General features: G+C 37.6%; 4 protein-coding genes across 8 annotated transcripts; 3 read left to right on the top strand and 1 right to left on the bottom strand.

Annotated features, from left to right (window-relative positions):
* The first annotated feature begins 356 nt into the window (after window positions 1-356).
* Window positions 357-15,076, top strand: sgms2a (sphingomyelin synthase 2a). 2 transcript variants are annotated; one of them, XM_067442623.1, is made up of 6 exons: window positions 357-429; window positions 3,008-3,576; window positions 6,141-6,258; window positions 6,512-6,665; window positions 6,846-7,012; window positions 14,251-15,076. In XM_067442623.1, exons 2-6 carry the CDS (start codon window positions 3,140-3,142, stop codon window positions 14,434-14,436), a joined length of 1,062 nt encoding a protein of 353 aa, XP_067298724.1. In that variant the 5' UTR covers window positions 357-429; window positions 3,008-3,139; the 3' UTR covers window positions 14,437-15,076. The 2 variants fall into 2 exon arrangements, with proteins under 2 accessions (XP_067298724.1, XP_067298723.1); XM_067442622.1 differs by having other exon boundaries at window positions 357-440.
* Window positions 15,077-16,258: 1,182 nt separating this feature from the next.
* On the top strand, window positions 16,259-24,484 carry cyp2u1 (cytochrome P450, family 2, subfamily U, polypeptide 1). Its single transcript, XM_067440971.1, has 5 exons — window positions 16,259-16,824; window positions 18,317-18,970; window positions 19,055-19,216; window positions 20,848-21,015; window positions 23,809-24,484. Exons 1-5 carry the CDS (start codon window positions 16,371-16,373, stop codon window positions 23,985-23,987), a joined length of 1,617 nt encoding a protein of 538 aa, XP_067297072.1. The 5' UTR covers window positions 16,259-16,370; the 3' UTR covers window positions 23,988-24,484.
* Window positions 24,485-25,023: 539 nt separating this feature from the next.
* hadh (hydroxyacyl-CoA dehydrogenase) lies at window positions 25,024-37,215 on the top strand. The gene is made up of 8 exons (XM_067440973.1): window positions 25,024-25,180; window positions 31,794-31,922; window positions 32,058-32,215; window positions 33,921-34,047; window positions 34,170-34,259; window positions 36,470-36,542; window positions 36,641-36,757; window positions 36,832-37,215. The coding sequence occupies exons 1-8, from the start codon at window positions 25,064-25,066 to the stop codon at window positions 36,948-36,950; spliced, it is 930 nt and encodes a 309-aa protein (XP_067297074.1). The 5' UTR covers window positions 25,024-25,063; the 3' UTR covers window positions 36,951-37,215.
* Window positions 37,216-41,138: 3,923 nt separating this feature from the next.
* Window positions 41,139-90,993, bottom strand: lef1 (lymphoid enhancer-binding factor 1). 4 transcript variants are annotated; one of them, XM_067440969.1, is made up of 11 exons: window positions 90,205-90,992; window positions 88,656-88,722; window positions 87,610-87,737; window positions 61,778-61,910; window positions 59,508-59,601; window positions 59,155-59,274; window positions 56,271-56,433; window positions 55,553-55,660; window positions 52,337-52,385; window positions 51,321-51,361; window positions 41,139-42,444 (listed from the first exon to the last, which is right to left on the bottom strand). In XM_067440969.1, exons 1-10 carry the CDS (start codon window positions 90,409-90,411, stop codon window positions 51,327-51,329), a joined length of 1,104 nt encoding a protein of 367 aa, XP_067297070.1. In that variant the 5' UTR covers window positions 90,412-90,992; the 3' UTR covers window positions 41,139-42,444; window positions 51,321-51,326. The 4 variants fall into 4 exon arrangements, with proteins under 4 accessions (XP_067297070.1, XP_067297071.1, XP_067297068.1 ...); XM_067440970.1 differs by having other exon boundaries at window positions 59,508-59,598; window positions 90,205-90,991; XM_067440967.1 differs by lacking the exon at window positions 51,321-51,361 and having other exon boundaries at window positions 90,205-90,993.
* Window positions 90,994-121,896: the final 30,903 nt, after the last annotated feature.

The raw sequence follows: 121,896 nt of genomic DNA, 5'->3' as shown, positions 1-121,896 counted from the left end.
GACAACAAAAAAATGTATAAATTGGCCTTAAAGGGAGGGTTAACCTAAAAATTAAAAATGTCACCATTTAATCGCCCTCAGGTTGTTGCAATTTATTTTTTTATGCTGAACACAAAAGATGATTTTGAAGAATGTCTGTAACCAAACAGTTGACAGGCCCCTTTCTTAATCCTGTTATTCTTTTTTTCTTTTTTATATATATTCTGAGATTATTTGGAACTTTTCTGGTTGCATAATGTTCAGTCGATAATCCAGTTCAATTAGCACAATCTAAATTTGGAGAACTGATGGGCATTACAAAGATGCACTCTTTGTAGGGCATAATAACTCAGAACATTGTACCCTCTCTTCTACCCAGCTATCAATTCACTTGGGAGAGGCGCGGCGGTTTAGTCCCAGCCAAGGAGGCATCCCATAAACCTTCAAAGGGTGTGTATATAGTAAGTTCATAATTTACATCTGAAGATAATTGTATGGTTACACACATGCGCGCGCACACTCACACATGTTGGTTTCACTATATCAGTGAAGACATCTTATAGAGGGGATGATGTCTGCCAAACCAACCCTAAACCTACACAAACCTGTTGATATCAGATTCAGTATACTGAAAAATAAATTGTCTAATTTAAACACCTTTCAAATAGAGAGACCTATTGCTGTCATATTGATTAATCCTGGTTATACCATGGTCTGTCTGTAATCTGAATACTCGATTATGATTGCCTGGAAGTTGTGCAGTAAAATTGTTTAATACACAGGTAATTCAAGTCAGTTTAATCCGCATTTCTATATTCATGTGCTGTTTTCATTAAATCATGCACACAGAGAAAGTGTAGGTTAGTGTAGTATATGCAAATGTGAATTTACATTGTTCACTTAGCACATGCTTTTATGCAAAAGACACACACAAATGTGTAATCCTACAACACAAGCCATTCAAATTCAGTAAAGTATGCAAGTTCAAGAACTCAAGTGCATGAGTGTGCCTGAAAGGGATAATATAATCAACTCAGAGTCAGCACACGAGGAGAAAAGCCTTTCTCTCTCATCTTTTTAAGTGTGAGGCGGGGTCTCTTCTGCTTTTTCTGTCCTTCCCTTTGATGCTGAATTTAACCTCCGCACGAGGTGGGAGGGAGGACGCTCAGCAGGCCTCGGAAACATATCATTACCAATTTGTTTGCGACCGGGCACTGCTGCTCCCTGGGAGTAAAATACAGCCTTGGTCTGGAAGCTGGAGTCAGGGCTGGAAATAGCACGGAGGCAGGGCAGGGGACGCGCGGAGCCCAGCCAGCCAAGCCATCCATTTACAGCCTCTGGGAGCATGTGGAAGAGATTTTCCCCTGCCAGGTCTCCACCACAAGCATCACCATTAGAGCGCAGGGTGGAGACTGGGAAAACATGCCCCTCTGAACGTGGAGGGATGAAGGCAAGTTTGAGAGAGATTGTCAGAGGAGGAGTGTAGGGCGCTCAGTTCTGCTTGTAGAGCTGCGGGAAACAACAGGCAAGTGATACTGAATGAGAGAAATATAGCTAGGAAAACCTCTTTGTCTGTTTTGATCTGTGATTTAGTTTTTGTGCATTCACATAATGTATTAGTATAAAAGTTATTAGATATGATGATAGGTCTTTATCTCTTGTTGCAGTACAGTGAACAGATGTTGTGTCCGATGTTCATGTGGAGCAGATTTGTAACAGGAACTCATTTCCGATGCAATTACATTTCAGCCTAAATTGATTTGTAGGAAATCGATGCCTTCGTGTTGAGTGATTCGTACAATCCATCATCTTTTCTGCGTCTTTCCTAAAGCTCTGTTTGTTGCTTGTAAATATTGTATGTTGTGGTGATGATGGTTTTTGAGATGCACTTTCCGTGTTATGGAGCAGAAATGTTCTGAAATCTTTCCGATAAAAGGCCATTCCTGAAATGCTCTTGTTTCTGGGTTGAGAAGTCAATGCTGGACTCAAAAATGAACACAGCTAGTTTTCTTCGGTGTGGCTTTTCTCTAGATGGCAGTTGTGATGTTTCGGCTTTCAAATGATATGCTTTGCTTTATTTGATTACAATGAACATATAACAGATGGTCGGAGAACATTTCATACAGTATATATATAGATTTCTAGACAAGACGACTAACAGAAAGTATATTAAAATCAAACCATTCAAAAAGTGCATCAGCTTTGTACCTGAACAAATTGAGACAGTAAATAGCATCAACTAATTAATAATAAAATGAATGTGTGTTCAGTTTTTAAATTTTGTACTTTCACCATTCAAAAGTTTAGAGCTGGTAAGATTTCTTAATGTTTTTGAAATAAATATAATCAAAACTGCATTTATTTGATCAAAAATACATAAGACGAAGAAAGAAGTTTAAAAGAAGCCTCTTCTGCTCACCAAAGCTGCACTTATTTGATTAAAAATAAAGTAATTATTAGTAGTAATACTACTAATAAGTAATACAGTGATATTTTGAAAAATGATTACAATTTAAAATAACTGTTTTCTATTTGAATATATTTTAGAATATAATTTATTCCTGTGATCAAAGCTGTATTTTCAGCATCATTCCTCCAGTCTTCAGCGTCACATGATCCTTCAGAAATCATTCAAACATGCTGATTTGCTGCTGAAGAAACATTTTTTTACTATTATCAATGATGAAAATAGTTGTGCTGCTCAATATTCAAGTGGAAAGTTCAAAAGAACAGCATTTATTTGATTCAGAAATCTTGTGTATAAATGTACGTCTTTATTGTCTATATAATGTGTCATTCCTGAATAAATAAAAATGTGTATTATTAATTTAAAGTGTAAATTGACTATATAATATATTGTTTTTTTTTACATACTCTTTTGTTTTATTGTGAAGAAGCACTAATAAATTAAGTACATTAGTTTTGCTTTAAAGGCCTGTGATCAAAATAGCATCTATTAACGTGCATGTTAGATGATGCAACACTTTATATATGTCTATAATGTACTTCTGTTTTCTTTTTTTAAAAGGCTGTTCCAGCCACATCATTTGAGAGCTGAAAACTGAGGCCTTTCATTATCACCGCAGTGGAGAGGAACCTATAGTGCCTTACAGGAGATTCTTGTCAGGAAGTCGTCATTATTGGGTAGTTGTGGGCACTCATGGCATCCAAAGACCACCAAGGAAACAAGGACCCCGCTGACACCACCCGAACAGATGGAGTTACATCCCCTGGCACATCTTGCCCAGTCCACAGCCACACTGCTGAAGATGCGAAGCGGAACGGCTTGAGAAAAGGACTGGTCAGACATCGAGACTATGTCAAAATCTCTGTGCCGGAAGTAAAAGGCAACCGATTGCCGTCGGAATGGTGGAAGACGTTCATCGCTTTGTTTTATGCAGCTTTGAACCTGGTTTTGACAACGGTTATGATCACTGTGGTTCATGAGAGAGTACCCCCCAAGGAGAGCAGCCCACCGCTGCCGGATAAGTTCTTTGACTATATAGACCGCGTGCAGTGGGCCTTTACAGTGACTGAGGTCAATGGAATGGTTCTGGTGTCTATATGGTCCATTCAATTGCTCTTTCACAGATACAAGTAAGAGGAATCACTCTATATTATACTGATGATGACATTCTAGTCTATTGATCTGCTCTATTAGATTACTCTGGCATTTAATGGTTTGTTAGGGTTATGTTTAGGATGATATATAGAGCAGGGAGAATTAAATGTGAATGCAAGCAGTTATGAAAATTAATATTGCACTGGGAAAATCAGTTTCATAGATATCATAACCAAAAACTTCCCACAAAAAAGAGTGTAAAGTAACAACTGACACTCTTAAAAATGTTAAGTATTGTCAATGATAATTTAGTTAGATAATATAATTAAATGTAGCACTTAATTTTGGTCCACTTTAGACCTTCTACTAACCATGGGCTTCAGAACCTAAACCCACTTACTTTTTAAGAGCAATGATATTGGACCCACTCACTTTTATCATCTCTAATTCAGCACGTACGCTAAACACCTATTATTAAACATCTAAGGAGCTTTGTTTTCACTTATTTTAATACTTTATTAATTCTTATTGAAAATAAATGCCTTTCCGATCTGATATATGATGGGAAAAGGGAATAAAGCGATTTCAGCAAAAAGCGGATTTCAAACCTCAGGTCGATTTGCGATGCATCTTACCCCTACACTTTTGTTGCTGTAACTGATTCTGTGTTTTTCGTTATTTTGTCCGGCTCAACCAGACATTTAGTAAACAAGGCCATATATTTGTACTTAATGTAAATGGCATCAATTTTTACCATATTTAAAATGTCAACATAATTACCAATAATATACTCTCTCTCTCTCTCTCTCTCTCTCTCTCTCTCTCTCTCTCTCTCTCTCTCTCTCTCTCTCTCTCTCTCTCTCTCTCTCTCTCTCTCTCTCTCTCTCGCTCTCTCTCTCTCTCTATATATATATATATAATAATCTATATAAAATAGCTTTTTTTATTAAACAGAACTGTCTCTGTCACTTTAAATGCGTTTATAATTAACATTTTCTTAAGGAGGAAAAATTCTGTCTCTGCTAATGCTGTAAACTATATAAAGGGAACCCTTAATTGCACATTACTATAATATTACGTAAAGGTTACAATTAACAACAGGGCCCAAACTATTAAATTCAGTTGCTATTTATTTATAGAAATAAAAATCAACACTCACATAAAAATTGTATGCAAACATGTAAATTGCATATAAGGCCATTTTTGCACTTCTAAATCTAATGATAATATTATGTTTCTACTCCACTTCGTTGTTAAAATATATTAATTTATACAGTGGCCATCATAACTTGTTTTTGTGACAGAATTATTTAAACAATCATTAAAAATATACATTAAATAATCAAGACGGGTTAAGAAAAATATGAATATACAGGCTTACATATTTAAAGAAAGAGTTAATTTCTCTAGCAAGCCGTGGACACTGAATGGCATGGCTGTTACATGACATATTGTTTATAAGCTGTGTTACTGACGTCTTTCTGTCGTGGAAACACTGATTGAGCGATTACAGTAATTTGTACTATATCTTTCAACATACCTTCAGATGTTCATTCATGTTTATTCTGTAACTAGTATTAAAGAGGAAGAGATGTGCGTGTTGTGATTCTTGTTCAGATCACAAACTTGTTGTAAAGCTACTAGCCCCAAACTCTATATCAGCTTGTTCCTTATGTTGTTTTCTCCAAAATGAGACTATTTTCACATGTCTGTGAGCAAGCATGGCCAAACGACACTGTAATATGTCACCGATGTCCAGATCAAATCATGTGATGCAGAAAAAAACTCTTATTATGCTTACTTTTGATTGTCGATGTTAGCCGCGATTTTTATGACGTCAACACGTATTGCACCATACGACAAAAAAGCTGAGAATCTCAGCTCTTTATACACATATATCGATCATGCTTCTAGACCAATCAGAGCCCGAGATCTCCCTTTACAAAGTCGAAGGAGCGGAGCCTTCTTTTCGATTTCCTAGTGGCAGGCTTATGTCAATGCAGATGAGTAGGAGTTATTAGATAGTTTGGACAGATACATCTCAATAACTTTTTTTTTTTGGAAGGAGATATCAAGAAAATGATTTTTTCCCCTGTTTAGTGCCAATTTGTAGAATCCGTAGAAACTTCCAGAAAGGTTGTAGACCAAACAGATTAAAAAATATATAGATTTTTAAATAACAAATTAATTAAAAATAAATCAAAATATTTATTTTTATATATGTTTATCATAAAATTGTGAATAGATACAATAGAAAATATGCAATATTCCACCATTGTGTTAAATGTTTGAGTGTTTTCTGTAAAATGAGACAATTTTTATCAATTTACTCTAATGTATGTGGGTAGGGTGCTCTTTTAAATTCAGATATGCCTAATTCTCAAAAAAATGCTAAATGTGCTGCAGAGCTGAAGTGAGGCGCCTATACAGAGATCTGCCACGCCACAACAAAGAGTGCCAAAACACCATTTATTGTTTGAATCGCATTGGGTGACAATTTTATGGATTCGTCCATTTTTGTTATTTGGGGGCAAGTCATGCTGTAGCATGGAAATATTATACAGCTAAACTTTAACAATTTTTTTTCTGTTCTATATAGGGCTATTGTAGGAAGACGATATTTCTTCCTTCTCGGCACATTGTACATGTATAGATGCATAACCATGTACGTCACCACTCTACCCGTGCCTGGCATGCACATGGTCTGTGCCCCAAAGGTAAACGCCGATTTAAAACAGTATCTCAGCTTTCTCATGATCCCCTCGGGATCTTATACCTGGATATAATAAGAGAAGAAAACTCATTTGGCTTCATAAATCTGTAATATCCTCTGCCTTCCTCAGGACAAATATTGCGGCCTTTACAAAGGGTTCAGATTGTATCCGTTTTTGGAATGACTTCATTCCTAGATTCATGTCAACAAAGCACTCATAATGTTCTTTAATGCATTTCCCCAACCCTTTCATTCAGCTCTACGGAGATTCGCAAGCGAAGCTGCAGCGTGTCCTGCAGTTGCTCTCTGGTGGCGGCTTATCAATCACCGGCTCCCATCTGCTGTGTGGAGACTTCCTTTACAGCGGCCACACTGTCATTCTCACGCTCACATACCTCTTCCTCAAGGAGTGTATGTCACTTTCTCAGACTAATACAAACACACAAATACAATGACTGTTTGCTAATTACAGACCTAGATCCTGTTTTTAGCCAATCAGAAGAATTGAGGCACTTTCTAGCCATTCATTTAGCACGTTCAGTGTTCAGACAATAGTCCATTATAATTCTTTCTTTCTTTCTTTCTTTCTAGATTCTCCTCGTTCTTTCTGGTGGTACCATCTTCTTTGTTGGCTAACGGCTGCTGTGGGCGTTGTGTGTATCCTGGTGGCCCATGAACACTACACCGTAGATGTGGTGGTGGCGTATTTTATCACCACACGACTGTTCTACTGGTATCACACTATGGCTAATCTGCAGGTAGATATATCAGTTATGTGAAATAAAAGAATGCTTGAATAAGGATTTTATTATTTAAGGATTTTGGTCATCTTCCTGTTTTTGTATTTACCCTTAAAAGAGGAAATTCAGGTTGGTCATATGATATAAAAGGGATTTATACAAGCATCAGATAATGTCAATAATATTTTTTGTTAATATTTTACACTAGCGTATACACTACTGTTCAAAATTTAGGGGATTTTTAAAAATGCTTTTAAAAGATGTCTCTTCTGCTCACCAAGACTGCATTTATTTGGTCAAATGTACAGTAAATACATTAAATTGAATATATTTAAAAATGTAATTGATTTCTGTGATACAACTGAATTTTCAGCATCATTACTCCAGTCTTCAGTGTCACATGATCCTTCAGAAATCATTCTAGCATGATGATTTGATACGTAAGAATTATTTTATATATATATATATATATATATATATATATATATATATATATATAATCTTATTATTATCATCAATTTTGAAAACAGTTGTGCTACTTAAAGGGTTACTTCAGCGATTAGCATATGGCTTTGTATCAGTAGAAACCCTGGAGTATATTCAAATGATTGTGCTCCCCCCTCTTATATCCCCCTGAGACGAGAGATTTAGGCATTTTATTTCTGGAAAAATTCCTCTCGTGATGCAAATTGCCGATATTTGCGTCATCTTTGGAATGCTTGGCCAGAGGCTAAAGACTACAGCCAGCAGAGGGAGCTCTTCCGCATGTTTTCAACTCGCGCGTGGGGAATGGAGATCTCACTCACACCACAGGTCGCAGCTGCAGGCATTAATTTAAACGGATGCAGAGCAATTTAAGTGTTTTAACTTCTCAAATTAATTTCTATGAAAGTTAAGCTTCCAAAGGCATGAACTGAAAACGCGTTGTGAATGTATGCCGCGAATGTGGTCGCGATTACCTCAGCTCTCATCATGAGAGCTCATCAGCTCATTTATGACGTTAAATGTAATCTGACTCCTAATCTGAGTTAGTGCAGTGAGACTCAGACGGCAACTCGTCTCGTTATATTGAACACACACGTTCAGTTTTTAATTGTACTTTCTGAACTCAGTCACTGAATTCCAGGTGGCTTTGGGAATGGCCTCACAGGGCAGCGAAGCATTCTGGGAATTGTAGTCTTTCATCCCCATGAGACAAAAATACATTTTCTGTCGTTTCTCAGTCTAGAAAGCACCAAATTCAAAAATAATTTCACATTTCTACTACATTAATGACCGTTTAAATACAGATTCATCTTCCCAGCGCTGAAGTACTCCTTTAATATTCCTTGATGGATATAAAGTTCAAAAGCACATCATTTCTTTGAATATTAAAAATTATTACTTTTGATCAATGCATCCTTGCTGAATAAAAATATTAATTTCTTGTAAAAAAAAAAATCTTACTGACCCCAAACTTTTGACCGGTATTGTAGCTTACCTCAAAGCTGAAACATGTAAGCTAAAAGTCCCTTTTAGTCATAATTTTTTGTTTTTGTTTACATGAGTTCTTGTTCACGGATGTAGCTTGATATGCTTTGTTTTGCATATAGTTGATTTCTTTGACTTATGGTTTGACCTCCAGCCTTGAGTAGACAACTACAAATACAAAGTAGACAACTAAAACCAAAGGGATGCTCTCAGCTCAATTAGTGATTTAGATTCTGGGTGTCATTAAACCTAAGGCACCAAAATGGCACTAAGCCTTTTACTGAAAGTGTTTACATGACTCAGAGTATTTTGAGGATATCAAAATCCATTAGGCCGAGCATTTGAGAAATGACTCCCTGATGATGGTAAAGTGCAGCACATTCGATTTAAGCCAATCTAGATGTTTTGCACAGGAAAAAATCCTTTCAAACTATCAAAACACATCACACTTGTTCTTTTTGTTATAAGCAAAGTAGCCTACGATATGAAAAGTGTCATATGTAGTTATAGCCAGAAGAATCATCAATGAAAAAATGTAAATTATGGCATTGGGCTGCTAATGGAAATGTCATATGTTGGATCCTGACAGAACAGATCTCAATCCCATTAATAATGTATTAATATGTGTCCTGATGTTGCTTCAGGGCTTCTGTCCTCAATGATAACGTTGATTTGTTTAATTGCTTTGGATCTAAATGTATGAAAGGTCCTTTCCGCCACGGAATTAAAAAATAAAGAAGGTAGAGAATAAAGGAGATTTTATCTCAAAATTCTGACTTTATTTCTCACCATTCTAAGATTATAACTCTCACTTCTGACTATTAATGTACATGACTATTAACATATCACCATGTAGAAATAAAGCCAGAAATGAAAGATATAAACGTTTGTGACCTTGTGACTTTATATCTCTCAATTCTGACTTTATATCTCTCAATTTTGACTTTATATCTCTCAATTCTGAGTTTATATCTCTCAATTTTGACTTTATATCTCTCAATTCTGACTTTATATCTCTCAATTCTGACTTTATATCACACAATTCTGACTTTATATCACACAATTCTGACTTAATATCTCTCAATTCTGACTTTATATCACACAATTCTGACTTTATATCTCTCAATTCTGACTTTATATCTCACAATTCTGACTTTATATCACACAATTCTGACTTTATATCACACAATTCTGACTTTATATCTCTCAATTCTGACTTTATATCTCACAATTCTGACTTAATATCTCACAATTCTGACTTAATATCTCACAATTCTGACTTTATATCTCACAATTCTGACTTTATATCTCACAATTCTGACTTAATATCTCACAATTCTGACTTAATATCTCACAATTCTGACTTTATATCTCACAATTCTGACTTTATATCACACAATTCTGACTTTATATCTCACAATTCTGACTTTATAACTCACAATTCTGACTTTATATCTCACAATTCTGACTTTATATCTCTCAATTCTGACTTAATATCTCACAATTCTGACTTTATATCTCTCAATTCTGACTTTATATCTCACAATTCTGACTTTATATCTCACAATTCTGACTTTATAACTCACAATTCTGACTTTATATCTCTCAATTCTGACTTTATATCTCTCAATTCTGACTTTATATCTCTCAATTCTGACTTTATATCTCTCAATTCTGACTTTATATCTCACAAATCTGATTTTATATCTCTCAATTCTGACTTTATATTTCACAATTCTGACTTTATATCTAACAATTCTGACTTTATATCTCTCAATTCTGACTTTATATCTCTCAATTCTGACTTTATATCTCTCAATTCTGACTTTATATCTCACAATTCTGACTTAATATCTCACAATTCTGACTTTATATCTCTCAATTCTGACTTTATATCTCTCAATTCTGACTTTATATCTCACAATTCTGACTTAATATCTCACAATTCTGACTTTATATCTCACAATTCTGACTTTATATCTCTCAATTCTGACTTTATATCTCACAATTCTGACTTTATATCTCACAATTCTGACTTTATATCTCTCAATTCTGACTTTATATCTAACAATTCTGACTTTATATCACAATTCTGACTTTATATCTCACAATTCTGACTTTATATCTCACAATTCTGACTGTATATCTCACAATTCTGACTTTATATCTCACAATTCTGACTTTATATCTAACAATTCTGACTTTATATCACAATTCTGACTTTATATCTCACAATTCTGACTTTATATCTCACAATTCTGACTTTATATCTAACAATTCTGACTTTATGTCACAATTCTGCCTTTATATCTCACAATTCTGACTTTATATCTCACAATTCTGACTTAATATCTCTCAATTCTGCCTTTATATCTCACAATTCTGACTTAATATCTCTCAATTCTGACTTTATATCTCACAATTCTGACTTAATATCTCACAATTCTGACTTTATATCTCACAATTCTGACTTTATATCTCACAATTCTGACTTTATATCTCACAATTCTGACTTAATATCTCTCAATTCTGACTTTATATCTCACAATTCTGACTTTATATCTCACAATTCTGACTTTATATCTCACAATTCTGACTTTATATCTCACAATTCTGACTTAATATCTCTCAATTCTGACTTTATATCTCACAATTCTGACTTAATATCTCACAATTCTGACTTTATATCTCACAATTCTGACTTTATATCTCTCAATTCTGACTTTATATCTAACAATTCTGACTTTATATCTCACAATTCTGACTTTATATCTCACAATTCTGACTTTATATCTCACAATTCTGACTTTATATCTCTCAATTCTGACTTTATAACTCACAATTCTGACTTTATAACTCACAATTCTGACTTTATATCTCACAAATCTGACTTTATATCACACAATTCTGACTTTATATCTCTCAATTCTGACTTTATATCTCACAATTCTGACTTTATATCTCTCAATTCTGACTTTATATCTCTCAATTCTGACTTTATATCTCACAATTCTGACTTTATATCTCACAAATCTGACTTTATATCTCACAATTCTGACTTTATATCTCACAATTCGGACTTTATATCTAACAATTCTGACTTTATAACTCACAATTCGGACTTTATATCTCACAATTCTGACTTTATGTCTCACAATTCTGACTTTATATCTCACAATTCTGACTTTATATCTCTCAATTCTGACTTTATATCTCACAATTCTGACTTTATATCTCACAATTCTGACTTTATATCTCTCAATTCTGACTTTATATCTCACAATTCTGACTTTATATCTAACAATTCTGACTTTATATCACAATTCTGACTTTATATCTCACAATTCTGACTTTATATCTCTCAATTCTGACTTTATATCTCACAATTCTGACTTTATATCTCTCAATTCTGACTTTATATCTAACAATTCTGACTTTATATCTCACAATTCTGACTTTATATCTCTCAATTCTGACTTTATATCTCACAATTCTGACTTAATATCTCTCAATTCTGACTTTATATCTCTCAATTCTGACTTTATATCTCACAATTCTGACTTAATATCTCTCAATTCTGACTTTATATCTCACAATTCTGACTTAATATCTCTCAATTCTGACTTTATATCTCACAATTCTGACTTTATATCTCTCAATTCTGACTTTATATCTCACAAATCTGATTTTATATCTCTCAATTCTGACTTTATATTTCACAATTCTGACTTTATATCTCACAATTCTGACTTTATATCTCACAATTCTGACTTTATATCTAACAATTCTGACTTTATATCTCTCAATTCTGACTTTATATCTCTCAATTCTGACTTTATATCTCTCAATTCTGACTTTATATCTCACAATTCTGACTTAATATCTCACAATTCTGACTTTATATCTCTCAATTCTGACTTTATATCTCTCAATTCTGACTTTATATCTCACAATTCTGACTTAATATCTCACAATTCTGACTTTATATCTCACAATTCTGACTTTATATCTCTCAATTCTGACTTTATATCTCACAATTCTGACTTTATATCTCACAATTCTGACTTTATATCTCTCAATTCTGACTTTATATCTCTCAATTCTGACTTTATATCTCACAATTCTGACTTTATATCTAACAATTCTGACTTTATATCTCACAATTCTCACTTTATATCTCACAATTCTGACTTTATATCTCACAAATCTGACTTAATATCTCTCAATTCTGCCTTTATATCTCACAATTCTGACTTAATATCTCTCAATTCTGACTTTATATCTCACAATTCTGACTATATCTCACAATTCTGACTTAATATCTCTCAATTCTGACTTTATATCTCACAATTCTGACTTAATATCTCACAATTCTGACTTTATAACTCACAATTCTGACTTTATATCTCACAATTCTGACTTAATATCTCTCAATTCTGCCTTTATATCTCACAATTCTGACTTAATATCTCTCAATTCTGACTTTATATCTCACAATTCTGACTATATCTCACAATTCTGACTTAATATCTCTCAATTCGGACTTTATATCTCACAATTCTGACTTTATATCTCACAATTCTGACTTTATATCTCACAATTCTGACTTTATATCTCTCAATTCTGACTTTATATCTAACAATTCTGACTTTATATCTCACAATTCTGACTTTATATCTCACAATTCTGACTTTATATCTCACAATTCTGACTTTATATCTCTCAATTCTGACTTTATATCTCACAATTCTGACTTTATATCTCACAAATCTGACTTTATATCACACAATTCTGACTTTATATCTCTCAATTCTGACTTTATATCTCACAATTCTGACTTTATATCTCTCAATTCTGACTTTATATCTCTCAATTTTGACTTTATATCTCACAATTCGGACTTTATATCTCTCCATTCTGACTTTATATCTCACAATTCGGACTTTATATCTAACAATTCTGACTTTATAACTCACAATTCGGACTTTATATCTCACAATTCTGACTTTATGTCTCACAATTCTGACTTTATATCTCACAATTCGGACTTTATATCTCTCAATTCTGACTTTATATCTCACAATTCTGACTTTATATCTCACAATTCGGACTTTATATCTAACAATTCTGACTTTATAACTCACAATTCGGACTTTATATCTCACAATTCTGACTTTATGTCTCACAATTCTGACTTTATATCTCACAATTCGGACTTTATATCTCTCAATTCTGACTTTATATCTCACAATTCTGACTTTATATCTCACAATTCTGACTTTATATCTCTCAATTCTGACTTTATATCTCACAATTCTGACTTTATATCTCTCAATTCTGACTTTATATCTCTCAATTCTGACTTTATATCTCTCAATTCTGACTTTATATCTCACAATTCTGACTTTATATCTAACAATTCTGACTTTATAACTCACAATTCTGACTTTATATCTCTCAATTCTGACTTTATATCTCTCAATTCTGACTTTATATCTCACAAATCTGAGTTTTTCCTTGCAATTCTCAGTTTATAAGTTGCACCTCTGAGTTTATTTAGACTTTCTCACAATTCTGACTGTATTTTCGCAATTCTGAGTAACTTACCATTTAGACTCTAGAGTTTTAACCAAGAAAATGTACCCAGATTTAAACTAGTTATTTTATCCTGAACATTGCCACTTCTTAGAAAATGGCATGGACATGCATAAGAATGTTCTTTCTGTTTGTAATATTTGTATATATCCTTAGTATGATAATAATTCATATTTTCCTGTTTTCACCAGACTTTAAAGTGTTCTCCGAACAACTACCTCACTCACACCTGGTGGAACCCCGTGTTTAACTTCTTCGAGAGGAACGTCCAGACCCAAGTGCCCTGCTCTTTCTGCTGGCCGATCACATGGCCCCCTGCCTGCCTGAAGAACCCCTGTAAGAAATATTCCATGGTGCAGAGCAGCCGGGAAGAATGATGTGATTCATCACAACGCCTAGCCCAACATGCGGAAATGTTTAGTGTTTGGCTTGTGGCTATCTCAGTGTTTACACACCGTACCAAAGACCAAAAACTGTTTGGCTACTGTTGCTAATTACATCTCATAGAACAAAGAGCCAAACAGTTCCTGATGACCAAAATATTGTACAATTATTTGAAAAAGTCTTCTTTTTCTTTACATTAATTCAGTGTGGCCTTTCAAAAAAGCACCTTTGTAGGTATTTGAATGGCCTACTAAAAATGTTATGGTTGTAAAATGATGGATTTTCGGAAATTCTCTCTCTTCCATCAAAACGAATCTATCAGTTTGTGCATGCTTCTTAGTTGTCATATTTCCCCCTTGTCTGTTTATTTAATTGTCATTTATGAACACTTTTGTCAAAGTTTTGTTTAAATTGGGCTTTATTAATTTGATACACTATTTTATATTATAAATGCATGCATTACATTTTTCTAATGATTCACGCTAACTGTTATTTTAGTTTATTTTATGCATATTTAATATGTCTTAAAAATATAAAGATGGTTTATGAAAATAAATGGTTTACATTAACACATGGTGTACTTTTTGTTGCATTCTTCTTCTTTCGGCTTTTTCTTTCAGCGGTCGCCACAGCGAATCATCTGCCTCCATTGCGCCCTATCTCCTGCACCCTCCTCCATCTAGTCCTATCCCCTGCACCCTCTTCTCTCAGACCGACTACCTTCATGTCCTCCTTCACTACAGCCATAACCCTCCTCTTTGGTTTTCCTCTCGACCTCCTGCCTGGCAGCTCTAACCTTAGCGTCCTTTTACCGATATATTCACTCTCCCTCCTCTGAACATGTCCAAACCATCTCAGTCTGGCCTCTCTAACTTTCTCCAAAACATCTCACATGTGCTGTCCCTCTGATGTACTCATTCCTGATCATATCCATCCTCGTCACTCCGAAAGAGAACCGCAACATCTTCAGCTCTGCTACCTCTAGCTCTTCCTCCATCTTTTCCTCTGTGCAAACCATACAACATCGCTGGTCTCACTACTGTCCTGTACACCTTTCCTTTCCTTCTTTCTGGTACTCTTTTATCACACAACAGACCTGACACTTTTGTCCACCCATTCCAACCTGCCTGCACACGCTTCTTCACCTCTTTTCCACACTCCCCATTGCTCTGGACTGTTGACCCTAAGTACTTAAAATCCTGCACCTTCTTTACCTCTTCTCCCTCTAACCTCACTGTCCCACTTGGTTCACTCTCATTCTGTCTTTCTGTGACAAAACTTCATTCCTCTTCTCTCCAGAGCAAACCTCCACCTCTGTATACTTTCCTCCACCTGCTCCCTGCTTTCACTACAGATCACATTGTCATCCGCAAACATCATAACGTTAGTCCATGGAGATTCCTGTCTGACCTCATCTGTCAGATATTTCTGACAGAAATATTTCTTTAAAAATTGCATTGAGTGAGAAACTTGGGATGCTAATACCTTTTAAATAGAAGTATGTTTTTTTTTCATTATTAATTTAAGTTTTACATAATTGTAAAGGCTCTAAAGAAAAGTATTTGTTTATGTACTATTCCTTTTATTATATATTGTCAAAAGAAGTGAAACCCAGTAATAAGACGACCGTCGTCGCTGGTGAAACTTCTCTTTCTTTTCTTTTTTCTTATTGGTGAAACAGAAACTTCTCTGCCTGCTTCCTCTATTCGGATCATGACCTCAGTTGACCCCACCCATTCGTACTCGTCATCAGGTGATTCACCAATCAACTCTCGGCGTGCTGCTCTCAGCCAATGAAAGTACAAAAACACGCAACCCATGCGACCGCTCCAACAACACCGTCAGGAAGAAAATGTGTTTGATCAGCGGATAAGAAGTATTGATCTGGAGGAGCTATGCGTCTGTTTTTAGGAATCGGTGTGTTTTGATGAGTGAGGGAGTCATGGACGCCTCGCCGTGTCTGCTGTGGCAGTATGTGCTCTCGCCTGCAAACATTGTGGGTTTGATTGCGTTTGTGCTTGTTTTCTGTGTGCTGCAAAAGTACCAGAATCATCAAAGATACGCGAACATCCCTCCAGGTCCGAAGCCGTGGCCCGTCGTGGGCAACTTCGGGGGCTTCTTGGTGCCTTCTTTCATTTTAAAACGATTTGCACAGAACCGCGAAGAGTTTGCAAAGACGGTCTCAAATCCGCTGTCACCTCAGGCTGGACTCGTCGAAATGTCCAAACGGTATGGAAACATATTCAGCATTTTTGTTGGACCTCAGCTCATGGTCGTGCTGACGGGATATGACGCTGTCCGGGACGCGATGGTAAACTATCCGGAGGTGTTCTCAGACAGACCGCACATACCGCTCATAACCATCATCACCAAGAGGAAAGGTAAGATTAACAGGCACAGGTAATGATTGCTGCGTACCATGATAATAGAATAGAATAGAATAGAATAGAATAGAATAGAATAGAATAGAATAGAATAGTAGAAGAAACTGACTCAGAATTGAAAAGAACGAAAACAGTGCACAATAGAATATAACATTGTACGACATACTGAATAGAGTAATGTAGAATTGAACAGAAAAGAACATAAGAGACTAAGACAGAAACATTTAGAATGAACAGAACAGTAGAAGAGACTGACATAAAACAGGACAGAATAGAACAGAGTGTGATAAAATACAGCAGAATAGAATACATTCAAATTGAAAAGAATATAATAGTAGAAGAGACTGAGACAAAATAGAATATAACAGGCATAAACGTCAGAATAGAATCGAATAGAACAGAGTGTAATAGACTACAGCAGAATATAATCATTTAGACTTAAAAAGAATAGGACTGTAGAAGTGACAGACAAATAATATAATAGAGCATGACAGATTCGAATAGAACAGTGTGTGATACACTACAGCAGAAATTGAATCATTTAGAACTGAGCCGAAAAGAACAGTACAAGAGAGTGAGACAATAGAATAGAACAGAGTACAATAGACCACAGCAGAATAGAATATAACCATTTAGAATGAACAGAACAGTAAAAGAGACTGACATAGAATATAATAAAACAGGGCACAATGCAATTGAATAGAACAGAGTGTGATAGACTACAGCAGATATTACTGAGACAGAGTACAACAGACTAGAGCAGAATAGAATCATTTAGAATTCAACAATAGAGCAATAGAACAGACTGACGAATAATGGAATAGAATAGACAAATAATAGAATAGAACAGAATAAAATGGAGCAGAACAGAGTATAATAGACTGGAGCAGAATAGGATCATTTAGAATTGAAGAAAATAGAATGGCGGAAGAGAGAGACTGACACTGAAAAGACCAGAACAGAATAAAACAGGGCAGATTGGAATAAAATAGAACAGAGTATAATAGACTGGAGCAGACTAGAATAATTTAAATTAAACAGAATAAGCAATAGAAGTATTAGTAGTAGTATTTAAGTTCATTGCCATATCAGCATCACTGACTATTACATGAAAGATTAATATTGAACATTTAAATAGAATTAAATAGAACAGAGCATAATAGACTGGAGCAGAACAGAATAATTTAGAATTTAACAGAATAGAACAATGGTATAATTCTGCAAAACAGAAAAGAACTGAACAGGACAATAGAGAAATTAACTATAAAGTAGAATAGAATTAAACTAAACAAAATAGATTATAATAGGATAAAACAGAAAAAGGAACATATAATGTCTGGTTTCAAAATTCCAATTTAATGTACTTTATATAATACTAAATATTGATCAATTGTTGAGGATCATGACGTCATTTTTAAAGGCTTTTGTAAAGTTCCTAAAAAAACAAAAGCGGAATTTCAAAAAGCAAAGTGTTGTATGTTGTTCACAGGGATCGTGTTCGCACCCTACGGTCCGCTGTGGCGGACAAACCGTAAGTTCTGTCACAGCTCTCTGCGCAGCTTTGGCTTTGGCAAGCTGAGTCTGGAGCCGTGCATCCGTGAAGGCCTGACTATGATTAAAACTGAGCTGCAGGGCCTCGTTGAGCAAGCAGAGCCTTCTGGGATCGATCTGACGCCTCTCATCAGCAATGCGGTCTCCAACGTCATCTCCTCCCTGACTCTGGGTCAGCGTTTTCATCACCAGGACCAGGAGTTCAGGACCATGCTGGATCTCATGGCCCACGGGCTGGAGATCAGCGTCAACACCTCCATTCTGCTGGTCAACGTCTTTCCCTGGCTGTACTACCTGCCCTGCGGCGTTTTCAAGGAGCTGCGGCGCGCGGAGGTCGATATCACGGCCTTCCTGAAGAGAATCATAGCGAGGCACAGGGCCACGCTGGATCCGGAGAATCCCAGGGACTTCATAGATATGTATCTGGTGGAGATGCTGGCAAAGCAAAAGGAAAATAGTTCAGAAGAGAGCTTGTTCTCAGAAGACGATCTCTTCTACATCATCGGGGACCTCTTCATCGCGGGCACTGACACTACGACAAATAGCGTCCTGTGGAGTATTCTCTACATGTCCTTGTATCCTGAAGTGCAGGGTATGTGACGAACATCTGAAGGTTTGGTTGAGCATAGCAAGTACTGGTAATATATGACATATTTCTTTAATAATGACCCCTCAGAGAAAGTTCAGCAGGAGATTGCCGCTGTGGTGGGATCCGACAGAGTCCCGTCTCTCACCGATAAGGGCAGTTTGCCGTACACAGAAGCCACCATCATGGAGGTGCAGAGGATGACTGTTGTGGTTCCTCTGTCCATACCCCACATGGCCTCCGAAACCACAGGTGAGGAAAATACAGAAGTGAGGCCTTGATTATATTACATCCCCAAACCAAAAGAAAAACATAAGAAATTATATTCTGCATAAAGAAAATTAAGGTTATTTTTAGGGCAGGAAAAATTGTACACACCAAAAATGTTTGCCTAATGTTGTAATGCAAAATAATAATGATAATAATAATACATATCATTACTGTTTTGCAAAAACAATAGTGAATTATAAATTGCTTAAATAGTACTTGATATTGATATTGCTATTATTATTCATATATTTGAACAAACTAAAAAGTAAAATGTGTGTGTGTGTGTGTGTGTGTGTGTGTGTGTGTGTGTGTGTGTGTGTGTGTGTGTGTGTGTGTGTGTGTGTGTGAGCCTGTTTATGTGGTTTATGAGGACACAAATTTGTATAACTACATGGGTATTACACTGGTATTACACTATAAATGTGGTTTATGAGGACATATCAAATGTCCTCATAATTCAAATGGCCTTAAAAACCTACTAAATGATGTTTTTTTGAGAAAGTAAAAATGCAGAATGTTTCCTGTGATGGGTAGGTTTAGGGGTAGGGGCGGTGTAAGGGGATAGAAAATACGGTTTGTACAGTATAAAAACCATTACGCCTATGGAGAGTCCCTGTAAACCACATAGACCAACATGTGTGTGTGTGTGTGTGTGTGTGTGTGTGTGTGTATATATATATATATATACAACCCCAAATCAGAAAAAGTTGGGACAGTTTGGAAAACGCAAATAAAAAAAGAAAGTAGATTTCTAAAATTACTTTGACTTGTATTTCATTGCAGACAATATGAACACAAAATATTTCATGTTTTGTCTGGTCAACTTCATGTCATTTGTAAATATGCATCCTTTCCTGTCATTGCCAAGGAATGGCAACATTACAAAGTGGTAAATGCTTTACTGTCCCAACTTTTTTTGAAATGTGTTGCAGGTGTGAATGACAGGAAAGGATGCATATTTACAAATGACATGAAGTTGACCAGACAAAACATGAAATATTTTGTGTTCATATTGTCTGCAATGAAATACAAGTCAAAGTAATTTTAGAAATCACTTCTTTTTTATTTTATTTGCACATTTCATACTGTCCCAACTTTTTCTGATTTGGGGTTGTATATATATATAAAATTTCAGGGCTGTATATATACATATACACACACACACACACATATCTGTCACATATATGTCTGTGTGCACAAAAAAAGAAGAAATACATATACATACTTTTTATTTATACTATTATATACATATTGAATTTTTCATCTGATTTGGGGTAAAATATGTTTATGATTCACCTATGAATTTTTAATATTTTATATAAGGTCTCCTGAAAGTATTGGACTTTTGTTTTTGTGTTGTTTATTATATGTTTGTCTAAAGTAAATAATTAATGAATAAAACCAGACCAGGTCAACTCAAACTCTGCCATAATCCACGAGGTTGATAATAGTCAGACTTTAAGCTTTAAAATTAAATTTGTATTATTTTAATAACAAATCCAAGGTTTGTACAAATATTATCACTGAACATATACTTTCAGAGGATACATAAAAATATATATTTTTTGTATTATTATTTAATACATTTTTCAGCTAAATGTGTCTCTTCCCAGAGTTCCGAGGGTACACTATTCCTAAAGGAACAGTTATCATCCCAAACCTCTGGTCAGTACATAGGGATCCTACTGTGTGGGAAAATCCTGATGACTTCAATCCCGCCCGGTTTCTGGACGAACAGGGCAAGCTTCTCAGGAAAGATTGCTTTATTCCATTTGGAATAGGTAGGTTTTTGACTGACAAAATGCAGTCTAGAAACCAGCAATATTTAGCTTTTAAAGTGCCCCTATTGTGAGATTTCCTTTCATGCAGTGTGTAATAGAGCTGTTTGTGAAAGTCTGTAAAGTTTCAAAGAGCAAAATGTTATTAGCCACTTTTGCGTCAGTCGTTGCGTAACACAATGGTTTACTGATAATATGTGATGTAAATAACGACCACATTATGAAGAACGATTAGACATTTCTTTTAATTTTATAATTAATTTGTGTTTACGTTGCTCAAACAGAGCGCCAGCTATAAAGAAACTGATAGCAAGGCAACTGACAATCCTGAGTTTCGACGTCACTTCACGGATTCTACCAGCAAGATTCAGCACGGTTAGCCAACCGGGCCGAGAACGGTTAATCGTGCTGTACCATGCTCAAGCGGAAACACAACTGGAACCGGTACTTACCAAAATACCTTTTGGCCCGACTGTCTCCCGAAAGAATAAACCGAAATGAGTCGTCAGTAATTCCCAAGGGGGTAATCTCGCACTCGGAAAGCGTTCCACCCATAGCGGCGGCCATTGCTAACCAAGCCATCACCTGCTGTTAGCATCCCATTGACTCCCATTCATTTTTGAGTCACTTTGACAGTGAATAACTTTACATCTGAGGCATTTAAAGACTCCATTTGTCCATTGTTTATTTCTAAAGAAACACGACAATGCATAAAAGGCTCCGTTACCTTGTATCTTACACTATCCCCCCGTAGTAGCTGTTTTTGTAAAAATAGGCTAACGATTGCGTCATAACCAACGCGACTCTGTCGCACAGTTGAGAAATTACCGTATAGACCTGAGGAGACGCTTGCAGGCAATCTTTTACTGTCTATAGCCCTATTCGGACGGGATTAGATTAACATGGGGACATGGGGGTAAAGTCATTTTACCTCAGGACGTCTGTAATATTAATAAGACATCTCAGTAAAACTAGCAGGAGTGGGAGGAGTAACCCGCTTTACGCACCTCCTTGACGTCATGTGCGTATGACGTTACCAACATGAGCAAACACACAACCTGAGCGCCAGTCTGAACTCCGTCTCCAATATATATGTGTGTTTTAATAAACAGTTAGGTCCAGTCTAACGATTCTGATGGGATTATGTTGGTAATAGACACTTTCCTAGAGCTTAAATGTGTTGTGCCTCTAATAAGTGCTTTTGATCTTCTTTTTGCTTTAAATGATATGCGGAAAATACCGGACATTTTCCACAGATTTGCCCCACCACCTACAACGCAACCGAATGCTTCAAGCGCCTCCAAGTTCGCAAAATGCACTTTTTTTTAAAACTTTTAAACAGGAAATGACAGAATTTTACCATACATTTTTACAGCAGGTCTATTCGAATGGGATTAGTATTACCCGAGGTCATTTTTTCAGACCTTTTTACAGAAGGTAAAAGTCTCGGTAATCTTTACTGACATTGTCCGTAATGATTACCGAGATGGCACATTCAGACGGGACTAAAATCACTGAGAACCTCTGGTAATAATTACTTTACCCCCACGTCCCCATGTTAAACTAATCCAGTCCGAATAGGGCTTATGAGACAGTCGGGGGGACGTGGAGACATAAAGTCTGATAAAGTCAAGGGAGAAGAATGGGGAGAAGCCCATAGTGAGCCAAAAGCAACGAGAGAAAATATTTAAACAACGTGAATCAGATTTCACTTTCCACAACTACTAGATGACCTACAGCTGTCAGACAGGTTGCTTACGTCAGATCTACGTCGTCAATCTCAGTCTGAGCCTGCGCAGTTCGCTCAGCCATCAGGAAATGAGTGCTCCTTTACTGACATCACTTTCCGCCGTTGAAGTCAATGGGATAGCTCTGTCCATTTCTTTTACTGTCTATGGTAATTCCAGACTAACTTTTATGACTCTACGTAGATTTGTAATACATTTGTAGCCTATGCCAGGCAAAAGACACTATTTGCGCTAACCATTACGATAATTGGCTAAACATGGTAAAATACTACTGCTTGAAGAAATTAGACATATCATAGGCTATCACATTATTTGTATCTGTCAGTCTGGTCTGGTCTGGTCTCTTTATACCAGACTGATATCCATATTTAACTCCACATATATCATAAAATAAAGCACTTTTCAGGAGCTTCCTCTGCTTCTCTGTCTGAAGATATAACTGTAACTGTCACTGAGAGAGTGCTAAAGCTGTTCAAGTCGTATTTTTGATGGAAATTATGTAGACGTGATTGTTCTTTCTAAATGTGATAAACTGTCCCATATAAACAGAAACGGACGCGACTAAGTACGCGTGTCCTCTTTCTGTTGTGAAATAATGGTAAATACCACTTTTTCTGAGGAAAACGAACACATTTATTATGATAAATGTATCACTTATTATTGTAAAACTGTGCTAAAATATTAATGCCTGTGTTTTAAATCTTTAAGTGGCCAACAAAAATGCCAACAAACAGCAGCTTATGTGATGTTGGCTTTGCCATCTCACTAGTTTCCAGTGATTTCTCTCTGATTAGTTTTCTGATAAAACTTCCATTTGTTGGTGAAATGATGGGTTTGTGTGACGTTGTTCCAGAGAAGCGTATTATGGGCAGGTTTTACGTATTACAGGCTCGGTGCTACAGGTCTGAGGCTATAAGCCCAGCCCGGCCTGATGAAAGTCGCACTGGCCCGACAGTGAAAACGCGGCTATTGTCATGTAAATGTACCCTAAATTACAAACTACTCTTATAATAAGGATGTTTAAATAAGCGTTTTCTGTATGCCACAGGTCGCAGGGTGTGCATGGGAGAGCAGCTGGCTAAGATGGAGCTGTTTCTGATGTTCACCAGCCTAATGCAGGCCTTCACATTTAGGCTTCCTGAGGGGAAATCTGCTCCATCCATGCACGGACGCTTCGGCCTGACTCTGGCTCCATGCCCATTTACCGTCTGTGTGCAAGCACGCTGAGCAGGCTTTAAAACAGACCGGTCATTACTTATGCAGTCAGACATCGGCATGGGAAGCAGACTGCACAGGTTGACCAGGTTACAAAATAAGGGCTTTGTAGCTGCATGATGAAGCAAAAAGTTTGAAATTATTTTTGTACAAGTTTCCTGATCAATTTAAAAAAATAAGAACAAATACCATAGTATTATATCCACATATTTCAGTTTTAGTATTACATTTGTTTTAAAATATTCACTTCATAATTTAATTTTTAAAAAGCTGATTTTTTTAAATTATTGAACATTTATTTCTTGGTTACTATATTATAATACAAGACTGTTAATATTAGTATTATTTTGAAGATTTATTTTAAACAATTATCTATTTATAATTTATTATCTATTTCGTGGTTCAGTTATAGCAAAAACATTAATGAGTGTTCAAAAAGGTCTGAAAAAAGGTCCTCCTGAAAAGAAAAGAAAAAACTCTTCAAACAACACTCACTAATTTATTTCATTTGTCCATGGACATACAGTTTTTTTTTTTTTTTTTTTAAGTCATGAGCATTTCTAGTCATTTCCCCTACTTCGTAAAAAATGATGGAAATTATAATTTAAATATTTTTGGAATGAAATGGCCAGTTTAGTCTTGCTATGGCTACTATCATAACTAAAATGTCATGTCCTATATAAACAGTATTTTTACACTTTATATAATTTGACAAAAAAAAAAAAATGATTGGAAATAATGCACAATAAAATATTCAGCTGAAAAGCAATATTTGCCTTGATTTTTTTCATTGCTTCCTTGGTAAACAACTACACTATTTTTTATTTTATTTTTGGATAAAAATGTATTAGGAGAACATTTTTGATGTTTATAAACTATTAATAATAATAAAAATAAAAAACAACAAGAACAATAAACACATTGTCAATGAGTTGTTCGTTAGTTCGTTATAACCATAGGGTTATTATAACATTTACCTATATTTTACGGTCTGTGGTTATAAGCATATGAAACCACGTGATCAGTTCAACCTTGGTTCAGTTCTCGAGCACGCGCGTCTGTCTGTCATTCGCGAGCTGGCAGCGGCCATGGCGTTCATCACACGCCAGTACATCAGGACCCTCTCCTCTTCTGCTGCAGTTCATGCTGCAATCAAACATGTCACCGTTATCGGAGGCGGATTAATGGGTGCTGGCATTGCACAGGTAACGACAGATACATATGCACTCATTGGTCAAGATCGTTTTACCATCCAGGCTAAAAGCTAAGCGCTATCAATCACACTGTTAATAAAGAAGAGTATGCTTTATTAGCTTCAAGAAGATTGTAGTTGCATTGCTTGCGGGGATCAGAATGTGTCAATAAATCGTGACCAATTTGTTGCAAACTTCTCCCACCATGTTGCGACCATATCTATGGTTGCGCCTGTCTTAACTTTCACAGTGACCTTTCACCCACTTTTCGGCATTTGTTTAGGTTAATGCTTAATTGCGTTCCTATCGATTTTGTTTGCACAGCACATTGAAAATTATATTATTTACTCACCCTCAAGTCGTTCTAACCTGTATGACTTTATTTCTTCTGCTGAACATGATATTTTGAAGAATGTCAATGATAACCAAATAATTTAGCTAACCAATGCCCTCTATTGTGGGGGCAAAAAAAAAAGTCAAGTTTGCGTCCAGAATCGTATTCTCTCTTGAGTAGGTACTATTTTGAATTAGTTATTATTTCACAACTGCTAAAAAAAAGTGAGTTTGTGTAGTATGAATGTAATCTGGGCGTACTACATTCGCCATTTTGTCATTATCATGTGACCAGCTGAGTCGCTTCACTGCCATTCACAAATCCTCTCCCGTGGCCTCAATCATATGAACACTTCAGAATCTCACCAGAAGTAGGTCATCCGGCAGTAGCAGTATTAACATTAAGTGACATGGCATCTGACGCACAGGAGCCAATGGCACATGTCGCGACACACGCAGTGGCACTTCCGGTTCTCATTGGCATATGTCAGTGGATAGTGACCATAGACAGTAAAAGAAATGGACCGAGCGTTCCCATTGACGTCAACGGCGAAAGAATGAAGTCAACCTAGGGGCACTCACTTCCTGATGGCTGAGCGAACTGCGCAGGCTCAGACTGAGCTTGACGACGTAGATGTGACGTGAGCCTCCTATCTGACAGCTGTGAGTCTTCTAGTAGATGTGGAAAGCGAAAGCTGAATCACGTTGTTTAAATATTTTCTCCCGTTGTTTTTGGCTCACTATGGGCTTCTCCCCATTCTTCCCCCTTGACTTTATCAGACTAGTCTCCAGGACATGTCTCCACGTCCCCCCGACTGTCTCATAGACAGTAAAAGATTGCCTGCGAGCGTCTCCTCAGGTCTATACGGTAATTTCTCAACTGTGCGACAGGGTCGCGTTGGTTATGACGCAATCGTTAGCCTATTTTTACAAAAACAGCTTCTGTGGGGCGATAGTGTAAGATAGAAGGTAATGGAGCCTTTTATACATTGTCATGTTTCTTTAGAAATAAACAATGGACAAATGGAGTCTTTAAACGTCTCAGATGTAAAGTTATTCACTGTCAAAGTGACTCAAAAATGAATGGGAGTCAATGGGATGCTAACAGCAGGTGATGGCTTGGTTAGCAATGGCAGCCCCTAGGGGTGGAACGCTTTCCGAGCGCTAGATTACCCCCTTGATAGTGACATGTGTCGCGGCACACGCAGTGGCACTTCCGGTTCTCATTGGCATATGTCAGTGGATAGTGACGTGTCACTGACACTGTCACGAAACGCTGACACTGGCAGTGACACTGAGTCGCGGAACATGTCGCTGTATGTGACACTCACTGGCAGATGAGCTGAACAACTATACTCACGTAATTGTGGCACAAAAGCCAAAATAAATATCCTATTTTCGTGACTTTTTTCCTCTCTTAAATAAATGTTAATCTAACTTGTTAAATTTGGTAATATGTGTTAGTTTGTGACAAGCAGTATCTGAGTGGCATGCGCCACTGAATGATTTATGCAATGCCAATATTGGTGCCAATGTTGTTGATCACGCAAACTGCACGTCCTAGAAAACACGTACAAACCATCATAAGTCACTACAAATATCGCATTAACAGTCGCATCCGTTACTGTAGTAAAGCTTTAATTTTGCATCATGCTGCACGCTCTCCTCTAGGTGTCAGTATAGCCAGCGCAAAGATACACCATAACTTAAGGCAGTTGAGAAACATCAACGGGTGGTGTATTTGACATTTTGTTTGCAAGTTTGACGGTAGCAAAAACAGTATCTGATAGTATCAGAGTCTGATATGTTAAGACAAATTTGTAAATACTTTATCAAATTTATTTTTTGCATACTTAGGCCTACTCAGTCATGGCTTTAATATTTCACAACTAATTATATTGGCATTGCATAAATCATTCAGTTGCACATGCCACTCAGATACTGCTTGTCACAAACTAACACATATTACTAAATTTAACAAGTTAGATTAACATTTATTTAAGAGGGGAAAAAAGTCACGAAAATAGGATATTTTCAGGACATACAGCGACATGTTCCGCGACTCAGTGTCACTGCCAGTGTCAGCGTTTCGTGACAGTGTCAGTGACATGTCACTATCCACTGACATATGCCAATGAGAACCGGAAGTGCCACTGCGTGTGTCGCGACATGTGCCATTGGCTCCTGTGCGTCAGATGCCATGTAACTTAATGTTAACACCGTCTCTCTCATTCGGGTACTTTTTGCCTACTCTTTTGAGTATTGTGAATTCGGACATACTACTTTTGCCACAAACAGTTTTTTGCCACAAACTATATACAGTGATGCCAGTAACACATTACTTAGTAACGCGTTACTCTAATCTGACTACTTTTTTCCAGTAACGAGTAATCTAACGCGTTACTATTTCCAAACCAGTAATCAGATTAAAGTTACTTATCCAAGTCACTGTGAGTTACTATTTTAGTCATTTTCCTTAAAAAATAGTAAAAACCGACAGCTTATCAAAATTCTCAGCCCGAGGGCTGGAGCCCGTGTTATTTTTATTTTTATTTTTTTATTTTTTAACATTGTTGCAGCCATTAAAATAGTTCAGTTTTGTTTTTAATGTCAAAGTAGTTATTTTTCGTTTCGTTTCTTTATTAACCTAATTTAGAAAAATGTTCAGAGCAATTTTTTGTTTGTTAAATTAAAGTTTATATAGGCAAGACAATTCAAGAGTTGGATTGAGAGACTAGGCTATTAAACATGCGGTTAACTCACTGGGTCGTCACATAAATTTAAATTTAACAAAATTAATTTAACAAACAAAAAATTACTACTTTGACATTAAAAACAAAGTAGGCTAGTTATTATACCACCACAAAGGCATTTTTGACGAGCTGAGGCAGGCTGATAGATTAGCCTACTGCTCGCAACGGCGCTCAAAAAAAACGAAATGGGCTACACAATCTTAGGAAGAAAAAAAAGTACATGCAGGTTGTCTTATAGCCTACCTTAGACTTCAGCAAAATTAATATAAATCCGATCTTCAATTCCCGCGGTATATGCTCATTTAACGGAGTTCACATCAAAGCAAAAGATTCTAGCATTTTATTCAGCAGCCCATTTCAAATTCAAAGATCGCAATATGAGAGAGAGCGACCTAAGCACTGGTAAGGTCATTTAGTCTCATTCATTTATATTGAAGATGATTGTGTTTTGTGTGACTTATTTTAAAGTTTCATTTACGGCCATATGCGTTGGCTTGCTTTACTCATTTGCAGCGATGTTGCAGTAGCACCATCATATCTATCTGACTACAACATAACACGCTCTCACACATTTATTTTTTAATTTTTTGCCAGGAGTAAAATTTACACATGTGGTTTAAACAACCAGATACATTGACATTTGTCCGGTTTAGTTTGAAATGCTTTCATGCACCTTCTGAATTGGTTTGTTTGAGTGATCGGAATTAAATACGTCTCGAAAGACTCTCGGAAGGCATTTAGGCCTACTCCTGGTCATTTCGCAATCAGATAGACCTGGTCAGAGAAAACGAATGAAGGAACCAGTTGTAAAAAGGCCATAACTCTAGCAGCTGCACTGAAGAAACGGACTCTTTAACCCTGCGCGAGCCATATCTTGACAGTGGCGTAAGCTATCATGGTCTCATGTTGTTTCCAACAGCACAGCACATCTCATTGTTCCTTTTAATTATTAAAATAAATATAAAACGAAGGAGAAGCCTAAAAAAAGGGGCGTAAAAAAGTCGGGGCCGTCAGGCTCGGGCATAAATTCAATAAAGTGTGTTGCCAAAAACGGTTGTCATTTCTATTTTGAGGCGGCAGGGGTGTTGTCAACTGCTGAATGTAACTAATAAAGTAACTTGTAATCTAACTTAGTTACTTCTAAAATCAAGTAATCTGTAAAGTAACTAAGTTACTTTTTAAATGAGTAATCCTTTATACAATTTCAATTATTGACCTCACGGTACGATATTTATTGCGATATTGTGGAAAAGCTCACGGTATTGTTAAATAGCTCACAATAGTGTTTGTGATGATAATAGTGAAAAAATACTGACATTTATTCTGCTTTTGCCAGTCAATAGGCAATTTATTGTTGTATTCATGGATCCATGACAACATAAAACGCTGATCACAGTGCTTTTAACCCTTAAATGCATACCTCAGGTAGCATCATTCACTACCCTGCTCCTCGTTCATTTTTTAAAGTTAGACATCAACATTCTTAGTATTCCTCAATCAATCCATTTTAAACAATATAACAAGAAAACAATAATAGAATTATAATTGAATGCCTGTTTTTTCACTAGTATTTGTCAAAATTGTACAGGGGGCGCTAACGACCCGAGGTGTGTAGGATTGTATATATATATATATATTTTTTTTGCACACTAATAAATTAAAGGGGGGGGGGGGGGGGGGGGGGGGGCTGAAATGCTGTTTCATGCATACTGAGCTTTTTACACTGTTAAAGACTTGGATTCCCATCCTAAACATAGACAAAGTTTCAAAAACTACTGTTGGACATTTGATGGAGTATTTCTGTGTCAAAAATACTCCTTCCGGTTTCGGAGCGTTTTTTTCGAGTATGGGTCAGCTTGAAGTTAATAGAGCGGAAGGTCCTTGTATGGGCCGTACGGGCTCTTCTCCCAGTAGGGTGCGCGTGCGCGTGACTAGAGCGAGAGAGGAAATGCACGGCCATAAACACTCCGAGCCACGCTCCACTTTATTCCTATGAGTGACATCAAGCGACTTCAACGCTTCAGCACAGCATTCCGGGAAGGCAGCACTGCATTTGAACCGATTTGAACGCTGAAATGACGGGAAGCTTCTCAACATCGCTTCAGTCGCGTTGCAAAGTGGATTTTCACGCCACTGCTGTCACAGGACTTCACCAAATCATACCAAAGAAGTGTGTTTTTGACGGAGCGGTCCCAGCGATAAAGGTTCGGTCCTGCTTTGGAAGCAGCCGGTGAGTAAAACTGCTTTAAATGTCTGTGCTGTTGGCTCGTCGCGTGAGTAAACATCAGTAAACGACACGATCGCGTGCTTCGTCATTCAAATGCGCTAACGGTTACTCCATTGTTGTTCTGTATAACGTTACACTAGTCTGACGTGCAAAACCGTTTTGCTTGCTACTGCTAAGGTTTAGTCGCATACAATAGTCCATAAACCGAATCATGTCCTCATAAACTGCGAGTAAACAAGCGCAAATGTTGACAGGCCACTAAATACAGTCCATTCCACAGAGACGGACGTCCTGCTGTTGCTGTTTCATCTGTTCAGTTTATTTCAGCCTCAGATTTAATCCTGGATCATATCTATTAGCTGAGATAGCGATGGGTTTCTCCACGCTTGAGGACGTCACCTCTTTGTTCGCGATCGTCATTCTTTAGCTTCGCCCACACGATACGCCTCCAGGCGCTCGTTTTTTTCCGGAAAGACTCGGTACAGCCCATATTTCTTTTATAAATATAATAAAACTAAAGACTTTTCGGAGATATGAAGGATGCAATACTACTCTATAGGTACTCAAGATTGACATGAGATTGACTGAAACTTTGTTTTTCACCCCCCCCCCCCCCCCTTTAATATATAATAAGGAAATAGGGCGCAATTCACCTTTATTCCACAAGGTGGCACTGTCTGATAATCAATGATGAAGTAATGTTTCACTCTGTTACCTCTGACAGAAAACGAAACAATAATTATAATCTGCAAAACTTGAAATGGCTCAGTGATTTACAGCAGAGAGCAAGTACTAAACACAATCAAATATTAGTGTCACTGTCTCTTGATGATGGATGTAGTCAAGAAGCTTTCAGTGATTAAAATATTGATTTTGAAGACGTTGAAAATGAGTTATGAATATGCTCGAGATCGCGAATATGAGGCAGATGCTGAATATACTGGTAAACAAACTCTGACGAGGACAGATAATGATGTTATTAAACATCTGCTCAAACTGAATCCTTCCAAGCTCCAAAAGGTAACGAAATAGGTTTTATTTTATTCTTCTGTAAGTGTAACTAACATCAGGAGTTTTATATATTATCATGACAGGTAGAAGTCTATCCATGTTAAATATAGATCCGGGTCGCTAACGATCATGGTCTATGTAGTTAACAATGATTTGTTCTGCGGGACCGTGTTTATTCCTCTTGCTTTTTGACGGACACCTGTCCTTTTAATACTGTAACCCAACCACGACGATATCGAGACAGTGTGATATCGTCAATATCGTTACATCCCTGGTGAACTGTCCCTTTAATGTTTTTCAGGTTGCTGCATCCACAGGACATTCAGTGGTGTTGGTGGACACATCTGAGGACATACTGAAGAAGTCTGCAAAGGGTATTGAGGCTAGTCTGAAGAGAGTGGCGAAGAAGAAGTTTGCAGAAAAACCTGAGGTTAGTTTGACAGCACCGACATAGTTAAATCCCAAAGCTGTTGATTTCACATGGGTTTTAATGGCTGTTGGTGTTTTTAAATCATGAAGATAACTGAGGTAACTGTGATCGATAACTGTGGCTCATATTTTCTAGGATGGAGAAGCATTCGTTCAGAAAGTCCTGAAGAATGTCTCTACAAGCGCAGATGCGGTGTCAGTAGTTCAGGGTACTGATCTTGTGGTGGAGGCTATTGTGGAAAACCTCAAAGTCAAACAAGATCTGTTCGGCGCTCTGGACAAAGTGGCCCCAGAGTAAGAAAAAAATAAATGTTCAATTTCTCAGTTCTAATATTAATAGGAAACAATACAGGATATGACAGGGCTACAGGTCCAACGGGGTTTTCCTCTTAACCACTAGATGGCACAAAAACGTTTCTGCACAGGGACATTTGGCTGATCATTGACGTCAGTCCCAGGCAGCAACACACAATTGTTTCTGTGCTTAGTTGATCAATTTCTTTAACGTTATGAATTTATGCAGCTAATGAATATATTTTTGAGACAAAAGTCTTGGTTTTTGTCCAAGGTAATTAAATCAACAGTTTTGCAATATCTGAAGAAAATGGAAAGTATGGTATTGGGGTAAAAGAAAATGATAAAAAAGAATAACCATTTGGCTTCTCCATTTGTTGTCATGACATTGTTTCAAATGGTCAATTTAAATTCACCATATATATATATACATATTATATATATATAATATAATATCTTCAAATTGAAAAATATAATAATCATAGCATATAATAAAATGCCATATTGTTCCTACCTTAATGTTTTCAATTATTATGGGATGTCCTTTGAGCACTATAAGAAGCTTTTGAGAATATGTTTGGTATGGTAGTTTTAAACCAATTGTAATGATAGTGTATGGAAGTTTGTTTCTGCCACAGAATAAAAAATAAAAAAAGTATTTCTCAAAATGTTTTATTCTGTGGTGGAGAAAAACTTCTCTGTTTATCAGAATAAACAGATGCAAGAGTATGGTAAAAAACATGCTACTGAAGTGATTGTTTTGAACAATTGCAAAGTATAAAGAGTCCAGTATATACAGCGATTTTGTTCCCCTTGACAAAAAACAATAGGATTTTCCCATAGGCTTCTGGATTATTACTAAAACAAGCCCTGTGACCAACAAAAGTGTATGATACTTGCATGTTTTGTCCATCAAGACAATTATCACAGATGAACACAACTTTAGATTTTCACGCAGTCGCCAGTAAAAAGCTAAAGCTAGGCTGTAAACGAACTAAACTATGGTCACTGGACTTCAGCGTCACCATCGCTAAGCTTCCCACAACTCTGTTTTTATCTAAAAACATTTTCCTAGAAACTTAGAGATATACTAGTTTATAAGAGCACTATGATAAGGATAATAAGGCTGTGAAAGCGGACTGAGTTTAATCTTACTTCCCATTTAGCCATTTGTTAGCATCCGCCTTTTTCAAGACGCACAACAGCTTTAAAAAAAAAATCCAAAAGTGGGGTAGTACTGATGTATTATGTCGTAGAATAAAACTTTCTAGTGTCTTGAGCTTGTGTTCACCACAGACCTTATTTCAGTCATTTAACAAAACCCCATTCAAAAAACCCATTGACTTTGGGACGATGGAACCGTAAGTGCTAACACACTTCTGAGTTTTGGCCTAAAAGGTAATGTCATACCTGCACCACTATTATGCCAGAAGAACGAGTACAGCTATTTAGGAAATGTTAAAAGTCACCTATCCTGTTCATCATTATACAAAATAATTTGATGCAGAAGGCAGAGATCGGCCAATTAGAAGAGCTGAGAAAATATGTTCAGTGTTTAATGTTGGTGTAAATTGCAGTATCCTCATTTACATACTTTTACTATGCACTAAGTGTAAGGGTCTGTCTTGTTGTGTACGGTTTAGCATGAATGGTGACGAGAGCTTGGTTCAGCGTTATATCAGTCAGATGTTTGTGCTCTCCTCAGACACACCATCTTTGCAAGCAACACGTCGTCCCTGCCAATCGCAGACATCGGCAGCTCCACGGCCAGACTAGATCGCTTTGGCGGTCTGCATTTTTTCAACCCCGTCCCAATGATGAAGTTGGTGGAGGTTTGGATTAAAATTACACAACTGTTTTGCACAACCACCCGCATTAATGTATTTTTTTTGGATTGCATTGATTGAAATATATTAAACTCATTATATTGACCTGACTAACTGTCTTCTCTCAGGTGATTAAAGCTCCAGCAACAAGTCAACAGACTTTTGACGCTCTCCTTGCGTTCAGCAAAGCTTTGGGGAAGCATCCTGTCTCATGCAAAGTAAGTGTTCTGTAATCTTACACAGTCGTGTGAAAAAATTAATACACCCCTTTTAATCGTATGTTTTTGGGACATAATAAAAGAAAATTTTAAATTAGGTAAATACAACCTCAGATGAACAACATTTATTTAAAGCTACACTGTGTGATATTTTCCCCCATATAGTGGTGAAAAGGTATATGACCATCCAGTGATATAGTTTCTGTTCCTCTCAATTTCGATTTCGTTTCAACTTTAGTCATGGCTTCCAGTTCGACCTCTTCGGTGATTGTTGCTTCAAGTGATGAGGTTACTTTTGAAAACTATTATAATTTGCAGTTATTTAATTTGCCAAATGATCTATGATCAAATTAATCTATGTAAAATTAATAATAGTTTTATGTTTTCGTTAATTTTTACCATTTCATTGCTAACATCAGCTATCAGGTTCCCAGACGAATGCAAGCTAATCTTAGTAAAGTAACTTTTATCAGTGCTATCGTTATTCTGTATATTGTACGACATCACTAGCGTAAGGCAAACAAATTATAATGCGATTAAAATATTAATCTCATGTTATCCGTCATAGAACACAGATTTATAAGGTAAACAATACTTTTTCATCATTTACTCGAGGAAAACTATCCTAGACGTCGTTCTAGTGTTATGCACAGCACACCATGATAGATTTAGCCAAGCAACAATAAAACTTCCAATATACACACATAGGCTGAATTAATATTACCTGTCGAGAAGAGAGCAGGCAACGTCAGCGTCCTTTTTAAAATCGTTGCTCCTCATGAGCTCTTTCCATCTTGGAAAGGCCACTCCAATATTTACTTTTGTCTTGTTGATTTGCCCGTTGCGTTGCCGTCTTAATTCTCTTTTCCGCTTCCTTGGCGACTCTGATACATATTCCGCAATGTTACTAGGTCCCCGACCCGAGTCGAATTCGGTAATCAATTCCGGGACGTGGTTGCTTTCACACAGAAGGCGACCCGGCAATGCTCCGGGAATATTGCGGGTCCGACGTGCAGTGTGAAAGGGGCTTAAGAGTGATCCTCCATCATCATATAGCAGCCTCAAGCAATCCTCCTCTTCACATTCGACACGGTGCCATCGAGTGTAAAAATGCGAAAAGCGAAGCTTGAATTTACGGGTATGTCCCTCTTTGGCTAATGTACTTTCAATATGGAGGAGCAACATGGCGACCGCCATCCGAACCCCTAACACGTATGTATTTTCAATGGTATATTATAAAATTACGAGAATACTTTATTACTTGAAAGAAGTAAATATACATTAATGAGCACATATATTTTTGAAAAAACTAAGTGATTTTAGCTAAGAATAAACAAAAAGTTACACAGTGTAGCTTTAAAAAAAAAAAAGTTAAAATGGACAAGTCATGTGTGACAAACTAAGTAGAGCCTTGGATTCTCTGTTTTGACCTACTTTTTGTTAAATAAACCATAACATGGTTGTAATATGTCACGTTGTTGTTCATCTGAGGTTGTATTTACCTACTTTTTTTTAAGACCTGTCAAGGATATGTTTGTAAAAGCAGCTCAAAAGGGTGTACTTTCTTTTGCACATTACTGTTATATACACTCACAGGTGACTTTAGACACCTTGCTAGTACCGGTTTGGACCCTCTTTTGCCTTTAGAACAGACTTTTTTCTTCATTACACATTCAACAAGGTGCTGGAAACGTTCTTCAGAAATGTTGGTCCATATTTGTCGTCTTCACATCACATCATAACGCTGCTCTTGAATTGAAATCTGGTAACTGAGGCCGTTTGAGTTTAGAGAACTCTTTGTGACATGGCGTGTTATCCTGCTGGAATTAGCCATCAGAAGATGAGTACACTTTGTTCACAAAAGAAATGAGATGGTCAGCAACAATACTCAGGTCGGCTGTGGCATTTACACAATGCTCAGTTGGTACCAAGAGCTCCAAAGTCTGCTAAGAAAACATCCCCCACACACCATTACACCACCAACAGCCTGAACCACTAACACAAGGCAGGATGGATCCATGCTTTCATGTTGTTTAACACCAAATTCTGACCTGACCATCTGAATGTCGAGACTCATCAGGCCAGGCAATTTTCCAGTCTTCTATTGGCAAATTTTGGCAAACTTGTGTGAATTGTAGCATCAGTTTTCTGTTGTGGTTTGATGAAGATTTGAAAAAGTACCTCAACTTACACTTGCGGTCTCCTCTCAGGACACTCCAGGTTTTATAGTCAATCGTCTGCTGGTTCCTTACATGATGGAGGCCATTCGACTTCATGAGAGAGGTACGTGTGTAAAGCAGTCAAGGGTGATAAACGGATCCCAGACCATATTTTGGTGCGGATTCTGTTGTTTTATAATGCTGTATTATAATTTTTTTCAGGCCACGGTTCCAAGGAAGACATTGATGTGGCGATGAAGCTTGGGGCTGGTTATCCTATGGGTCCGTTTGAGCTTCTGGACTATGTTGGATTAGACACGTCAAAGTTTATTATTGACGGTGAGCATTTTCAATTGACTATACCAAGTTTTACCAATAGTATTGTGTTGATTTCTAAATCTGGGTTTGTGTAGGTTGGCATGCGATGGACCCCGATAACCCCCTGTTTGAACCCAGTCCTCTGCTCAACAAACTGGTGTCAGAGGGCAAGTTGGGCAAGAAAACTGGTGAGGGATTCTACAAACACAAGTGAAGATTACCTGCCTTTTACCTTATAAACAGACATGTCCTGTCAACGAAATGCACTGGATCGGAGCCGCTGGTCCTCAGAAGACTGCTTACGAATTTCATCAATGTTAATGTAAAGCCAGGAAAAAACGCACCAGTTTTCCCAGGAAAGTCCTGTGTGAAATTCTGAACCACAGCCATGTCGTCCACTACACTAGTGCCTTGCTAGGATTTTTAAAAGACTTGTGTTTATGAACTTTGAATGTCACATTAAAAGGTTTGAAAATGTCTTTCAATGTGTTTTGTAATTACTGCATTCCTTGTCATACACACCTCAGTTGAGATTAGCAGGAAGACCAGTCTTTATAGGCTTAGTGAGAGTGATTTTTTTTTCTTGTATTATTATCATTGGAGTTAAGATGTTGCAAAGTAAACTTCTTCGTAATACAAAATTCAGCCGCTAGAGGGTGATGTTTCATCATTAATTCAGACTGCACTCACTCGCAACAATAAACCTTAAAGGGATAGTTCACCCAAAAATGAAAATTCTGTCATCATTTACTCTCCCTCAAGTTGTTCCAAACCTGCATGAATTTCTTTCTTCTGCTGAACACAAAGGAAGATATTTGGAAGAATGTTTGTATATACAGGTCCTTCTCAAAAAAATTAGCATATTGTGATAAAGTTCATTATTTTCCATAATGTAATGATAAAAAATTAAACTTTCATATATTTTAGATTCATTGCACTCCAACTGAAATATTTCAGGTCTTTTATTGTTTTAATACTGATGATTTTGGCATACAGCTCATGAAAACCCCAAATTCCTATCTCAAAAAATTAGCATATCATGAAAAGGTTCTCTAAACAAGCGATTAACCTAATCATCTGAATCAACTAATTAACTCTAAACACCTGCAAAAGATTCCTGAGGCTTTTAAAAACTTCCAGCCTGGTTCATTACTCAAAACCCCAATCATGGGTAAGACTGCCGACCTGACTGCTGTCCAGAAGGCCATCATTGACACCCTCAAGCGAGAGGGTAAGACACAGAAAGAAATTTCTGAATGAATAGGGTGTTCCCAGAGTGCTGTATCAAGGCACCTCTGTGGGAAGTCTGTGGGAAGGAAAAAGTGTGGCATAAAATGCTGCACAAGGAGAAGAGGTGACTGGACCCTGAGGAAGATTGAGGAGAAGGACCGATTCCAGACCTTGGGGGACCTGCGGAAGCAGAGTACTGAGTCTAGAGTAGAAACATCCAGAGCCACCGTGCACAGGCGTGTGCAGGAAATGGGCTACAGGTGCCGCATTCCCCAGGTCAAGCCACTTTGGGCTACAGAGAAGCAGCACTGGACTGTTGCTCAGTGGTCCAAAGTACTTTTTTCGGATGAAAGCAAATTTTGCATGTCATTCGGAAATCAAGGTGCCAGAGTCTGGAGGAAGACTGGGGAGAAGGAAATGCCAAAATGCCTGAAGTCCAGTGTCAAGTACCCACAGTCAGTGATGGTCTGGGGTGCCATGTCAGCTGCTGGTGTTGGTCCACTGTGTTTTATCAAGGGCAGGGTCAATACAGCTAGCTATCAGGAGATTTTGGAGCACTTCATGCTTCCATCTGCTTCCAAAAGCTTTATGGAGATGAAGATTTGTTTTTTCAGCACGACCTGGCACCTGCTCACAGTGCCAAAACCACTGGTAAATGGTTTACTGACCATGGTATTACTGTGCTCAACTGGCCTGCCAACTCTCCTGACCTGAACCCCATAGAGAATCTGTGGGATATTGTGAAGAGAAAGTTAAGAGACGCAAGATACATAAAGACGTGAACTAAGTTTCCTCAAGTGCTTTAGTATGTGGACTTTGCCTTCTGAAGAATTCATTAATATATTTTAAGTTCTATGTAGTAATACAAACGCCACGTGCATTTATTAGACACGTCATTCCAGTGGTTGCAAACTTCCTTGAACTAAAAACAATATCAAAATTATTCAGAAATTTCAAATGGAACTATGAACTATGGACATATTCAAAACGTTTATTCTTTTTATTGTTATTTAAAACTACTCTAATTTTACATTCCCAAATAACTAATGTTATGAAAACCTCTTCATACAACAACTAAACACTTAAGCAGGTCTTAAAATGTTTATTATTATTATTATTATTATTATTATTATTATCATCATCATCATCTTGCAAGGTTGAATAGTGGCTGAAGCAAATAAATTATTTCCTAGCTTTTCAACTCACTTTCCTGGGCCGCCGTCTGAACTCTTCATGAGAACAGTGGAGAGTTTCCTACTACAGGATTTTCCATTTTAAAAAGCCATTTTTGTCTCATTTCTCTGGCTTCCATGTTGTGGCGATGGTTCTGAGGCCGCTGGTCACTTGTGTTTGAGGTTCTGGCAGACAGCCATATTTACACTGAATAGGAGACCAAGCTGCAGGTCAGGAAAAAAGCGGCTTGAGTGAGTAAATGACTTCACAGCACTTATAAAGTGCACATCTGTATTTATGTTCAGAACTACGAGGACATATCAAAGCCCACAGTCGCTGATCAGTCAAAACCTATTTTTTATGGTCCTGAGTCAAAACACTTCAAACTTACGCTACGTTTGTTTTTGGGATTGACAACCGTGTTTACTTACAGGTGTGAGTGTCAAAATGTACAGTTCACACAGCAACTTACAGTAGCGTCTCGAATACTGAACGACCCCGTGAACTTACAACGAGAATCAAGCAACCATAGCAACAGCAACTGAAAAGTCCTTTTTACTTTTGATACGACATTATTAGGCCTACTGTATTTGCATTCTTTTAATGGATTTTTTCATTTAACTTAACTTTTTAACTTCTACATATTGTATTTTTACGTACAGGGCTGTCAAAAATAACGCGGTAACATCTGCGAATAATAGGCATTTCAGGTCAAATGTTTAAAATAGCATATGACACTGTCTTTGTTGTTTTTGTATTAATTTGTCGATTCGTTGCGGAATTATACACATTTTAATGTTAGGTGCAATTATTTACAGGAAAATATAACTTTTTAAATCGATTTCTAGATCATTTTTTTAAAAATGAAAGCACTTTTTTATATTAGCTATGTTAATATATTTATTAAGCTATTCATATTTTCACAAAACTAATCTGCTATCAAACAATAATTAGACTCAAGATTACAAATACTACACACAAACATTAACAATATATTATACACATTTTTATTGTAGGCCTACACGTGAATTAAGGTCAACTTTTTAAACCGAAGTTTAACTAAACCCTTGCTTTAAAATGCCTATGTAATAATTTTGTATACAATTTTAATACATGTAAATGCCAGTCATTTACATTCAGATAGTTTAGTTTGCTCGATACTATGCTGGATCAGATTAACATGACTACTAGTAGTGTAATGAGGCAGGCATGTTTCATCTTCTTCCAATAGATGGCGCCCTATCATATATATTGTTCTTTACAGCCAGTTCAGCTGTTGTAGCAAATATATCCTTAATGAGACCAAAAAAAGACTTTCCAAACACAGAAAAGCATCAAGACAGATTAAAAGACTGATAACTATGCGAACTCTGTATAATTGTTAATCAAACAGGCAGAAATCACAAAACATTTTATTAAGAACTATGTTTAAATATTATTTATTTGTACACTGGTAACTTTTACATCATAATGTAGCTGGTATTCATATTTAAGTTTGGGTTGGGAACTTGCCCAAAACACCAAATGTTCATAACTCTCTACGGGCAGCGTTTCATGCATAAGGTGGCACTGTAGTACCATAAACGACGACGACGACGCCGACAGCTTTACTGATATGCAGAACATCCTACATACACAGCTCCTTTTGTATGCTGTCATAGTGAATCTGCCATTGCATTCAGCATGCTTAAAAATCATGCTTTGTATTATTTTGTCCCCCAATTTTGTAAGGAGTATAATGAATGGCTATTTAATTATTTTAGCTATATTGCAAATCATCCCTTATTATCGTGTACTTAAGGCCGAATGAATATTCAAATGCATATTAAAATGAACAGTAGCTGCATTTTATTTCTCGTTGATTTTAAGAAGCCTTTTGAAGTTTCCCCAGAGATCCACCGGATATTATTCCTAATGCTTCTTGTAGGATGTAGAAATGCATTCTCTACTTAACCGTGAAAAAATGTCAGTGTGTATAATAAAATAAACACTGCAATCGTTTTCAGTCAAAGATGCCTATTTATTTTCATAAAAAAAGACATGTTGAAACAGTTCGAATGTGACCACTTGGAAGCAAAATGCTACACCAAGTTAACGATTCAAAATATGACAATGAATGTACAAAAAAAAATGCTAAGAGAATAATTAAAAAGAATAAAATGTGGAAATGTTTGCATGGAATAAACATGGTAAAAGACCACTCTATTACCTACCAGAGAGACAGAGGTACATTGCAATTAAAGAAAGACTGCCAAGTGCTGGGGTAAATATATATAGATATATATCTGCTTCATTTGTCAATTTAGATCAATAAAATATAGGCCTCTGGGTACCTACTCTTTCACCTTTGTCCTAATGTTGCCTGCAAAAATACCAAGAAAACTGACATCCAGACATCTCTTTTTAAAAAGTACACATTGAGCATTATTTTACATCTGCGCAAGTAGAGACTGAGAAGTCAATATCCGTTACAAATAGTTATCAAAAAGAAGACTTTCAAATGTTATTTCTGCAAGACGCTTCAACAAGAAAAATGGCTTTCCTGTCTCCAAGCTTATTTTCGTATACCATTATATATATATATATAAAATAATGATTAAAAAAATCATTTAAAATATACACCGAGAAATTAAAATAAAGAATAATACAAAAAAAAAAAAAGCATTCAAAATAAACTTGAACCCAAGATGTTGAGGAGAAATCAAAACATCGACCCTTTTTGCACCAATGTGTCAAAATGCGAAACGCAACCAATGGAGATTGTTTCCAGGGCAACGTGTGATCCTTAAAATGTTGCGATAGAACGTTGTGAGGTGCGTCGGGCCCCCGCGATGCTACATTTTACGGGGCACAAGAGGAAGTGAGGGAGTGACGTAGTGAACACACAGAAGAGACAGAGGTGCCAAATAACTTAGAATAACTTAGGAACAGGTGTAGGAACGTGTGTGTTTGTTTACATGTGGCCGTGTGTGCGCTTTACAAACGGTCGTGGAACATAATCAGTGCAACGCCTTCGGCTTCGGGAGTGAATTCAGGACAGAAAACGACAAAAAAAGGAACGTTCAAAGGAGTATTCACGGGTCTGCGTGAGGGCCTGTGTTGGTGATTGTCTGTTCTCAGTTCAACGTCTCTACAGCAGCGCCTGCGGCCGAGGAGCAGATTCGAGGACCCTCTGGATATTCCGCAGGGGTCAAGAGGTGACAGAGGGGTGAAAGGTTGAGGAGTCTAGCAGGCTTCCATCTCTAAAAGGGGGCCTGTAGCTGCTGTCTTGGCTTTGCAAGAGGAAAAAGAAGTCCGTTTTCCTCCTATAGAACACAAATTAAGAGGAAAACATGGTTAGATATTAAAAAGTTATATATTATTATTATTTTTATTATACTTTAAGGAATAATTCACCCAAAATTTTAAATTCTGTCAACATTATCATGTTTTTTTTTTTTTAGGTCCATACAGTGAAAGTTGGTCGTGTGTGCTGTTTTGGACCCCAATGATTTTCATTGTATGGACAAAAACAGTGAATAAATGACAGATAAAAAAAAAAAAAATCTAGAGTGACCTATCCCTTTAAGAAAATAAACATTTTGCAATACCTGCAAAAATTAGGCACATTATTTAAAAAAAAACTATCAAATTCATAATAAAAAAAGGTCACTATTCATAGTAACTGAACAGCGAAGCACATTTCGCGCATGAATTTTCTATTTTGAGGTAATTTTTTGTATTGCACATTAGGACATTTAAAGCAAAAACAGCAAATTTATAACAAACTGGCGCACTCAAAAATGTCCCCTAGCATGCCGTTCTGAAAGGAAAATTATTATTGTCCAACATTATTCAAGAATCGCATTCTCAAAAACCCAAAGTTTTTCCATCACAAACGGTTTGTCCAATCAGAATCCCTTTTGAGATGTGAAATATTAAACGTAACCGACTATTTTGGCCGACAAGCCGTATGGGGCTATTTCAGAAGTGCATCAAATGGAATTCCTGATCAAAGTGAGAAGCAGGAATACAGGAGCAAACCTCTGATGGATAGAGAGAGAGAGAGAGAGAGAGAGAGAGAGAGAGAGAGAGAGAGAGAGAGAGAGAGAGAGAGAGAGAGAGAGAGAGAGAGAGAGAGAGAGAGAGAGAGAGAGATAAAATGCAAGACTAGTAGCGGGCTCCTCCCTGGAGCGGAGGTCGAACGCAACCTTTTTTTCTTCTTGAGATGTCAGTTTTGCTCCACAACTCCACCCTGGACCACTTTCACACATAAATACACTCGTACACCCGTGCGGACGGCGTTACCACATGTGGATGAAAGGCAACTACTTTTCAAGGGAGATCTGACCCTGGTGCCGAACGAGGATAGAGAAAGAGAGTCACAGAATAAAGTGAGCGGGGACCCTTTTATTTACCTCCCCTGACCACCCTTTTCATCCTATGATCTCAAAGCTTCCCTGTGCCCTGCGCCCCCTTCCTGGAGAGCGCTTTCCTTCCCGGCCGCAGATGAAAAAGGCTGGCATGCTTTCCTGCCTTTCCCCGCCAGCCTCCTGTTGGAAGGGGAGGGGGTGCGTCGGGGTGTTTGGAGAGGTTAGAGCGGTGCCGTCGGGCCACGCTTTACAGTCCTCTCTGATACAAACGCAGGGATTCAAGAGCTACTTCCCATTTGAGCTGTGGAATGTCGAGGCCCTGCTCGCAGGAAATGAAACGCTCCTCTGTATTCGAGGGCCAGCCTCTCTCCGTCCTTCTCTTCGGCTCACTCCGCGGTAGTGAGGCTGTTCTTTGAAGTGTGGGAGGTTAAGATAACAGGCATGGCCCTGTGTCACTCAATTGGCCCGTTCACCTCCTGGGGCGAATCATAAAGCCTGCAGCTGGGACTAACACACCACCTTCTTTTCCCCGGTCTAACCCTTCCCTTTCCCAAAAAACCAGAGAAGACGGCTTGAAGTGGTCAGAGAGCAAGAAAAAAATATTGTTCTGAAAAACTGGAGAAAGTGGGCTGCGGTTTTACGTTTGCCGCTAAATGTTCACTGCGCGCAGTTCAAATTTTCTAACCGCGTCTATGTGCAGGAATTGGTGGGGTCACTAGGAGGCAGCACTAAGAGTTGGAAAGTTGCTTTCAAGAATAGTCAATGATAATGGAAAACTTGACAAAAAATTATTGACTAAATTCCAGTAAAAATAGCTTAAAATATATAAAAAATTTATTTCTTTTTGAGTTCTTCAGAGAATGCATTATAATATGAATGTTTTATCTTACTGCGCTAATATATATTTTTAAATACACTTACCAAAATATATAATATAAAATAAAAATTATGAAAAAATGGCTCAAAAATGCATTTTGTATTCAAAATACATTCTGTGAAAAAGAAAAAAAGGATTATGCAGTGTTGCATTTTAATATGTCATATTTCAAGGACACACTTAAAAAATTGTTTGCCTATAAAAACAATGGAAGTCAAGTGGAGAAAATGACAACAAAGGATGTGCAAAGAGGTCGATAGATTTGTATATCTTGAGTTTGACAGTATAAAGAGGACACGAATTGTGCTGCCTAAATACAGGTCAAGTGGAGTATTATAAAGCAGACGTACTGCACATGTGCTTCAGGGTCAAAGAGAACGTTTAACTGTGTTAGAAGTAACAGCAGCCAGAAAAACTAAGCATCCAGGCGCTAGTTCCAAAAAAATCTTAATTCGGGTGTAAAGCAATTGTTTCTACAAACACTTAGCTGTACGTGAGGAACAGGAGCTTTACGATGAACCATGGGCAGGGAATTAGAGTATGGACGAAGAGCTCATATCTGGGTTGTGTTAAGCCTAGTCAGCTGAAAAGGTCCACTTTCACACCAAACTGACTTTGGACCAGTGACCTTGTGTTGTAGCACTTGGCTTCGTTTCTAGTTTGGCAGCGTCCTTCAAGGAGTCCATAAAAATTCAACAGGCACTATAACCAATGATCTGCTAGGAGGAGTATGGGTTCAAAAAACCCCGGCCTGAGTAATAAAAACAGCACCTGGATGAAAAATCTGATTTAAACAAACCGCTTCGTTCAGTCAGCACTTCCTTTGGCCCTGAGACAGTAACATTAAAGAGGGGAAAAACTCTTACACAATTACGTCTGTATAACTGCAAACCAACCATGGCAGTGGCCTTTCTCCTGCGATCTCTCTAAGGAGGCAGAGGAAAGAATGTTCACCTCAATAAAACCCTCAACAAAAAAAAAAACATCAGGTGAGGGTAGGGGACATGAGAAGGGCGAAGGCTTGAGTGGGGTCTGCCCACATCTGAGAAATGGTGGGATGGGAGCCCAGGAACGACGTGCTCCTGCAAAGCCTAAGCTGCAAGCCAGGCCGGCACTATCAAAGAGCTGCACAATGACTGCACCCCTCCACCGCCCAGCCGCTTCAAAGGCCTCGCCACCGCTCGCAGTCAGCAGCGGGAGGGAGGGAGGAGCGGGGGAAGAGGAGCGGGGGTTCCGCCTGCTTTCACAATAGGAGCCAGATTTACTCCCTAGGAGAGGAACTCCAGAAAAGAGCAGACGACGGCTGGGGCGTGAAAGAGCGAGAACGAGAGGAGAGGAAACGTAGTAGACGCCACACAGTTTACCGATTCCTCTGCTGCTTGGCGTGCTACAGTAGGTCTACATCTGGACACATGTGACAACATACTAAGATCTAAACCAAAGATCTGATGTGGGTTATTCGCATATTGAATTCAACAATTTCTGCAAGTTTGTTCCTTGCACCTACATACCAGCAACTCCCAGGCTCTTTTTATAGCGCTGAAGACTTTCTTGGCAGCAGTACATGGAAGGAAACCTCTGGGTTTCCGCTGCCCTCAATAACATTAACCAGCTTATAGTAAGTGTCTTGTACTCGAGGATTCAGCATCATGCTGAATTGGATTGAGAATTCATTTAAAATTTCAATTCAGTTCCTGAATTTGAATTGAGGTAGGAAACAGAATGCAGTGCTGCAATTCCAATTTGAATGAAGAATACAAATGAATTGAAATCAAAATAAATCCATACAATTACATTTTTTCTTAGCAACGCAAAGTATGTCAAAGTCTTGTCAATAAGTTTTGGTGGGGAAAAAACTCTTGAAGTTTGACATGCATATAGATAGAGTACATATACAGATAAATAGACAGATATATAGAATAAATGCAGTTTTCCCTGGTCAATTGCACCCGGTTTCGTAGTTTTCCATCTCTCTATAGGGGCATTTCACATGCTTGTCAAAATTAAAAGTTTGATTCTTCAGTTTCTGTTAGTGCCGCCCAGAATGTAATGTTAAGATTTGCGCCTTTGTAGCCTAGAAATCTAGACGCACCCTAGCGGCAGCAAATCTAATATCAGGATAGTCTAGCAACTCTCCGTTGGCTTGCGAGCTGGAAAAACCAAACGCTGGTCAGGCCAATCACATCGCGTATAGCAGGGCTATTCAAATCTTACCCTGGAGGGCCAATGCAGTGCAGAGTTTAGCTCCAACCTTAATCAAGCACACCTAAACATGCTAATCAATGTCTCCAGGATCATTAGAAAATCACAGGTGGGTGTGTTTGATCAGGGTTGGAGCTAAACTCTGCAGTGCATTGGCCCTCCAGGGTAAGATTTGAATAGCCCTGGCGTATAGAGTCGGTGGGCGGGCTTAACAAAATGACTGCAGAGTTGTGACGGACGGTCTGCGTGCTACTTTAAAACAAAGAAGCTGGCGAACGCTGGTCTTTCGAATTGGCTTTGGCCACCCAAAAATGAAAATTCTGTCATTAATGACTCACCCTCATGTTGTTCGATACCCGTCAAATCTCTGTTCATCTTCGGAACACAAATGAAAATATTTTCGTTTAAATCCGACGGCCCAGAAAGGCCTTTATTGTCACCAATATCATTACCAGCTGTAGTTATTTAGTTTTTTTTTGTGTGCACAAAACCTATTCTCGTCGCTTCATAAAATGATTGTAGAACCACTGTAGTGAGATGGGCTTTGTATCAACGTCTTTAGTGCCTTTATGGGTCTTGAGAGAGGAAATGACATTGGTGTCAATGAAGGCCTTTCTGAGCCATCAAATTTCCACATAAATATCTTCATTTGTGTTCCGAAGATGAACAAAGGTCATATGGATGTCGAACGGCATGAGGGTAAGTAATTAATGACAACATTTTTGGGTGAACTAACCCTTTAAAGTTTTCTTTGAGAAAAGAACAAAGATCGGCTCTGAAGTCATTCTTAAGAAGGGGAGAAGTGTTCAGAGTTCAGCCGACTGGATACAGCAAAAGTTTAATCGATCAACAAGCTCTGCTTCACGTTGTCTGGTTGGTTGTAGCGCTATCCTATCACATGCAGAGAGAGTTTGAAAGAAAACCGTTTATCCCGCCCCTCGGATTGAGCCGTCAATGGTGAGTTCCCAGACCAAACGTCTTGATGAGGGTCTGGTTTATCTGGCTAGCGTGTTTGTGGAATGTGGAATTGAATTCAAAAATTGTGAAGCAAATCAGTCGATACTTTAAAAGGATCCCATATCTCTATACCCAAGTAAAAATATCCTAATTTGGATATTTGGATGTGTACTGCTGCAAGAAACCAAGCCATGAAACAGTTCCAACAATTCACACAATAACAGAGACACTTGATAATGAGATCTGGTTAAACACTGGGACGAAGCCATGTCTTCTCAGAGTAATGGATATTGCAGAAGGACATGCAAATGTAAGTACAAACAGGATGGATGGATGGATGGATGGATGGATGGATGGATGGATGGATGGATGGATGGATGGATGGATGGATGGATGGATGGATGGATGGATGGATGGATGGATGGATGGGTGGGTGGGTGGGTGGGTGGGTGGGTGGGTGGGTGGGTGGGTGGGTAGGTAGATAGATAGATAGATAGATAGATAGATAGATAGATAGATAGATAGATAGATAGATAGATAGATAGATAGATAGATAGATAGATAGATAGATAGATAGATAGATAGATAGATAGATAGATAGATAGATAGATAGATAGATAGATAGATAGATAGATATTACAGACAGAAAAAAAAACATTTCTGGTAAAGCAACCCAAGGTACTTAGTTACAACTTACTATAAATTAAAAGGATTTTAGGCACAAAGGGTATCAGTTATTCTGCCATTCATGGGCTTGAGGCAGAGTGGACATCAAGAAGAGAGACAAGGCGCTCTCATCAGCACACAAGGGACTTTTAGTTTCTTCCCCTCTCATGCCTTTTCATCAAAGGCTGACTTCTGACTTCTGGCCTCACTCATCACAGACATAGAGCTGGGTAAAGATGACCCAGTTCGGGCACAGCTGTCCAGTAGCACTTGCTTCACAGAGCAGGCTATGAACTCAAAAGTGGCCAGCACCTCCAACGGCTTCCCACACTGCCTCACCATTGTCAACCTCAGAAACACTGAAAGCTTTCAAACCTTCGGCCGACCACTCCCAACAGTACGGTAAATCTCATATAGGACTTGCCAACAACATCAAACTTGGACAAAGAATCGCTATAAAAATCAAAAGTGAAACGCGGCAGAACAGTCAGCGTAACAGAGTCAATGTCCAGGTGGCAACAAAGCAGCGTGTTGAAATGTGCCAGACTGTGGTGACTCACAACCTTAGCTTCTTTGAATGACTAAGACTAGATCTTCAGAGCCAGCTTTCATTAAAAGACCACCATTGTTACACGGCTTTCCCCATTCCCAATGGGGAAAAAAATGCACAGTGGCAAAAAAGTAACAGCCCTGAGGGCATGTATGCCCCAGCTCAGATAACAATCTCAAAGCCTGCAAATCACAAGGGTTAGTCAGACAAAACCTCTCACAGCTAAATCTGAGAAACAGACACAGTTGAGAACAAGAAGAGGATGTGGAAATGTTGTACGAGCAGGAAAAGTGGGATGTGTGAAGAAGAAAATTCTATAACCTAAAATATATATAACTACAATGTACATTTTTATTTCAAGCTAGAGGTAAGGATAATGTGTCATTAGGCATCTAAAAAAAGACAGAACCTGTCCTTCATACCAAAAATAAAGTGGTAAAAACAGCTATAAAATTACCTCAAATTACTTGTTTTGTCCCTGAAAAATCCCCAGTTTTCCCATCCTAAATGCCTTACACATACATACTGAATTGCTGTAAAAAAAAAACATATAGTAATAGATACTGAGAAAAAAAAAATATTATATATATATATATATAAAAAGACTTAAATTTTTTTAATTAGTCTATTTTGACTTGTTTTACTGTAAATTATCAGAAAAATTATTAAAATAAGATTAAATGTTTTTGGAAATATGTACAATACCATTTAAAACTTTGGGGTCAGTAATTTTTCTTTAAATCAGTAATTTTATTCTGTAATGACTGATTAAATTGACCAATAAAAGGACATTTATAGTGTTACAAAAGATTTCTGTTTAAAATAAATGCTGTCCTTTTAATCTCTCCATTCATCAAAGAATCCTGAAAGCGTTCTGCTTTCCACAATGGTATTAAACAGCACAACTGTTTTCAACTTTAATAGTAATCAGAAATGTTTCTTGAGCATGAAATCATCATACAGAATGATTTCTGAAGGATCGTGTGACATTGAAGACTGAAGAGCTTTGAAACCACAGGAATACATTGTATTTAAAAAATATATTTAAAACAAATAACAGCTATTTTAAATTGTAATAATATTTGGCAATATTGCTGTTTTTGCTCTATTTTTCTAACTTTTTATAAAAATTTTAAAAAATTAACAAATCGTGTATATTCAATACATGTGCATTTTGTTTTAAAAAAGCTCTAAAAATATCATATTCAGTGTTGCTTCAATTAAATGTATCTTGGTTTGGGGTCTTTTACTGGAAAATAAGCAACAAAAAAATACTTGTTAATAGCATGTTACATCTTCGTGCTATTATGATGATCCTATCCATTATCCAAAATGTTATCACTCTTTTTATTTAAACGTATTAAAGTGTACAGTCCTTTGTATGGCGAATAAATTAAGACAAATTTGATGTTTCTCAGTCTGTCAGGTCTGCATGAATTGACAAGCAGTGGCAATATTCTCTCTTTTATGTATATTAGTTTAAGGTTGCCACGATGAATCAGCTGGAGCGTCAATCCCCAGTTTGCTAATTACCGAATCGAAGATAGAACGTCTTTTAGCTGCGTTTTCAAAGCTACTGCAGCCCACAGAGAGAGAAAAAAAGAAGAAAGAGAGAGTGAAACAGTCCAATTTGTGTTTGAGAGCCACGGGGGTAGTGAACTGATCAACCGTAAAACCTTTGTCTTGTAGGATTTTTGTGAAGGACCATATTTGTCACATCTGTGCCGCTTTCATGACAAAAAGATGTGGGGTGACTTAATAAGAGGGAAAATAGATATGTTCTCTAGAAAGTAAAATGTTCTCTTGCTCACACTTTCACCTGACGGAGAGCATTTTCTTGTTTGTTTTAGAGAACTAAATTCTTTTAGGCCAGTTGCTAGTTTAATCGCCTAAAAAATTAAAAAGCACAACGCAAGCCAAATTTGCTGGCAAGGGCTTCATTCATTCACAGGGCTGGCTAGATAACACATGGGGGCCATATGGGTGAATGCTAAAAGAGTTAGCTTACATCTGGGTCGACTCTTTCAAAAACCATCCCAGTTTCCAAATGTTCTCAAAAAAAGCGCCAGTCCAACATGGCCGTGAGCCACAGGATTGAATGTTGATGGTGCATGCCAAATATCAATGATGGAAGGAAGGAATGAATGAGGGAAGAAACCTGATAGTGTGGACTTGTTGTTCTGAGCCGACTTTGTCGAGATGATTCTGTTCTGTGATCTTTCAAACAAATGGTAGCCTATGCTTGAAAACCGTTCTTGACAAAAGCATTGGTCTTCTGAAAATACTAACGATGCCACAAGCCACACATCAGTGTACAGGAAAAGGGATGTAATGGAGTTCTCAAACAGAGTTAGGAAAGAAAAATGACTTGTCACAACAATTCATCAGTATGTTCAGAGGAGTAAACCCTTTAACAATAGCGCACACAACAGCTTTCGTGAATGGTTGATTGGTGAACTCAAGGTTTGCCTTTAGGATTAGTCTCATGTATTTCTGATTGCTAAGAACCACATTAGAAAATAGAGAGTTTCCGACATCATGACTCAATCAGACCAGAGGTACGGAAGAGGCTCTTACCATTGTTCAGATGTACGCCGTTTTCATTCTCTGGCCTGTACCTGCAGGAAATCGTAGCTTTTAATTACCAGGATGTGCCTCCAAATAACACATAAGTCCATCTCTGGTCTTAATTGTCAATGTAGGGCCAACAAACATAATTTGCTGGCATATTTAACACATTGTTCATTAAAGAAACAGTTCAGCCAATAATGAAAAATCTGTCATCATTTACTCAACCTTTATGACTTACTTTCTTCCAATGAACACAAAAAGAGAAAATCTGAATAATGTGCTGTTCAGGAGGATTCTGGTGAATTGAATGAAATGATTTTCTGAAAAGATCTGACCCAATTCCATTCACAAATTAAACGCCGCTATAAATTAGAGCTGTATTGCATTTTTTTGTTATTTTGTATATAGCCCCAGATCTCATCCTTCAAAAATTCACCTTTTGTGTTCCATAAAAGAAAAAATCATATCCATTTGGAAAACATGAGGTAGTGTAAATGATCCCAGATGCCATTTGAGTTTTTGGGTGAACCATCCATTTAACTTTATTATACACTTTAAATGATATACCATCTAGATTTAGCGCCAGATATACATTGTACAAGCACACATTGCAAATGCATTTATAAAAGGGCAAATTGCCAGAAAAGATAGAAACTATGAAGGAAGCACTTTAAAACAGACTAATCCTAAAGACTTAATTGTGAGGAGAAGATGGAAAGATGGGGTGGTTGGATGGCGTGTACTGTAAATAATGTTGTGAAAATTACAAAATAAAGAAATATACAGATATATTGTGGCTTTTAGGGCAACCAACAAAGTCTTAAATTCATTAACGTTCATGTTGACTTTAGAAATGTGCTTTTATGGTTGGAGTTCGCTGTTGAAAGTGTGTGTTGAGCATGCGGTATCCCATCATTAACCACTTGCCACCTTTTTCACAAACTAAGCGACATTAGCTAAATAAGTGTGTAGATTTATAAAAACGGATTAACAGCCGGTATAGATAGGCTTTGGAGTCTTACCTGGGGCAGGTTCCTGGATCTTTTCCCTCTTCCGCTTCTTTTTCTTTCCCTGTAAAACAGTCAGAGGAATATTTAAAGGGTTGCCACAAAAGCATGACATTTCTGCCATTTGTCAATTGACAAAATACTCCTCAGTGTAATATTTAATACAATTAAATAAAATATAAAATAAAACAGATCCAATACCCCTTTTCCAATTCCTCTGGATTCAATGGCCTAATCACCAATCAGAAAGTTAAACAAGAATAAAACATCTGCCCCTGCTCCAATTGACACGACAAACACTCCTCTAGAGTGAGAAGTCTGGACTGCTTTAGGATTTGTAGCTTACTCGAAATCCCCCGGCAGGATGACTATAGGTATAGATAGTGCCGCACTGTCATTTTGCAGTCCAATATGAGCCATGCTTTTGGTTGCCTGCTGTAAAGTCTGATAATCCACTTATTCAGTCACTAATCTGTGTATTCTAGCCCTGGCTGACAGAACCAAGAAGCCCAGAGCAGTAAAAGCGTCGATGACAGAGCAGGGATACGCTCAGAATCCTTAGCAATATTAAATACAAGTGCTCTCCCACCACTAATATATAAGTGGAGATGAAAGTTCATCTGTCTTTGAAGTGTTTCATTTGAGTCCTGTTGCTTTTCCATTTGGTGATTAGTGTGAAAGCCAGGTTTTAGTTTTAGCATCACATCCTGGCACTTCACATTGAGTGATATATTTATGCCGGTTAAAACTTCACACCATACCTTTTGGATTCAAATTCTACAAGCGAACTGCCTTGATATCTGCCACACTTTAATATTGAGGAAATGATTAGCATTACGTTAGCAATATGTCCTTTCTGGAAAACCACCAGGTACAGTGTGTGTTACAACTGTAAGAGTTTGAGAGTGATACTGAAGGCTGAGTAGAATGGCTATTCCAACGCTAACTCACAAACAATTTGTACATATTTTAAGACTTGGCTAATTCATTCAAATTTTTACAAACTCACTCATATGTGACGGGTAGGTTTAGGGGCTGGGTTTGAGGTAGCTCAATCATACGAATTCATTTGAACTTATCAAATACGTACGATTTAGCAAAAATCTAGAATTAGCCACCTTGTAAAATATGTACAAATTGCCGTGAGATTGGTTGGCTATGCACATCACGTCCAAATCTTATATCAAGATGTAACTGGCCTCATTCATGTACCATAAGCTGAATGAACAAATGAATGAATGTAAATCTGACATTTTTTTCTGTTCTTGTAACTGAGCCTCATTTATGAAACCAAGCAGAATTGTGTAATTTGTTCATAAAAGCAACATTATGAAAACTGTCACATTCAACGAAATATACGAAAGAGCACACAAATTAGTTCCACTTGTGTTTCATGAACAGTCTTAAAACCAAGACCAATACGTTTTCAATAACAATTTACGCAAGTTCTGCTATTTTCCGAGCTTCATTTACTAAAGCAGAACAAATTTATCAGAAAACCATTCGTATGTGAAGCATCGATTTTGATGTAACAATTTTTATTTTATTTTTTATGAACGATTAACACGATTAACTCAGATTTTCTGAGCCTCATTTATGAAACTTGAGAAGAATAAATAGGCAAATCAGCAATAAAACCCTTAGTTTGTATATTTGTACGTATACATTCAATGCAATAATTTACAGAAAAGCCTTTATTTTAACAATTGACAAATTTTTTCATGAATGAGGCAAAATGTAATTCATTTAAACGAACAATCTGAATAATCAGCAATAGTAGTCATTTGTAAAACAAAGATCAGCTATTTTGTTAAAGGGTTAGCTCACTTCAAAATCTCACTTCTATCTCATCCAAGGTGTTTGTCTCTTCCTTTCTTTAGTTGAAAATAAAAAAAATTGAAGAACACATTCCAGGATTTTTCACCACATAATGGACTTTGAAGGCAACCAAATCCAAATCAGTGCAGTTTCAAAGGGCTTCAGAGGCTCTGCGCGATCCCTGATGAGGAGTAGGGTCTTATCTAGCAAAAACATCGGCCATTTTCAAGAAAAAATAAACATTTATATACATTTTAACCTAAATTGCTCATCTTGCGCTGCTCTGTAATGCACTACGGATTACGTAATCGCGTCGAAACCGTCAGACTATATGTAGGCCGAAGTATCGCCCCAAGCGAACGTGAGAAGACGAATACAAACTGCCTTTACCAAAAAAAAAATCTTCAACTTCAAAATCGTCCGGTATCGTTGTTTTACCTTTTTTTGCTAAAGGATGTTTGTATCGGTCTTCGTACGTGTGCTTTGTAAACACGGAGCGCCACTTCCGCCTATGTCTAGCGTGACCTTTCCGCCGTGTTACGTAATCCATGGCGTGCCACAGAGCAGCGCAAGATGAGCAATTTAGATTAAAACGTATGAACATTTTTATTTAATGTTTTTGAAAATGATCGATTGTTTCACTAGACAAGACCCTATTCCTCATCTGGGATTGTGCAGAGCCTCTGAAGCCCTTTGAAACTGCACTGATCTGGACCTTCAACCTGTTGGTCGTCATAGAGGTCCATTATCTGGAGAAAAATCCTGGAGTGTTTTCCTCAAAACACTTCATTTCTTTTCAGCTGAAGAAACAAAGACATGAACATCTTGAATGAGATGGGGATCGGTACATTTCATTAGTAAAGTTCATTTTGAAGAGAACTAACCCTTAAAGGCTAAGTTGATTTTTGTTATAAATTAAATATAACAAATTGCTATCCATCTTGTGAATATTTGCATTATTTTAATATATATTTGAATAGGACTTTAGACTTTTCTGGCCGAAGAACCTAGTTCTTCTAAAAAGAGTCTTTTAGAAATTTGATAGTGTCCTTCTTACATGTAGTTACTGTAGTAATTAACTATAAATTATTCATAATTACATCCAACTAACACTAAATTAACCCCTATTCCTAATCCTATAGTAAGTACAAGTAGTTAATTATTATTACTCAGTACTTAAATGTATAATTACACTGTAACACGGACACCTTAACATAAAGTGTAACCTACTTATTTTACAACAGGTTTTTATAAGATTAACATTCGCACTACAAAACAAACAATATAGACTTGTGAATCCTTTTGTGTCCTCTGCATTAGTGATTATGCATATATTTTCACAGCATTATATTTACTCTCATGCAATCAACATACAACACAACTCTCAGGCGGTGTGTTAGTGTGGACACTTACATAATTGTCTCTGGCAGACCATCCTGGGTAAAGCTGCATATGGAGCTGCCGTTCCTTGCGGGCTAATTCGTAATACTTAGCTTGCTCTTCCCGAGATAAAGCATGCCACTGTTCGGTGCAGAGAGAGATTAGAGAGAGGGGGGGAAAGTAGTCAATTACTGACATGCACTTTTAAGTTCTTTCCAAAGAGACGCGTGCTGGCGTTTGGCTAAAAATCCTTGTTAACTCAAATGTTGCGTGTGTGTGTGTGTGTGTGTGTGTGTGTGTGTGTGCACGTGTAAATGTGTGTGGGTATGCGTGTGTGTGTGCGTGCCTGGGGGTGGAATGGAACATGATGAAGAGATTAACATGTGCAGCGATGAGAGAAGGGAAGAAGAAAAAAAAAACACGAAACTTTGATTTCATATCAAAACACTGGTTTCAATTTAGCGGCGCTTTACTTCAAACCATGTCAGGGTGCAATTACCCCACACCGCCGCAAAACGGTCCTTTGCTGTGGCTAGCTGCCTCAAACCGCCGTAAAGCATTAAATATGTTTAATGGTTCCTCTTTTTTTCAATTCAGAAAAAGGAGGAATACACTCTACCAACCAGCTACCTGCCCAGTTTCTGAACCGTCAGCTTGTGTGTTGGTGTACGTCTTAAATTGAGTTCGAAGTGCTAACTACGATCTCGTGGTAAAAGAGACCCCAAGGCGTGACTGCAAACCAGATACGTACCCTCCGGCCGAGGATCTGATTGATTGCGGCGCTCTCCTTCAGCGTGCATTCGGCCACCACATTGGCCCGCATCTCTTTCATATACAGCATGAAAGCGTTTAGAGGTTTCTTGATGTGAGGTCTTTTGGGCTCCTGCTCCTTTCTCTGCTCATGATGAGGTTTCCTGGAGAAACAGGAGGAGGAAAGAGTTAAAAAACGGGGGGAAGAATTAATTGATACAGAGAAATACAAAGGGGAAAAACGCTCAGAGGGTGGTGCGAAAGCGGCTGCCACAGCGACGCCATGGCGTGTGAGAGCGCCGAATGTCTGATTCCAACCACCAATCAGAAAGCTGCATGAGAGAACAATCTGGGAGCCAGTGCCGAAAAGCTAGCAGCGGCTTTTAATTATGTCCAGTTGGGTGCTTTCATGCAAAGAGATTACTTCACCAGTAATGGCAACCAAACCTTCATATTCCCTCTCTCTAGTCTACGAGAGTCCCAGTATTTCACTCCCATTGGTGACCTAGAGCCAATGCCTCAAGCCAATGACTCATTATCGTTGAAATCAGATGCACCACAAATACAATTTTAGCTGACTGATAAATGGACAATATTAAAGTTCTATAATATTTTGTCTGAATAAAAAAAAAAAAATCATTTAAAGTTGCAATGAAACGAAAGTAGCAACAGATCTTTTCATTCATACGGTGACGTGCATCTGAGTGTGACGGATTATTGAAAAAAATGTAGGCTGGGACTTCTATGCATCGGTTGTTAACTGGACTGAGATTTGTGGGCGTTGCTCTCAAAATTGGAGACAGATGAACGTAAACTTGCAAAGATGGAAGGCATCAAGGCACGTCGGAATCAAATGTTAGTTTCACTTCCCGTGTCCTGAGACACCTTCATCTGATCGATTTATGAAGGCAACATTGATGCGTCTTTCTCTGACTTTGATATCCCACAATCGTGTGCTTTTCATTCTGTAACAGTTAACTCTTTCCCTGCCAAACACATAACTTTCCATTATTTGTGAGAAAATGCATCCCTGCCAAACACTGTTAGACGCTAGGGGGGCGCTATTATGCATCTTCTGAATGAGTACTGAATCTCCTGATCAAAACACACGCGACGGAAACAAGCGATCGTATGTGAGCAAATGCATATGCGAAATAACATGATCATCAACATTAAACATCATAGAAATGAAAACGAATGTTACTGAATGAAATGTGGACCCAGGCTGAGCTACAGGGCTGTGCAAGCATTAGGGGTGTTGATGGACTCGATCTCCTCCATCTGTGTTTGATCATCGCTCTGAATCTGATCTGGAAACAGTCTTTCACAAAAACGTTCTATGAAACTTACCAATAATCAAGTGTTTATAAAAAAAGGTATGCATGAAGCTAGAATAAAATGTTTTTATTGTTATTTTATTTTTTTTAAAGCAGAGGGTCTGCTCTATCTTTTAATATATATCATGCTCAGATATTCATAAAACAAAATATTCTATGGGACATTACATTTTTGTGAAAATGATCAAACCCTGACGGTGGCTATTAACTTTTTTTAAATCGCTGGCTGGGAAAGAGTTAAAGATGGCGTCTGAAAGTTGCGTTTGGTGGTAATTTTCAGTGTAAATGTACATTTCTAGTGAGAAATTACAATTGTAACGATTAAGTACTCATTTAGTTATTACCAATGCTCTTTCTATTTTTTCATAGATTATTAAAGTATAGAGAAGATCAGTTTTGGACAGTTTTTTTCTGCTAAAGGCCTCAATATACATCAAGTGAAATTGAAAAACGAACTGATATGATGTAAATTCCTACAAAATCGGTTTTGTGTTCTTAAAAACGTAACGTAATAGGTGGGTGTGCGCTGAGGCTCCGCCTTCTTTCACGTGGAAGTCTTCGCTGGTTTATTTCTACCTTCGAGGAAGTTGATGAAATGAGACACTGGCACTGTTTTTCATGTGTACTACTGTAAAGCTTTGTGCAATCTATTGTATAAAGATATGTTAATAATAAACTATAAATAATTAATATAAATAATTAAATAATAAAGATAAATTAATAATAACAATAAACGTGACGTGACTTTACTGGAGTGCCGAATCGCAGAGCGCATGCAAACATATTCACGGTTCCTTGATCAGTTGCTCTTCTTATGCTTTCTTTAAAAATATTACAAGAATATTCTTATGTAAATATACATATTTACATATTAATGTAACCGTCGCTCTCATAAGTGTGGGATGTTCGCTAAAAGTATATTGCTGCTCACGTATTTCCAACTTCTGGTTTACCGCTAAGCAAAGAATGAAAAAGAACTTCGCTGTGAGTATTTCGGGGACTTTAGTCCTTGCCTGATGAGGCAGCGAGGTAACAAGTCAGCTGCCAAAAGTTTTTGGACGCAGCCTAAATTATTGGAGAAATCCTGCATACATCCCCAGAGAGAAGTCACCGGAAGGACCAGTTATAACAATTTGATTAAATATTGTAAGGTCAGAAAAAAGAAAAGATAAAACATATGTACAGATGAATTGTTCACAATTAAGATCTATGATATGCATGTAGAAAATGCTAAAACTTAAAATGCTAAAAGCAAAGTGAAAAATGGATATGAATTTTTCAAGATTTACTAAAGATTGCATTTAACAATGTTATTAAATTAATCCTGTTTTTAAAGATTAACTTTGACTGTTAGATGACAGTAATATGCACAAATAATGAGAATACTATCTCATGTCAATATTTCCAATATTAACCAATACCAGTAAATTAAAACAGAGCCATCTCTAATGATGGCCAATAATCAATGCAGTATGTTATCAGGAAACATAAAGGTTGTATTTTTAGCATGCCGTAGAAAGCTTGCAGCTGAATGGACAAGACACTCACATGTGCATCAGGTCTGTGTCGTGCTGCGGTTCATGTTTCACCTGCGGGTTGACAATGGCGGGGTGGGGGATTCCCGTGGCATGGGGTCCAGGAGGGCCTGGTACCATGTGATGAGAGAACCTGAAAGTTAAAAAAAAATAATGCGTGTGTGTTCATGTGTCATTTCACCATACATGAAGATTCATGCTCTCAAAATAAAACAAGTCTATGCAGCCAGTGTATGGAATGTCCTGTCTCTACACAAATTGCTCTAAAACAACCTGATCTGCTTACGTGAAAACCATTCGTTTCACGGTTGTCGACAACCATCGTTCTCTTAAATGTAACCTGTAACCGGCCATGTGTGTACTCACCATCCCAGAGGAGGGGTCATCTGTCCAACTCCCCCTGGGGAGAGCGGGTAGAAATTGGGAATGTCAGGTCCAGGATGATGCCTGGGCATACCTGCTTCAGGATTCAAGAAGAGGCAGATGAGAAAACGAGAGAGGCGTGTGTTAATGTGAGACAGACACATCTGGAAAACAGCAGTGTGACATCAATGTGTGCTGCACAGTTGGGCCCTACGGTCCGGTGCGGTGCATAAGCGGATCATGGGATAATTAGGAATGCTTTTGCGCTGTTCTAATAAGCCCCGCTGATATGATTCATGCTGCTTATGGATGTCAGTTGGCCTGCGGTACTAAGCTTCTCAACTTCACCCAAAACACACGCGTGCACACTCACACAAACACACATTTGCACCAAGGTCAAGACTGTGTTTGTGTATAAAGACTTAAATCAAGGAGAGGAAAGTGAAGTAAGGCCCTAGGGCTAAATTAAACTGTCAAAGGGGTGTCCATGGATGACAACAAAGCCCTAGGGATACACACACACACACAGCAAGAACATCCCATTTAAAAACAACCCCTGCATCCTTTTTCTCTGCATTGTTTCACATGGAGCTCAGAATGTGTGGTCTGTTACTGCAAAAGGGCTAAACTGGATATTAAATCACTGTGTTAAGTACTAGATAACATCACTGTCTTCCTCAGCACTGCATAGGTGACATAAACGGAGAAAGAAAATCATTTCAGAATGATCATGGAAATAAACATTTCGTTTTTACTGGAATAATATGCACAGTAGGATCAGAAATGTGTAAATGTGGTCCACTTTGACTTCATGTCGACTATCTGTGCTCTCTGGGTACTAAGTAAAAGGACCGGAACGTTAATCTTTCATATTTTCTTTGTGTAAGTGTATTATCCATTCCGCCCTCAGCGTATTATGTCTGATGAATAAGTGACTCCATGTTTGTGTTTGTGTATGAAAACAGGGCAAGTTTTGGATCATTGGCCAATCTGCTTGTGGCGTGCAGCCTCGTTTAGGCTATTTATAGCTCTCCAGACCTCCTTCACTTCATCACATCCTGTCTGCCCTCTCCCGCGCCAGTTGCCACAGAGGTGAGTGTTAGCCGGAAGGAGCACATATGGAGTTGGGTTCGCGTGCAACAACGCCTGCCAAAAATCTCAACGCCCCTTTTAAACTTTAACCTCACCTCCTTTTACAGACTTGGGGGAAATCGGATTCTACTAAGAATGAACTGTTAGCTTATTAAAGTGTAAGTGTATAGTTAATGTCTCTTCGGATCAGTGATATTACAGAAACAGTGCTTAAAAACACCAGGAAATAACATTCCAACAGACTTAAAAGGATAGTCCACTCTAAAATTATCATCTTGTATTCAGCCTCATGTCCTTCTAAACCTGCATTTACTGTGGAACCAAAAAATGTGTATTTTGTAGTATGTTGTTAATCAAACAGTTTTGATGACCAATAATTTCTATTAGTCTGAAACAAGAAAAACATGGGGGGAAATTTCTCAAAAATCTTCTATTGTTTTACAGAATTAAAGTCAAAGAGATTTGGACACCATGAGAGTGATTAAATACATTTAAAAAAATAATATTTTATGTGAATATAACACCATTTTTAACCCATATTTTTACCAGTTTCTCAATAATGCCAGTTATAATCTTGGTAAAACTACATTATTAAAAAAGTAATAACTTCCTTCGCCTATACAAAACAATTTTCTTTTCCCCTGATGTAACCAAAATATTAACTAATAATATCAAAGCCTAGATTTCATTTAAATAAAATGGATTAAATCAAGCTCCGCCCTAATTCATTTTCCACACAATATTCCAAAACATCAAAATGCTTCAAATTAAAGGTATTAGCTCCAACTTAATGGTTAATAATTGGTGAGCTTCTCATTTACTTGATCTAAAGATTATTTATTTCTGTCCAAAATAGTTTATGTGTACAATGTCGTAACTGCCAAAATGCCAATTTTCTTTGAGCCTAAAGTCAAAGTTGCGGCGGACTTATCAAAGCTAATTGGTACTGGCTGCAATTCTGAATTTTGACTATAATTTCATTTTAAATGTATTTGTGTAGCACATGGATATTATAGCTAACTAAAATAAAAATAAAACCATTTAATACCTAATGTGCAGACCAATAACAGATGAGGATAATGTCTTTAAGTCATATTTATAGCTGCTAAATTGTGATTTTATATGACTTTTAGGTTGCAGTGAACACCAGTAGAGTATTTGTGTGGTTTGCATGCGTTTACCTTGCTTGGGGTTGACGTCCTGTGGGTGGTGTCCCGAGTGTGGGCCGGGGGCGAAGTGCTCATCGCTGTATGTGATCAGAGGGGTGAGGGGGTGAACGGCATGGGACGGCTGAACCACTGGCACCTTATTTGACTGCACAAAACAGAGGGGGAAAAAAGGATATTGTAACACATCATATATGAGCGAGGCATTCAGACTAACAAATGGACAAAAAAAGTTGAGCATTCACACTTCCAGCTCACCAACGATGATGTGTGGATTGTCTACTGCAGTACTTTGGGGCAGAAACGAATGAATAAAGAAAGGGGGTTGGGAGAGACAGAGTGTGGGTTAGAGGAGGAGAGAATGAGAAACAGGGAGGGAGGATGGGAACGCCACAGGGCAGAGGCAGACCAGAGGTCTCGGGGCTGAAGATCAAAGGGAATCATTAGCCAGTGAATAAGGGAGTTCATTACAGAGCCCCGGCCGTCTGGGATGGAACTAAGCAGGGTTAATCACGTCAGCAGCGAACTCAACACACACACACACACACACATACACACACACATACACAGCTCTGAGCTGACTCACAAAGCAATGCTCAGCACACACAAAAGGACATCAAGTACAGAGTGTGCAAGAACATGGAGCAATTTTTTGGATAATTGGTGAGCTTCTCCTTTACCTGACGATCTATTTCTGTCCAAAATAGTTTATTAATGAGATATGCGCACAATGTTGTTACTCCCAAACTTCCTTGAGCTTGAAGTCAAAGTTGGGGGCTTGACAATTAAAGAATCAGAGGAAGCCAAGTGGTGCTGGTTGCAATTGTGAATTTTCACCATAGAACTTTATATGCATTTAAGTAGCTCATGACTATTATACTTAACTAGAATACAAATAAAACCATGAAAGAACATTTGTCACTTGAAATAAAACTTAAACTTGCTTTTGTTTTGTTTTTTAGCTAGCTGCCACAGCAACATATCACATTTCATTTAGTTGAACTTGATGTAGCCTACTAAAACAGCTAAAACTGAAATAAAAATTAAATTAAAAGTAAAAAAAAAACATTTCAAAATACCGGTTAAGACTATAGTAGACTCTAAATCAACACCGGTGTAGCTCTGATAGCAATAACGCTTAGAAAAAAAATATTTTTATGAGGAGACAAATGTATGTCCCATTTATTAGTGTGGTGAGAATGATGAAATATCATAACACATGCACATTCCCTCACCCTTCATTTATTTGCACTAGCGCTATAAAAATGGTCCTGTATTTGTTAGCAAATATATAAAAAGTAACTCATTACATTTGTTCATAGTGAGTGGGAAATTCCCAGGAAGTCTTAAAGGCAGTTTATAATCAAATCACATTTCAACAAATGCATTAAAAATGTCCTATGAAATCAATCTGAATATAAAACAAACATGAAATCCCTTAGAAAGAAAAGTGCACACAAAAAACATCAGTTATTGATTGTGCACTGTTCCTTAAAACTTAATTTAGGTTCAGCTGTGTTGAATCTCCAATTGCAGAACTTTACCCATCTCTCTGGGGTAAGAAGCGGCCCACCCCTGCCACAGGCAAAACTCCCACAGGCACAAATGAGTGGTTTGTCCTAATTCGGGAGCAAAGGTTGCCGTTTCCGACCGGCTAATTGGCCAGAGAGGCAGGTGTAGGGTGCCATTTCCTCGGCAGACATACTGCAGTAAAACCATGGGGAGGGAAGAGTGTGTCCGTGCGCGTTTGGAGGGGGGCGTTATTTCGGAGTCTCTCAGAAACGGGAGCGTCTGAGAGGGAGGACGATGATATGAATGGCATTCTCTGGAAAGATCTCAGCTCTGACAGCCAACACTAGGAGCTCCAAACACGTCGAAAACACCTACATTTTCCAATGCATTCTTTGGGAGTCTTGAGACTAGTATGCTGATGATACACAACTCTATATTTCTTTATTACTCAATGCTTTTGAAAATGCCAGATGTAGGACATGCTCCTTGATCCTATGTTGGTCCTGGAAAAATAAATCTACTCCTAACCCTATCCCCAACCCAAACCCTATTAAAACCAAAGCTAAATGTTAGGTTGATCATGTTATTGAAGCCCTAAGCTCTAAGCATATCCCTAAAATATGCTGGGAATGTTGTTCCAAGACCAACAAGGATGTTGAACCAGGAGCTTGTCCTCAAATTCAAGTAGGGGTGTAGCAATAGCAAATATTATAATTAACCACTTTTAGAAGGTTATTTTGCCCCACTTTTGGGGTAATAACTTAAACGTATATAAACTTTGCTTTACTTCACTGCAAAGGAAACAAATTGCAGCCAGCTGAAATGTCATTTTGAGACTAAGACCAAGTCTCTGCCAACAGTTCACATCTGTAGTCAATCGAACAAATTTGAAATTGGTACTGGGCAAACGTTATGTGTACAGTTACTATTCATGACCCAGGCTGACAAGGTTTATGATGGGTCAGATTCTGTCAGATGATTATTTTTGTTAAGACTTGTTTATCAATATGATGGCTAGTATTATAAATCTATATAAGTGAATTAACATGCTTCAAGTGAAACTGGGCATTAACAAACAAACTAATTAATTAATTGCAGTGTTTCCGCTACATTCCTTCCTTCCAGGCGGGCCGCCACACCAAAAATCATCCCTGCCACGGGCAAGGCTTTTCAGTGACGTCTAATATTGTGCATAGCCTACTATTATTAAATGGGCTCTTTTATCCATCCCTCGCTCTCGTCTAAAAACGAAGGGAAATTGAGCTTTTTCTGATGCCGCCCCCGCCTTTGGAACCAATTGCCCATGGACATACACCTTGCACCTTCCATTACTATTTTAAGTCAAAATTGAAAACGTATCTATATTCCCTGCATTAAAATATTATTATACTTTTGTTTAGACTGGTTTCTAACTTTCTATTCAATTGTATTCTGTTTTTGTATTTTTCTTTTTACTCTAGTAAAACAAGTCCGTAAAAATAGGGCACAATGTACTGTATAAATATGAAGGAATTTTCAGTATTGTTTTTTTTTTTTTTACAGGTGTTTTACCTGTATTTTGAATTACACATTGCATTAGTTTGTGTTTTAAGGGTTAATGGAAATATCTGTAAAATTACTGGATAATGTACTGGAAGAAAATTACCAGTAAGTTACATTTTCCAGTTTTATTTTTTTTACAGATTGGACAGTCCTGCTATGTTTAAATGTGCTATATAAATAAACTTAAAGGTGCACTATGTAGTATTTTTGCAGTAAATTATCCAAAAACCACCAGGCCAGTGTTATATATTTTGTTCAGTTAAGTACTTACAATATCCCAAATGTTTCCAACTATTTGTAAATTGTGAGAAAATTGCTATTTTAACTAAGGACCGGGACGTTTCAGCATTGCATTTGAGGGAGTCGCCTGTCAATCGCGTCATCTGCGTTACCCTCGGTTTCCGGCTATATTTGGCAGAAGCGCTTTCCTCTTAGCAGTGTGAACAAGTCACAGCAGCGCCGAGCGAACGCACAGAGGAACGTCATAACATCATTTTAAACACACTTAAATGTATCTAATATGATAAACAGAGCTGCATCACCTCATAACAATGGCCGGAAAAGCGGAAATTGTGCGCGCGCCCTGTCATAATAAAAGTCCTGTCATAATAAAAGTCCCGCTGCTCGCGAGCCATGTGTTTCTGTAACAATCTTTCCAGTGGCCGTGCTCAGCTCCACAACACTCGGTCCTGCTCTGCTTTACACTGCATTAACGTTAATAACCGCATCCATGAACATGATTTCTGCCCGAGTCCTATTTTCCACCGGCTGTGGGGTGAAGACCACATGTCCCAAGATGCTGCACTCAAACTTGCCGTCATCAAACTGCACCTTTGTTTGGAATAGGCGCCCTCCAGTGGACGGAAAGTTGCATAGTGCACCTTTAACTTACTTTACTTAACTTTCTTTACTTTACTTAGCTATTGTTAAGCACAACTAAAAAGGCATAAAAAACATTGTAAAGCACCATAAAGTGTTTGTGCACTATATTCCAATACTTTTGAAGCTGATTTGATAGCATAATGTGAACAAATAAATATGTAAGTCGTTAATTCATCTCTTCTCATTCATTCTCTATTCTCCATTCAGCATTCTGTTACGACAGTAACACTAATAATTATTCTTCATGCACACGGTAACTGTTAAAAGAAAAGGGTTATTTAGATATAATAAACTAAGCATCAATATAGCTACCCTTTGTGCTTTGAAGTTTGAATATTTCAACATGATGGCTTTAAGCCCATCATTCTGTGCACGGGCTGCTTTGCCGCTCAATAATATATTGGAGCCTTTCATATAATATTTTTACGCAATAAAATATTATTAACAGCCTATCTTGTTCTGTACTATCTATCATATGTTGCTCTCTCATAAAAACTGTACATTTAAAATTTTCATTTTCATATATACTAGATTTTATAAACTGATTGTGCACTCATGATTTTTCTAGAATAACATTGCTGCTGAAATCCACCAACTAATGTATAGTTGTATTTTTGCCATAGATTATGAATATAGCCTTCGCTTCTCCTTATTTTTCAATTCCTGGGCCTGTGTGTGAGAGTGCATGCGATTCTTGGGTGGGGAGGTTTAACCACCAGGGGGAAGGGGGCGTGCTCTATGGGACATCACCCATGGGTGACACCCCCCTCCCCCGGTGGAAATAGGCCTGCCACCACAGCTGGAAAAAATCCCAGAGGAAACAATGAATTGTAAACACTGGTGCTGTACAGTAAAAAAGTAATAAGATAAAAATATAGCATAGCACAAATGTAGAATCTTTCCCCACCATTGACAGTAATGTCTGGCTTTTCGTATTTTCACTGTTATACAGTAGGGGGCGCTGTTACACATTTTCTGAAAGAGTACTGAATCTCCTGATCAAAAAAATTCAAAGAAGAAGCAAAAACAAGTGATAGCAAATGTAAGCAGATGTAAAATAATGTGATCAACATTAGGCAGCATATAAATCAAAACGGCCTTATGTTACTAGATGAAATGTTGATCCAGGATGAGCTATAGGATTGTGAAGCAATATACTCTGGGGGCCATGAAAATTTCAGCTGGTGGGGAAAGTGTTAATAAATTAAAAACAATTATTAAACATCTGCTTGGGTCTTTTTACAAACTGATAAATTAAAATAAATTAAATAAAATAAAAAAGTTAGCCTGTTAAATATTCAGTCCATGATGTGGTTTAAATACAGGTTAATCTGATGGTCAGAGGTGACAGCTAATCTGGACAAGTAGTTTTAAAAAGGCTCTTTTGCTACCTTAAGGAAACCTTATCCCTGACTCGCCCTCATTACTAATATGTGACTGGGGGGCAGTAGCTACTGTGAAAGGCCTTCACTGGAAGACTGCACGATAGCATCCTTACCCCCTCTTCATTTTACGCCTCTCAGCTCTTATTGGCTTTTCCTCTTGGAGAGAGATAAGAGGCAGGCATATTTTTCATTTAAGCCCCTAGTCTCTGTCTCAGAGTAAAGGAGAAAAAGAGATTCCAATGAGTGGAGGAAGAACGTAAAACAGTTGGAGTTGAAGAAAGGGGTTCACGCAAGCGTCACAGAAAAGACACCACAACTCTACAGTATGTCAGTATTGGGTCCTCGGCTTACGGCAGGCATGAAGAGTGGGAGCTGGCACTTTGCGTTCCACCTTATTCGATCAGGGCCTCTTTTATGTCCTCTCAGTCGCAGCTGTCAGACCCCATTTCTCTCAACTTCTTAATAAACTGCCATCTCGGAGCATTGCACGAAGCTAAAATTCCAGCAGGGAACCTCAAGACAGCAGTGCTAATTCGTAGGGGCCCTGAGGCCCAACCTTGAAAAATGTTCACTCTTCCGAAAAAGAAGAAATAAAATGACATATTTAAAATACATTTAGCTTTCCAAAAATGTGGTTGCCTTTAATAAACGAAAGGCAGGGTTTGGTTCTGTTGGCTTTCTGTGGTCTTGAATAAAAGTCACGCAGGGTGATTCACCGCCACTCAAGGCCATTCAAATCCTTCCAGGTGGTTTGAGATCAGAGGCTGCGCCACCCAGTTCCCAACCCGGCTCAATGGCATATTAAACTAAAAACACTTTCGCCCAACCCGGGCAGGAAGTGGCCGGACACCCCGACTGCCCACAGGAACCCGGGTCGGACGGTGCCATGGCGATTTATCCCAGAGGATCTCTCAAGGGCCAGATTTTTCACAGGCCAGGGCGGCAGGATATAGCACGGACATACCTCCCCCCGCTCTCTCTTTTATTATGAAGAAAAATAATAGGCTTAGGTTTTTCTATTCATATTTGCAGAGAGGCGGTGCCGATTGAAAAGAAGCATGTCCATTTAGGATTTTATAAGCAGGTCTGGCCAAGCCTGCCTCTAGAGCCCCTCAGATGTGGTTTAAAAGAAATTTCATTGTGCAGAACTCAAGCTGGCTGAGGGCCTGCAGAAAATCCAGAGGAAAAAGGGAAAAGCGGGAGTGCTGGAAATGGCAAAATCGGGCGCAATGAGTTGGGAGACAAAATGGACACTGTTCAGATCAACAACCTCTCCAAAAAAGCACATCTTCAACCAATCAGCACTAAACGCTGAAAGCTAATGAAAATGGTCATGTCTAGATGATAACCCCCATTTCTGTCTTTCACAGCAAGTTGAGGTTTACCATACAGATTTGGCTTTCCTAACCCAAAACCAGCTCTGTTAGCCAAACACCCTCTACTAATTTTGTAATTTTGATATATTTTGTTTTACTTTTATCCCAAACAGATGAACTTCAATCTGGCAATGCAATGCTTTATCATGCTATTTGTTGTACCAGGGTTGTCAAAAGTATCAAGTACTTCAGTACTGAACCAAGTCTGTACTTAAATGAAAAAAAAAAAAAATTGACATTATTTATGTCCCCCTAGCATTTTTGAGCACTGTTGAGCAGATTTAACTTAAATGCCTCTGATTGGCCATTGTGTTCATGCACTCAACAGATATGTCTGTGATTAGCTACAATGATCAGCGTTTTAAAAACATGTTGTAAATAGACATCTTTGACACGCTTCAAGCGGTTAAACAGATACACACAGGAGCCTTGGAAAGCAGGTGTCTGTCAAAAGTGTTTAAGTTGTACTAAAAGGTTACACCATCTACACTAATCCTGACACTAAACTAAGGCCCCGTCCACACGGAGACGCATTTAACTGTATACGTATAAATTTTGTACCGTATCAGCGTTTCGTCCACACGGATCCGGCGTTTTAGAAGCATGAATCCGATATTTTTCGAAACCGGGTCCCGAAGTGGGTAAATCTGAAAACGATCATCTTCCGTTTTCGTGTGTACAGCAAATCCGTATATATTTTCTGAAACGGTGATGTCATCACATTACGTCCAGCTTGGTGAAAAAGTTAAGGGATAAAACTACAGGCACTGGGCATGCACACATCAATATCGCGTCATTTAATTAACGTATCTGCATTATTGTAAGCGTATGTTTTGGGTTGGGGTAGGTGTAGGGATTCATAAAACACATCTGTTAAGTAGCAAATGTATTTATTGTTATTTTATTGTGATATTTTGCCTCACCTCCGACCACTGCTATACCCCTGCTAGCCACAACTCTTCTTCTCCATTTTTAGTGTATTTCTGTGGCAGAATTACAGCGCCACACACTGGCCTGGCATGCAAACTACATCGTTTTTAGTCAGTTTTCGCAATCTCGTGTGGACGCAGATATTTCTTGAAACAAGGGAAAAAAAAGATCGGATTGGGAAAGCGCTGGCTTCGTGTGGACAGGGCTTAAACCAATAGTGTTGACAAAAGCAAATGTGAGATAAAACACATTTGCTGAAGCAGCCATGATGTTTTAGACCATTTCAAGACTTTAAGCTTGTTTATCTCGAGTCGTGTTTCATACGATTCATATACCTGAATTTTTTTGCAAGTTCAATACTGTACCACGAGAGTTACAGAGCAGATTACTTCATCAGATACATGCATAGGGAGCTGGTTATGTGATGCAAATGTCTAAATAGATTAGTTTACACATTATGCACTATGGTAAAAGTGTTCTGATGTCTTATAGTATCAGTCTCTGTATTCTGTAATCATAATTTGTGTTAAAAGTAATATTACAATTGTTGGTGTTTTACTGCCACTAGTGTTCATCCTCAGCATGTGTAAGTTTGCAAAAATGTAGGTAGAGGCACAACTTTCCAATCTTCCTATGTTGCCCCAAACATTGTCAATGTTACCAACAAGCATTTTTTTTCCTTTTTCTTTTTTTTTGCACCAACAGCCCTTTGTCCTCCACTCAATTATCTCATTTCCGTGGTGTTGGGGGGAGGAGGGGGAGTTATAATAAACGCTTCCCTCTACTGTAATTTATATGCAATGAGGACTCCTCATGCCGGCGGCTACAATAAAGCGGCTGTGTGAAAGAGCGTAAGGTGTTTTGCAAACATTCGGGAGTTGGCAACTTTAGTGATAACGACAGCTACAAATCTAGATGAAATCCCTCTATACGGTTCACCTACGAGAGAGAGAGAGAGAGAGAGAGAGAGAGAGAGAGAGAGAGAGAGAGAGAGAGAGAGAGAGAGAGAGAGAGAGAGAGAGAGAGAGAGAGAGAGAGCGAGAGCGAGAGCGAGAGCGAGAGCGAGAGCGAGAGCGAGCGAGAGCGAGAGAGAGAGAGAGAGAGAGAGAGAGATGCCCTGAAATTATGAATAAAAGGAAATTAAAAAGAGTGAATGCATGTAGGTTTAAATATTTAGGTTGTTCTGGTTCAAAAATGACAATGACGATCATCACATAAGATACATTTCAATTAATCCACTTTTTTTGCCCAAAAAAAGCAGTAGTGTAAATATATTGCATATAACTTTGCACAGGCAAGGTCTGTAAGCGATTCTATCACACTAGTCTTGTCTAAATGTAAAAATCATGTGGCAAACTTTTTGAAATAGTGTGTATTCATTCACAAATATATGAATGAATAAGTTAAATAAATCCAGTGGTGTTGTATAGAAAAGAAGTAATAAAATAACAATAAAATCAATGTAATGTTATAGGAATTAATTAAAATTAACTTGTGCAATAAATTGGCATTAACACAAAGGTAACATTAAACCCTGAATATTTATTTAGCACTATACAAGAAAATAAAAAACTAAACCAAAAAACTAAAGATTGTTGTGAAAAAGTGACTTGCATTAGGTGTGTGTCTATTGAAATATTTGACAAAACAGTCCAGTCCTGAATAGAAACACACCCTGTACTACCAGCCAAAACGGTTCTCGCCCACAAACACACACACACACACACACACACACGCACACACACACACACACACACACACACACACACACACACACAACCCCAGGTGTTCATACTCGCATCCCATTGGTAGGAATGCATGACCTTTAAATAACAAAGATAAACACATACACACACAGTGCTCACTCAATTCGATATATTGGCCCCTTTAAAGCCCCAGTAAGTGAGCAACCCCAGTGCCGAGATGCCCAAAATAAAGAGGCCCCTAGTCTAGAGCGGAGAGTTATAAATGGAATGTGATATTGGCAGGATGGCCTGTTGGCTCTGGGGCTTAACGTAACCAAACCCAATTAATGAAGAGCTCTCATGGCACATGCCACATGCCCAAGGTAACGATACAAACAAGAGGAGGAAGCGAAGGGTGGATGGAGAGTGAGAGAGGTAGAGGAGAGGGGAACGAATGGAGGAAAGCCTGCCCTAAAGGCTTTAAAAGAAAACAGAGTGAGCGAAAGACAGACCTTATTTTAATCATTCTCAGGGACAAGTCTATTTTGAACATTGGTGTTGGAACCTGGATGTTACACCCACAAAAAACTGTTAAAAAAAATTTGTATAATAGTATATTTAAAAAAAAAAAAAAAAAAAATATATATATATATATATATATATATATATATATATATATATATATATATATATATATATATATATATATATATATATATATATATATATATATATATATATACAGTATATCTGACATTTTATCAAGTGGTTTGTAAATCAAAATTAATTAAATTAAATAATAGTTGTATATTTAAAAAAAAAAAAAAATGATGTTACCTTTGTGTTAATGTCAATTTATTGCACAAGTTAATACAAAATTATACCCAGTATATTTTACATTTGATCAAGTGGTTTGTAAATAAAATACAATAAAAATTAATTAAATTAAAGAATATAATTATATTTTATTTTTATATGGGTTTTGTTTATTCTTTTGTATTTTTAGTAAAATAAAGATAATTAGTACCATAAAATAAAAAAAATATTTAAAAACACAAATATTTAGAATTTTAATTTAAAAAAAAAATTACTACTAGAAAATAATTAATAATCATATAATAAAAATAATAATAAATACAATTTATTTATCTGTACCAACTCTTAAATTCGAGTTCAAAGCATGGCATTGAGAAATTGGACATCAGCGCACCAGCTGTCATCTGCAATAGTCGAGCAGAGGAGCAGAACATCAAACATCTCACCCATTAACGGCCCAGAAAACCACATCACCGGCATATGCAGCGCTGCATTCTGACAGATGTGAACCATAAAACAAACACAAATCTGATACATAAACGCTGGAACTGCGCCAACCTGAGGCGATGCATGGATGAGGGATTTAAAGCTCACTGAGAATAAAATACAATATTTATCAAGACAATAAGGCGACAATAATGGATTAGGTGCAAAGTGAAAAGGGTTGAGTGGGGGCTGTGACGACAATTGACACACTGTGTTTAATGTGTTGACAATAGTATAGCCATCGCTGATTGGTTGGGAGGTGACATCGTCACACTTTAGCATTGCGTGGAGGTTTTATATAAGGGTTTGGCAGAGTCCTCACCATCCTGCTGCACGTTCACCTTGCGGCTTACGCAGGCCTCATTTTCACAGCAGGACCTGGTCACTTCAAAGCGCCACCGAAAGGTCAAACATTTCACTGGAGTGGACCGGTCAGCGGGCAATGCAGAATCCACTGGCCAAACACACATGCACACACACACACACACACACACACCCTGCCATGAGCATGCATTCTGACACAACAACCACGCACATTAAACTTTACAAGCCAGCGAGACTTCTACATGCCAAACACACATTTTGTGTTCCTCAGACTGTTGTTGGAAGAGCGGAAAGCATGTGAATGAACACTTGTTTATTTCTTCCTTTCATACTGAGCCAGCTCTCACTCGGTTATTTATGGAAGTCCGATACTCCAACATACTCACACTGACCAATCGCTGCGATACAACATGCTAGTGCTACCTTTACAGACAACGAAAAGGAAGGAGCTCAGTCGCAAAAGCACTGATTAAAGGACTGCTAAATGCTACAAGTCTATTAACATTACAACCCAAAATATTAGTGTGTCACTTGTCCTGCACCAATTGTGCAGCAGACATGAATAATCCTTCAAATCATGCGGCTTGAGTACAGGCACACCATTATTATTTTCAAGCCTGATCAGAATTTTTTTTGTTTAATGGACCCTTTTCACATTTCTGGAAGTTATCATAGTCGGGTTACAGCAGTGAACGGGAGACAACAGCAAATATTATTTTTGTATTTGCATGTGCTTTAAAATTAAAATAAAAAATCTGCAATAGAGTTTCCATGACTTTGCAAAAAATACTGAGAGATTTATTATAGCAGTCAGAAGAGATCCCTCCCTTAGCTGTTAATTCGTTGTTGTTGTTTTTTTTGTCATTTACTGTCACGGTAATATAACAAAGTATAGTGCCATAAATGTGTATTTTATTTATATATATATATATATATATATATATATATATATATATATATATATATATATATATATATATATATATATATATATATATATATATATATATATATATATATATATATATATATATATATATATATATATAAAAACTTTACTAGATTTGTGATTGTCATTTTTGGAAACGCATCACAGTCCGTGAAAAGGGTCCATAATGATAAATTGTCAGAAATCAAGTCTTTTCTACAGAAATAATGTGTACCATCACAAAGTAAAGAGCATTTCAACTCCTCAGTTTCTGTTTGACAGTTTATCCACATGATAATAGCTCAGAACACCTAACTGCATAGCAATCACCAAAAACAGAAATCAAAAACTGTAAATTGAAAAATAAATTGTCAGAAATCGTTTCTTTTATACAGAAATAATTTGTATCACCACCTGTGTTGCCACAGTTACTTTGCAAAAATTAATCTGATTACTGATTACTCTTTTAAAAAGTAACAGTTACTTTACAGATTACTTGATTTTAAATGTAACTAAGTAAGATTACAAGTTACTTTATTAGTTACATTCAGCAGATGCCGACAACACCCCTGCCGCCTCAACATAGAAATGACGTTTTTTCCAACACTCACTTTATTGGAAGTGCATTTTTAACAGAAACGCCAACAATGCATCTTCTGACATTTTAAGTTGAAATTAAAAAAATATTTCCTGAAAAAATAATCTCCCCGAAATGCAAGAAGAAAGCAAAAATATATGTTTTTCTTTTTTACTAAGAAAAATGACTAAAATAGTAACTCACAGTGACTTGAATAAATTACCTTAATCTGATTACTGGTTTGGAAATAGTAACATGTTAAGATTACTCGTTACTGGAAAAAAGTAGTCGATTAGAGTAACGCGTTACTAAGTAATGTGTTACTGGCATCACTGACCACCACAACGTAAAGAGCATTCCAATTCCTCAATTTCTGTTTGACAGTTTAATAGCTCAGAACACCTAACTGCATAGCAATCCCTAAAAACAGCATAGCGTTTCATTTCCGTTTTCTTCAAAATGCTAAATATCAGTTTCTTCTACTACAAAAATAAAGGTAGAAGCAGTGGAAGAGATGTCAAGTTCTAGAGTCCTTTCTGAGCAGGCGTTTGAAGGAATGGGATTTGCCTGGCATGTGCAGACGGTGTGTGCCAGCACATTCACACAGGTATACGGCACATAAATGGCTGCCACTCTGGATTTGGGAGGAACTTGCGGCGAGGGGAGAATGAGACCTGTGGGGGAGCTTGTGATGGAGGGGTGGAACAATCCGCTCCCTCGCAGGCTCAGGTTAATGTTTGAGGGAAGCGGTGATCCTCTGCCACACGTGTGTGTGTGTGTGTGTGTGTGTTAGTGTGTGAACGCGTACGCACGCGAGCTCGCAAACCATACCTGCAGCTTCAGAGGTACTGGGCTGTAGTGAATGGAGCTACTTCAGATGCCGGGTAGTGACCTAGTTTCACACTCTCAGCAACAAAGCCTGAGCTTTACGGCCCAGAGTTAGGGATTGAGATGAGAAGAAAAGAGGAAGCAGAGCAGGGGGAGGGTGGGAAAGAGACAGAAGTCTACACCGGTTGAAAGCAAATTAACATAGCAGAAGATGTGGATTTCTGCGCTTGCACACATCATAAACATTCAATAGTTGCATGTGCACAGCACACACACACACACACACACACACGTTTTCTCTGGGCACTGCAACAGTCGTGATATGGCATCACACTCTGTGGTGTTTTTTTTTTTTAAACAAACCCAACATATAACAATAATAATAAATCCAAAATAAAAATGTACAATCTACTCCACTTCCCAGCAAGGGTGCAAACCATCAGCTTTAAAGATTGCGTTCTGTTGATTCAGTTAAGGGTCACGCCATCACATATATCGGTCTTCTATTGGACACAAGTCTTCACGTGATATAAATTTTTGAGTGCAGCAAAATGTGAAACTTCTTTGCATGCGCTTGTGTTTCCGGTCTATGGAGCGACATGCGCATTGTTCATTTAGGATACACCATTCCCATTTTCTAAAGTGCTAAGTAAACTTTTAGCATTTCACAGCTAGCGACATCAATGTCATAGGTTGGACTCGCAGGCAATTCATGAAATTAATAATTAATGAAATGTACAGTAAGAAGCCAAATGCATAAAAGTACATTTCTATGGAACTGCATAATGAATAACATGAAATTGATACTGCTTTTCTTGAGATAAATGCTGTCTTCTGTATGTTAGGAAACTATTTTTCCAATCACCTTCGCTGCCTCTAGCTCAGCAGACAATAAACACTCAACCTAAGTCAGCGATTTCTCAAAAACACTGTTGAAAAGCGGATCGGACCAAAACACTTGTAGCCAATCAGCAGTAAGGGGTGTGTCCACTCATGATGGGAGAGGAGAGAGCTCAGTGCACAAGACAGACATTAGACTATAGAAAGAGAGAGAGATGGCAAAGAAAATACACAAGAGAAAAGGGGGAATGTATAAAAAGAGGGGTTTACGATTAGGCAAGAAGTAGCACCCACGTTAAAATCGGAGAAGCTGAGGTGCCGAGGGTGCTTTATTTCTTCTCGATACAGGAAAACGTTGGTTTTGCTGTGCTTCACAGAACTAAGATACGCTGCCTTTTTCTTGAATATACTCATGTTTAATCTTCACTTCATTTGAATGCAACAGTTAATTTGCATTATTATTATTATTATAAGTCTGGAACGTATAAACCTCCTCCACTGCCTGTTTCAAGCATTGGCTCCCAAAGTCTGTCCAAAAAGTAAGATAATATAATTCTAATACATATTTATTTCTTTTTTTCCCCTTTTAGTGATCACTATAACCCTCTAATGTTATGTGTTATGTAGGGAGCTGTTCATGAAACATTCGGCCATAGTTGTCGCCCGTGTTGCACATAGTTTACATGAATGTGAGGGTGGAGGCATCAAGATGGGGTGTGATCCTTTTGGGTAGGGGCGTGTTTGTTCTGGTAATTTCAAATATCAGTGTTTACCAGAAATCGCTTATTGCACCTTTAAAGGGAATTGTTTGAAATTGCTTTCCATGCTTTTACTGCTATATGGTAGGGGTCGCTATGACATCTTCTGAGTATCTCCGGATCAAAACACTAGCAAAAAAGAAGCATAAACAAGCAATAGCATATGTAAAATAACACTATCATCAACATTAAACATATAAAGCATATAAATACAAAACTGCCTATTGTTACTGAATTAAATCTATGTGTATTTGAAAATAGCTTTACAAATGAAATGATGAAATGTTTGTGAATTTTTAGAGCAACTGTAGAGATCAAGTTAATGTGGCGTGTGCAGCCCTACTTTTGATTTATCTAAATTTTACCAAATTCCACAATAGGTACAATAAATAATAAAATACAGTCACAAAGTAAATTCCAATTTTATGATTCTACATTACATTCACATTTTTGGCATCACAGAAATCATACGGCATATGAAATCATATGACACTCAGGTCACTAAATATAACTAAACTCCAGCCTTTATTGAAAGGTATTTTATCCACCAGACACAATTTATGTCTTATCACAAAGAAATGTAGTAGTACATGTGTCGTCAACAAGCCGTTTCACTGTTATTCATGTTCCACTCACTTACAAACAAGGGAAAAAAACAATTTGTTATTTCCCAAAATCAATTTTACTTTCATTACTTGTGCAGTTCTCCATCGCAGAGATCATTTAAAGTATTTGTGATATTTCTTAAAGACTACAAGAAGAAATCAAAGCCTGTTCTGTCAGAATCAAGACTGAATGCATCTCAATAAGACAGAGGGATCAATTGTAACAACCCTACATCTTCACTCTTTTATCACATAAAGCCTTTGTCGCACTGTTTTGCTTGTAGGTAGGACAATACCGTATTACGCACAAACCTCTCATATAAATGTGGCCTCCCCACATTGTTAGGGAATTAGCTAGTTAACCTCAACACAACTGCTTTTCAATGTAGCATCAGCAGTGAAAACCCTCAGTCTGAGAGCACACACACACACACACACACACACACGCACTATAATCCCCAGAGAACAAATGACTTCTCTCAACCTACGCATGACTAGGGAGCACTTCAACAAGCCCTTGAAAGTTGGCTCACACACAGGACGGGCACCTCCCCCAGTTCGATACTTTTGAAGGAGTACTTTTGTGGCTATTGTTCCGACTAAAGCAAACAAAACATCGGCTTTGGGCAAACAAGGCGAGACGCGGCGGTGGAGTATGCAAACGTGCACGAGATCTTTGTTTTCTTGACTTTGTGCGATTTAAATAGGAGATAATGGGATAGGAGAGGGAACAAGTCCAAGATCTGGTCTAACGAAAAGGATTCAGAAAATTTGCCTAACCCTGGCTGTGTCTGCAAAAGGTTGGGGTTTTATTCTTCCGCATCATCCATTAAATGAGAGATTGAAAACAGAACTGTAAATAAAGGCGTCATGTGCTACAACAAGTTTTTATTTAATGTTCAATCCCAGAATGAGTTCATAAATCACGTCATGGGCGTGTAGATACAGAACGAGCTGAGAAACCATCAGTCATTCTAATGCAGTTTATCTTTTAATTATTACGAATTAAATCGATAATGAACAAGCAGCATGTGCATCATTTTCAATAGATGTATGCCATATGAGTTACATTAATATTGATCAAAGACCAGGTATAAAGATCATTGTATGCAAGGCAAACCTAGAGTATTGCTGGAATATGAATGGAGTGTCCCAAAAACATACAAAATCCTGAATACTCCACAATGTCCTCCACAAATCACAGCCAATCTGAATATGTTTGAAGAATTTGTGTCTTTTATTATATGTCTGTTAGCTTTGGGGGTCATATGTGCTAGTTTACTTCTAAAAGAAAAATAATGTTAAAACAGACAAAAAATATTGATGACTCATCTTGCACTCCGGGGGCGTACACACATTTGTCTCTAATGAAAAGCTCTCAAGAATGAGAAATACCACATTTTTGTAAGGCAAACGACTAGCAAAAGCAAGTAGCAACTCATGATTCATTCAATACATTATGTAACTTTTTTCGCCATTAGAAATGAGTAGAAAACACATCAACAATTTGCATATAATTTGCATCAACAATATGGCATGTAGTCTTAAGTCCTATTCTCAACTGGACTGAAACGGACAACATTAAAGAGATATTTTAATGCATTTGTGTTTATATAAAATGCTGAAATGCTAGATCATTTGAAATATAGCTTCAAAACTTCAATATTTCAGCCCATCTCTAAATCTTGGTAATCAATGATCAGTTCCAGCTATCTTTATGATTCACATACAGTCAGCTAGTCCATGACTTACACTACAAAAGTTCAAACACGCCTGTGTACATTTTAAAATAATAGTGTCATCAAAACTATGAAATGACACTTCTGTACTGACAAAAATCTTATGCTCTATAACTCGTTACCATTTCTTTTAAAGTTGCAGTATTTTTAAATCCCTTTTAATCATTTTAAACGGTGTGAGAAATACAAATGCAGTATGAATTTCATGTAGTCTCTAAATTAATCGTCATAAAAAGCCACATGCATTGTAATTACAAAAGACTATGCTTTTAAAATATTGTTTAGATAAAGTGCATCATGTCACTCACCACAGGTTCAGTGTGTCTACAAAACTCATTTCAAACATTTAAGCGTAAAGGTTCAGATCGAAATGTTTTTTAAAAGGTTAAAGGAAATGTATGTAAGATTGTGGCCATAACTTGTACTGCAATCACTTTCAAATGACTGTAGAGCGGTATATCCCCCTTCCCCTTCCCCTCCCCCTGATTCGAGGTTGCCAGATTGGCTGCAGGATCAGCAGGAACGTTTGTAGGTCTGCAGCTGTGGTGACTAGAGCAGATCTGGCAACCCGAAGCACTACTGACTCGTGATTGGTCAACAGGTGGAGGGCGGAGCTTTAGGCCAAAACACAACATGTCAACATCAACATCAGTTTTGAATGACACTTTGAATTGAACTTTGAATTGAATGACAATACCCTGGCCGGACTGCTGTTGTCAGTGATCGAAGTATTGTATGATTTCTTAATGTATAGTACCATATCAGGGCCATTTTATAATTAATTCAAATACATTTCTTACATACAGTTCCTTTAACAGTCATGTTTGTGCAGAATTTCGACTGGTAGTGTTCGCAGGTCCAACATCAGTATAGTGCAATCTCGAACCAAGATGTAAATAGAATTGTATTATTACATATTCACATCCTTTGAGAGGCACAGATGTCATTATTAACCGCTACAGTGGTTTTTAGGAAGTTGGTATGAGGTGCACAAAGGCAAAGATGAACAAATGTAGTCTTGCGGAGTATTTTTATGCATTTCATCATCCAGCATCAAACAACCAGGGAAAGTAAACAAAGTGCTACTTTTTCAGGTCTCACATCCGTAACCAGGACGTGTGTGAGAAAGACAGAGAATATCATACGACTAAATAGGGGGTGAATGGTAGCAGATGTCCTAAAAATACAGAAATGCCAATCTGAGAGTGTATTTGGACATCCAGTCTCATATCAGAGGCTCTATATGTTTGTGAAGGGCCCTTCAGCAATAAATGAACACTCCACACAGGCTCAAATCAATTAGTGAAAGGGGAAAAAACATCACAATGCAGGTCTGTTGAGATCAGTAACAGTAATGCAGAAGGCCAGATTCAGAGATGAAAGATCAGATCAAAGAGCAGAGCAGTCAATTTGTCTGATGAACCTTATTAACAATAGGCTGAGATGAGGGGGCACTGGTAATGGTTATGGTTTATGTCATTTCTGTAAACCATGATCGAGGCATGAAAATGGGAATATAAACATGGGAGAAAACAAAAGAATGGACTAAAATATTATATATATATATTATATATATATATATATATATATATATATATATATATATATATATATATATATATATATATATATATATATATTATATATATATATATATATATATATATATATATATATATGGTAATTTATGTTTTTGGATTGGAAGTCTGCCAATGCTGCATTTATTTGATACAGCAAAAACATAAATATTACCATTTAAATGTAGATTTTTAATTGTAATACATTTTAAATTTAAATGTATTTCTCTGATCAAAGAGATCATCATTACTCCAGTTTTCAGTGTCACATGATCCTTCAAAAATCATTCTAATATGATGATTTAATGCTCAACAAACATTTATGATTATTATCAATGTTAAAAATTTAAATTATGATTTTTTTTCAGGATTCTTTGATTAATACAAATAAATTAATCATTTATTTGAAACAGAAATCTTTAGTAACATTATAAAATGTTTTTTTTTTTTGTGATCAATTTAATGCATCCATGCTGAATAAAAGTCATTTATTTGAACATTTTTAATAAATAAATAAATAAATACTAACTGAAACCTAATATTTATCCATTTATAATAAAAAAATAAATAAAAGACTTTTGTAAATTATTCCAGTTTAAAGGATTTTTTATATATTTTATTATTTTACTATAACTGGATATATTATAAACATACATATGTAAAAATACATTTCAGAAATGTTGTGCATACCTCATTTGCCATTATTAAATTCATCATGTAATGCACATTAAAAAAAAAAAAATCAACATATACTTTACTTGCCAATTCTTTGTAATGGTTTGTGGAATTTACTAGCAAAGAAAGTTGTTTATACACCATTTTCTTTTCAGTGTAGCCCTATGTATTGCCATCACAGATGGCTACAGGCCACCCTGCTCTATGGGCCACTGAAAACGTGTTTATGTTGCCATCAGCATCTTAAGTAAGTGTATTTTGCACAAATTGGACACCTCCAGGGGCGGGATATTTTCCCTGTTTCAGCCTAATGTGGGAAAGCCTGGAGGTTGGGGGCGGGTGCGCTGGGCTAGCGGAGGGGGCAGAACCGGGCACGCGCTCCACTACAATAGCTGAGCCTCGTTAGCTCTTAGCAATACCACCGCCTACGCCACACCAAAACAACGTCCACATAAATATGGGAACATCTGCAAGTGTAATCACTGCATTGTGCTCCCATTTTCTGCTCTGCTGGACGGCAACAGGGCAGCCTGCTTTTCAACACCTCTCCCCCTCCCTCCGCTGGCCCTCCCTTCCCCGGCCCGGGCTCCGTTTCTGGGGTCAGAGTCCCTCAGGTAACAAAACCCCCTGAGACTTGTGCTGAATTACATGTAATTACTCCCACAATCTGATTGATTTTGGCCTGAATAGGGCAAAAGTACACCTTTAACTTCCTGCCGCCCTCCTTCAGTGTATCTTTGTCACTTTTTTCTACGTTCCCCATCTCAGTTCACTCCCCCCATCCTCATCCATTTCCATGCACAACAACCCCCTCTAATTCCCCTCACCATCCCTCGCTAACCCTCCCCTTCCCTCTCTCCCTCTCTCTCTCTCTCTCTCTCTCTCTCTCTCCAGCGCTCACGAAACGAAGCCAAGACTCTTCATCTAGTAGGAGGCAGAAGGCTTTGAAGAGATCAAAGCCAAGGCCGCGAGCAGTTGTGCGCCCTGGGAATACGCCGCAGCTCTCTGCTCCACAGCCCCCTTTTTCCAGCGTCATGTCGGATTGCAGCTGGATTGCATTTCGCCAGTTTTCTTAATGCTCTCGGTTTTGACTTTGACATCACTGATCCCCCCCAACACACACACACACACACACACACACACACACCTTCAACACAAACGAGAGAGAAGAGAAGACAGAAAAAGACAAAAACAAGGGAGCGAAGGAGAGAAATCAAAGAGAGTGAAAAGAAAGGAGTAAAAATAGGAGGAGAGGGAGCAAGAGAGATTGACAGGGTGATTTTTATTTTCACAACTCCATAATTGGCCAGTTCAAAGGCGGATGAAAAAAGGAAGCATTTGTTTTCAATTCTGCGGCAGATATGAAAGGAGCGACAAACTTTTATGAGTTTCCCAAAAATTAAAGACAGGCTCTTTTCACATTCAAAGAACAGGGTGTTTTTTATGGCCGAGACCACACAAAAAGAGCTGATAGCAAAGCCCACCCCTCCCATCCGCTACAAACATGAGTTGACTGGCTGACTAGATGCCGAAAGAGTCGGAGAAATCGGAGGCAAATAGGGAGGGTTTGGTGTGCAACACAAAGAGAGTGCACGCAAGATATGGGGGAAAAAAGAGGCTGCATCCATACATCTATTAAACAGCCTTGCTAATAAAGCCTGGTGGCAAGCCAGCTTTTGTACTGTAACTCAGAGACACCCTTTACCAAACTCCTACACCAGGGAGCATGAATATTTCAGTGGCGTCTGATCCACGGAGCATGTGAAGCTCTTTTGCCCCCACATACACAAACAGCCTGACAAAAAATAAAATAATGAGCTTCAGAAAAAGTGGAACCTAGTGGCACAGAGCCTCTATTGATCAGTAAAAAGCAGTGCAAATGAAGTTCAGAGATGCGAGCATGCATGCATGCAAACACAGTGCGGTTTCAATCACTGTCACTGTCAAATTTCTCTTGAGATGACGAGGCTTTGACGAGACTTGATTGTTTTGGTGTTTCTACATGCCAAAATTACCAATACTACACAAATTTCAACAGTTATACAACTAGCATGATTTGATAGAAGAGGGCGTCACTGACACGCATCAAATGTCGCTCCTCAAACAAACAATTGTAAAATGAGAAAAACATGGAAATTTCAAGTCATTTGAGACTAAACGAGCTTCAAATGACACAATATGAAGCAACAAACATTCAGTGAAAAGTGCAAAAGAAAAACAACCAGAACTGGCACAAGAGCGTTCAGCTACTACTGTCAAATAAAGCAGGGTTTAAAGAGGCCGTGGTGGAGGTCACAGCCGTTCTGGAGACATAACATGCAGGAAAAGTGATGACAACTGTGATGCCAAGACAAAACACGACGTTGCACTTCACTTGCACGTGCCATCAGGATCCTCTCAACAGGTGCTACCGCTGGATTGCAGAGCAGCTGAGCATAAAAATGTCAAGAAATAACACTCATGTGTTCAAGCCTGTCCAAATCCTGCTGCAAAAAGGAATTTTTAGGATATAAACTTGGCATTGTATATTATGAAAATTGCTGATTTTATAGTCAAGCATTTAGCAAATGCCGGTTTAATCCAAAGCAACTTACAAAGAGGAGCAAAAGCAATTCGTCAACAATAATTGTAATATACAACGCCAATATGACAGCATTGCTCAAATACACACAAAAGCAATGTACGTTCTGGCCACAATTAAAGTTTCCTACTACCAAGACATTTCAATTAACGAATTTCAGCGGGTCGCTTGACTAATATTTCAGGGGTGGTGAAATGCCCCATGAAGGCAAACCTTTGAAAAATCACCTAATAACACTGCCAGCCTTTTTTGCTTTGTACATCCGACACATGGATTCAATATGGCTGTGGTAACCAGCCGATGTAAACAGAGTATCAATGGCCCTCTGTTTCAAAACCCTGGGTCTGTACCAGTGCACTTCAAAGGGCTGTGGGCTGCTGAAATCTGCAAGGTCTAGGCCACGCTGGTGTTCAGACCTGCTCAGCAGATGATATGGCTACTTGTTTGCCCCTTATCACCCATGTGTGGGGGAGGCTGCCTCTACTTGCCTTCATCAAAGGATGACGTTACACGTTTAAAGTACGTGCTAAGAGCGCCAGGAAGGCATACAAGTGCAAAAGTGATGTAAATAATAATGCAAATACTGAAAACAATGAAAGCACAAGACAAATATGCTACATAAATAATGTTACAAAAAAACACACACAAGGGCTGCTGGGAACTGTAGTTTCTTCGAATGGTGCAGAAAGGAACTGAGTGAGAGTAGATGATCCAGCTGTGTGAAATCTCTTTAGGCAAAGCCAGGGTTTGGGGGGGTTTGTGATTCCACGGCATGTCCACGCCGAGAGATCCGTCACATCCCACATCAAAGCAGGCCGAGTGTGAGTGTATATCTTGGGTTGGTTCTTCCCAAGCTCCACTGCCAGAGGCCGGTCAGGATGGGGGAGGTAAACGGCACAAGGACAGAAGTTGCTTCACCGGCAGCTCCAGCACATGTAATACAGTAGCCATTCTACACATATGGAGAGCAAGCTTCCCATACAAAACAGCCTTTACGATAACACAGCCTAGTTGAAAATAAGGCCCTCAAAGCCTAATTGCAATCAACATACTGTATGTCTAATTAAAGAATAATTGAACCTGCTTTCCATGCATTTAATGGTTTTAAATTCTTCTAAACTGCTCTTCTCTGAGACTTCTGCACAAATTTTGAAAACAAAGTTTGTATTCTTTGGCGATTAAAGGGTTAGTTCGCCAAAATGTTTTAATTCTGTCATTAATGACTCACCCTCATGTCGTTCGACACCCATAAGACCTCCTGTCATCTTCGGAACACAAATGAAGATATTTTTGTTTAAATCCGATTGCTCAGAAAGGCCTTCATTGACACCAATGCCATTTCCTCTCTCAAGACCCATAAAGGCACTAAAGACGTCGTCACAAAGCCCATCTCACTACAGTGGCTGTACAATCATTTTATGAAGCGACGAGAATAGTTTTTGTGCGCAAAAAAACTAAATAAAGACTTCTATAGTGATGGGCCGATTTCAAAACAAAGATTCAAACCGTTATGAATCAGTGTATCGATTCATGATTCGGATTGCATGTCAAACTGTCAAACTGCTGAAATCACATGACTTTGGTGATCCGAATCATGAATCAATACACTGATTCATAACGGGTCGAAGCCGTTTTAAAATCGGCCAATCACTACATAAGTCGTTATTTCGTTTTTTTTTGTTGTATATCTTCATTATCTTAATGACATAATTTTCATTTTTGGACGAACTAACCCTTTAAGTCAAATCTACTAATAGGAACTTCAAAATCAAATATACAAAAGCTTTGAATCCAACATAGCAGCTAAAACAGAAAAATATGGCTTGCAAATCACCATACTGGAGCACATTTGGTTGATGTTCGGTGCCACCTATTATACATGGAGAAATTAGATTTTCATTGAACTCTTATGAATATTTGTTTGCTTATTGTTTGTTTCCCTTTGTTTCATAGTGTGAAAAAGCCGTTAGATCAGCACACTCTGAAGAATTTCAGGACATTTAGAAAAATGCATTACTAACTTATGGGTCACAGGTCAAACATGTAACACCTCAAACTCTTTTAGTGAGATGAAACTTTGTGCTCGAACTTTAAATAATCCAATTTAAGATGAAGAAACGAAAGAGAGGGGATGTAGAACAGATTAAACAATTCAATGAAATCCAGGACCCCATCACCCCATTCTTCTATCCAACTGATTAAAAGGGGCCGAGATAAGCGGAACTACATGAAACGTCCCGGCGTGAGGGAAATCATTTCAAAAGGAGGAAATGCCAAGGTTGTCTTAATTCCCAATTCACCATTTCATACTAATGCTAAAAAATAATAACTTCAAAGCTACAGGGACCAGAGACAATGCAGCCCCAGTGTTTACCTGGAAACAGTATCTGCTGACCCCCAAGTTAGTCATCTCAAAGGAAAACTGGATGGTGGACGCCATTTCCAGATGTCGTCTATCAGATTAGAGCAACATGTAAAGCTTTCATGGATCACTAAACACCATGATGCCAATATCCAATACTGCTGGTGTTCACCAGGTAGCAACACCACACACACACACACACACACACACACACACACACACACACACACACACACACACACACACACACACACACACACACACACACACACACACACACACAAAATGCTGACCACCAGAAAATTGTCTGCTTCATGAATGGGTGGGAGTTCAGGCACTGGAATGTCATAGCCAATGGAAATCAATCCAAACTTCAGGGGAATGAAGGGGGGGGGGGGGGGGGGATGCCTTTGATCTCACAGAAAACCGATCCCAGACCTTGGAGATACTGTGTCCGAATATTTGAGCCACCGCAAAGGAGAGAAAGAGACAACAGACGTAGGACTTTGAGGAAATGGATCTGGCGTGATTGCGGTTTTATTGCACACAGAGTGCAAAAGAGAAATTCAGGTAAGTTGCAAATGGTGCAAAACAACTCTGCAAAATCATTGTCAAGTACGAGTGGAAAAAATCTGCTATTATTTGTGGATTTTTTTTGTACCTCCTAAGCAAAGGCTTTAAACCACAAAGGATGTTACCTTGCTGACCCAAAGACTTTTTTGTGTTTGCCAATAAACTGCTAAACCACATCTTGTGTAACAATGTGTCTGCTTAAGAAGAACTAAACAGTAAAAATGTTAACCAAGTCATAATCATTTATCCCAAATGCTTTGATCAATTACAGGTCAATCTTCAGTTTGGCGTCCGTCACCACAGCGGTGAAACCGAGCAAAACCCGAGCATAATCGCACGGCCGCAGACTGATAAAGGAGCTGAATTCAGAGCTGTGCAAACAATGGATGAGATGAGCTCAGCGGAGAAAGCCCTGTCTCTCTCTCATCGGGCTCACAGACTGCCTGCAGCGGCCGTCTCTTCCAGGCACCAGTCAACTGCCAAACGGGGAGTCTTAACCACACAAAAACTACCAAACAGGATTAGGGTGGACAGCTGCTAGCGTATCCACCATCTTTTTTTTTTTTTTTTAAACCCCTCCTTCCATCAGCGGTTGTCTTATAGAATAATCGAGAGGGTAAACGTTCTATACGTTTTTCCATAACACTGCAAGTCCTTTCAAAACAATCACAAATAATGCAATTTTTTATCTGCCACGCTGAAAACTATAGACAGTACAGGCAGATATGGATATGGGTCACAGAATTAGTCACAGACACGCCGCCAATCAGCAACTAACATCATAACCCCGAGCTGCACGCTACAGGGAGGGAAGATAAAATAAAAGTTGTGAAAAATGTCAGCGGTGGACGCCGAGGAACACTCACCGTTCTGGGAATGGGCGGCGAGAGAGAACCGTTGTTCATATAGGGTTCATTGTTCATATTGGTCATCATGATGTATCCTGGGTAACTGGGGTACGGGTGGCCTTTGCTGTATAGGTCCTGTAGCTTGCCTGTTAGAGAATAAAATTCAACTTGAATTAATAAGGCAAGATTTACATTTATTTTAACTAATATTTTATGCGGTCCAGTCACTAAAATAAAACTGATTTAATGTCACATTTTTGAAAATGCACGAAATCCAAGCTAAACAGGAAATCATGACGTTCCTAACGGTGTCTAAAACGGGGCAGCCGTTTTGAGGCCACCGAAGTGTTTCGCTGAGAAATTAGCATCCTAATTCACAGCAAGCAGAGAACAAAAGGGAAAAGACAATCAAGTCACTTCACTGTGACCCCAGAGCCCTGCTCGGCGTAAAAAAGACCCGGGTGCAAACAGAGATCAAATGAACTCCGGGCCATCACAGCAACATGCTGCTCTTGACAATAGAGTCTCAGACGGTGTGTTTGGAGGCCAGCGTGTCACAGGAAGATGGGGCACTTCCCTGGCACGTGTCATTACGTGTCGACAACAAACAGACCGTGGGCTGTGAAATTCCCTTCACAAAGCCATCGTGATCAATGAAACGAATGGACCAATCTAAATGACTACAAGCATATTTATTAAAAACAATGCCTTGTAATTAATTAGAATTGTTTTAAATAGAAACATACACATTACGCATATTATATATATATATATATATATATATATATATATATATATATATATATATATATATATATATATATATATATATATATATACACACATACATACACACACAAAACATGGTATTTTCATTCTGTTATATTAAAACAGTTGCATATATATATATATATATATATATATATATATATATATATATATATATATATATATATATATATATATATATAGCTTTGCAACTGTTTTAAAATAACAGAATGAAAATACCAGTGCATCACTGAATAACAACACACAATGTTTTTATCCCAAGCCATATGACTTACCATCGTCCGGATGGTCCCTGTGCTTGTCATGGTAAGAGTCTGGTGTTATTTGGGACTGTCTAGCTGCCTGTTCAAAAATGTAGGAAAAAGATATTAACAGCTTTATTTCTGGTGTGCAACGCATTTCAGTTTTTCTGCTATCTAAAACAAAAGCTGACAAAACAAGGCATCCTTTGATCATAATTTTAGCATGAGGCATCCATAAGGAAACGATAACTTGAGTGTTTTGTACATTGATTAACTCAGTCATTTTCTCTCTGCTGTGGAGTCTGACCACAGATGCGGTCGGTATATCGAGGAAGGAAAAAGAAAGGCTTCGCTACTATTCTCGTTCACTCCGCATTATGAATCAGAAGTGCCGGGAAATAAACTCCATTTGGAGTTCAGCTCCCTCTGGGTGCCTTCCAGCAGAGTGAGGATCGGGACTGCTTTCCCAATTAACATTCAGCCCATCAGTTTGTTCCTTCTCATGCCATGCTGTAACCCTGCATGCTGTTGATGCCAGGAGGAAATACATTTCATTAATAAAGCCAAGCATCTCATTATTCTTCATTTCATTTTGCTTGATTCACATGACCAAGTAGTAATGGAAAAATATATATACCCTTTTTTTTTTTAAAGCACACGATAAGAGAAACACAAAACTGTACTGAAACGAGATTACACCAGCACAATAATCTGACAAATGCGTCACAAAATGATTCTGTACTATTTCCTTTGAATGAAATTGCAATATGTAATTTGTATAAGGACAGGCAAATTTATTCGTCACCATCATAAATAGGGTGTGCTGATTTTTAATACATATCAAAAATGATTATTAATACAATTCATAAAAAATTGGCATATTGAAGAAAATTGTAAAATAATATCACAATAAGAGGTATGAGGAGCTGTTTCAGAAATATTAAAATGATGTGCACCATATTATCTGGCAGACTTTCCTGTTTAATTAGCCTATTATTAATCACAAAAATGTAAAAAATAATAACAACACCAACGGTAACCATTGTTTTAGCATTGGAATATTATATTTACAATATTGCTTAATAACTGTTGAACATAAATTGTTGAATACACTAAATATCTAGCCTCTAAGTAAAAGTTCAAATAGATACTATTTTTGTTATTATTAAAGGAAATATGAATCAACAATGCTTCTGAAAATTACATAACGACTGTAAAATACAAAATAAATATTGTTATGGGTATTTTGAATGAATAGCCTATTCTTATAGAAAAATTGAAGCAAATAAAAAAGAAGCTATACTTTTTGTGCTCAGTAAAGGAAATTATGATGATAATCGAAGACATCTTAGTGTTTTTTTCTCACTTAGTTAAAGGAATGGGTCAAAATTACTTTGTTGACTTTAACACGTGTAGTAGCCTACCGTTTCAAACACACACACACACACACACACACTAACAGAACAGAGGCTAAAATATCAACATGACAGTTCATTTTGAAAACAAATCCCAACTTCCCAACAGCTGGGCAAGAAGTTTGACGGAGCAGCTTCACGTGCGTTTGAGGTGTAACGTTACTCACGTCGTGACTGTTACTGTTGGGACTGATTTCTGTCTCGTTGACCAGAGATGACTTGATCTCCGCTAAGTCTCCCTCCTCCTCGGAGTGGCTGATCTCCGCGAAGATCTGCTCCTTATGCGGGTCTCCCTCGTCTTTGAACGGGATCATTTCATCGGTGGCGCAGAGCTCCGGGTCCCCGCCGCCTCCTCCGCCTGACAACTGCGGCATTTCTCGGGTGATTGAAAGTCCTCCTCACCCTACAAACGCCCGGAAAGCGAACGCGTGCGATAGAAAGCCCCGGTATACTTTCAGCTCGCGCACCCCAAACACGCGCGAGAGTGTTTGGCCAGCGGCAGCAAGAGCGCGCTCGACCCGGTGTAACGCTCGAGAATCCAGAGGGGGAAATCAAATTGCGGCGCTGAATGTTTTAAAAAAAAAGTTAATGTACAGTTCCTTGGGTGTTTAAAAAAAAAAGCAAACGTCAGAAGGTAAAGTTCAAATGAACGCAGTACAACTCTGACTGTTAAAAAACCCGACTCGGGAAAAAAAGTGCTGGAGTTCAGATGCTGTGTGTCATTCCCGTTTGGTTTCTTGGGTAAAAAGGTGTCCCTCTCCAGAAATGAGCTCTCGGAGACTGAGAGTAATGTTGGGCTGGAGAGAGTGTAGTGCTGTACTCCTCCCCCTGATCTCTGACTGACTATAGAGATGAAAGAGAAGCCGCCGCTTTGATTGACACCTCACACACGCGCGCGCGCGCACGCACGCATCGACTGACACTCCAGAGGAAAGTAAAGGGAGAATTTAAACATTTTCATCCAGCAGAAATGGACAGAGAGCGGGAAAAAATGTGGAAGTTCATTTTTCAGATTCATTTTTGGGGCCGTTGGAAACGAAAACAGTGTCGTAACAACGTCAGATTAACCAATTGGAAAAGAGCTACTGGATCATAAGCGGTGTGAAATATTTAGGATTCGCAGGAACATCACAAGTCATTTGTGAACATGTTAATGGATGTTAAACGACAGGACTGGTTTCATGTTAATCAGCAGGTGCTTGTGTATAATTCGATATGTAATATCAACACGAGCTTTTCATCATAATGCCTGAAACAATTTCCAATACTGGACACACTAAAATGCACAACATTGGGCATCTAATAATTTTAATAATAAAAAATAATAATTTTAAATATGTTTTATGCATTTATGTACCATGTTTGAATTTAAATTATTACAATTAAATGTGTGGAATCGCGGGTAACACATTGATTACCACAATAAATTCAATATGCAAATTGTTTGGTGTTGCTAGTAAATAAATAGTAGGCTATCAACGTCACCCTTTGTGCTTCTTTTAGATTTAGGCTATAATCTAAAAAAAAAAAATCGAAATATTATATCAAATAGCCTATTATATTATAGAAATATACTATAGAAATATTAGCTATATAAAATGTGTGACACGTTTTTGCAGTTTGTGAATTATCATACTAAATTATCATATTAATAAAAAAAACAAATATAAAAAACCTTATGACCATATGAGATTATAATAATTGATCTGCATTAGCTTGCAAAGGGTAAAATCAAAGATGCAAAATGTAAACGCATGAATCGTGTTTAATGTATAATAGAGACTGCGTTTGAAAGGATCTAGGTTGTTTTTATCTCAGTCATCTTGTTAAATATATTTTCTCATGCATATTTCTTGATTTAATGAATAGCTGACCTGACTGCTTCTTTTGTTCTCAAGGTAATCTTAATTTAAAATTTGAATGTAATTATTAAGCTTATTTATAACACATAGTACACTGTATAATCATCTAACGTTTGATATGCCATGTAATGTCTAACATAACGAATATTTATATCAAATAAGAGGAACCTTTAAAAAAAGGTAGGCTATATTGTGCGACATGCTCTAAAAATTTGACGAGGATTATTTGTTTTAAATAAATTGAATCAAATGTAATCAATGCGAAATGGTTACAGATCTTATTATCAGCAGATTTGAATTGAAAACACAAGTTAGTTTAATTTAACAATTTTAGTCAAATTATCATATTAAGCAGATTTTATGAAATTGTTACAGCATAAATGTAAACAGCTACAAAATATAGGCTAATAAACCCAGATACATTCGAGGAGCCCTCCCTCAGTGTGGCAGAGAACAAGAAGGGGGAAGAAAAACATTGGGAAGTGTTTCTGCGGCTTGCGTGAGAATAAGTTTGGAGTAGGAGGCAGATCTTTATAAAGCAGGCGGAGGTGGGGTCAGTGGGCGGAGCCCTGGCTGCCTTTGATCTGGCGGCGGCGGCCTCTTTCATCCCCCTGCCTTTGTATGACCATATATGGCGCGAGGATGGAGACGGGCCAATATTTCCACGCGCGCCTTCATCCCAGCTGAGAGGGAAAGCGACGGTTCTCTTCCGGGTAAAGGAGACACAGCGAGAAAGATCAAAGGCTTTGGATTTGGAACCCGAATGTGTGTGTGTGTGTGAGAGAGAGAGAGAGAGAGAGAGAGAGAGAGAGAGAGAGAGAGAGAGAGAGAGAGAGAGAGAGAGAGAGGAGTGAGGGGAGGGGGGGGGGGGTGCTGGGGGGACTGGCCGCATTCCAGAGTGTAGCGGAAAACTGAGCCTTAAACACACACACACACACACACACACACACACACACACACACACACACACACACACTCTCGCGCATTCACTCACTGAGTCTGGCTCCTAGGATAACAATCGAACCTTTCAGTTTTTTTTAAATGAAATGTATGCATAGCAGGACAGATGTGTTGTTATTGTACACTGTGTGGATTTATTTTAATGCATGGTTATTTAAATACAAGGCGCCTTATGAAATACATTAAGGCTGTAATTCCATACCCGTGAGCCAGCAAAACATTTATTTTAAAATGACAGATTCTGGACAATTATTAAATGTGTCTGCGCTGAAGACATTTTTAATTTAGTCAAACAACAGAAAATAAAAGGGCCAATTCATTTTTGTAAAACGCATGTTACACTGTAAAAAATAAATAAAAAAAATAATTAAATTTTTTTTAAAAATGTGTTGGTGTTTGTTGGTTTAACTTAAAAAAGTAAGTAACCTAGTTGCCTTAAAATTTTGAGTTTATTGAAATTAAAAATTTGAGTTGATACAATGAAGGAAATTCGTTTAATAAATAGAAACTCAAAATATTATTGTATTTGAACCACATAAAAAAATTATAAATCATGGAAATAGCACAATCTGGCATGTTTCACTGCCATCAGAAAAAAAACACACACAATTACCCAATATGCTTACAAAATCTTTTAATAATATTTTAATAAAGGTTGTCAAATCTCAAAAATTGTTCATTGTAGTATGAACTCAAAATTTTAAGGCAACAGGTAACTTTTTTTCTAAATAATTTTTTACAGTGTAGAATTCGGACCTCAAATTGATTCTACTCGGGCACACATACTGATAGCCTGAATAAAAACACTTGACAAATTAATAAATGTGAATAAAAAGAGACATTTGCTGATATATATTTGCAAATTTGCTGCTTGGACACAAAGTAACAGAAAAACACACCTGAACCTGACGACTTATTATGACAATCTAACCTTAATGTAAAGTGTGTTAATTTATTTAGGCATGGTTATTTTAATATAAGGCTGCATGTTAAATACATTAAGGTGTAGGCCTATATATAGTATAATTTAGGTCTAATTAAATGTGGGCATACAGAAACAACATCCTGTACCTCTGTCATCGACATTGGCAAATCACAGAGTGATGGCCAGAGAAAAAAAAGATCTGAAAAACATATTTCCAGGAGGCAAATGCTAATTAATTGCATACTATTAATGCATTGTACATAGTATCTGCAGTAATGCAAGTACAGTGGCAAATGAATAATGCATTTGCCTGGTTCACTAAGAAGAGCTCATTCTTTGTATGGGAAACCAGCTCTATGTTTCTAAAATAATGCAGCCAATAATTAGAATAAAAATCCAATTCACCTTATTTTGCTGCATGACCTCATCATAAGGACAAGAACATCATCTCTCCACATTTCAGTAAGACATCAAAAGAAACCGTACACTGCTTATACATCATTTAAGAGCCGAGCATTGCGTCATCGCTGGACCTTTAACTGTTAGCAAACATAAATTAACATCAAATGTACTCTGGTAGTTAAGAGCAATGCTACATGTGAATGCTCAGCTCTTGCCTGGTATTTTTTTTTATACAGTAAGTAGGCGCAATAATTGCCTTTTTTCTTCCAAAAAAAAAAAAAGAGGAGAAATATCGTGAAAGAGAAGATCATTTGCATTTCGGTCTTAATGAGTTTGCAGAAGTGACCCCTCTGGATCAAACATGAAAAGGAAAGCGTCCTGCTGTGTCCTGACCTGAATTTAGTTGTCTCTCACTCTTCTACTGCATATTGAATGTTATATAACCTTGAAGGACCAGGAATGTATCCATAACACAGCATAATTTATCAGAGCGCAGCTAATCTAGACGGGAATTAGACTGTTGGGTTCAGAAGAGAAATTCAGAAAAGATTGCCCTCTTGCTGTGACGCTCATGCATGTATTGCTATTGATCAGGAACCCTGGATTAATAATTTGGTTTAACTGTAATCTGAGGATGGGAATGACCTATAAAATGGAAGGAAAATTCGCTGATTTGGCCTTTAAATGATTCAGTAGTTTCAATTCGATACTGACTGTAGTTCATTCAAAAAACTTCTACATATACAGGTGCTGCTGGTCATATAATTAGAATATCATCAAAAAGTTGATTTATTTCACTAATTCAATTCAAAAAGTGAAACCATTATATTCATTCATTACACACAGACTGATATATTTCAAATGTTTATTTCTTTTCATTTTGATTATTATAACTAACAACTAAGGAAAAAGACCAAATTTAGTATCTCAGAAAATTAGAATATTGTGAAAATGTTCAATATTGACGACATCTGGTGTCACACTCTAATCAGCTAATTAACTCAAAACACCGGCAAAGGCTTTTAAATGGTCTCTTAGTCTAGTTCTGTAGGTTACACAATCATGGGGATAACTGCTGTTTCAATGGTCGTCTTTTGGACAACTGTCAAGACATAAAAGGTCATTGCAAAAGAGGCTGGCTGTTCACAGAGCTCTGTGTCCAAGCACATTAATAGAGAGGCGAAGGGAAGGAAAAGATGTGGTAGAAAAAAAGTGTACAAGCAATAGGGATAACCTCACCTTGGAGAGGATTGTGAAACAAAACCCATTCAGAAATGTGGGGAAGACTCAAAAAGAGTGGACTGCAGCTGGAGCTTTAGGAACCACTGCTCACAGTTGGCAGGGTTTCAGCTGTCGCTTTCCTTGTGTCAAGCCACTCTTAAACAACAGACAGCGTCAGAGGCGTCTCGCCTGGGCTGAAGATAAAAGGGACCGCTGAATGGTCCAAAGTTATGTTCTCTGATTAAAGTCAATTTAGCATTTCCTTTGGAAATCAGGGTCCCAGAGTCTGGAGGAAGAGAGGAGAGGCTCACAATCCACGTTACCTGAGGTCCAGTGTAAAGTTTCCACAGTCAGTGATGGTTTGGGGTGGCATGTCATCTGCTGCTGTTGGTCCACTGTGTTTTCTGAGGACCAAGGTCAACGCAGCCGTATACCAGGACGTTCTAGAGCACTTCATGCTTCCTGCTGCTGACCAACTTTATGGAGATGCAGATTTTCAAACAGGACTTGGCACCTGCACACAGTGCCAAAGCAAACAGTACCTGGTTTAAGGACCATGGTATCCCTGTTCTTAATTGGCCAGCACACTTGCCTAACCATAACCCCATAGAAAATCTATGGGGTATTGTGAAGAGGAAGATGCGATATGCCAGACCCAACAATGCAGAAGAGCTGAAGGCCATATCAGAGCAACCTGGGCTCTCATAACACCTGAGCAGTGCCACAGACTGACCCAACATTCTCACACCCAACTCGTCACATATGGACGCTTGGCCAGGACCCCTTGTCGTCACTTTTCAACGAACTGGGCGTACCTTTATCGTCAATTTTCGACGCGCTGGGTGCTCCATTCATTTCAATGAGGAACCTTTGGCGTCATACACAGACACATTTAATTCTTTGCGTTTGTAAAAGCAGACATGATTTCATTAATATTTAAAGGCTACTTTTATATTTTGGAGCAACTAACCCAACTCCTACCCTAAACCTACCCACATCTTAACAATATAAAACACATACCAGGCAAATAAATGTACAGTCACAAGTATTTATTGCAAAATCTGACCAAAACAGTATAAAAGCTCATGTTGCATTCCAAGTCTTCTGAAGTCATACGATGTCTTCATGTGAAGAACAGAGTTGATCTTGATGTTTTAATCGCTGAAATGATGATCCCGCTGCCCCGTGAACGAACTCATTCATAACTCATTCAAATAATTCAAAAGACTCCTGAGCATGACGCGATCGGTCACAAGACACACGAGAGCCAATGACATTTTACAATCAATGCTGACGTAATGACGCAATTGGTCACAAGACATATGAGAGCCAATGACATTTTATTATGAAATCTGAAGTACGGGCGGCAATATTTGAAATTTGATGTGTTCATGAATGCTGATCGCTTTTGGGGATTTTCTTCATGCAATCTATCGTTTGATATCGGAAAACTTGGATTATTTAACTTTTTTGAATAACAGGATGCAGTCGTATGTTATATCCTGTGCTTTATATCATGTTCACACAAATGGGTAGGTTTAGGGATCGAGTGGGGTTGGGTTACATTTTAAAATGTGTCTAAATAGCGTAAATAAAAAAAAATGTAAATGAAATCATGTTAAAAGTGTCTAAATAGCGTAAATAAAATAAATGTAAATGAAATTATGCTTGCTGATTTAATTGAGAAGCACACTCCAACATGTCATAATGGCAAAATTATAAACCAATAAATAATTTCAATAAATAAATCAAAAAATAAATTTCACAAATATTCCCATTCCCAGTGCGTCTGTGTATGACGCCAAAGGTTCCTCATTGAAATGAATGGAGCACCCAGCGCGTCGAAAATTGACGATAAAGGTACGCCCAGTTCGTTGAAAAGTGACGACAAGGGGTCCTGGTCAAGCGTCCATATGTGACGAGTTGGGTGTGAGAATGTGTTGACTGACCGACTCCATGCCACGCCGCATTGCTGCAGTAATTCAGACAAAAGGAGCCCTAACTAAGTATAGAGTTCTGTACATGCTCATACTTTTCAGTTGGCCAAGATTTCTAAAAATCCCTTTCTTTATATTAGTCTTAAGTAATATTCTAATTTTCTGAGATACTGAATTTGAGATTTTCCTTAGTTGGCAGTTATAATTATAAAAATTAAAAGAAATAAACATTTGAAATATATCAGTCTGTGTGTATAATGAATGAATACAATATATAAGTTACACTTTTTGAATGGAATTAGTGAAATAAATAAACTTTTTGATGATATTCTAATTATTTGACCGGCACCTGTATATTTAATCATATTATTTAGTCTATAATCTTAAAATCACAAGGAAGCCATAGTATACCCTTTTAAGTCTAGAATATGTTTTTATGCTTAAATGTTAAAGAAAACACATTGTTTTTCACATATTTAACATACGCACGCTTAGTTCCTGTGTCTTTAAAGCCCCGCCTTCTGAAAAGCGCACTGTGCTCTGATTGGTCGGTTGACCAGTGTGTTGTAATTGATCAACTACTTTGCGCATGTATGAGAAATGCCCCTTGCCAATCACACATGTTCGAAGCACGTTTGTTTCTTTCTGCTGCTTTTGACGTCACAGCTGAGCTCAGAACGGCCAACAGTAAAGGGCCAGGTACTGTGCATTTATCAGCCAATCTGCCTTGTCATGACGTCATTCACGGCTCAGACGGCTGAAAAATAAAAGTGAATCTGAACGCCCGTAAGAAAGATGGCAGGATGCAAGTTGCGTACTTCAGGGATGCGTCACGCAGCTATTGACATTTTTGCATCAGAGGGGAGCAAGTTATTATTCCAGTGAAAGATCAGAGAAGCATTTTGATCTTTGGAATTACGCACACTGATGAATCATTCACAATAACACCAGGAACATTTGATTAAAAAAACGGATCAATTTTGATTTCATGTTAACTTTTGAAAAGATTCAAATTGGCACATTTCAAGTGCATTCACCAAAATTTCAGGAATGACAGAGACAATTACAGTATAGTACAGTACAGCAGATTGAAATCTTTGCTCTTCATGATAAATCTGGCAGCCGATCCAGCGGTTCTTCCACCTGCTTCAGTTATGACAACCCCCTGAACTGAAAATTACAGCTGTGAAGCTCCCAGTCACCGCCTAATAAACGACAGGAAACTAACATCACATTAAGATGAAAAGAGCATGCAATTAAAGTTAAGGGGGGGCGAAAGAAAGCCATTTATCAGTCAAAAGAAGAAGAGTTAGAGGTGGGTGAGGTTTTAAGACGAGAGATGGTTTTTGCTCTACTCTTTTATTGGTGGGAACACAGGTGATGTTCAGAGGAAGGGAAAGTGTCTGGAGGGGATGAGCTGAGCGTTCAGCCCCACTTCTGTCCTGTGATCTGCTGATTTATAACACGGCGAGAAGCCGACATACTGTTATTAAAATAAAATCATATTCTGGATGGAGCTGGGGAGGGGAAAAGACCCAACAGGGGAAATTTGTTATGCTGGGTTATTGAGTCGAGCCTTCTGCACCTACACACATTCACTCTTGGCAAGCGTAATACACTAAAACCTGTCAAAAAACATAATACAAATTAAAAGACTTACAAACAATGCATGTATGAGATAAGAGATGCATACAGAATCTCTCCCATGGTGTGTGCATGTTTTATGGGCATTTTTCATAAATGTGAGGTATGGGCAAGTTGTCACATTTTAAATTTTATAATTTAACACTTAATTTCTGTTGGAAACATAAAATTGATTAAAAGTGACAGCAAAAGATTTCTAATAATTGCTATTCATCCGAGAATCCTGAAAAAATGTAAACATATTAAGCAGCAAAATTTGTTTTCTGTTTTCTTGAGCATCAAATCATCATATTAGAATGATTCCTGAAGGATCACGTGGCACTGAAGACTGGAGTAATGATGCTGAAGATTCAGCTTTGATCACAGGAATAAAATACATTCAAACAGACAAACAGTTTTTATAACCCTGTGCATAAAAGACTTATTGTGCAGCCGACACGTAGAGGCAACCCCTGTGCAATTTCCACAGCCTTTGTTTGGCTTCAGACAGGAAGTCCACCGGTAGCCCAGAAAGCTGTATCTGTCTTTTCATCCTGCCGCGTTATTGAAGAACACATTGAGTTTGCGTCAAGTCCCGCTGGGAAGGTGTCAAAGGTCATGACCGCCCTACTGAGGAGTCACAGAGCCCAAGTCCTGTCTGTAATCAACCACACACACACACACACACACACACACACACACACACACACACACACACACACACACACACAGGTCTCCAATGTCATTTAAACAAGAACCATCACTGTCAATGTCTCGTCACGTTAACAATGAGCAGGAAACCATAAACAGACACAGCATGCAATACTATATCACATTCTCACATAAAGAAATTCTGTCATTTACTCAACCAATATTTTCCATCTTATTAGAACACAAATAATACAATTGTATTTGTTTGAAAACATGACTTTTATTTTTGATTGTAATGTGTGTATCCCCCTTGCCCCTTTGGGGGTATACATTCATTGCAAAAAGTGGCAATGCATATTAGTTACAACCTTTTAGTTACACTTTTAAAGTTTTGGTCATATTGATAAATTATAGGTCCAAGAAAAGTGGGTTTTAAATATGATACACTAAGCTAATATTTTCATAAATAGGCATTCAACTGAATTATTGATGTTAAGTTTAAGAATGTTAAGTTTAAGTTATGAGAGAGAAATGTTTTTAAAATGTAGCTAAAATGTTTTAATATGCATTGCCAAACAAGCTTGTTTTCAATGAATTTATACCCCCAAAGGGGAAACATTTACAGACAGATTATGAAAAAAAGTAAAAATTGAATTCATAAAATTGACATAAACCTAATAAGCTAATGCTTATTAAAGGTGCCCTAGAATGAAAAATTGAATTAACCTTGCCATAGTGAAATAATAAGAGTTCAGTACATGGGCATCACATACTGTGAGTCTCAAACACCATTGCCTCCTCCTTCATATGTAAATCTCGTAAATCAAAAACACCACGGAAAAAAAAGTGCTTCTCAACATAAACCCAACCATGACGTAAGCGTTGGGGATCATTTATATGCACGCCCCCAACATTTACATCTGTCCAACAAGCCGAATCTACTGATGGAAAGACAGTCGAAGATCGCAAAAACGGCTCTCATGACACATGGTTGAGGTTTATTATAATCGGATACCACAGCAAATCGTTCATTTGTTCGGCCCATTCCCATTCTTCCAAGCTTCACTCAGGGTCTTAAACTGAAGAAAGGGGCAACTATATTCCTGCAAGCAGTAAGTAATTTATCCACTTACTGACTAGCTGTTTAAACAATTTCTGATTAAATTGAAAGTTTCTTGTTTATTGGTGTTTTCAGTTCACCGGCGCGCGAGAGAAAGCTCGCATGCATATGGTTGCCAGATTGGACATGTTTAGTTAAAACACAGGATTTTTTTCACAGAAAAGCTCTGTTTGGGGGATTTAATTACTGAAATCTGGCAACCGCACGAACGCAAGCTCTTTCTCGCGCGTGGATGATCTGAAAACACCAATAAACAAGTAAGCTGCATTTTATCAATCTCCATTTGAGATGTCCTGCTTAAAGTGTCATTTAGTCGGTCTGTGTTGTGTCAGGGCGGTCAGGACTCACGAGCCGCTTCACTGAACTGCTGTGAGCTGCTGAAATAAGCCAATCAGAGCAGAGCTCAACATTAATATTCATGACTCTTCCAAATAAGGCAAAAACAGAGCAGTACATCCTAGGGACAATTTAAAGGGTTGTCAATGGACCTGTAAAACTGTATCTTGACAAATTTGCCCTAAAATAAGATGCCCTTTTGCCCTTAAATAAGCCACATACCCTCTATGAAGATATCAAAGAACAATTTAACATATTGTTTCAAATCATTCTAGGGCACCTTTAATACATTTTTAAACACGTTAGTCCCCTCCAAATATTGTATATGTGGATAAATGTTATAAATATATCCACATTTATCCAGGGGAGTAGATTTCCCGACTCCAATGGTCATGTTTTAAATGCTGCCTGTGAGCTAAACAAAAAGTTTATGAACAAAGTCACCAGATTGAATTATTCACAACAAACACCCTTTAATATGAAATTAAGAAATGAGACCTACACTTTCCCTGCCTCTCAAATGTTTGTATCCACCAGGATATGCCGCCTCTTTTAGGGTTAAGCTATTTAAAAGAAAATGTTCTAGCAATAATGCAAAGCAAAATAAAAAAAAAAATGCCATATCCTCCACACGTGCAATATTAAAACTGAAGAAATGCAAAAAAGATCAACGAATGTTGCTACAATAAGGGTTTGTGATGATCATGATAAAAGACTGTAAAAATGCTACAGTGAAAAACAGTTAATTGCTTAACAGAAAGTTCCTCTACTAAATTAAATAAATCAGTTCAAACAAATGAACTTTAATGAGTATGTAGAACGTTTTTTTCTTTTTAGTTCTCAAAACGAACACATTTGTAGTAATCTGAATTGTTTCATTGTTTTGAGTTTTATGAACTTGTTTCTTTTTATTTAGATTAACTCAAATTTAACTGATTGGGCTGGGATTTCTATTTCACAGCATGCTTTGCCATGACACAAACCTGATCTTGCCAGACTCTTGTACATTTCATTTGTAGTCTGGCCACTCCCCATTGACAAGCGTTTATTCCGCACGAGCTGGAAAATCGAACTTTTCCCGAAACCCCCCTGTTGGGGAGGAGGGCCATAACATCATGACCACCAACAAACCCCAGCAAAGATTGTTATTGCTCCGGCTTTAACTTCTGGATATTCGGCAGCGGTACCACAACGGAACGAATGGTTTCGTTCGCAATCTTTCTCCGCCGCCATTACTGAACTACAACTCAAACTAGCGCATGACATCAACGTCTTCGTTCTCAGCCACTCCCTCTGTTCGCTGATTGTACCGGTAAAAATTTGTTCGGAGAAAACCTAAGAAAACACAGCAGTCCCAGGGCTAGTACTGAAGGAAAATGAAAATTGAGCGGAAGTATGTATGAGGGCAGAGCCAGGCTACCATGACACTCAATAAGGTCAGTAAATGCCAAAATGAATTGTCATATTATTTATTTATTTTCCCCAAGATTAACTGTAAGTGTAGATAATGTTTGTTATGCCAGTTTAGAAGAGTTTCTGTTATGTTAGTTTTTTTTTGAGGAGCATCAGCTTTAGTTTAAGAACAGATTTACAGTGTTAAATGTTTTACATTGCTGTCCTCATTCAGCAAGAGCTAATGCTATATCAAAGCATTGTGTAACCAATTAGCAAGGAGGCATTTATTGAATTTACAGCTAGCCAAGTTTTACAACAACAACAAAAAGTATTTTAGAGCTATTTTTAAAATAAATGTATGAATTAGCTTATTCAAGTATTTCGAGTTCAGAGCAATTAAAATGTATGATAAAAAAATAGAAATCTGCAAGTTCTGCTTACTTAAACTTTACATTTCTCAACTTAAAATATGTAAGGCAACTGATTGTTTTGCAAACTTATTCGGATTTATAGTGTACTGTAAAAAACTGTTATATATCTATCTGTAAATCTTATGTAAAATACAGTTAAATTTACAGATTTTGGAAGCAAAAAAAGGTTAATTTACAGTGAAAAAACATAAATTGACACTACCATAATTCCCTGCATGACACTTCACATATTTCTGCTGAAACAACGGTTTCATCTTAGTTTTTTCTAATCAGTTATGTACATTTGTGTTTTTATGTTATACATCTAATTTTGTTAAATGAATGTTTATTGCATTTATTTTATGTCTTGAGTGTTACCATGATTGTGTTTAGTGTGTCTGTAAATGAGTGTGCACTTTCTATTTATTAGTGTTTACTTTCTCAGCTTGAGAAATGTTCATCATGTGACTCATCGGCAGTTGTCTGTGTATTACAAACGTACAAATAAGATATTAGTAATTTGGTTGGCAAATTAACATTAAATAAGTTAATGAAATACATGTTTTTTGTAAATTTATGTTAAACCTAAAATGTTGCTATTGTATTTTTACAGTATTTCTGGCAAACACAGCTGCCTGTTTTATACCATACATTTAATGGATTGTTTTTTACAGTGCGGGGGGCTAATGGCTACACCAGATTCATGTGAGGTTTTATTTTCATATAAATATTCAAATTGGAGTAAGCCATATGCCGACAGTCAAAGGTTTGGCTACATGGACTAACCATACCTTTGTCTCAGAGGGATTTCCCAGAAACATTCAGTCATTTCAGCTCTGACTCAGGAAGGCAACTTGACTGAGTGCTTTTGGGGTTAAAAGAGCCTGTTCAAACAACTCCGAGACGACATGCAGGAATTAAAAAACATGATAATCTCTGTCAGCGAGTGTCTGGTGCAGGAGAAACTCGTAAAATACCTCAGTCAAGTTATAAATGAAGTCATAACAAATGCTGTTGAAAGTCCAATACTGATTAAATTATTATTATTACAAAATAAGTAAGGAAAGCCTCTGATAATGGCACCAACACAATTTCTTTTAGAGAAATCAATCCTTTTATTCAGCAAGGATACATATCAAAAGTCACATTTATAATGTTACAAAAGATTTTATTTTAAATAAATGTATCAATTCATCATATCAGAAAGATTTCTTAAGGTTCATGTGACGCTGAAGACTGAAGTTATGATGCTGAAAATTCAGCTTTAAATCACAGGAATAAATTTAAAAATATATTCAAATAGAAAACAGTAATTTTAAATTGTAAGAATATTTCACAATGTATTACTAATATTAGTGTATTTTTTTATTTAAAATAAATGCCTTGCTGAACATAAGAAACTTTTTTTTAAAACACCTTACCGACACAAATATTGTTTTTTTTCCAATTAAAAAATTGAGTTGTAACAGTTGGAGTTTATATTTACAGTACTTATTTTTCAAAAACCAAACGCCATATTTCTAAAAAAGCGAAGAAGCCAATAACTAGACTAATGATCGAAACAACTCGAGCTCTTTATGTACCAGAAAGTGCATATATTTCTTAAATCTTTATGGCTGTGCCAAATTACCATTTTTCATAACTGTGAAATGATAATCTTGTTCGTCATGGTGACATTCTGTGCATTTGTATAGACTGATTGCTATAGCGTTTGACCCCACCCTCCAAACCCCCAGCCCCACCTCTTAGATTAGGCCCCTCCCCTCACACTCCCTGTCTAGTCATTACTTACCTAACCATCTGTCTATTTAATCCCTATCATCAATGGCCAAGGGAATACAGAAATCAAAGGGTCCTTTCATGATTTCACACAACACCACAGCATCGGTTGAGCGAGGTTCTGTAAATATTTGCTGCCTTTCATTTGACGATGAATCGTTCCTTAAACAAGAGGGATTCGTGGGTAAACAGGGAGCATTTCTGGAGGACCCCGTGGCCCCGACGAGTTTGTTTACAGCGTTTCTGCTGCCGTTCATGCACTCCGATGTCCTTCCTGTTTCCCATGGGCCTCTGTTCTATCTCATCGTTCGGCCTTCCTCTCTCTCTCTATCTCCTCCTCATCGACCCATCGTCCTTCCTCCACCTCTCCGATCTCCCATGTGCCGTGTCCTTCCTTTGATTTCTCGCCTCACTGCCATAAACATTCCTCCCCAGTGGTCTCCTTCAATTTCTTCATCTTTTGAGCATTTAGTAAACGGCATGACTTTGATAAAGCATGTCTGGAGAGAACTGATTCGAGCGCAGACAGCGCTGGGTTGGAAAATATTTGCACCCTTACAAACACGCAAACATTCGGTTTATCCCAAGATACTGATTTAGCATTGGTGTTTGTTGGCGATGTTCATCCGACATGGATGTATATGTTTTGCCCCCAAAGAAACACCTGAAATGGACAGATATGTGTTTACGGATTTAAACTAGGTTAAAAATATACATTCAAGAAAAAAACAAACATTCGGTTTATCCCAAGATACTGATATAGCATTGGTGCTTGTTGACGATGTTCATCCGACATGGAACTATCATATGTTTTGCCCGAAAGAAACACCTAAAATATACAGATATATCTTTTTTATGTGTTTACTCATTTAAATGGTTAAAAGTACATTTATTCAACTAGGGGTGTAACGATACCCTCATCTCACGATTCAATACATATCACAATACTGAAGTCACAATCCGATATTGCGATACTCCAAGGTTAACAAAAAGTTGATTGAAATGCTATCATTGGAGTGGAAGTGAATAGGCTTCGACTTGGTGTTGGTAACCCATTATGAATACTTAATTATTTTAGACGAACATGTTTGCACTCTGTCACTGACTAGATATATTTAAAATAATGTAGGCCACACTGTAAAAAATTTTGGTTGGTTTTTGTTGGTTTAACTTAAAAAAAGTACGTAAACTGGTTGCCTTAAATTTTGAGTTTATTGAAATTAAAAATTTGAGTTGATACAATGAAGGAAATTTGTTTAATAAATAGAAACTCAAAATATTTTTTGTATCTGAACCACATACAAATTTTGATAAATCATGAAAATAGCACTATTTGGCATGTTTCACCGCGTCATCACAAATAAAACACACAATTACCCAATATGCTTACACAATCTTTTAATAATATTTTAATAAAGGTTGTCGATTCTCAAAAAATTGTCATTGTATTAACTCAAAATTTTAATTTCAATGAACTCAAAATTTTAAGGTAACCAGGTAACTTTTTTTCTAAATAATTTTTTACAGTGCACTTCTTACTGGTAACACAAGTCATTTGGCATTATCAGGACCCACAAATATTGCGTTATTATACATTATATTTAACGTTATATAAAGTAGTATAATGACACTAAAATTCTGTAACGTCATTTTTTTTCCTCAGTATTTTTCATTTTGGATGAAAAATCAAACAGTTGTTCTAACTAACACTTTTAGTTAACTTTATTTAATGTCTTAATTGTAAAAATCTAGTAATCTGTACTATTCATATTCTATGCCTTGGCTATGCAGAAAACCCAAGTTTCCTCCTTTTCTGCAGTTATCTTTCTCTAGTTGCATTCACTCATTTCCCAAAGTCTTCTTGTGCAAGTGTCAATACAACTGAAAAAAATGAGAGAACATTACATAAGCTGCCTTCATAACTTAATGTTACTTTTCCTCAAATGTTTTAGTTTGGACTCACCATTATGGACATCAGCGTTCCTTTGGTTGGGCATTTAAACTTCATTTATATTATTGTAATTCTCTTATTTAGAAAAAAACGTTACCTGGTTGCCTTAAAATGTTAAGTTCATTGAAATAAAAAAAATTGAGTTAATACAATGAAAATTGTTTGAGATTTGACAACCTTTATTAAAATATTATTAAAAGATTTTGTAAGCATATTGGGTAATTGTGTGTGTTTTGTTTGTGATGACGCAGTGAAACATGCCAAATAGTGCTATTTTCATGATTTATCAAATTTTTTATGTGGTTCAGATACAATAATGTTTTGAGTTTCTATTTATTAAACTAATTGCCTTCATTGTATCAACTCAATTTTTTAATTTCAATAAACTCAAACTTTTAAGGCAACCAGGTTACTTACTTTTTTAAGTTAAACCAATTTTTTTTATTTTTTTTTATTTTTTTTACAGTGTATTGATTCAGCGATGCAACAAGAAATCAGTTATTTGGTTTCAAAGGAAGGGAAGTACTAAATAGGCTGCTTTTAAAAGGAGACCTAACATCTAACTAAATCACTATAGTATATGTTTTATGTCGAAAAAAATGATCTTTTAAAATTGTATTGCTAACACGTATGTCCTAAACACCTGTGAAACTTTTCATTTGATTGAAATAATCCCTCTATATTTGTGAGACAAGTGACCGTGCTTGAGTCACACACAGACTTCAACATTCAGCATGCAAAACACAACAATGGTAACAACAATGGTATCTATACTAAGAGTACATCTAAAGTAAATGATCAAGTACTCTCTACAGTTCTTTTTTGAGTTACTAGAACTCTCATACATATAAACTTTACTAACTAACCATTTGTCAGTTAAAAATACTATTCATATTTTACTTTACTTTACACTGTACTGGCATTCAGTTTGCATGTGTTCTTTAAGTAAGTATCTCATTCAATTTTATTATTTCCACAATACATTTTCTTGTACTGCGACACAATATATTGTTACATCATTATATTCAACAAATGCAAACAATCAATTTATCCCATGATACTGATTTAGCGTTGGTGTTTGTTGAAAAAATTAATCAGAAATTGGAAATTATAATATTGTGTGGCTGAAAGAAACTCCAGAAACATTACTTTTTTAAACGTAAAAGTTTATTTAATAAAATACATTAACTTAAATAAATAACAAATGTATAATGAATAAATTAACATAATACATTTATAAATATATATATATAAAGAAAGAATACATTTAAATAAACGTTTAAAATAATGTTGATAAAGCAGAAATAAAATGTTAATGTTAAAAGTTAAGAATGTGGAAAAGATGAGTGTGGTCTAAAAGCTGTCTGCATAATTGTCTTCAATATATGATCATCCTCATGGCTCTAAATATAACTTACATTTTTTTAATCTTATTAAGTTTTAGATGAGTAATGGAAGACTGCTGAAATTAAGGTCACTATCAAAGCTAGCTATATTGGGGTGTTTAAATGTGATGTCAGTTTACCTGAATTCTGATTCAAAGTCTTAACAAAAGAGGTTCTTAAGGGCCCCATTGCTAACAGCCCACTGGAGAAACCAATAGACCCATCGGAGGAGACCCTACACCCCTGTGCACATCAGACTCCATCGCCATCTGACACAGGATCATCGCCGCTGATACGCTGGGCCCCTGAGGGGATCGTGGAGAGCTAGCGGATTGGATCCCAGGGGTGACCAAAATGAACCCCTAATCCAACCCCATCGGCACACAGCGCAATTTTGCTGTCTGTTCAGCTACAATGTGCAGATTTTGAAATGCAGCAAATAGCTTTCTTTCCTTGAAGCTGAGGTTCATCTATATATATATATATATATATATATATATATATATATATATATATATTATAAATATGGTAGGCATTGGAAGGGCTGAAAAAAGAAAAGAAAAAGTGAATTAGTAGTCATACTTTACAGGTATATTGACAGTTGCCTTAGCCGTGTGGTCAGAGATCCTTTCCCGATCCTTCTCCAACTGCTTACTGGCCTAAAGATAAATGATAAATAAATTAGAGCTGCATGATTAGTCGTTAAAAGATCACAATCTCATTCCTTAATGACAATTCACACATAATTAAGTTATGTGATTACATACAACTTAAAGGGGGCATAACACACACACTTTCTGCTAATATAGCCCCGTTTCCACCACAGGAACTTTACCCAGGAATCAGGAACTTTGGGTGGTACTCGGTGTGTTTAGACCGCAGGAACCAGGGTCTAAATGAAGTTCCGGGTAAATATTTCCCCCTCCAAACGGCCCTGCTCGCGAGGTAGTACTTTTTCAAAGTTCAGGAACTTTTGAGGGCGGGACTTGGGCGCTGAACATGCTGATTGGTTGAGCTCACGCAGCATTTTAGTTCAACGGGCATTTTTTAAAGTCTTTTGCGAGGTTCGTTCTACGTTCAGTAAATATCAGTCTTGCTCTCGGTCTGATGGCGCGTGTTCGTCTCAGCCATCTCACGTGCAATGTCCGTAATAGCTGATAATAATATACATTGTCATTTTAAATCTAGCTTTACAAGCTTTCTGAATATGCTGCATGCTGCTGAATCTGCATATTAGTGCTCTTTTCTGTCGTTGTTAATTACCTCTTTAGTAAACCAATACATAACCAGCAAAAGCAGCACAGCTTGAATCTCTTCCATACTCCTTACTAATTTTTTTTCACCATGTAAACGACCTGACCGTTTACTTTTAAGTGTGCGTCCTTACATGACGTGACGGTGCGCGCCGCGCTCATGTTGACAAGAGAGGAAAGTAAATTTTTCTGAGGGGTAAACTTTTTATTTCATAAGTTATGAAGATAATGTTGGAGTAATGACACAGCGTATATTGCCCCGGGCAGTTTTTACTTTAACTGCGCCTGACAGAAGATTTTTTTTTTTTTCTGAGATGATTATTTCACTTTACAACAAATAAATAGCTATAAATAATACTGTATTAGTCCTGGTGGCCGTTAAGAGTTGCTATGGCTACAGTAAACACACTCCAGCTGCTGGAGAAAACAGCGTTGACATTTTTGATGCGGCAGACAAACTGCATGTCACAAAATGATTGCGATTGAAAGTCATCACATGTAAATACCAGATCGGTTTAGATAACGTCTCATGTAAACAGTCCACTAAACCTTTCAATCGGTACACTTAAAAATGATTACTGTCCTTCACTGATTTGGAGGAGCAGTCGCGAGCAGTCCTACATAATTTGCCTAATCTTCTCGGAACTTTATCGTGGTCGAAACGCAGACAGCTGCAGGTCTGGGGGGGAGAAAAGTTCCTGTAAAAAAGTTCCTGGTACAAATTGTTCCGGGTAATTTTGGTGGAAACGGGGCTTATCATGTCAATCTGGAGTACCTGTAGAGTAGTATTACATCCTTCATATCACCGAAGAGTCTTTAGTTTGATCATATTTATAAAAGACAGATACGCTGTACCGATTCTTTCTGAAAATAGCCAAACTCGTGAAGGTGTGCAGTTGGCGGAGCTAAAGAACCTTAAGCGCGCGCGCACACACACACACACACACATGTCGTGTTTCCATGTTTTATGGGGACTTTCCATAGGCGTAATGGATTTCATACTGTACAAACTGTACATCCTATCCCCTTACGCTGCCCCTGCCCCTAAACCTACCCATCACAGGAAACATTCTGCATTTTTACTTTCTCAAAAAAACTCCTTCTGTGTGATTTATAAGATGTTTTCCTCATGGGGACCTAAAAATGTCCCCACAAGGACAAGGATTTCGGATATTGCCATCTTTGTGGGATTGCCATTTTGTCCCCATTACGTAGGGATTACCAGGCCACACACACACACACACACACACACACACACACACACACACACACACACACACACACACACACACACACACACACACACACACACACACATTACCTGGGTCATTTTCGATTCACTATACGTGTTGTTCATGTTATATGCACTTACGTGCCGATTGCCAACAAAACGTTTGGCTTTTATTTTTACGCATGAAGTTTATTAACTTAAAAATTTGAAGGCAACGGGTTTCCTCACTTTTGTATTCTATTAAACCTTTGACAAGGAGAGCAGTTCTCATTCAGTCTCTTCAATCACAGTCTCATTATTTCTGTTACAAATATTCATATTACCACAGAAGTACTAGGATAAAAGATTATAGTTTTCATATAAACACTGATCTAAGATAAGCTATGTCTAAGATAGCGATCAAAATAGAGTAAATCGCCTTTTGAAAGTAATAAGCCGCTTTTATAATTGTATCGATTACATTGTTATAGGCCGCCATAGTGACAAGAATTTTAAACAAATGTAGCGTATTTGTCATTGAATCATTCATTCAAGAGATTCATAAAAAATGCCGATTTATCCAGTAATGAAACAAGTGAAGTATTCATGAGTGTACATTTTGTCCAAACCTCTAGGAAATTGCATGTTTTGTTAAGTGATCTCTGTTTGAAAATTTTTTTTCTCTCAATTCTCAATTTATTCAGAATCGTGCAGCTAATACAAAGTATACATATATACAATTTCAGAAAAAGATGATATGTTCTTGAAAGAAATTCACAATTTTTGTAAGAAAAGCTACAGGACGTTGCTAAGTGGATTGCTAGGGTGTTCTCAGTGGTTGCTAGGGTGTTCTCAGTGGTTGCTAGGATGTTCTGGGCTGGAGTTGAGTGGTAGGTTCCCCCATTTTAGAGCCCAATCTCACGAAAATGCGTATAAATAATATGTGTGCAATTTTTCGTGTGTATATTATACGCACTTTATGGCGTATTATACACACGAACCACCCCCATCTTAACCAAGAACATGTCATAAACACGCCATAAAGAGCGTATCATATGCACACCAAAAACTGCGTAGCATATGCACGCCAAAACCCATTTTGCCGTATACATTCCACGAGATTGCACACTTATACGTATTCCCATGTGATCGTGTTGCATTTTATCATGAGGTTTCGCTGATTTTAACAGAAGCACAAAAAAAGACATGCTCACATAGAATAAAGATATGTTCACACTACACTTTTCGTTCCACTGACTTCCATTTATAGACAGGAAATGCAAGCTCATGTTACATCACAGCGCGACTTCTTAGATGGATTATTTATTTGTTGAATTATGTGGGTTTTTTTTTAAAGCTGCCGCAGAGTGTGACTCAAAAGGTGCCCACCCAATCAGGAGCTCTGCCCACCCTGGCCCCATGGCAAATAAATACAGATTGCAAAATTGATGCAATGTTCAATTTAGCTCCAGATTTTGCAGGTAACCATGCTTTTCGGTCCATTTGAAAGCAGTATTAGAACATGACCACAGTCTTCATAAACATTCAAACACATTCAAAACTTTTTTTAATCCAATCAAGAGCACTAAGACACGAAATAAACTCAATTTGGTCCCGGCACGCTGAATTCGGTGAGCATACACGCAAGCAGGGCCGCATCAAGACTATAAGGGGCCCCTGGGCTTTTACCTCTTGAGGGGCCCTTCATCCATTGAAACTGCATAATTAATCGTTAAAAGTTATGGTCCCACCCCTTTTACCCCACCAGGTGGCAACAAGTGACTGTTAAATATGCATTTGTCATTGAATCATTCTCAATTTTACTCAATCTTTTTACATTTACATTTAATCATTTAGCAGACGCTTTTATCCAAAGGGACTTACAAAAAAGGGGAGAGCAATAGAAGCAACGAAACAGACAAGGCCAACAACCTGTAAGAGCTGTAAGAAGTCTCAATTAATTAGCACAGTACACAATTATTATTTTTTTTTTTTTATAGACATCTACAACAAAAACTCATGTACGCAAAATGCCGAACACTGGATTTTGATAGCTATGATTTTTAATCACAAAGCCTTTTATTTTGTGGGAATAAATGGTATTTAAAAACATCCAAATCTATAGGTCTGTTATATAATATACACAAATATAAGTGAAGTTTTTTTTTTTTTAAATACAGAGATAGTAAAAAACACATTTTAGTTCAATATTCATGGCATCTCAAAATGTTCTTAAGATTATCGTAGGAAACGTATGATAAGGCCTATTTAATTACATGTAGCCTATGCTGATTTTTTTTGTATCAAATTTTTTATTACAACTTTTTGTATCAGCTTTTCCACAGCTCTAGTGTGGTGGTGGCTAGCTAATTACTGGGAGCTCAACTAAGTTGTTAAGTTTAAAAGGAGTTAATTATTTTGATAGACTATCATATCTATAGCTACTGCTATAGCCTGCACAACCTACGTGATTCCTTTTCCCCTTCACCATCTCTGTTCTGATGTTCTACTTTATCTTGCGCTGTTTTTCTGTTTTGCGCACTATATAACGAGACATTGCTGTCACACAGTGGCGGAGCCAGGATTTTTTTTATAGGGGTGGCCAGGCAGGGGCCAGCAACCATTCTGCGGTGGCACAGAAATCATAAAAACATAAAAATTAGTTTGACTATTATATACTGGACTGTTTTAGTGACTACAACACAAATAAATACAGTTAATTTGTACTTAATTGTAAATGAGATAGTATAGTGAATTAGATCATGGAATACTGAGTGAATTTGACAATTTCTTATTGTTATTCCCCACCTCCAGGCAAGGGGCTTACATTATAGCTAAAGTTTAACTTGCTCAGTCAGCTTGGTTCTGGTTCTCAAAAACCCAATACCCAAGCTTGTTCTCCATTGTTGCATCTTTCATGGATGAGACATGCAGATAACTACATAGCCTAAATTATTCAATCTTTTTTGAATTTTATATAATCCATTAACTCTTCAACAGTTCTGAGTTAGTCTGTAAGGACTGTTTCTGAACCTTGCAACTGAAAAAGAAAAGACTGAATGTTAGTAAAGTAAAGACTTTCTAAATTAGTTGTCAAAATAAATAAATTGTAACAGTTCTGTCAAAAATTAAACTCAGTAAAAGAAAAAAGTGTGTTCTCTATTGAATCCCTAAGAATATGAATCTATTTAAATGATATAATCAGGACAGAAGTCAACATTTTATTTGATGCATTTAAACATTGATGCATTGATACATTGTTGTTTGTGTAGGCTACTTTACATGTTAAAGCAAAATAAGCGCCTATATTTCAGTATAAATGCAGATTGCTCACATTTATTTGAGCATTAAAAAAATCATATTATCAGCTTATGCCTTAGGCTATATTGCTATATTACATGGCAGAATATTTTAGCACAGTTTTGATGCAACTTTAAACACGTTTTGTTTTATTATTTTATACCTTAATAGGTTACTGAAATACTACGATTTTGCATGTTGGTAGTTTCTATTGTGCTTTATTTGAAGTGATATACAGCGCGGCTGCGCTTCTCTCGGAATCTAACAGAAGTGTCACCAGTTTTCACATACGTCTTTTGAGCGAACATAATTTTACCGGTCCGCTGCGCTCATTACAGGCTCGATCTTTTTCGTCAGAACACCCTTGTATTGACAAATGGTCGGGTTTAAATCGGGCTCATAATTACAGTTAATGTGTCGGGCATGGCCGGGCTCGGACAAAAGAAGGGGCTCGGTAGGGTCCGGCTTGATTTTTTTGAGCTCTAAGCTCCAACTGTGACTGTTGATTGCAGGGTTCGTTGAGTGAGAGGGTTTGACTGACATTTCTCGAGCAGGACTTGCAAAGCCCGCGTGTGCATTCAACGCGATAAAGCGTAATTTTAAAGGGACAGCCAACATATTATAAAATCCGGTTACAATATTTTCCGCCATCATCGGGGGCCCTCCCCCAGCCCGGGGCCCTGGGCTTAAGCCCAGGTAAGCCCGTGCATTAATGCGGCCCAGCACGCAAGCACACACAGAAAGCTGCGCCTAAGCGCACAATTACCAAACAGATCTCTTTAGCGTCTTATCGTCGCCTAGAAATCTAGACGCACCCTAGCGGCAGCAAATCTAATCTGCCCGCGAGTGTCGTCTAGGAACTCTCAATACCCTTCTGAGCTGTATTCCTCACAATCTGGACGGGCCAATCACGTCGTGTATAGAGTCGGCGGGCGGGGCCATAATGACGATGGCCGAGTTGCGTTTGCGTGCTTCTAGTAAACACAGAAACTGGTGAACGGCGGTCTTGCGAATCAGCTTTGACCACGACTCTGGAAGACTTGGAGTTAAGCTTTTCTCTGAGAAAAGAACAAAGAACGGCACTGAAGTCATTCTTAAAAAGGGAAGATGTGTTCGGAGTTTAGCCGACCGGATACGGTGAATGTTTAATCTTTCAACTAACTCTGTTTCACCTTCGTTGCTCTGGTTGGTTGTAGCGCTATCCTATCACGTGCAGAGGGAGTTTGAAAGACAACCGTTTATCCCGCCCCTCGGACTGAGCCCTGCCAATGGTGAGTTTCCAGACCAAACATCTTGATGTGGGTCTGGCTTGTCAGGCTAGTCTTATCGCACCTAAGCGGACGTATATACACAAAATTATGACAAAATACTAACAAAATAAGTTTTGGCGAGTATTCTAATAAGCAGTCTTAAATTTAAAATAAATGACCATAACATTTGAGAGAAAATCTGATGTGTGTCAAATCCGTGAATTTGGTCTTAAAGTGACAGTAGCTTAATCTACCTGTTTGATGTTAAAGTTAATTAAAGACAAAAAAAACTGCTCTGGACTGAATAACTTTAGCTTTTATAGGATTAATATGTATTTAATTTACACATTATATTATTTCGTACCTGAATACTGTTAGACCTATCTGAAAAATGTTTTCTATTGTATAAATTTGAAGGATCGGAGTCATCACGCCGGAGACGGGTTTATATATAAACACACAGGGCTCAATGCTAAGGGTTTTTCTGGTTAAAAATAAAGCATATATATATAAAGCATATATATATATATATATATATATATATATATATATATATATATATATATATATATATATATATATATATATATATATATATATATATATATATATATATATATGCTTTATTTTTAACCAGAAAAACCTGAAGGAAGACTCCGATCCTTCGAATATTCCTATTTAATAACTGTTTAATCGACACATCATCCTCAATAAACCCGTCTCTTGCATGATACCCAGAAATTTTGAATATTCTGATCTAATATGATTTCTGACCTGTACGGTTGCCAGAATAATAATCATACAGTGTTTGTTAATAGGCCAGAAAAGAACTGGCACCCCGATAGCTGATGATATCACCGTTTTCTCCAGAGCGGCTGTACAGCCGAATCAAAATCTGTTGCTTTATTTTCCTGATTAACACTGTGAAGCTGCTTTGAAACAATCGGCATTATAATAAACGCTATATAAATAAAGTTAACTTGACTTGACTCAAAACCTGCCTTTTTTGTTATAAAATTACTAAATATGTTCCGGAGAGAAAAACAACAACAAATAATGTACAAACACCGGCCCACCAGGAATGTCACTTGGCACACTTGCATCCCAGAGCTGGAGCCGGCCTGGCACGACCCATTGATCACGGCTTAAGCACGTAGGTAAAGGTGCTTACATGGAGAAAAAAACTTGGGCCAATCTGGCTTTGCTCAAACCGTTTATGATCTTCCCTGGATAAATAAACACAGTTTAAGGTGTTTACATGACCCTAAATTGTTATTAAATGGCATAACCGGTGCATGTAAACACACTCGGTGTGCTCAGCTCACCTCTACCCACGTGCGTTACGCCTTACGACGCTGTCTAAAACAGCACGCGGCAAAGCTGTGGTCTGAAAAGCATTTTTACACGGTAAGCGATAGGATCAGAAATCACATTACGGGAATCTTCCTCTAATCTGAATATTCCAGGACTTTCTTTCCCCCATTTTTAACGAGGGTACAGTGTGCATTCTGGGAGGATGAGTGTCTGGCTGATGGTGGTGATTTGTTGGAAGGCTCCATTGTCCCGTGTTAATGATGTCCCTTTGTGAGAGACGGGGATGAGGGCTGAAGACGTTGCCCGTGGTAAGGGAGCGGGCGGCTGAGGGTCTTAGTGTGACTGGCAGCTGGAATAATCCTCCCTTTGTACCCTCTGAGGGGCTCTACGAGTGTGCCCCATCGCTTCAGACCAGCCAGATGGAATCACAGAGAGCGAGGGAGCGAGCGACAGAAAGTATTCAAAGCCACACAAAAGCCTTCAGGCCAGACCACATTTAGCTTATCTTAGGTTTGGTTTTGGAGTGGCGCGGCGCTCGAAGTCTTCGGTCGGGTACGGCAGTGGCGTAGTCAGCGCGGCCGGCCCGAAGCGTGCCAGAGAGCCCTTTGATTGGAGCGTGTCTCTTTGTGGGCACACCTCGGAGAAGCGGTCTTTAGCAAACCTGCGGTAACTCAGACCATCCGATATTTATTTATGCTGCAGGCCTCAGAATGATATACAAGTGTGTTTTACAAGAGTTATATAAGTGTTGTTCTCTTTGAGTTCGGCTGACATGGATTCCCTCCAATTGTGTTTGGCTTGGCCATGTGATGTGGTTCTTTCCCAGCAGCCGGCGCAGTTACGGCTCGAAAATGTCAAAGATGACTCTTTGTCAGTGACGCAACGGCAATTGCACGTTCTGTTGGCGGTTTCGGGCACCATTAGATCTGAGGAATATTTGGGATCACCACTGTTTGTGCATGGCAAGCAATCTATCTTGATGTTCATATTTAGATTGCAACTGAAACCCCTAAAACTCCTAAAACAAATTATGATCCCCTGAAACCCAAATGTAGATGGCAGCTCTTTGATTTCCAGTCAATGAGCCTCCTCACTCCAAACTTCAAATGAGACATTAAGCAAAGGGATTTGATGTGAAACAAACTCCATTGATCTTCTAGCTTTCTTCTTAATTTTTGACGAAACTGTTGGATTAAGACCAAAAAACTTTTCGAAAGCCTTCAAAACAGTCATTAATTCCAGCTCGGCAAATCCAGTTCCTGTGCCGAATGCTTTTGAATGCGGCGGAATCCCCTCAATTCAAACATAATTTTCCAAAACACTGAGCTACACGAGTTCCTCGCAAGCAAGCTAATCGTTTGCTCAAATGGCAGATGGGAACGATTATATATTTAGAATCAAACATACAAACAGAGAAGCTCAAAACGAACGCTAATACTCACTTTTTCATCGAAAATGTGAACGAAACGTCAACACATCCATGCGTTTTAACATAATCTCCCCAAATCAGAACGAATCTGCATATTGTGTGTGCCGCGACAGACCGTCCGAGTCATGAATAGCAGTTTGGGGTATGAATCTATTGCCTGTTGAATAAATTGGCCAGAGAGAAAGAAAATAAGGGTTGAGAGATGTCTTGCTTGAGTGTACAAATCCCACTGAAGGGGCAACAGTAGCTTTGAAATGAGACTCACTCTTCTGTGTGTGCGTATGTGTGTGTTTTGCACATGTATAATGAAAAGCAGTTAGCGAGTGGACCATATCCTTTGCCCTGAGTGGCTCTGGCGCAGGCTCTCTTAATTTAAGAGGGGATTAGGCTTGTGGAAGAACACTACACCCTCCCTCTCTAATTGGAGACGGCTAATAGCTGGACTCCTTGAAAACTGAGCCTTTTATCTTCCCAAGCTGAAACGGACTTAAAACATAGAAAGAATTACAATATATCCATCCGAGCATCACACATGATTTCGCTGGCTGAGCTCCTAAGCACCCGGCGTAGCTTCTCGCCGAATTCGTTTGAATGCACATCGACTCGTGATGATGTCAAAGACCCGGTGGGGCCACCGTGATGTCACTAGGACAAATCATAACTGGCTTTATGGCAGCGGTCAGCAACTGGTCTGCTTCAGGAGATGAATTTCACCTTTATACTCGTACATAAATGCCCATAATATGAACATGTTAAGTATTTAATACAAAACAAAAAATAATTATTACACTGTAAAAAATTATTTAAAAAAAAAAGTTACCTGTTGCCTTAAAAATTTGAGTTCATTGAACTTAAAAATTTGAGTTAAAACAATGAACATTTTTTGAGATTCGACAACCTTTATTAAAATGATTAAAAGATTTTGTAAGCATATTGGGTAATTGTGTGTTTTATTTCTGATGATTTATCAAAATTTTTATGTGGTTCAGATACAACAATATTTTGAGTTTCTATTTATTAAACAAATTTCCTTCATTGTATCAACTCAAATTTTTTATTTCAATAAACTCAAAATTTTAAGGCAACCAGGTTACTTACTTTTTTAAGTTAACACCGTGACGCAATAAGATTCCAGCAAAAAGCAACTTGTCTGTCCACACCAGGCGCGACGCGACTACGAGATGTAACAAATCAATCAAAAAAACACAGCCAATCAGAACAGCGAGTGGGCGGTCTCTAGCGACAAGTGCACGCTCGGCACCAGAGATTAATCTTGACGGCACTCAAGATGCCGTCACCTTAATAAATTATTAATATATTATATTATATATTATATTATATTATATCGCCAAATAATCACGATGCTCACGTTTACAAGCCAGCGTCATTATAGTAGTCTATTGGTTACCGTTTTACAGAATCTATATGATACTTCAGTTCAATGTTTGAGTGGTAGCTCACCGTAACAAGCATGACAGCATCGGTCGGGCACGCCTCCTTCAGCTCACGCCGACGAGCAAACGCTGGTCACATGTTGATCCTCGTCCTGCCTTTAATCCCATCACTTTTTCGTTTCCTCTTATTGCTTTCCTCCAACAAAACCTTTTCTTTCTTATTTGTCTCTGCTGCTTCGGACATGACTATATTATCCGACGAACAAAGTTGGGCTCGCACGTCCGAATGTAAGGAAGTGTGTGTGTTGGTGGAAGTGACGTATATGCCGTAAAGCAGTCGAATTTTGTAGTTCTTTTCTTTTTCTCGGGTTACTACCCGAAACCCGAAGTTTAAAAGTACGATTAAAAACGATACAGACCCCATCAGGCTATGGCAGACGTGTCATTCAACCTATTGTAAGTCGATTTATCATCACAAGAGTCTTAACAAATATATTATGAAGGTTGAAAAGTTACCTAGTGCTGCTTTAATAATGCATCAGTAAATGTTTAAATTAACTTAAATAGATAATAATGTAAATAGATGCTTTATAAGTGCAGTTCATTATTAGTTCATGTTAACTAATGAACCTTATTATAAAGTGTTACCCTCATTTTTTTGAGGCATCAATCTCAAATTTGGAACACAACTTGTTAAGATTTATGGCTTTGATTTTCCTGCAGTTTATAGTAAAACGTGTTTTTGAAAATATACATTTCACCTAAAAAATTAAATAGCATTTTTCATAACAATAAATGTAAAATTCTGTCACTTTTTTCATGTCCACAATAATTTGCCAAATGTCATCTTTAAAAACCTGAAACGTAACTCTGTGCTCTAAAACATTCAAGATTTATGTCAGTTTAAAGTAGAAATTAAAATTTTAGGTCTATGCTTTAAAAAACAAAATATAAAGTAAAAAATATAGTATACATTAATTTAACTGAAATAAAAAATAGTTAATTTTTGACCGACACACGAAGAGCAAATCTATTATAGGGCTATTCGTTTTTTTAAGGATTTCATAATTTGCAAAAAATTTGCAAATAATTTTCATAATTTGTAAAAAAACATGTTTTTTTATAACGTTAAAAGGGCAGAGAGCAGAGAGATTTTCAAATGAAATGTAAAATAAACAAAATTATAATATATAAAAAAAATACATTTACATTTTTTAATTTAAATTAATTTTAATACAGTAAAATAAATAAAAATCTATTAAAATATATTTATTTTTACATAGTATTTAATACATAAATAAATAATAAATCATTAAATAAATAAATTATTATAACAAGATAATATTTTATCAAATTACTTTTTTCTTACTTTGGTCATGTTCAGTTATACTGACGACAGGCTGCCAAAAAACAAAAAAAGTCAAACTAGTTATGGTAATTATACTTCCAGATGGTAAAATGTATTATTATATTACAATTCAATTCTTAGGCGTACATTTTTTAAATCTGTTTATTTTCGGTTCATCAACTTAGTTTTGATTACTTCCCAAACTATAATCCAAAAAATGTTTCATAAACAACAGTGAGAGCAAATGAAAAGGGATCATAAAAATTTCAAAATGAGCTCTCAACGTTTATTTACATCAGTATTCTTTGAAGTTCCACTGTCACAAGTTGGTCTGGACCATTGGTTATGAATGCTGTCTTAAAATATGGTACTGATTCGACTTTGACAAATCAAAGGCCAGCATGATCATCTTCCATATTCCTGCTGATGTTCCCTTTCAAACAGCCCAAGCAGTACAGCTTATATAAAACGTTGCAACCAAACTTTTTTTTTTCCAGGGGAGGAAAACTTCTCGAATTCTATGTGAACTGTACAACATCTCTGCGAGTCTCTCCAAGGGCCGAGCACTTCAAAACTCTCCTCAGAAGCCTTGTAACAGACCCAAACCAGCCTTAGACAGCACACACAGAAAAGAGAAGGAGAAAGAGAGGAAAGAAAAAAGAGAGAGCATGAGAAGAAAGAGTAAAAGAATCTCTAAGAAACTATAATTGAAAGAAAAGGGCAAAAACTCTGAGTTTTAAAGCAGCGTCTGATCAAATGAAATGAGCGTACACGCGCTTGACTGTTTTCTCCCCCTTTCCTTTTCCTTGCAGCTTACTGAAATAAGGCACTTCTTTTTTTCCATCTGATTGAGTGTAAGACTAAAAGAGGACTAGAGGAAGCGAGACCAGCTTGTGTGTGCCCACTAGCTTTTAGTCCGTAGCCTAATGAGTTCCTGAGGGAAGGGGTGCTGTCAATCATCCAGTGTTCCCTTTTTTCATCTCCCACCAACTCAGCCTGTACCGCAGAACTGAGGGCCATGGCATAATTAGAGATCACTAAGTTACCACAACTTTTTCCCTGTTTTTTTTTTTTTTTTAACAGCCCTTCATTAACCATAGGGAAAAGCGCCATGATGTGATCAATTACATGATGTCCAGAAAAGAAAAAATAGGTGCGTTATATAGTAGTATCATCATCCTTTTTAACCCCTAAAAGTCGTGTGAATACGAAAAGCCTGAGGGTGTGAAAGTGAGAGAATGGGAGCTAAAGAGATCGAGGGATATCGTGATGTTTTCATTTGCTGTACGCTAAAAGGGTGCCAGTAAGCAGCGAGTAACAAACAGATGGGAGGAGTGCTGACTGACGGGTCGCGGGAAACAAAAACAAGACAGGGATTTGGAAACATCTGCATGTGAATGGAGC

Source organism: Pseudorasbora parva, chromosome 4 (assembly GCF_024679245.1).
Source record: "Pseudorasbora parva isolate DD20220531a chromosome 4, ASM2467924v1, whole genome shotgun sequence".
NCBI lineage: Eukaryota > Metazoa > Chordata > Actinopteri > Cypriniformes > Gobionidae > Pseudorasbora > Pseudorasbora parva.
The sequence above is the reverse complement of the archived record's forward strand: the minus strand, read 5'-3'. Positions and strand labels throughout refer to the sequence as shown.

What these genes read in the sequence shown, in the direction of transcription:
- sgms2a (XM_067442623.1), top strand. Translation starts at nt 3,140, where the DNA reads ATGGCATCCAAAGACCACCAAGGAAACAAGGACCCCGCTGACACCACC. An exon ending in TTGCTCTTTCACAGATACAA is followed by an intron (nt 3,577 to 6,140) that starts GTAAGAGGAATC and finishes TGTTCTATATAG; the next exon opens with GGCTATTGTAGGAAGACGAT. An exon ending in ATACCTCTTCCTCAAGGAGT is followed by an intron (nt 6,666 to 6,845) that starts GTATGTCACTTT and finishes CTTTCTTTCTAG; the next exon opens with ATTCTCCTCGTTCTTTCTGG.
- cyp2u1 (XM_067440971.1), top strand. Translation starts at nt 16,371, where the DNA reads ATGAGTGAGGGAGTCATGGACGCCTCGCCGTGTCTGCTGTGGCAGTAT. An exon ending in CATCATCACCAAGAGGAAAG is followed by an intron (nt 16,825 to 18,316) that starts GTAAGATTAACA and finishes TGTTGTTCACAG; the next exon opens with GGATCGTGTTCGCACCCTAC. An exon ending in CTTTATTCCATTTGGAATAG is followed by an intron (nt 21,016 to 23,808) that starts GTAGGTTTTTGA and finishes TGTATGCCACAG; the next exon opens with GTCGCAGGGTGTGCATGGGA.
- hadh (XM_067440973.1), top strand. Translation starts at nt 25,064, where the DNA reads ATGGCGTTCATCACACGCCAGTACATCAGGACCCTCTCCTCTTCTGCT. An exon ending in AGCATCCTGTCTCATGCAAA is followed by an intron (nt 34,260 to 36,469) that starts GTAAGTGTTCTG and finishes GTCTCCTCTCAG; the next exon opens with GACACTCCAGGTTTTATAGT. An exon ending in CATTCGACTTCATGAGAGAG is followed by an intron (nt 36,543 to 36,640) that starts GTACGTGTGTAA and finishes AATTTTTTTCAG; the next exon opens with GCCACGGTTCCAAGGAAGAC.
- lef1 (XM_067440967.1), bottom strand. Translation starts at nt 90,411, where the DNA reads ATGCCGCAGTTGTCAGGCGGAGGAGGCGGCGGGGACCCGGAGCTCTGC. An exon ending in CGCCGCCCATTCCCAGAACG is followed by an intron (nt 61,911 to 87,609) that starts GTGAGTGTTCCT and finishes TGTTTTGTGCAG; the next exon opens with TCAAATAAGGTGCCAGTGGT. An exon ending in GATCCAGGAACCTGCCCCAG is followed by an intron (nt 42,445 to 52,336) that starts GTAAGACTCCAA and finishes TGTGTTCTATAG; the next exon opens with GAGGAAAACGGACTTCTTTT.